The sequence below is a fragment of the Chlorocebus sabaeus genome, chromosome 10, assembly GCF_047675955.1.
Source record: "Chlorocebus sabaeus isolate Y175 chromosome 10, mChlSab1.0.hap1, whole genome shotgun sequence".
NCBI classification, from domain to species: Eukaryota; Metazoa; Chordata; class Mammalia; order Primates; family Cercopithecidae; genus Chlorocebus; species Chlorocebus sabaeus.
In genome coordinates, this window is record NC_132913.1 from 74,798,988 (window position 1) to 74,943,166 (window position 144,179).

At 35.0% G+C, this 144,179-nt stretch overlaps 1 protein-coding gene across 4 annotated transcripts; it reads right to left on the minus strand.

The window, feature by feature from the left end:
• Window positions 1-315: 315 nt before the first annotated feature.
• TFPI (tissue factor pathway inhibitor) lies at window positions 316-101,034 on the minus strand. Of its 4 annotated transcripts, XM_073019865.1 has the most exons (9): window positions 100,745-101,032; window positions 75,956-76,077; window positions 46,024-46,146; window positions 38,967-39,164; window positions 24,843-24,881; window positions 21,280-21,456; window positions 20,595-20,687; window positions 3,761-3,940; window positions 316-3,051 (listed from the first exon to the last, which is right to left on the minus strand). In XM_073019865.1, exons 3-9 carry the CDS (start codon window positions 46,130-46,132, stop codon window positions 2,945-2,947), a joined length of 903 nt encoding a protein of 300 aa, XP_072875966.1. In that variant the 5' UTR covers window positions 46,133-46,146; window positions 75,956-76,077; window positions 100,745-101,032; the 3' UTR covers window positions 316-2,944. The 4 variants fall into 4 exon arrangements, with proteins under 4 accessions (XP_072875966.1, XP_007963772.1, XP_072875967.1 ...); XM_007965581.3 differs by lacking the exon at window positions 75,956-76,077 and having other exon boundaries at window positions 100,745-101,031; XM_073019866.1 differs by lacking the exons at window positions 24,843-24,881; window positions 75,956-76,077.
• Window positions 101,035-144,179: the final 43,145 nt, after the last annotated feature.

Consider the following 144,179-nt stretch of genomic DNA (forward strand, 5'->3'; position numbering starts at 1 on the left):
TATAACATATATTTAAATATACATATCTATATTTGTACAATTATATATGAAATGAGTGATGAAAATACATATGTAGCAGAGTAAATTTAAAATGTATAGATTGTTAGGACATAGTGTACTAATTTATTTGACAAATAAATTATATGGATGAGTACTTGTAATTAAAAGGCAACTATTAACAATTCCAATTAAAGGAAATAAAAGCAGAGTGTGGGAACAATTTTTTTTGATCTTAAGATTCTGTACCTTTATGATAACTAATGAGCATTGAATTCTTTTTTATGTACTAAAACCGTTGCGAGTCCAACAGCCAAGTTTCATTATTCAGAATAATATATTTTACTTCTTATAATGTAAAAAATATAATCATTTGAGTGGTTTTCAGCATGATCTGTTAATTTTGAATACACAGAATGAACAAAGCAGGTAAATATATGTATATGCTGAATAATATAATTCCATATACAATTCACAGTTAAATGCATTTGATTGTGGAAAACAAAGGAAGACAATACCATAAAGGTCTTATTTCAAAACATAGTAAAAATAACGTTCACATGCATTAAACATTTCAAGCCATCTCAGTACATGTCTTTCTTGAGTAAGTAGTGAACCAATGGACCAGTGGTTATTGTTGGAGAAAACAATTACGCAACTCACAGATGCGCTATTTATACAATCTTAGTGACTATCCATCCACCACTTCACCCAAGCAGACTTTCCCACTTATTTGAAGCTATTGCTATCTATAAATAAACGGCAACAGGAAATGTTTCACAAGGGCCTTTGATTTCCAAAACTCTCAAATTCCACAGCAAAGACTCACTTTAAGGCAATTATTTATGTACTGAACATTTGAATCAAGATGTAATATTTTCCTTAAGTGAAAAAAGCTGATACTATTTTGTAATGATAAAATTTGTATACCACAGTAGAAAAGGATTTGTAATTATATGTTAGTACTTTTGATATTCCATATTGAAACACAGTAAGTCTGTAGCTGGCATCAGCTGTACCCTGACTTCACATGAATGGCCTGGAGGGGATCATATTTTTCAACAGGAAATCAGTGTGAATTAGCTGAGTAATTAACATTCAGTGTACAGTGAGCATTCTTAACTAAATCAAAGTAGTCATGAAAGAAAGTACTGTAGGTAAACCCAAAAATATACATCAAAGTTAAATGGTGAGGTTGAAGGTTGTAGTTAAGTACCAACCAGTGTGAGTTCTGGGAGCATTTTGAAAGGGTGGAGGAATGTACTAAATTTCTGAGGAATTAATACTGATGGGAAGGATTCAGTAAAGAGTAAAAATGGGGGCATTGTGGTTTATATCTGTAATCCAGCACTTTGCGAGGCTGGGGCTGGAAGATTGCTTGAGTCCAGGTGTTCAAGACAAGCCTGGGTAACATGGGGAAACTCATCTCTACAAAAATTACATAAATTAGCTGGTGTGGTGGCCTGCACCTGTAGTCCCAGCTAGGTGGGAGGTTTCAGTGACCCGTGATTGCACCACTGCACTCCAGCCTGGGTGACAGAGTGGGACCCTGTCTAAGAAAACATAACAAAACAAAAGGAAAAAAAAAAAAAGTAAAGAAAAAAGCCTAGGGATTGGGTGAATTTTTTTGAAAAAAAAAAAAAAGCATAAGGATTTGGAGACTGTTTAGATGTGGTATATGAGGGAAAACAAGAAATCTAAACTGAGTTCAAAATTTCAATCCTGAAGAACAGGCAGAATTATACTATCATTGTTAGTGAGAAGTCTTGAATCTATACTAGATGAATGAAGTGGTTGTTTCTCAATCAGTTCCGATTCAAATGTCAAATTTGAGGTGAACACTACAGAAACTGACATGTCTTGGAGGTTGTTGAGGTTGTTGAGATACCAGACTGCACATGGCTCAGCAATAAATGAAAGATATAGGTCTGGATATAGTGAATTAACTCCAGTGAAATATTAAATCCCCAAGAGTGACTAGCACATGAATTTTCTAGTAGACTCTTCCTTGCTGATAATTTTCTCTTCAACAGAAATAACCTACTTTTTTAAAGCATGAATTGTTAGTTGCATTGTGTGCAAATCCTAATGATAACGGAATAGATTTCAAAAGGTTTAAATATTTTTGTTATTTTTAGTAAGAGAAAATATTGGGAAGCAGAGTATTAGGAAGTACATATAAATAATGCCCTTTCGATTGCCATCAAACTTATTGTTTCCATAAAGTTTCTCCTTATCATGAGTTGTATTTGATACACAATTATTCAATCATCTTGACTGATAGAATGGGCTATGGTCAAACAAAAAAAAAGTGAAACCAATCCAAATCAGGCAGGCACATGATGCAGAGTTGACTGTTCAAAGACAATTTAGCTCAGTATTGATGGAAGTACTGGTTAGTACAAAAGGAGAAAAGCTATGTCTAAGGAAGGAAGCACATAATAGAATTCTGTTATTACCAGTCTTTTCATATACACAATTGAATAATCTTTATCAGAAGCAGGTGTTTGTCACCATTTTATATGTGAAACTCAAGAAGTTCTTGATTTTTTGAGAGCTATATTCCTTAATCTGCTTACAGACTCCAAAGGAGATAATCATTTACATGATTGTATCCTCAAACAAATGGTCACCAAATGGAAACAAAGGACTGATTTGATGTAGCCAGTAGTATGATAATCTGTAGTAAAATGCAAATACAGAAGGATCCAGAGAATAAGTAATTTCCCAGTAGCCAGTTGATAAATTACAGACATAGAATAAGCAATTTAACAAGATTAGAAAAGCAGCTCTGATACAAATGTGTTGATAACAAGTACAATAAGCATAGAAAATTTAAAGAACATATTAATTAAAAGCATTTTAGTAGAAGAAAAAATAGAAAATCATAGCGAAACATTTTGTATAAAATATTTAGTAGAATTAATGTTATATTGCTATAACGAATTCACATATTTTTAACAAAAACTTCTTCATATGCTATTTTCACTCTCTGCTTCTTTCTTTTTCTTTTGGTTTTAATTAGGCCTCCTTTTGATATTCTTTGGATGAAACCTATAAGAGGAAGAGGAATAAATTAATGTGTGATAAAATAACACAATGAAACATTTTATCTAAAATCCTCTCAAAGTATCTTTCCATATTTAAATCCAAAAGATGTTATTGATTTAAAAGCCTTTAATTTGTTCATGTATTCGTGTAGAACAATCTATTTTTAAGGAAGTTACTTTGCGTATATGAGTTGATAAAAATGGATAAGCATGCCGTTCATTTTTATTATTCGTTCATCTTCTGTTACAAATCCATGCTTGCTTTATTTTTAAAAAGTAGACATGTGGCTGTATCTGGTTGATTAAATTACAGGTAGTTTGTATTTGCATTTTTATACTCTTCTTAGTATTTTATAAACATGCATTACTTTTATATTCAGAAGACATTAATAAATATGTTAAAATTTTGTGTATTACAAGAAAACTTAAAGCCATTTTGGTATAGTCTTTTAAAGTGAATGCTTAGTATTTGAACATTAAAAGAATAAAATGTTTAATTTGGTTTAAATTGATTCTTTTCCTATGAGGACATTAAAGGAAATTACAGTTATATATCTAGCAATATTATCTAAATGCAATTGAAGAGGACATTTGTTAGCTAGATCATACTTTCTTATAATAAAGATAATTAATTTCATATTTAATAGATTATCATTTAAATTCAATTGCTATCTTAAACACTAGTCAATTAATGGGAAGAGTATCTTCTATACCTTTTTTACATGCCCTCAGACATTCTCTTTTAGAAGTAAAATTGTTTTCATTTCCCCCACATCCACTGTACTTAAATGGGCGGCATTTCCCAATGACTGAATTGTAGTAGAATCTGTTCTCATTGGCACGACACAATCCTCTGTCTGCTGGAGCGAGACACCATGAGGGACCGTGAAATTCTGAAAACATCAGGAAAACATGGTAAGCCATATGTGATAATGAATTTCAGGCTTTCATATTGTATGTTGTTTATAGATTAATGTTGTTGCATGTGTATGTAAAACAGTAATCTGAATGAATGAATAAAGGGATAGTTAATAAAATTGGTGCATTTCAATTCTACGAAAAGACTTAACAAGGCCCTGTGTCCACTATATTGAGATCTTTCTCCAATGAATTAAAAAAAATCTCATTTGCTAAAGAGAAGTGTTATGATTACTCTTTATATGAACAATTTGTACATAATAAAAATCACTCTTCAACAATGTAACTGCTGAAAATTTCTTGACACACACACACACACATTCATTTACATATCATTCGTTCACAAATATTTAGCTTTAAAAAATTCTAAAGAGCAAAGTTTTTATTTGTGATATAACAAAAACACTGAAGCTGAGGAAGTTACCTCTCTTGACTAAACACACGCTGAATGATGCAATACAATCACAGTTTAAAGTGGAGGAATTCAGGAATAGCAAGCTTTAAGTTTCAAGGAATGAGTCCAGATGAGATGTTTGTCTCGGTAGCATTTTTTTTCTCATAAATTGAAGCTTAGTTCTAGATGAGTTAAATGTTTTTTGCAAAGGAAGCAATATCGCTAAAGCCAGTGAAATGAAACATTGATTTTGGATCAGACAGATAAGCTGGTTTGTCAATGGGATCAATCAATGGTTTTCAAAAACACAAGAGTAAAATACAATTAGGGTAATGAAAGCAGCACTCATTTGCTAAATCAGAAGAGAAAATTAGTTTCAGCTCAACGTTAGTTTTTAGCTCTTTTGGAATTACTGTCAGTGAGGGGCACCTGGTGCTCTTCGGTAGCCCAGCTAAGCTGCTTGACGTTAATAAACCAGTAGTACAGGTAAGTTGTTGTATGGCAAGGAATCAATACAAGAAAACTTTAATGGCTTTGCCAAATGGTGAGATGTGATACAAGCAAATACAGATGAGGAGGATTTGCTAAATGTCCAATACTAGCAGAAAATAGAACTTTGAGGAATCCAGTAGTTAATGAAGGTGAATAGATTGTGCCTTAAACAAGAAGCAGTCTTTTGGCAAATAAACCCGAGATGAACAGACTGTAAAAGCAAAGAAAAGAAATAAAACAAAATGAGAAAAATGAGAAAAAATCTGAAATTGATATGAACATTTTTTACCACCTCCTGCCTTCTTGATATTTAAATAAGGACTAGAGTGTCTTCATATAGTAACTCAGGTAACAAAAAATATTCTGGGAAACATGAGACGGAATGAATACTGTGAGAATAATTTATGAGAAGAAATTTGAGACAGGTGATATTCTTGTGCCAAACTATATATATATATACAGTTTATATATATATTTATATAGTTTATATAACATTTATATATATATAAACTACATATACATATATACATATATATACAGTTAAGTCTTTGACTAGGTATATATGCAGTGATTTTAAGAAGACCTTCTAGGATTTGTAAAATGAAAATATCATTTTAAATCATACGTAGCCCTTTATGTTTTACCTTATCCTATGTGGGGATTATAGTGCATGATTTTTAAAATAATTTTTATTGTGTATGTGTGAGGTTTACAAAATGATGTTATGGGATATATATAGATACTAAAATAGTTGCTATAGCGAAGCAGATTAACATATCCATCTTCTCACAGTTACATTTTTGTGTGTGTGACAAGAGTAGCTAAAGTCTACTTACATAACAAAAATCCCTAACACAATACTTTTTTACTAACTGTCGTCTTCATGTTGTACGTTAGATCTCTAGGCTTATTTATCCTACATGCCTGTATTTTGTATCCTTTGACATGATGATATGCCATCATAAATCAAAGTTGAATGGTTAGAATGTGTGCTAGACATTCTAGAAAATGTTGACATTTCCTGTCACTAAGAATCATTTATATTAGAGGAATTTTCTAGCAGTCTAGGAGAGTTATATTGTAATTGAGTTGTACTATTGTACAAACTTTTCCAATGTGTTTGACGTGTATTATCATTCTTGCACAGTGTAGAATATAAAATGATTAATTGCCACCACTTTGAACTCATGAGCTTCCAGTTATCACCTATGTTCAGAAACAAAAGAGATGCACTAGATGCAATTAGCCTAATTTGAGAAACAGAGAAAACAGAGGTAATTGCTATCCCTTTTTTTTCCTGTTTAAACACCCACAGTAACTTCGAAATAGACGTGTATGATAAAATGATATGCAACTTATACATCAATTTCACTTTAGCATTTTGTGTGTAAGATATATCTGCCCATAGTAAGTTGCAGATAACGTGTGTGAATGTGGTTGTAAATTGTATCCTTCTTTGCAAATGTTAGTTGTTACGTCTCAATAGCAATGCCAGACATCAAGCCCCCTTATTCCAGAATGGAGAAAATTTTTTGTTGACAAGGAGCAAACTTCTTCTTTTTTCCCACATAGAACCTACAGTAAACATGGCCCAATCATAAAATCAAGGTTATTTCAAAATGAGAAAAAGCTAGCCTAGTACATATGGGGCTACAGTCCCTAGATTGGAGGTATGAGAAGGCAAGTCTCTGTTGTCATAGACCAAGAACAGCAGGTAAACCCTAGAACCATTCGGGCCTTTCCATCGAAGCTGAAACCGTGGAAGATATACCACAGATGTGGTGGAGATACATACGCTAGCTTCTGTCTTCCTTTGACCATCCAGTCATCCAACAATGGCTGCCATTTACCAAATCCTTTCAGAAGCCAGAGGAGAAAGTTCCCCATAAAAACCACACAAGGCAGGTTGAAAGCAGGGAGTTGGTTTGAGAGCAAACAGCCAGTTGACCAGCATAGATGCCAGCAGAGAAAATTTCACTAAATTATCCAAGGCATCAGATTGCCTCTACTAACACTCTTTATGACTTCTGAATCAGAGAGTGTCTGGCATGCTGCTTCTGACAGCCTGGGATTTGGTATGTAGATGCCCCTATTATCAGATACTTGCTCCTACTTGTCCATGATTGATGCAATGTCAGTTGTTTATCTATCTTACATCGCCCTGATTTCAACCACTGCTTACATAGATCATTCAACACAACAGAATTTTGACCCAGATCAACAGTGAGGTTCCCAACACTAGAAATGACAATATTTCGATAGTGCATTAAAATGTGAAGTTAATCACTAAGGATATTGCATTATATGTAATTAACTTTTAGAAGTTTTTAAAGATGCAATAAATTATTGCCAGTTAAGGAATCATTGTAAGGTGAGTATTCTTCAGAACATAAATTTTACCTGATATGTAAACTAATTCATTTCTCTTAAGATCATTTTAACTCTGAGCAGTAAGACTATCATTGGGTTACTGTAGCATACATCACAGTAAAATTAAAGTAATGAAGCAAATGGTTTCCTAAAAACATTTTAGCTTCATTTGAATTTTTTTCACTTCTTGAAGAGAAAAACTTGTTTCCAAATAGCAAATTTATTCTACATATAGATCAGCACTCACCTATTCAAAATCAAGACTTTGCTATCTACAATGAAAGAAAATACAAAGGTTTGGCAAAATGTGATTTTTTAGTTGAGATTATAATTATTCACAGAAATTTAAGATAGAATAAAAAAGACACTAACCTGACTTTTGTTCTTTTTTCCAAAGGGAATTTATTAATCAAATGCATTCTGTCTCGATTCTGCCATTAATAACAAGTTGGGTACCTTCTGTCTACAGGTTTTGATAGGTTTCAGAATTCAGGATCCACTTTTTTTTTTTTGTTTTAATCAGTAATTATCATGATGTAGTGTGACTGCTAAACTGTAAGACGGCGCTCTAAACTCAGTTTTACAGATAAAGTTGTTAATGTAAATTTGCTTTGAGGTTTATACAGTAAATTTTGAATCATATATTCACTTGGAATCTTTACTGTGGTATCTTTTTTTATGACTCTCATTTGGCTTGCCTACTTAGGCTTTTGTTTTACTAAACAAACTAGGTTTTATGAAATATCTTACAACTTGTTAAGTACATTTATTTTTGTCTTCTGAGACTTTTTAGGGGATCAAATAAATCTTTTTAAAATATTTTTTGCTTATAATTTTGTAGTAAAGAGAAATATAAATTATTTACTTCAAATTATCTTTGTAAAATTTGAAATAATATAAAAGTATAACAAATGTAAAGCAAAATTTATCCATAATTTGATTCTTACACTTTAACCACTACCGATGGTTTACATATCTTCAAATTGTTTGCATATGCAAATGTATGAGTATAATATTCTATATTTATTACTATACTTGATAATATTTTGTGGCTGTGTCTCTGTATTTTTATATAGACCTCACTCTTTTTAATGTAGGCACAGTATTTCATTTTATGAGTTAACTACAGTATATTTAGTCAAATGGACATACAGATTATTATAATTTATTTTCTTCAGTTTCAGACAACAGCTCATGAATACCCAGGTACACTGGTTCAGGTACTTCCAGAGGACAAGCTTCTAAAATTAGAATTATGCAAAATCTATATTCAATTTATAACTTGGTAGATGTTGCTGAATTTTCCACTGAAACTTTTCACAAATTTATGTACCTACAACGACATTTAAAGTGCCTAAACCATTTAGCAAAACATGGACCTTACTGCTATGAATTTATCTACTACTCAACACTTTTTTTCTTCCCCATGCCAACAAAAGTAGAAGGGTACTCTGTGGGACAAGAAACTGCTTATAGCTTGCCAAATGTTATATGAAATATTATTTACATAAAATCTAAATGTCATTAATTTGAAGATGCACTATTATTTTATGTACTGCTCATGAAGAAAGAAAAACACGGCCGGGTGCGGTGGCTCACACCTGTAATTCCAGCACTTTGGGAGGCCGAGGTGGGTGGATCACCTGAGGTCCAGAGTTTGAGACCAGCCTGGCCGACGAGGTGAAACCCTGTCTCTACTAAGAATACAAAAATTAGTTGGGCGTGGTGGCACACAGCTGTGGTCCCAGCTACTAGGGAGGCTGAGGCAGGAGAGTCACTTGAACTCCAGAGGCGAATGTTGCAAGTGAGTCAAGATTGCGCCACTGCACTTCAGCCTGGGTGACAGAACAAGACTCCATCTCAAAAAAAAAAAAAACAGAAAGAAAAAAAAATATATATATAATTACACTATTATACACTATCAGTTATAAGTTTCATCGTGATTAGAATTGTTAGAATGTAGAAAAACCTGCATGTTAGAATCAAGAAAATGTAATAATTTATATTTCGTGCCAACACACAAATACATACACATACATATACAAACACATATAAATGAGAATAGAATTTATATACGTATGCATTGGGCAAATATTTAAAAGGACTTGCAATCAGTTGGGAGGATGACTACTATAGAGATAGCTTTATTAGGTAGGGAGCTTAGACATTTGCTAGGTTAAATTTTACAAAAAGATACTTTTATGCTAAGCTTATTCTATATTGTTATGTCTCCTCCAGCAGCTACTTCCAGTCTTGAACTTTATTTACTTTGTGATAAGTTGAAAAAAAAAACACAAGGAAATAATAAAATGAAATATGCTATAATGCCAACAATGATTATTTCTGCATAATGTGGATATGGCCAGTGTTTCTTCTTTTATTTTATTTTTTATTCAAATTATCTGCAATTATAAGGCTCAAGATATATGATAGAAAAAATATGTTAGAGTGAGTCCAGTGTCCTGAGGTAATAGATAAAAGGCTAGAGATTAGAGATTGGAATCTGTTTCTGAGTAGGAATGTGTGGTAAACCTGTCCCTCTCTCTGTAAAAAAGAAAGAGTATGTAGCTCTACTCATTAATCAGGACAAATGGTATTAAATTAGTGGAAACCAATAATCTATAAAGAAACAAAAAAAACGGGGCAGGGAATGGAAAATGAGCACTGTGGACCTTTTTTTCTCCCCTGTGTGTACACTGGGCCACTTACCTGAGGATAATAGAAGGAGGGTTGCCAGTGAACTTGAAATCGAAAGGTCATGAAGAATAGACTGAGTGAAACCTTGCCCAGACAGAAACTCCCTCCGCATATTAAAAGGGAAGGAAATAAATTGGGTAGATGTTCTCTGGGTTGGATTTCTTTGCCTAGATACTGCCTAATCCATGGACAGAGTTCATAAAGTCAGGTTCCTTCAGGGCTTTGTCTAAGTAAAGCCACAAAGAAAGAAAGCCACAGTAAAATTATAGATTATACAGCTATTGAGTATGCTTTCTTCTAAGATAATTATGTCTAATAATGCATGAGAAAAACTTTCTTCATGACATATACATGAAATTTTAAACCCTACAAAATTTTAGTAAAAGTAAAAATTAGCATTTAGTCTGTTGATCAGTTTTTTAGGAAGAATGGGTTTAGTAAGCAGAGGATACAGAGAAGCATATGGGTGAAGGAAAGTAAAAACACAAAGGTCAGAAGGTTTCTAGTTTGCTTGGGGGTACTTTGCAAACTCCAGGCTGTCTGGAGAACACAACACAAAAAAGACTATAGTGGGATACAAGGCTGGAAAAATACATTTAGGTCAAATTAAGAAGGTTCTTGAATACTACTATATTTGGATTTTACAATGCAGACAATAATGAGCCACCGAAATTATTGAAGAAGGAAAAGACAAGTTCTGATCTCGTTGAATACATGAAGGAAACTCAACCAGGCATGTTTAGCTTGAATTCAGTAACTTTCAATAGAGAATAATATAAAATTACCATAACCGAAGCAGTTACCATGGGAGTAGCTAAAATTAAGCACCAGATTGAATTTGGGCAGGTAGAGAGCTAGAGATGAAATAATTCTAGTGTTTCTGCATTCAGAAGATGTATATTTTTCCAATATGTTATGAAACATTATAGAATAAATTCTACTTAGAATGTTGTATTTTTTGAAACTTTTGGTGGCTTTTTTTCGTTGTGGCTTTACCTAGAAAAATATATGAATATAAAGATGAAATTGTAGACTATGTCCATGGATTAGCCAGCATCCAGGCAAATGAATTCGAAGTGGAAGATGAAGATAGAGCTCAAGTTTTGAAAACATAGAATATTTTAATGTTAACATTGTTTAATGAATGTAAAATATTATTGTGACTCTGTTTTCCTGTAACCCTTGTGCAGGTCTCTGTCTTAGCATGTAACACAGGCATTGAAGTCATCTATTTATTTCTCTTTTTCCCTATTTGACAAACACACCTATAAAGGACAAAATTACACTCTTCTTATTCTCATATTCCCAGTACCTATGGTAGTTATTCCCATGTAGGAGATACTCAATGTTTGCTGAAATGAACTGAAATTGGGAAGTACACAGATCTGTACCTTAGGTCATAAGATAAAGTTGAAAATATAGGTCTATATGTCTTTCAATTACTTATAAGATCCAAAGACAAAAAAAAATTTGTATTTATAACTATATTTGAATTTTCAAGTGCTATATATATTATTTCAAATAATCTTAGCATAAAATATGTTAAATAAAGATACATCGGACCAAGTTTACAGACTTTAGCTGCATTAAAAATGATCAATAATAAAACGTATACAAATACCACTCATTTTTTTGGCTATAAACCTCAGATGAAAATAGGTCATCATCATCACCATTGAAAACAACCTCAAAAATTAATACTTCGTGCTCTAATTGTGTGCTCAACACTGGGTTAAGAATTTTATGTCTCATTACAGTTTTACAAAAGTTTTGAGATATTTCTTGCCACATAAAATAAATGAGGAACCTGAAGCTGAGAGAAGTTTTGTAATCTTTTTTCAAGGCCACAGACTGAGTCAGAAAATAGCAGAACTGGAATTAAAAACCACATCTTTCTTTCTACAACGTCAATGCTCTAAACCGCTAACATATGTCATTCTGAAAACTAATTAGAAAACTAAGAAAATAGTAGTACCTGAGCAAAAATATTTTAATAATTTTATCAGATAAAAAGAAAATTGTCACAACTTCTCGTTTAGAACTGATGTCCAAATTCCCTCTTTTCTGAAGCTCAGGTTCAGAACATGTTAAGTATACTATAGTCCACAGTTACAAGCATGAAGTTGAAGTTTTCTAAGTTTGAAAGAGTTCTAATCAAAATAGGTCACCACACAAGTCTTGGGGCAACAATGCTGATTCAAACAGTATTTAGAGAGCTTGAACATTTGAAGGCAACAAGTATTGAGTTGAGATGGTCAACACAGACTGATTCTAGAAACAACCACACCAAAGTTACAGTCTGGCATCCATGTGATCATATCTGCACTGGTCACTCAGATCTGTGTAATGGTATTACATACAATTAAAAGCTGGAAACCCCATTCCACTACGTCCCTAGAAGAGGCAGAGTTGGAATTTTCCTGATCCACAAATTTTATTTATTTATTTTGAGAGAGTCTTGCTGTCATCCAGGCTGGAGTACAGTGGCACAATTACAGCTCACTGCAGCCTCAACCTCCCCAGCTCAAGCAATCCTCCCACCTCAGCCTCCAGAGTAGGTGGGTTTACAATCACAGGCCACCACACTAGGCTAATTATTTTATTTTTTTTGGAGAGACAGGATCTCTGCATGTCGCTCAGGCTGGTCTTGAACTCCTGGGCTCAAGCTATCTTCCCACCCCAGCCTCCCAAAGTGCTGGTATTACAGGAGTGAGCCACTGCACCCAGCCACCATTTTGTATTAATACTTCTTAACTTCGTTTCTGCAAAGATTTTCTATTACTCAAATAGAAAAAAGGAAGAGAATTACACACGACATAGAGTAGCTCAAGTTTGTCTGAGCTATTCTTACCACATTACTAACCTGCCCTATACCAGTTACTATTAAATTCATATTACAATAAGGCTTTTTCTTTTTTAAGCAAAATAAGTCTTATCAAATTAGTATTATTAATTTATTAGTTTGTAGTTTGCATGGTATTAATTTGTACACAATTTTTGGTTTATAGTTGTATAATCATAATGAATTTATTCCTACCATGTTACTGGTTCATACAAAATGAATGTTATTTTAAGCAATTTGGCTTACAAATTGGAAGTCTGTGATTTTTTCCTTTTAAAGACATCTATAGATTATTCAAGCTTGAGAAACACTTCTCTGGAGGACTCTTATGACTGGGGCAACAAATTATCTGTGTTAAGACTAAAGATGGTCCAGGAAGAAAGGGATTAGAAAAGTAGACAGTGGTCATCTAGGGTGACTGCATTTTGATGGCAGTGATTTTGGCAGAGATGAAGTGCCACATTTTTGTTTCTCATCAGCATTCCTGTCAGGAAGTAGAAAACTTGCTGGGTGCTGTCCAAAACTTGTTATCTATTTTTGGAAAGCCAGCTTGTCAGAAAATCAAAATATGAGGCTCCAGATTTACTATGCAGGCGTCTTTAGATTATGAGGAATGTTCCTGTGCTTCTTGGTCTTAGAACACATAATGAAAGGCAAGATACTTCTTTAGAACTATGAAAGTGGACTGTGGATGAAGTGGTTTTTTGTTTGTTTGTTCGTTTTTTAAGAACTGTAAACAGTGCTTGTGGTGACCTGTGGTATGCAGCTGGATGTGGAGCTCTTTAGCTGGTGAGGGATAGTTTCTCCCCAGAAAGTTCTCATGCTTGCAGTATTCCTCTACATGCAATCACACCTTCAACAAGAAGCCAAGGAGATAATAACAATCTCATGCAGATTTATAAGTTGACTATATCAGTGATTGTGTTTGACTGTCCATTAGACCCTTTGTGAACATAACACCTGTTTCAGAAGGCTAGTGATAACAAAAATATTTTTAAAAAATGTATTTATAGATGCATAGATTTTATTTTCTATTTTTTCCACATAAATGGAAAGTATGTCTGGAGGTCATACATTGAATACATTTAGGAGAGGGATAGAGTTTCAAGTAGCAAAAGGATCTTCAGGATGTCATCCAATTACTTTCCCTGGACCTGGAGGCTGGCAGGAAGCAATGTGGAACTGGGTCAGGTATATAGGTGTTCCCTCTCCCAGTTAGTGGCCAACTAGAATTGGGTTGGCAGTAGCTTTTTAAGTCTACCTGAATTTTTTCCCCCCAGAATATCATAAAGCTGATGTTGTTCCCAGTTAGCTCTCAAGAGTTAATGTATGGGGCCAGGCACAGTAGGTCACGCCTGTAATCCCAGCACTTTGGGAGGCCAAGGCAATCACCTGAGGTCAGGAGTTCAAGACCAGCCTGACTAAAATGGTGAAACCTTGTCTCTACTAAAAATACAAAAAATTAGCCCAGTGGGGAGGCGAGCGCCTGTAATCTGAGCTACTCGGGAGGCAGAAGCAGGAGAATCCCTTGAACCTGGGAGGCAGAGGTTGCAGTGAGCCGAGATCATGCCATTGCACTCCAGCCTGGGCAATAAGAGTGAAACTCCCTCTCAAAAACAACAACAAAAAACAAAACAAAAAACCAAAGAGTTGATGTATGGAAGCAAAGGAATATATAAAAATCAGAAAAAAAAATGACTTTTTTTTTTTTTCATGAATAGTTAGGTCCAGTCAAAAGGCTCACAACTAGCATGAACTCCTGAGAACATTCATATTTCTTTGCTAGTTAGACATTTACCAGCGAGGTGCTGTGAGAACACTATGTTTACTATGCATGTAAATATTAAAACTTTATTAGCAGTAGGCTACCGAAGGCATCATGTATACATATAAATATTAAGGAAATGCCAAAAGCACAAATATTAACATAGGCATAAAATACTATCCAATCCTAGAAAGAACATGGATGCATGAATGCAGAAGGCGTTCAGAAAGACTTGGTAAATATGAGCCGCATTCTTCCAACCATCATTTGTTCCTTCTTTTGTAACTGTGGATCACAAAATTAATAAATAAAAAATGTGAGTCATCTTTACATGTTTAACACTGTGATCAATGCTGAGGGTGGGAGAAGTCTATAAACTATATAGTACATTATCTTTTTCTTCAAAAAATCTTGTAATCTAGACAGTGAGGTAGAGCAAACACAATATCTAATAATACAGATATTAAAGGAATCATAGTAAGAAACCAGGGGAGAGAGACAGAAAGAAGGCCTCCTTATGGTAGTGAAAAGGCAGATTGGTTAAGAAGATGAGGAGGGTCAGTCAATTTTAGGTGGGGAAAATCACATAAAACATCCTTTAGAATGAAAGTGAATAATTTGTGTTTAATGGTAATGAAGAGGCCAATTTGAATGGATGGAAAAAAGTTGTACTTAAGGGACAGAAAACATCTGCAATAGATAGAAGACTAATGGACAATGCAGACAGATTTTAGGCAAGTGGATGAAGCTAAATTACTCACATGATCGATGAATAGAAATAGGACAGTGATGTCAAAAAGTCATGTATAATTTGTTACAACTGACTGCTCCTTTTTGTTTCTCTCTCTCTCTTGCTCTCTCTCTCTCTCTCTAATATGCTTTAGTTTACTTATGTTAAATATATAATTATATTATGTGTAATGTATATATACAATATCTGAGTTATATCTGAGCTTTCTGATATCTGTTTATCTATTTGTCTCATGTCTATACAGCCTGGTTTGCCTAAGCCCCTATTAGTTTATGCTTATTTGGGGAGGATATCATGTTCATATATATATATAAAAATAAATATACATATAAATATATATGTAAATTATATATATATAATTTAAAAATACTAAAATACTTTTAAATATAAAACTATTTTTTGTAGAGTCACCAAAACGACAATTCCAATTTTATGTCAATGCATACATATATTTAAAATAGACATATACCTTAATTTTTTAACACCCTCTATAACTATCATTAGTGTTCCAAATTGGATGACATGATTCTTTAGGTAATCTAACCATGAAGGATTGATGATATGAACAAAATAAATACGAGTGAAAATGGAAGAGATAGAAATAAACATTTCATAAAAAGCAATGAAATTTAATGAATGACTGGAAGAATAGAAGTGATACAAAGAAAATTACTAATCATTCAAATTGGAATAATCATAAAAACAGTGGAAAAACTCAAAAACTTTGGAAACTTGGGAATGTCGAAAAGATAAAGCACAATTATACAAATAAACATCTTTTGACCTTGAAGCCCCATGATACTTCTCTGTGACAATAATCTCATCTTGTTTCTAATAAACACATTCAAACTCTTCGAGTTTCCATATATGCATTAATTTAGTTCTAGTATGAATTCTTCTTAAAATATTAGTCATGATTTTGAGACTGTATATTTACTGATGCATTTATCTGAATAACTAGAGACTTTATGAGTGTCTGAAATAAAAATTTGTTCTGCAAATAGGAACTTACAAAGGAGTTGTTTTACAAATGAGAATCTAAAGCCTGGTGAGTTAAGCGTACTACTCTGAATCACATGGATAATAATAATGAGGAACCCTACACCAACTGACTAGATATCAGGCACTGTCCTAAGAAAGTTATATATTTTGACTGATTTAACCTCATAACACAACCTATCAAGTTAGTACTATAGTATTACCATCCTCATTTTACACTGGAAAGACAAAACTCAGTTTAAGAAATATCTTAGGGTCACACAGCTATTAGTTGAAGAGTTGGGAATTTAACCCATGTCTTCAGGCTGAAGGGTTTTTTATCTGCTATATCATTTCAATCATGGGGGAAATCAAGAAGAACCAATTTTGATGGTTTTCAATTCTAGAGTTTATGCACAAAATGGCACACATTTAGGGAAATTGCTTTAGAAATATTTCTTTTACACATGTGGAGAGAACACATTTATTTGAACTACATAGATATACTCAACACAGCCAATCAAACTGAAATAATGCACTCACACTCAGGGATATGCTTACAAATCATTATTTAAAATCTCTTAAGGAAGAGTAAGACTGTCTTTGAGATTACCTAAATAACTTGTTAATATTGAAATGTGGAAATAAAAAGAAAAATTACACCTGAATTGTGCTTAGTAAGTATTCAAGTATCTTGAATCAAGAAAGCTTACTGGAAAAATATATCTTGAAAGTTGTTTACAACATTCTAGTAATTAAAAATAAATAGCAATTTTTAAAAAGTATTCTAATAATGTTTAAACTTCTAAAATGTTTCCATATCATGAAGAAAAACATTAAAATTATATTTATAAATATTTCACTTAATAATAATTGAATTTTAGAATATTCAAATACTCTACTTAAAAATTGTTATTTAGTGGAAAGAATTTTAAAAGAATGGTGTTCCATTTATGGTGTTCCATTTACGTTGTGGGGCAGATTATTATTCCTGTACATCGAATTGAAACTTTAAAGGATTTACAGCTTTTCAAAATAATCTGATACCACAGAGAACCTTACACATTTGATAAAACGCTTGAAAAACAAAGTTTTATGTATACAAAGAATTGCATTTTCTTAAGCGACAATAGAATGTATCAATATAATTGTAAGCAGTGACAGATGTAATTATATTTGATTGGGGAAATTAAGAGGTGTCTATAGATCTCAGCAAATCCCTCAGACAGAAGTGACAAGGGGTCCTCTAGGTTTTAGACAGAGTACAGGGACATCTGCCTTCCCACTTCTGCATCTTGGCTGGGGCAGATTAGAAATCATGCAGGTTTTAAGAAGAATGGCAACATAGTTTCATCGACAATCCATGTTATGCCATCCTTAATATCAAATGTCTCCTAGTTATTGCAACATTGTTTCATGTTTTAGGTTAGGAAAGAAGGAAGGAAGGAAAGGAAAGGGAAGGAAAGGAAAGGGAAGGGAAGGGAAGGGAAGGGAAGGGAAGGGAGGAGGGAGGGAGGGAGGGAGGGAAGGGAGGGAGGGAGGGAGGAAGGAAGGAAGGAAGGAAGGAAGGAAGGAAGGAAGGAAGGAAGGAAGGAAGGAAGGAAGGAAGGAAGGAAGGAGGAAGGAAGGAGGGAGGGAGGGAAGGAAGGAAAGAAGGAAAGAAAGGGAAGGAAGAAAGGAAGGAAAGAAGGAAAGAAAGGGAAGGAAAGAAGGAAAGGAAAGGAAGGAAGGAAAGACAGACAGGGAAGGAAGGAAGGAAAGAAAGAAAGAAGGAAAGAAAGGAAAGGAAGGAAGAAGGAGGAAGGAAGGAAGGAAGGAAGGAAGGAAGGAAGGAAGGAAGGAAGGAAGGAAGGAAGGAAGGAAAGAAGGAGAAAGAAATACATTATGCTCCTAGAAAAAGAGGAAAATTGATCAAATTGGCTGGAGGAATGTTGATTTTGAGGCCAATATACACAATAAAAAAATAGAAGTTTTCTAGACAAATAAAGGAGACATTTGCCCTAATTTTAAATGCAGTTATGATAATATTATTCCTTAAATGTCTATTATTCTGAATAAATTATTGTTAATCTTGTTTTCTTTTAAATTCATGTTGTCAATTCTTACTGCTTAGTTAATAATTTGCTTTTACAAGCATTTATTTATTTGTTACAATTTTCAGTGTGGATCTACATAATAAACTAAAGAAGACACATATCAGAGGGCATTTAAAACTCATTAATATTACTTTCTCACACTTATTTTCATTTTGCCCTTTCTAATTTGGTAGTATGCTTACCAAAAATTTTAAATGTTATGCTTCAAAAAATTTAAGTCAAAACTATTCCCTAGCCTACTCTACTCACTTTAAAGATAAATGACTGCAGATCTCCACTTGAATTGGTAAAATAATTCAAACAAAAATATTCAAACATGTTGCAAACTGATTTCATACATTTCTTGTACTTGTTGATATACTGTGTCACATGTGTATTTAAACCTGTTAATAATTTTGTCATTCTAAATTTTCTTTTACAGCAGTAAGATTTAATGTGCTTTTGAAAATATAACACTTAACTGAATAAAACAAAATATGAGTGAAAAATATAAAGCTGGAAAGACATGAAGAAACAATGAAATGATAGTACTTAATTTTTCAGATAAAAAATCAGAATCACAAAGGTATTAATTTTTACAAACGAAGTAGTATTTAAAAATTAGACTCAAGTTCATCTGGCATTCAATTCACTGCTCTACCTATTGAATGTAAGGGCCTGAAGTCATTTTGAATATATCGTACTTTCCTACTCCCACTAAAAGCTTGCATTCCCTTAATGACCTCTTAAGTGCTAATTGAACACTTATCGAATGCCTACAATTTAGGGAATTTATTAATCCCTGAGACAGCCATCAATTTTTTAAGATCTCACATAAGAAAGAAGCATATTATAGAAAGGTATTTATACTTCAGCTCTCACACATTAATCCTCATGCTTAGGCTGGGTTGAGGGGGATAAGGGAGAATGGGGATGGGGGTCTGGGGAGGGTCTGAAATAGGCAGGACTAAAGGGTAAGGCATATAGAGAACTTAATTCTCCTTTCACATAATAGTGTTTCAATTATTAAAGGCATATATTATGCTCCCTCGTAGATCTCATGTCTCTTTACACTTTCCATTTCCTCTTTAATCATGTTTCAAATCCTCCTTGTGATTTCCAAGGTGTGACATTCAGTGCTGAAGCAAGATCCACAAATGATTAGATCACTATGGGACTCAGCTGAACATTCACAGACTCTTTCTAGATAAGTCGGAGTCAACATTTTAATGCTTCAAATCCACCTGGGCAAGAGTTTTGTTTGCATTCTGTTGACTTGCTTGCTTAGTTGCTCGTTTGTTTGTTTGCTGTAAAGAGGAGTAGCTCAAAGCCAATCTGATTCTGATAAATGGTCAAGGTATATAATTCCTGGCCCAAACACTATGTTTCTTTCTTTTCTTTTCTTTTAATTATTTTAATCCTAAGATGGCAATTTTAATAGTTACAGAATTCCTTACACTCAGGCTAAGTTTATATATAAACATGCCAAGTTTACATTTGACATGTTCACATGGACTACTTCTAAGCAAAATCTTAAATATCTGAATAAGAACATATGATTTTTGTAATTTAGCTAGGATCTAATATTTTTACACTGGTAATTTTTAGCTTTTTAGGTTATTTCTAACTGCCTAGATATTTGTGGTTCCTGATTATGTTTTCCAGTATTTTCACTATTTTCTCAGCTCTGCATTTTGTGGAAATATTTTCTGTGTATTCATTTAAATCTGATAAATAAGTTAACAGACAAGAACATAAAAAAGAGTCCTGAAGAATTCAAAAGGAAATTCCCTCCAGAGTGACATAAACATTTAGGCATGGTTATTCAATCCATTTCTAATCTGTCCTCTTAAGTAACACCAGAGACCTTGCCTAGCGCTATACTGACTTTAAAAGCACTTTAGACTGCCTTTGATGCACTGCTGTGCCAGTAAAATGATTTACCATCTTACACCGAGGCTGATAATTCCTAGTGTTGTTTTACAAAATAAATTTGGCATAAAGCTAAATATCATGTGAAAGTTTTTCATGTGATACATAATCAAAAGCCTACTTCAAAGCATATTTTAAAATAGATTAGGAAAATTGTTGCTTTTATGAGATTAAATCTCTTGAACTATTTGAATCTCAGTATTTCAACAAACACATTATTAAGCAACAACACAGGTATACGTATATTTAAAGACATACTTCTAATACACAATCCACTTGACTGTTACCGGGATAATAGTTTCCTGGAAGCTATAAAATCCACAAGATTCTTACCAAAAAAACTGGGAACCTTGGTTGATTGTGGAGTCTGGGAGTTATTCACAGCATTGAGCTGGGTTCCATAATTATCCACCTGGAAACCATTTACTGGAAAAAAATACAGCCAATTAAAATAGATAAACATTGTCACAATCTCATATTTGGACTCATGAAGCATACAACAGTTAATAAAGAAGACTTCTGGCAATTTCATTCACATTGCTATGTTAAATTAGCAAACAGTGAATCTTTAAATATATTGTAAGGTAATATTTCCATGAGTAACTGTAGTTCTTGGTCAAAAAAGCATGACAGTTAATGTTTAAGTCATCCCTTTAATCAATGTTACAGGCAGATAAAACTAATTGATTTTAGGTGATAGTTTTCATTAACTGTTTGCTCTCATATTTGTATAAATGTGAAAGATTTCAACAACTCTATTACGCCAAAATTGTACTGCAGTATTCTCAGGAAGAAAAATTAAATAATGCAACATAAAAAGAATTAGATCTATGAAAATAATTTCTTAATTTTCTATGCTTTTTAAAAAACTATAGTCACAAATCTCACATTTAATGAATACATATCTTCATTTGCATGGCTAAAACAAAATCTGAATCGGCTTGAATATCATCTGAGATGCCTTAGTTTTAAAAGAATGCCTATAAATGTACTAAAATGAAATGAGAAATAAACTTACAACCATCTTCACAGGTGTTCTTGCATTCTTCCAGTGTCTCAAAATTGTTCATATTGCCCAGGCATCCACCATACTTGAAACGTTCGCACTGTTTTGACTGATTGTTATAAAAATACCTGGTAATATAACCTCGACATATTCCAGGATCTTCTTCCAAAAAGCAGAAATCTGGCTTTTCTAGAAATTATAAAAATGTCAGAAGGCAATATTCTTTTGTGTAAATAAATTACTGATTTTAATAAAATTAATAAATAACTGGCTAAGTTATTTAAGGAGTAAGCATAAAAATTAAAAAGTAAAAAATCTAACTTTATCCACAGCTATACACTATTAAAATTATCTATCATTATTTTGGGATTGGCATTTCAAATTCTAAATTTCTCATTGTAAATTAATAGGGAGTTAACTACCATTTTTCTAACGAATTTAAGGAATAAAATATTATTTTACCATGTGCCACTCTTGCTTTGAAATTACAAAACTTTATGGCAAAAATGTGGTTTAATTATTTTTAATATGTTTATGTGTATTAACATTTAGGAAAGGTCTATGAACATTTCAAGTTATTGAGGGTGGCTTCTCAGGAAAAGCAGTTTAGTGTGTTGCTTAACAAACCTACACGTTGTGCACATGTATCCTAGAACATAAAGCACAATTTTAAAAAAAAGAATGGTTTAAATTTTTAAAAGTTGAAAAAGAACATTTGAGGGGATGGAAGTTTTCATGGCTAGCCTTAGAAGTTCCTGAATTCTTATGCGGGAATTAATATCTGTACTAGGTAGCACATCCTCTACTGCTGTGTCATTTTTATTTTTTCCTTCTTCTTGTCATTGGAATGACTTCAATAATGCAGAGGCAGAAAGGAAATACATGTTCAAGGATTGGAGAGGCTTTTGCAAAAGACTAATACTTCTTCTTTGATAGTGCTCCAAAGCAGGCTAAACACAGCTGTCATAGAAGTTGTGCCACTGTGATCTACATCACCAGCTCTGTCTACATGCATGCACTGTGAAAAGAAGTGAGCTAATTTTCAAAATTATTATGTGCACAGGCATATTTGGCTTGAATTTTTAGAACAAAATTCCAATTTCTCAATTTTTTTCCTGCAAATATATTACCATATTGGCAAAATTGAACTGTGGTAACCTTTTTCATCTTAAAGCAACTCGTTCTTCTATGTCAGGGAAGCAATACCCACAAGTATTTTACTATAAAAAAGAACATGTATTAATGATGTTAATGATTTCTGCAACAGTTGCAGATCTATAAAAGAACCAACTCCTTATTAAAAAGTTATTTTATTAAGTAAAACTTCCTACTCTAATATAGTTTTAAAAGTCTATTTTCTATAACTTTTCAATGTATTAATTTGAAAGTCAACTTTGTTTCTTCTGTTTTGCCTCTTGTTTTTTCAAATGAATGTTTTTATGATGTTTAGTAGAGTGTAATAATATGTGGGGGAAAGGAATAAAACAATTCTTTAAAATTTTATAACATTTTATAAGGTAAAAAATACATTGAATTACTATCATATGATTTGTTTTAGTTTTAATGTGTACTTTTAATGAAATTTTAAATAATCTGAACAGAGGATGCAAAAACTTTGTTTGCCAAAAGTGGATGGGGGAAAATATTACATAGAAAAACATAAAAGTATAACAAATTATGCTGATAAGTATAATTAAGACACTGTACATGTACATAAATATATACACCTGATATGTTCCCACAAAAATTAAAAATAAACAAACAAAACAACAACAAACAATAAACTGTACAACTGAAAGTTGCTATTTTTTATATGAAACCACACTGGGAAACATGAACTTATTTGAAGACAAAGTTGAAAATAGATACATGTAGAATAATTATTTTTTGACCTGCAGTTTAAACTACAGTTGTAAATCAAGAAATTAATTTCCCATTTTCTTCAGGTAAATAAATTAACCTTCTTATTGAATTTGCATACATAACCCTTGCTCTAAGTTGGTGCTCAGTTGAAATTGAGTAACACAGAATGCAGACTGGATAAGCTACAGCATTATTACTGTCAACTTTTGTTTGGGTCTGAACACTTGGGAATTGTCTTGGACCAAACTTTATTTCTAAGGGATTGTATTAAATCTCAAATCTATAATGGTCCAATGTTAGGAAGCATAATATAAAACTAACTCAAAATTGATCAAGTCTTTGTTATGAATAGGTGTTAGCATGTAAGCATTTTTAACATTCATGTGAACACAGCTTTATTCTCTAACTTTCATATAAAATATGAGTTAGGAATGATTGAATTCTGAATTATAAATACACACTTTATAGCATAATTTTACATTAAAATATTACCTGTATTTAATTTTTTTCTAATTTTATGTTTTTGGTAAAAGGTCCTAATATTTAAAACTTGTTATTTTCTTTCACAAAAATATTTATTTCCCTTTGTAGACAAAAACTTCTTTATTATAAATATGCTATTTTATTTGATATTACAGATAAAGCCTTCATTTAATTAAAGTTCTAAACATTTTTGTCAAGATTATTTTAATATTTATAGGAATCTATTTTTTAAAATTATAAGTACATACATTTACTTATGTTTCTTGTACAAACTTTGCTATTATCTTTATTTTATACATTCTAATTCCAATTCTGGTCAGTGATTTGGGCCTAAAAATTATCGATGTGTCACAGAAATTTTCAAATCTTTCCCACATAAATAAATCAAAATAAATAAAATTTAAATGCACTTTGAATTTTGTGGTCTTTCATGTCCTGAGTTAAACTATTTTATCTCTTTGTTCAATATTTTCTCATTGAAGTGCAAATGCCATAACTGACAATTGAACCAAATCAGTTTCTAGACCTTTATTAAAAGGAGGTTTGGTTTCCTTGATCCATTGATACCATTCTTTCTTGTGCTGATATGCTTGTGAAAAGTAATTATTTTTCGCTAAAAACAATAAATAATATGATTTAAATTACACAATTAAACATACACATACATGCTAGATATTTATTTTTAAATATCTCCACTTACTTTTGCATGTATAACTGTTGGCAACTCAAGAGACATACATCCATTCCAGGGAATATTTGGTGAAACTTGCTAAAGCCACACAATGCTGAGATTAACAAGTGATTAGAGATCAGAGAAATAAAGTAAGACTCAAAACATCTAAATCTCTATCTGGAAGATATTAAAATAGCATGTGTGGCTCTGGACTATGATTGAACTAAAACTAAATATCATACTACCTTAGAATTAGAGTAAATATAGTGTTTGGAGCCTCCTCTGACAAATATAATGCATATATTTTCCTAATTTTTGATTATGTCCTTGAAACACATAATAAATCATTTCAAAAATGACATGATCAATTTCTCATATGTGTTTATGATCAGTCTCTTTTATGGGTTTTTAAAATCAATCTCAGAGAAACTTAAGAATTGAATATCTATACTGAATCAAGAACCAGAAGAAAACAAACAAGGAAACAAAAAAAAAAAGTTGAATATCCAAATGCCTTACATAAATGTTCCAAATTTACAGGCAAATAAATATTCACCTTGTTGCAATGCCGTCTGTATAATCCTGTTTACATTATCTGTAATCAAAAGAATATATGAATATCAATTGCCACAATTTATGATGTCATACTATGAATTTGAATTTAACAAACAAGAATGATGTATTTATTATGATTAAAATTATTCCTATATAGAATGTCTTAATAAAAATTGAATTTCTTTTTCTTTTCTCTAAAAATTAATCTTTTCTATTTATTGTAACCATGAAGCCACTTCATTTCAATAGAGTAATGTTTTAGAAACTGTGATAAAACTTTCTAACATTTACAAAGCTGAGAATTCATAGTGACTATGTTTACCGTTCAGGAGATCTGTACTAAAAGCAATTATTTAAAAAATGTGAAATATGAAAGTAATTCAAGCAATCTACATTACATATAAAAATAATTTGTTAGATACCTGGGAATAAAAGTGAAATTAACCAGAATTATTTCCTTTCCTTATTCTTTCCCTTGCTTCATTGTCTCAACCCAACCACACGTTTCATTATTATTACCAATGTAGAGAAGAAATGAAACAAAAGGCATCTGGGACACGTTGTTTGGCTTAACATTTGAATTAACGGAATCATTTCCCTCTAAAACTAGAATGTTAGTTGTCTTTGTCCTACCATAATCCAAATATGAATTCTAAGTTCTAATTTAAATGATAGGTAATGAAATTTAAATTGACAAAAATAAGTCTATGAAGTTTTAATTTGCTCGCATAGACATTAGGAAAGTTGAGTGATATTTATTTTGTTGCGGAATCATTTGTTTTACAGAGAGAATCTTTGGTCAAAGCAGGTTACCGTTAGTTATATGACCAGAGAGATAGAAAGGGAGCGAGAGAGAGAAGGGAAGAAAGAATGAGAGAAATGATATGAATTGGGTTATAAGCCTCTTTTAGCAACAGGATCATCCTTTTTTTTCTTGAAATAGTTAATTCTTCTATGGAGAGTAAAATGTCTGTGAAAGGGAAACTAATGGACCCAAACTTCTTTTAGAATTGTACTATGTTTTATTCAATAGCTTTTTAAGAAAAACAGGTGTGTGTGTGTGTATATGTATAGCCGTATCTGTTGAAGTAAGTTGTTTCCTTTACTTTGCTTTCACTGCAACTAACCAACTACATATTAATGTTTTCAACTAGATTGTAGACTGTCATATAATCTGACATTAAAATATTTAGCTATAAAACTAATATGTTATGATTTAATTGATAAGGAGAAGAAATAAATGTATACATATAATGAGTACACAAGACTAGAACACTAAACAATTTTTGTTCCTGATTTACCTATTGACAATAGTCATAGGGTGGGAATATATAAATGCTTGATTAATACAATTTTTGAAAGAACGTCGATTTTGTTTGCTGTTACATTCTAAATAGGATTAATTCAGGTAATATACATGCCAACTAACTCAATGTGGTTTAGCACACTAGAATTTTAAGTGTATTTATATTACCGATAATTATCTTTGAGGAATCTAATAATAATAACCTTGGACACGATAATTTGTATGGCAATAACAGTATGAAAGCAATTAATAGAAAAGATTTATAGCAAATTATCAAGTTTTCTTAGATTTAGGCAGGACAAACCATTTAACAATCCTTTTTAAGGAGCAATGAGAGAATGTTAGACTAATTTCCATTCTAGTACTCTTTTGAATTTCAACTTATATGAATTTGTTTTAATATTTCATTATGAATATTAAGACGTAAGATTGACAACAAAAACATCCCAAAATTTGCATTTGGTTGACACACATTGGCATATGATATGTATACCTCAAACTGACTTACTGATTTTTGCTTCTAAATCCATTCAAAAGTGTGCCAGATGTAAATAATGATATGTTCATCTGGGTGTGCAAGGAGAGTGTTAGACAAATACCACTTGTGTGAAGTTGGTAGAGAGTGTTGTTCAATTCTTTTATATCCTTAGTGATTGTTGTTTACTTTTTTGGTCAATTACTGAAAAAAAGGTGTCTTGGAGTATGTAAACTGAACTGAGGAATTGTACACTCTCACTTCTGTCAATTTTTTCTTTAAAAATTTTGAAGTTTTATACTTAGGACCATGTGCATAGACATTAAGGATTGTTGTGTCTTTTTTATTAATGGACCCTATTATAAATACCTTTCTTTCTACCTAGTAGTATATCTTATTCTGTAGTCTACTTTTACTAATCATTCTTATGATTAGTGCTTACATATTATATCTTTTTCCATCCTTCCACTTTTAATCACTCTGTCTTTATTTTTAAAGGGCCTTTCCTATAGACAACATGCAGTTAGTTAGTTCTTGATTTATTTTTGCATACAGTGTGATAATATTTACCTGTTAGCTGGAGTGATTGGACCATTAAATTTTAATTTAATCTAATTGTCGTTAGAGTTGAATACAAATATCACTATTTGATTTCTGTTTCTCATTTCTTCTTTGTTTCTGTTTCCCTCTGTTCATGTCGTCTTTAGAATTCCTGTAATTGGGTATTTTAATAATAATTTCATCTTCATTATGGACCTATTTGTTATTTCTGCTTGTTTCATGTTTTTAATGGTTGCCTTAAAGATTAGAATGTACTAATCCATTATAGTCTAGTGTCAAGTAATATATGCCATTGTCACCTGTAGAAACCGCAGAACTTTACAACAATAATCTCATATTTTTCTCCTTCCTTCCTGTGTGCTTTAATTCTAAATCCTTTAATACTAATTGTACTGCTGCTCTACCAGGAATAAATTTCCCCAGATCATGTTGATTTGAAAAGCACTTATTTTAAGAAGTAGATTACTGATTGGCACTTTTTTTTTTCTCTTTCGGTTCTTTATTTTTTCTTTTTAAAAATTTCTTTCTTTTTTATTTTCATAGATTTAGGGGATAGAAGTACAATTTTGTTACATGGTTATATTGCATAGTGGTGATGTGGATTTTAGTGTAACCGTAACCCAAATAGTATCCATTGTACCCATTAGATAGTTTCTCATTCCCTAGTCCACTTTCATCCTCCTATTTTTCTGAGTGTCCATTGTCTATTTGCCTATTATTCTACTATGCCCACATGTACACACTATTTACTCCCCACTTATAAATTAGAACACGTGGTATTTGAATTTCTGTTTCTAGTTATTTCACTTAAGGTAATAGCCTCCAATTCCATCCATGCTGCTATAAAAGACGTGATTTTATTTTTAAGGGCTGAGTAGTATTCCATGGGGTATATGTATATATATATAAATATCACATTTTCTATACCCAATAATCTGCTAATAGACACTTATGTTGATTTTATATCTTTGCTATTGTAAATAATGCTGTGCTAAACATACAAGTACAGTTATCTTTTTGATATAATGATTTATTTGTTTTTGGGTAGATATCCAGTAGTGGGATTGCTGGAACAAAAGGTAGTTCTATTTTTTGGGTCTTTGGGAAATCTCTATACTGTTTTCCATAGAGGTTATACTAATTTACATTTCCAGCAACAATGTATAAGCATTCCCTTTTCTCCTAATCTTCAACATCTGTTATTTTTTGCCTTTTACTAATAGCCATTCTGACTGGTGTAATATGGTATCTCATTGTGGTTTTAATTTGCATTTGTCTGATGATTAGTGATTTTCAGCCTTTATTCGTATGTTTGTTGGCTGTGTAAATGCTTCTGTTGAAAAATATCTTTTTGTGCTCTTTGTCTATTTTTTCAATGGTTTGTTATTTTCTTGTTGAATTGTTTGAGTTACTTGTAGATTTCAGATATTAGTCTTTTGTTCAATACACAGTTTGCAAATATTTTTCTCATTCCTTAGGTTATCTGTTCACTCTGATATTTCTTTGTCTGTGCAGAATATTTTTAATTTAAGTTACTTGTGGTCAAGTTTAACTCTCATTTGTCAATTTTGGTTTCTCCTGCATTTGCTTTTGAGGATTTAGTCATAAATTCTTTGCCTAGGTCAATATGTAGGAGAGTTTTTCCCAGATTTTCCTCTAGAATTACTATAGTTTCAGGTCTTCCATTTTAGTCATCAATCCATTTTGAGTTAATTTTTGCATAAGGCAAGAGACATTGTTCCAGTTTTATTCTTCTGCATATGGCCATCCAATTTCCCAACACCATTTATTGAATAGAGTGCCCATTCATCACTGTGTGTTTTTGTTGACTTTGTCAAAGAACAGTTGACTGTAAATAAATGACAGCCAGGAGGGAGGCTGTACCCTGCAAAGCCACAGAGGCAGAGCTGCCCAAGACCATGGGAGCTCACCTCTTGCATCAGCATGACCTGGATGGGAGACATGGAGTCAAAGGAGGTCATTTTGGAGCTTTAAGATTGGACTGCCCCGCTGGATTTTGGACTTGCATGGGGCCTGTAGACTCTTTGTTTTGGCCAGTTTGTCCCATTTGGAACAGCTGTGTTTTACCCAATGCCTGTGCCCCCATTGTATCTAGGAAATAACTAACTTGCTTTTGATTTTACAAGCTCATAGGCAGAAGGCACTTGCCTTGTATCAGATGAGACATTGGACTGTGGACTTCTGAGTTAATGCTGAAATTAGTTAAGAATTTGGGGGACTATTGGGAAGGCATGATCAGTTTTGAAATGTGCAGGTGCATCGTGTAAGCTGTCAATGGATCTACCATTCTGTGGCCTAGAGGACAGTCACTTTCTTCTCACAGCTCCACTAGGCAGTGCCCCAGTAGGGAATCTGTGTAGGGGGTCTGACTCCACATTTCTCTTCTGCAGTGCTCTAGCAGAGGCTGTCCATGAGAGCCCCACCTAAGCAACAAACTTCTATCTGGGCATCCAGGCATTTCCATACATCTTCTGAAATCTAGATGTAGGTTCCCAAACCTCAATTCTTGACTTCTTCACACTCTCAGGCTCAATTCCATGTGGAAGTCGCCAAAGCTTGAGGCCTGCACCCTCTGAAGCTCTGGCCCTAGCTCTACATTGGCCCCTTTCAATCACAGCTGGAGTGGCTGAGACACAGGGCACCAAGTCGCTAGACTGCACACAGCACAAGGACCCTGGGCCCCGGTCCAGGAAACCACTTTTTCCTCATAAGCCTCCAGGCCTGTGATGGGAAGAGCTGGCACAAAGGTCTCACATGCCCTAGAGACATTTTTCCCATTGTCCTGGTGATTAACGTTCAGGTCCTTGTTACTTATCCAAATTTCTGCAGCTAGCTTGAATTTTTCCTCAGAGAATATAATTTTGTTTTTCCTTTTTTTTCTTTTTCTATCTTGTTTGTTTATTTATTTATTTATTTTATTATACTTTAAGTTCTAGGGTACGTGTGCACAACATGCTGGTTTGTTGCATATGTATATATGTGCCATATTGGTGTGCTGCACCCATTAACTCATCATTTACATTAGGTATATCTCCTAATGCTATCCCTCCCCACTCCCCCCACCCCATGACAGGCTCCGGTGTGTGTTGTTCCCCAACCTGTGTCTAAGTGTTCTTATTGTTCAATTCCCACCTATGAGTGAGAGCATGCGGTGTTTGTTTTTTTGTCCTTGTGAGAGTTTGCTGAGAATGATGGCTTCCAACTTCACCCATGTCCCTACAAAGTACATGAACTCATCCCTTTTTATGGCTGCATAGTATTCCATGGTGTATATGTGCCACATTTTCTTAATCCAGTCTATCACTGATGGACATTTGGGTTGGTTCCAAGTCTTTGCTATTGTGAATAGTGCTGCAATAAATATACATGTGCATGTGTCTTTATGGCAGCATGATTTATAATCCTTTGGGTTTATACCCAGTAATGGGATGACTGGGTCAAATGGTATTTCTAGTTCTAGATCCTTGAGGAATCGCCACACTGTCTTCCATAATGGTTGAACTAGTTTACAGTCCCACCAACAGTGTAAAAGTGTTCCTGTTTCTCCACATCCTCTCCAGCACCTGTTGTTTCCTGACTTTTTAATGATCGCCATTCTAACTGGTGTGAGATGGTATCTCATTGTGGATTTGATTTGCATTTCTCTGATGGCCAGTGATGATAAGCATTTTTTCATGTGCCTGTTGGCTGTATAAATGTCTTCTTTTGAGAAGTGTTTGTTCATATCCTTCGTGCACTTTTTGATGGGGTTGTTTGTTTTTTTTCCTTGTAAATTTGTTTGAGTTCTTTGTAGATTCTGGATATTAGCCCTTTGTCAGATGAGTAGATTGCAAAAAGTTTCTCCCATTCTGTAGGTTGCCTGTTCACTCTGATGGTTATTTCTTTTGCTGTGCAGAAGCTCTTTGGTTTAATTAGATCCCATTTGTCTATTTTGGCTTTTGTTGCCATTGCTTTTGGTGTTTTAGACATGAAGTCCGTGCCCATGCCTGTGTCCCAATGGTATTGCCTAGGTTTTCTTCTAGGGTTTTTATGGTTTTAGGTCTAGCATTTAAGTCTTCAATCCCTCTTGAATTAATTTTTGTATAAGGTATAAGGAAGAGATCCAGTTTCAGCTTCCTACATATGGCTAGCCAGTTTTCCCAGCACCATTTATTAAATAGGGAATCCTTTCCCCATTTCTTGTTTTTGTCAGGTTTGTCAAAGATCAGATGGTTGTAGATGTGTGGTATTGTTTCTGAGGACTCTGTTCTGTTCCATTGGTCTATATCTCTGTTTTGGTACCGGTACCATGCTGTTTTGGTTACTGTAGCCTTGTAGTAAGTTTGAAATCAGATAGCATGTTGCCTCCAGCTTTGTTCTTTTGGCTTAGGATTGTCTTGGCAATGTGGGCTCTTTTTTGGTTCCATATGAACTTTAAAGTAGTTTTTTCCAATTCTGTGAAGAAAGCCATTAGTAGCTTGATGGGGATGGCATTGAATCTATAAATTACGTTGTGCAGTATGACCATTTTCCCAATATTGATTCTTCCTATCCATGAGCATGGACAGATCTTCCATTTGTTTGTGTTCTTTTTTATTTCGTTGATCTGTGATTTGTAGTTCTCCTTGAGGAGGTCCTTCACATCCCTTTAAGTTGGATTCCTAGGTATTTTATTTTCTTTGAAGCAACTGTGAATGGGAGTTCACTCGTGATTTGGCTCTCTGTTTATCTGTTACTGGTGTATAAGAATGCTTGTGATTTTTGCACATTGATTTTGTATCCTGAGACTTTGCTGAAATTGCTTATCAGCTTAAGGAGATTTGGGGCTGAGATGATGGGGTTTTCCAGATATACAATCATGTCATCTGCAAACAGGGACAATTTGACTTCCTCTTTTCCTAATTGAATACCCTTTATTTCTTTCTCTTGCCTGATTGTCCTGGCCAGAACTTCCAACATTGTGGTGAATAGAAGTGGTGAGAGTGGGCATCCCTTTCTTGTGGCAGTTTTCAAAGGGAATCCTTCCAGTTTTTGCCCATTCAGTACGTTATTGGCTGTGGGTTTGTCATAAATAGCTCTTATTATTTTGAAACATGTCCCATCAATACCTAATTTATTGAGTTTTTAGCATGAAGGTCTGTTGAATTTTGTCAAAGGCTTTTCTGCATCTATTGAGATAATCATGTGGTTTTTGTCTTTGGTTCTGTTTATATGCTGGATTACGTTTATTGATTTGTATATGTTGAACCAGCCTTGCATCCCAGGGATGAAGCCCACTTGATCACAGTGGGTAAGCTTTTTGATGTGCTGCTGGATCTGGTTTGCCAGGATTTTATTGAGGATTTTTGCATCAATGTTCATCAGGGATATTGGTCTAAAATTATCTTTTTTTGTTGTGTCTCTGCCAGGCTTTGGTATCAGGATGATGCTGGCCTCATAAAATGAGTTAGGGAGGATTCCCTCTTTTTCTATTGATTGGAATAGTTTCAGGAGGAATGGTACCATCTCCTCCTGGTACCTCTGGTAGAATTCGGCTGTGAATTTGTCTGGTCTTGTACTTTTTTTGGTTGGTAGGCTCTTAATTATTGCCTCAATTTCAAAGTCTGTTATTGGTCTATACAGGGATTCAACTTCTTCCTGGTTTGGTCTTGGGTGGGTGTAAGTGTCCCGGAATTTATCCATTTCTTCTAGATTTTCTAGTTTGTTTGCGTAGGGGTGTCTATAGTATTCTCTGACGGTAGTTTGTATTTCTGTGGGATCAGTGGTGATGTCCCCTTTATCATTTTGTATTGCATCTATTTTCTTCTCTCTTTTTTTCTTTATTAGTCTTGCTAACAGTCTATCAATTTTGTTGATCTTTTCAAAAAACCAGCTCATGGATTCATTGATTTTTTGCAAGGTTTTTTGTGTCTCTATCTCCTTCAGTTCTGCTCTGATCTTAGTTATTTCTTGCCTCCTGCTAGCTTTTGAATGTGTTTGCTCTTGCTTCTCTATTTATTTTAATTGTGATAATAGGGTGTCAATTTTAGATCTTTCCTGCTTTCTCTTGTTGGCATTTAGTGCTATAAATTTCCCTCCACACACTGCTTTAAATGTGTCCCAGAGATTCTGGGATGTTGTGTCTTTGTTCTCATTGGTTTCGAAGAACATCTTTATTTCTGCCTTAATTTAGTTATGTACCCAGTAGTCATTTAGGAGCAGGTTGTTCAGTTTCCATGTAGTTGTGTGGTTTTGAGTGAGTTTCTTAATCCTGAGTTCTAGTTTGATTGTACTGTGATATGAGAGATAGTTTGTTATAATTTCTGTTCTTTTACATTTGCTGAGGAGTGCTTTACTTCCAACTATGTGGTCAATTTTGGAATAAGTGCTATGTGGTGCTGAGAAGAATGCATATTCTGTTGATTTGGGGTGGAGAGTTCTGTAGATGTCTATTAGGTCCACTTGGTGGAGAGCTGAGTTCAATTCCTGGATATCCTTTTTAACCTTCTGTCTCATTGATCTGTCTAATGTTGACAGTGGGGTGTTAAAGTCTCCCATTATTATTGTCTGGGAGTCTAAGTCTCTTTTTTGGGTCTCTCGGTACTTGCTTTATGAATCTGGGTGCTCCTGTATTGGGTGCATATATATTCAGGATAGTTAGCTCTTCTTGTTGAATTGATCCCTTTACCATTATTAATGGCCTTCTTTGTCTCTTTTGATCTTTGTTGGTTTAAAGTCTGTTTTATCAGAGACTAGGATTGCAACCCCTGCCTTTTTTTGTTTTCCATTTGATTGATAGATCTTCCTCCATCCCTTTATTTTGAGCCTATGTGTGTCTCTGTATGTGTGATGGGTCTCCTGAATACAGCACACTGATGGGTCTTGACTCTTTATCCAATTTGCCAGTCTGTGTCTTTTAGTTGGAGCATTTAGCCCATTTACATTTAAGGTTAATATTGTTATGGGTGAATTTGATCCTGTCATTATGATGTTAGCTCGTTATTTTGCTCATTAGTTCATGCAGTTTCTTCCTAGCATCAATGGTCTTCACAATTTAGCATGTTTTTGCAGTGGCTGGTACTGGTTGTTCCTTTCCATGTTTTGGGCTTTCTTCAGGAGCTCTTGTAGGGCAGGCCTGGTGGTGACAAAATCTCTAAGCATTTGCTTATCTGTAAAGGATTTTATTTCTCCTTCACTTATGAATCTTAGTTTGGCTGGATATGAAATTCTGGGTTGAAAATTCTTTTCTTTAAGAATGTCGAATATTGCCCCCACTCTTTTCTGGCTTGTAGAGTTTCTGCTGAGAGATTCGCTGTTAGTCTGTTGGGCTTCCCTTTGTGGGTAACCCAACCTTTCTCTCTGGCTGCCCTTAACATTTTTTCCTTCATTTCAACTTTGGTGAATCTGACAATTATGTGTGTCGGAGTTGCTCTTCTTGCGGAGTATCTTTGTGGTGTTCTCTGTATTTCCTGAATTGGAATGTTGGCCTCCCTGCTAGGTTGGGGAAGTTCTCCTGGATAATATCCTGCAGAGTGTTTTCCAACTTGGTTCCATTCTCCCTGTCACTTTCAGGTACACCAATCAGACATAGAGTTGGTCTTTTCACATAGTCCCATATCTCTTGGAGGCTTTCTTTGTTTCCTTTTACTCTTTTTTCTCTAAACTTCTCTTCTCGCTTCATTTCATTCATTTGATCTTCAATCACTGATACCCTTTCTTCCAGATGATCGAATCGGTTACTGAAGCTTGTGCATTTGTCATGTAGTTCTCGTGCCATGGTTTTCAGCTCCATCAGGTCATTTAAGGACTTCTCTACAATTGTTATTCTAGCGAGCCATTTGTGTAATCTTTTTTCAAGGTTTTTAGCTTCTTTGCGATGGGTTCGAACTTCCTTCTTTAGCTCGGAGATGTTTGATCATCTGAAGCCTTCTTCTCTCAACTTGTCAAAGTCATTCTCCATCCAGCTTTTTTCCATTGCTTGCAAGGAACTGCATTCCTTTGGAGGGGGAGAGGTGTTCCTGTTTTTAGAATTTTCAACTTTTCTGCTCTGCTTTTTTCCCCATGTTTGTGGTTTTATCTACCTTTGGTCTTTGATGTTGGTGACCTACAGATGGGGTTTTGGTGTGGATCTCCTTTCTGTTTTTTATTTTTCCTTCTAACAGTCAGGACCCTCAGCTGCAGGTCTGTTGGAGTTTGCTGGAGGTCCACTCCAGACCCTGTTTGCCTGGGTATCAGCAGCAGAGGCTGCAGAACAGCGAATATTGCTGAAGAGCAAATTTGCCGCCTGATCATTCCTCTGGAAGCTTCATCTCAGAGAGGTACCTGGCCGTGTGAGGTGTGAGTCTGCCCCTACTGGGGGGTGCCTCCCAGTTAGGCTACTCGTCGGTGAGGGACCCACTTGAGGAGGCAGTCTGTTCGTTCTCAGATCTCAAACTGTGTGCTGGGAGAACCACTACTCTCTTCAAAGCTGTCAGACAGGGACATTTCGAGAATGTAATTTCCTTTTCACTTGCATTGTCAAGCTGCAAATTTCCCACACTTTTATTTTCTGTTTCCTTTTTGAAACTGAATGCCTTTAACAGCACCCAAGTCCCCTCTTGAATGTTTTGGTGCTTAGAAATTTCTTCTGTCAAATACTCTACATCGTTTCTTCAAGTTCAACGTTCCACAAATCTCTAGGGCAGGGGCAAAATGCTGCCAGTCTCCTTGCTAAAACGTGAGAGTCAGCTTTGCTCCAGTTCCCAACAAGTTCCTCATCTCTATCTGAGACCACCTCAGGCTGAACCTTATCATTCATATCACTCTCAGCGTTTTTGTCAAAGCCTTTCAATAAGTCTCTCGGAAGTTCGGATCTTTCCCACATTTTCCTGTCTTCTTCTGAGCCCTGCAAACTGTTCCAACCTCTGCCTGTTACCCAGTTCCAAAGTCACTTCCACATTTTCAGGTATCTTTTCAGCAACACCCCGTTCTACTGGTACCAACTTACTGTGAGCAAGTCACATCTTACACAGATAGCGGCAGACAAAGAGAGAGCTTACGCAGAGACTCCTGTTTGTTAAAACCATAAGATCATGTGAGGCCCATTCAGTACCATGAGAATAGCATGGGAAAGACCACCTGCCCCCCGCCCTGTCCCCCATGATTCAATCATTTCCCAGCAGTCTGTCTCACAACACATGGGAATTATGGGAGCTACAAGATGATATTTGGGTAGGGATACAGAGCGAAACCATATAACACACATTGTTAGAAAACCACAACCACTTCCACTTTCTAATCTCTAATAGCCATCTCCTCTCTTCAGAGAGACCACCATGCTGTACTTGGGTTTCCTTCCTATAATGGCGGTTTTGAATGCCTTCACACAGGAAGCAGGGGAGATTGCAGGGCTCATCATACGTATTTACCTTCTCCCAGAGGTCACAATCCTACACTGCCTTTTGTTCAATGTTTGCAAACAGTAGTTTTTTACATTTTGTCCAGTTTTATAGTTCTTTATGTTGGGAGAGAAAGTCTTGTTCTATTTGTCCATCATGGCTGCAGATTAAATTATCTTCCTAGGTGCGTTTTTAAAAGTCTAGCCATATTTTTTCTATATACCAGCTATATCCTTATCAGTAGTCTGCTGTATAAAACAGTCAGACATTCATACTATAATGGCAAGTGACTTTTTTTTCATAGAGTCTTTCTTTGTTGCACAGCTGGAGTGCAGTGGCACAATCTCAGCTCACTGCAGCATCCACCTCCTGGTTTCAAACAATTCTCCTGTCTCAGCCTCCTGAGTAGCTGGGACTACAGGCACATGCAACCATGCCCAGCCAATGTTTGTATTTTTAGTAGAGATGGAGTTTCACCATATTGGTCAGGCTGGTCTAAAACTCCTGACCTTAGGTAATCCACCCGCCTCGGCCTCCCAGAGTGCTTGGATTACAGGTGTGAGCCACTGCACCCAGCCTCAAGTGACTTTTGATAGATAATGAGGAGATGGGGTAAGAGAGTTACATTTACATGCTAGCCAGAAATTATATTTTAAATGATGATAAGCAAGGCTATCACTGGTGAGCAAAATGATTACATTGACTAACCTTTAAAGAAAAGAGTAACTTTTGCACAGTGATAAACTGTAAGAGTTGAACTATACACATATATAAAAAGAACAGGTATATATTTCAAAGAAGAGGCCAGATGATGAAAATACATTGCCTGCTAAATGGAAGAGTGGGGATTAAAAAGAATGAGGCAACCAGGCTTCTAGCCAAGGTACTGACAACTAAGAATGATTCTCAACTCAACACAAAAGGATACTTGGCCCAATATGTATGGAAGAAAATGGGGTATAGAAATCTGTGATGAATGGAAAAAGACCAAGCAATCACAAAAACCAAAGGCACCACTGAGGACCACTGAGCTGCCTAAACTGTGTTAGTAACATTCCTAGGGTGTCTATGGAGAGGAAACAGAAATCAGTGCTGTGAGGTTAAGGAAATATATTCACATCTATTCTCTTCTTTTAGCTCTGGAGCATACAAAAAAACATCTTACAGAGTCACAGAGGAAAGAAGTTCACTCTTTTCACCACAATGAGGTATTCTCACAGGCCAAGAGCACCATGATGCCAAGGCTGTTTAGTAAAAGGTATTTAGAAAGCAGTAACAGAGTGCGAATGCAGAGCTGCCTGATTTGCAAAAAACAAGACATCTAGTATTACTAACCAGAAATATCATTTCTGTATCACCTCAACTGTCCATCCGGCTCTCTGAACATGCTATGGTAGAATATTGTGCTAGAAACTAGGGAAATAAAAGCAACTCAGCTTATTCTATCCCTTGAGTAACTTACAATTTGGAAGAATAACCTGAGATTTTAAAAAAATTCAAAATTTTTGTCAGTAATTATTTGTAATTTATCTTAGTGAGACGATACAAAATCACATACAATAAGATAATTAGCAAAATTTGCAAAAAAAGTTAAATTTTAGTAGGATTAATGTAGAATAAAAGTTATAATATGATATCCTTTTGAAATTTGTAACTTAGTAATATTAATATAAAACATTGGGTTTAGTAAAGTCCACAAGGGTCATCAGGGATGATTTTTCTTTTTTATGGTATTCTATTTTTATTTCCCGTAGTATTTCAAGGTTCCAATAATTAAAAAAAAACCTTAAATTTCATATATAGTTGTACTATTTTATGCAGCTTAGCATTTTCTAATAAGAGCCATAGAGCTTCAGTTTCCAGATTCATCATCTTGAGAGAAGATAGAGATGAGACCATTGTGTTAACAAAGGAAAGACTAAGTCAATGTGACTAACAGTTTTTCTTCTGCCAACTGAGATTACAAGTCTGGGAGACTGAATTACACCCACTTTATTTCAAAAATACGTCACAATTCTGTGAACATGAGTTGAGGATTTTTTCTTCTGTCTTTATTATGGAGAAGAGTATAAGACAATAAATGAGGCCTCATATATTTGGTAATTCACTGATATGAAAAAATGAAAAATGATAGTTGAATGTGCAAGCTGACCTTATCTAAAATTTGATAATTTGTTTTAAAATGTCTCTGAGGCATATGGATAGTTTCTGGTACCTATAAATATGGGTATTTCACGGAACAATTCAGAATTATCATTTTCCTTAAATGTTTTTAGACTTCCCTGAAAGTCTAAAAATGTGGAAATAAAAGATTCCCTGGAAATATTAAAATAGCATGAAATTACTTTTCTCCCTAAATTATCAAATCCATAATTAGACTCAATAGCCCTAAAGGGTCTTGAGTAATAAGGGTTCCCAGAAACCTACCTCTTGTACACACTTTTTTGCACTCTTCCATACTTTCAAATCGATTCTGATTTCCTCCACATCCCCCATATATAAATTCTTCACACTGTCGAGTGAAAATATTGAAGAAAAATCTCTTCATGATTGCTTTACATGGGCCATCATCTGGCTTGAATGCACAAAATGAATGCATGATTTTCAGTGGTGGCAACTCAGTATCTATAAGGTAAAAATAAAAGATATAATATGTAATCTCCATCAACACTATAATAATATTCTTTATTTCCTTTTTAATATATCCTGATTTTAAGGAAAAGTGCAATAAAACATGCTGATAAGAAAGTTACCAAAATTGTAGATAAAGTTAATAAATTCACCAAATGAGACACAACTTCTAGACTCTTGTTAGAGAGGTATTGCTTAAATCATACCAACCGAACTGGGAGGGAATTGAGTAGTAGTTGTAAGGCAACTTCATTCGAGTGGATGTGCCCCCAATAGACCTCTTCTTTTAACTCAGCTAGTGGACAGTTCTTTGAATTTCTCTCCTTAACCTACACTTGTGTCACTTTTTACACATAAAACAACTCTTTAAAAGCAACAGCATATTCACATTCACATATATAGATACACACACACACACACACACACACGTATATAACACTATATTAAATCATTCCCTAATTATGAAAATGTATGTGTTTGATGTTATGAAAAATATACTTCATGGTGCTTTTTAACTTACCATACCATCCTTGGGTTTTAATAATGCTGAAATAATGTAAATAATGCTATGTTTTAAATAGAATGAGGCAATTCTTTTGACTTCAAATTATATATTTTTTCTTTAAATACTTAGCTACTAATTTTCATAACAGAATTTTCTATCCTGGAAATGGGCATACAAATAGAGGAAACTCAACTAGATTTTTTAAACATTTTACTTTTTTTAAGTCCAATAAAATTAATAGGAGCCTAATATTAAATAAGTTCTATTTGTTTACCAGTAAAGATAGACACTGAAAATTGTGGGTGGTGCAACCAAAAGAATAATGACAAAATGCCATATAATACTTCTTGAATATTTTCTGCCTATTGAGTCTATGTATTTTCTATGTCTTTGGCAATTGATTATTAATCTCTTATGGGGAATATTGAAACCAATAAATGACCTAAACCAATTTTTCCTCTAGGGGGCAGCAATATTATATTAAATTAAACAGATGAGTATAAATATCTTGAAAAAAAGTGTTTTAATGCATTCTAAAATAGTTTACTTTGAACAACAACAAAAAAATGAATGGATGAGACTTTAATATTTTCACATAAAATATTTTTAAGGCATAAAATACAGGATAAGTTTTTGGAGTATGATTGTCTCAAAAGAAATCTGTTTTAAATTTCCTGTAATTTCAAAATGTGAATTTTTTGAAAGAGAAAGTATGCATATAATAAAAGTTAAATTAGATAATTTTATTACTCGCATTCCACCCATAATATATTATTATTCTAATCATCAGTTTTGAATTCATAGCAAGTATTAGTTTTATTTTAGTAATGATAAAACTCTTTGTAACAAAATGATTGAAATGATATTGTTAATTTTTTATATGAGTCATAAAATTGTAGGTAGTATTTACAATCTTGGAAGGGTTAAAAATACAGTTTTCTATACGCAAGTTGGCATTTTCATGCTGTTTGATTCACGTGACACTAATTATTTTTGAACATGTAAATTTTATCTCAACTACTAACACTGCTTTCAATTTTTAAAAATTCTAGCTAAATTTACATAATATCATCTCATTACTTTGATCTATTTGGTAAGTTAATTGATTTTTTTTTTCAATTGAAATAAATTGAGCTGACAGAACTGATAGAAGAGTGTGTTTTTCAGGTCCAGAATTTGTTAAGTTAGAATAATATATGACAGATAACTATTATGAAAGAGGGGTAGTTTCAGCACCAAACACAGTCATAAAATAGCTAATTAGCAAGTAAGAATGTTGATCAAACCTTTAACTAAAGTTGAGTTTTATGCACATATGTATTTGTGTGTCTTCAAATTTCTCTGAAGTTATTTTCAATTGACGAAATGTAATGTTTGTGTTTACCGACATGATTTTGAAAATAATTTTAAACCAATAACAGTGTCACTAAATCCAATAAATATCTATAGTCTATATATAAATAATTTTATCAAAGTGAGTTAAGAAATATTGGTGAACATTGAAAAGTTTAAATGTCATTTCTTTTTTTTTTCAAATCCTTTATCTAACATTTTATGTTGATGAATTTATCTAAAATATGATAATTTGCTTTAGAAGGTCTCTCAGGCATATAGAAAGTTTCTGGTACCTATAAATATGAGTAAATTTCTCCATTTTTCTTATATTAGATACACAAGTACTTTTTAAATAGAAATTCATAACATAAATATAATTGAGGATTGTTAAAAATACTTCCTAAAAATAGAAAAATGTGTCAACCAAAATGACTTGTTAAAACATATTTTCTCTATCACTGAAGTTATAATTGTCAGTTTAAATTTAAAAATCATTGAATGTTTTTTTCTGAGTGGTACATTTATGAATAATTGTAAATACAGTTTATATTTGTTTGTCTTTACTTAAGGATTTTAGAATGCCGAGCTGACATTTTGAGTTGTTATGAGAAACCGGAAAAGTTGGTGTGAAGACCCTAAGTGGTGCATCTGACTTACAGCAGGCCCACAACAAGTATCATCGAATTTCGTATCATGAGTTTCTGAACTCTAGACATGTTTGTTTTGAAACCAATAAAAAAGTGACCGATTGGTTCTTCAAATATTGGACCCCAGAATTCACATAATTTTAATTAACAAAGCAGGAATAAAAAATTCTGGCATTTTAAATTTTACAGCTGTATACCATTATCTCGAATTGCTGTAGAAATTCTCATATAATGTGATGTTATTCAGTCTCAAGTTAACATTACTTTAGAACTTTGTTATTGAGGCAGTGTTTCAGATAGAAAACTTGAATAAAAATCTGTATCTGCAAAACACAGGGAACTTTACCTAATACCTGAGTTGCCATGTACATTCAGAAGTCATTTTTTTATAAATCAATAATTTTTATCAGATACTATTTGGTGATTTCTCTACTTTTTATTCTTAGTATATTTGATAGGGTTTATCATCAAGCTAAATCTTTTTTCCATTTTCTGCATTAAAAATACAGTCACCCTAAGTTCAATCTGCTATTTAGTAATTTCGCCAGCAGGTGGTGGCAGTGCACCACAAAGGCAAAAGCTGATAAACTAGTCGTAGTAGTACCTAGCAATAATAGCTAATGTTGCTCACTGAGTAATCACAATACTCTTGACGTTTTTGTAATTGTACCCTTGAATGATCATAACCACCTACTGAGTTAGGCATTATTATCGTCATTTTATAAATTATAAAATATCATTGCAGAAATTAAGTAAATGACTGAAATTCACACCATAAATGACGGGTTTAAAATTGATCCTCATATGGTTTTACAACAGCTATCTCACACATTCTTAATAACTGCACGATATTGTCACACATATGTGACTGAGATTCCTAAACTAGCATTTGGATCAAGCATACAGTTTTAATTATATAATTTCCACTCAATTAACAACCTTTATTTTCAAACATTCACCTTTATGAAACTAAAAATGGTTTCAATAATAGAAGTAGGTGATAATTTTATAGAAATTTTCTAGAAGTAACACTAAATATTAACTTTTATGAATTATATTTTGTTAATTACTTGGTGATTATTTGTCTTTATTCACACTTTAATGTATTTCTTATAGAAATCCTGTGTTAGAATATTCTTTGTGCAGTGATCTTGCAGCCCACACCTAAGCACAGCATCCCTGGATTCAAGCAATGGCCAGGTGTGCTGTGTGACCCACAGTGCCATGCCACTCCACCCAAAAGGGATGGAAATCTGCCTTGATCTTCATTTCTTATTTTGAAAAAACCCTTCTGAATGTGAATAATTGTGTATTGGCCATGTGTCAGGCATTGTACTGTCACTACAGATATGACAGTAAATTACATGACAGCAGCCCCTCGTTCATGGAGCACAAAGACACTAAGGACTTACGCAAATATTCAGAAAGTCCTGGGTGTTGTGCGAGTGAACAGTAGGATACCTAAATTAGCCTGAAGGGGTCAGCGATAACTTTCCTGAGACTTGAAATTGAGACTTGAGGGAAATATTCACAGAGGTAATCATTAACTTCCAGCAGTCATGAGAAAGCAAAACACACACAGGGCAATGTAAAAGGAATTTAATCTGATCCAGCCATATAAATAGAATTATGGTTTACATGAAATCATTCGCATTCGATGTCGTGAATTTTATGTCTCGTAGTCTAAAGGTTGCCTTCCCCTCCCCGCCCCCTGCCCCACGTCCTGGGATGTTGGATAGAGGGCTTACTATAGTATTTGCTGCCTGAAAAGATGTCATGCCCTTGACTGTAAGAATACTCATCCTCTTGGAACTTGTTTGCGAATCTAGGGCTTTCAGGTAACTTACCATCTAAGAATCTACATGCTGCTTGCCTCTAATTAAAGAATTTGACTTTTTTTTTTTTTTTTTTTTTTTTTCTGGCAGGCAAGAACAAACATGTACACTTTACCTTCTCCGTGTCAGAAAATGTGCCAGACGCTTTTTTACTTTTTACATAAAAACGATAGGAAATCAGTTATTTAAATTACTCATTTACAGCTTAGGACACTGGGAGTCAGAAAGTTTAAATAACTTATTCAGTCTCACAAAGGTACTAGGTGGCAAACTGCACCTGCAAACTCAGGTCTGTCTGATTCTAAATCCTAGAAAAGATACTTGCCTTTCACTAAATGTTCACTCTTAATTTTCTCTCTTCTCGCCCAATGGAATTGTTTTAAAAAGCTTATCACCACTATTTTTGTTATCATTTTTGTCTTATCTAGAAGTTAATTATAGATTATCCTCCCTGTTGATTGGACTGATAAAAAATCACCTACTATTTACTTGTGAGAGAAGCAATAAAATTTGATGCATTTTTCTATTAATGATGAGTACCTTATTTCAATTAAATAATATACTTCTATAAAATGATGTTATGACCTTAGCATCATGGGATAAATTGTATCTCCAAAATAGAATTTTTTAGATGTGAGATTGGGTTATTTTAAAAATTTATTTTAAACAAAAACAAAACAAAACTAGATAAAACTGCAACTAGCTGGTGAAGAGGTCTTTAAGTCTAGCTTAAATATCAAAATTATTTGTTATCCACCTAGGTTTGGAAGCTACCTTATAGTAATTTTAAATTCTGGCTTAATTACTGATGACTTAATTCTGGATTATTGATTGACTATGGCAGCAGCCGCAACAATTTCAGGAACTTCCTGGTTATCCAATATTCATTTTCTCAGTCCAGTTGAGGAGAATTGGACTGGGACAATACAGGGAACACTTGGATCGATTTGCTTCTCACTTCCCACAAGTGAGATTGCCTGTTTTTTTCCCTGTTAGGACTTATTTTATCCTCCACCTTCCTTGTTTCTGTAACCTCCGGAATGTTCGATTTTTAACCCACCAACTTTTGAGGAAAAAGCTGAATGAGGAATTGAAACTCATAATGTCTAAATTCCTATTTTCAAAAAGGCACATGAGGGTTTTTACTAAGTAATGTTTCATCTCTAGGAATTTTTCTTTTTTTTTTTTTGAGACGGAGTCTTGCTCTGTCGCCCAGGCTGGAGTGCAGTGGCGCGATCTCGGCTCACTACAAGCTCCGCCTCCTCCGGGTTCACGCCATTCTCCTGCCTCAGCCTCCCCAGCAGCTGGGACCACAGGTGCCCGCCACCACGCCTGGCTAATTTTTTTGTATTTTCAGTAGAGACGAGGTTTCACCGTGTTCTCCAGGATGGTCTCGATCTCCTGACCTCGTGATCCGTCCACCTCGGCCTCGTAAAGTACCGGGTTACAGGCGTGAGTCACCGCGTCCGGCCTCTAGGAAATTTTTATAACATGAATTCCCTTTGCAGAGCCCTCAGAAAACCAAGCCTGAATGAAACTCCTTCCTTTTCCCGTCAACAGCAGCACTCTCCATGCTTCTGTCACTTTGTTTACTACATTATACGGAAATAAACTGTCCACCGTTCAGACTCCCCTAGGAAGCAGCGAGATTCTTGAGCACCTCATCTCAGCCATACCTGTTTCTCTAGCACCTTCCTCAGTTTCAGGCCCAGAAGATGTCTTTATTCACACTTTATTAAGGTACACTGAACCCGGTCATTTTAAAGAGCTATTAGAGGTATCAAATAAGAATACATTTATGGAAATCTTTTTTACATCTTAAACCACTATACAAAAATAAGCTATCATTTTGTTTAATATTCTCTCATTAATACCAATGCTTGAGATTTCTGTCAACAGTTACTAATTTACCACAAAATGTTACTTTAATAAAGGTATATATCCACAGTAACCATCACCATACAGTCTTCTCCATGCTCTATTTTTTTATTTTGAATATTCTCATTTTTAGACACAGAATTTTATGGGATTACATCTAACTTATATTACTAGATCCTTTGGTGTCCTGGTTGACTAGATTTTTATATTAGTCTTGACTGGGAAGTTTTTATTTTGGAAATATGGGGAAGAAAGAGAATAGCTGAACACTCAGATGTCTGAAGTTCCCTTTCCTCCTCACACTTTTCCTAGCCAAAGGGTAGCATCAAATGTCATAGGGAGTTGTTTTTACAACATTTTGCTCCTTGCAATAGCCCAGAGCTACTCCAGTGTTTAATATTGTGTGCTGAAAAAAAGAGAGAAGTCTTTCAGCTAAAGTTACTTGGTTTTGGACTGTTTAACACACACACACACACACACACACACACACACACACACACACGCATACGCACTAGGTATAATAAATTTCCAAAGAAAAATATCACTTCAATAAAAACTAATTTCCCTCTACAATGGAAAAATATGGTAGATTTTTTAGATTAAAATTGAGAGCTTTAACTAGCTTAAAAAGATAAATGCTTCTAATATTTTACCTGTGATAATTGTGTATTCTTCATCTTCCTCAGAATCAGCATTAAGAAGAGCAGGGGCAAGATTAAGCAGCAGGCATATGGAAACCCAAATTGCATGTACTTTCTTCATTGTGTAAATTATCTCTGAAATGCAGAACCCATACATATCAAATAAATAAAGTGTTCATATGGACTCATTTACAGACCAGTAAACATCGTATTCATACTTCATATGCCTATGACATTTTATGTGTATACACATACATTTCTCTGTGCATATTCAATGAGTCATACTTAAAATATATATGTAGTATTCAGAATTATCGGCAAACACATTCAGTGCATATATTTATTAATATTCAAGCAAACAAGTCATATTTCAACTTTGAAAATATAAATAAAAAGGACAGTCATTGAGAGACACGGGTAAATGCTGATCAGTATGGCGAAGTATATATGAAAGTCCATTTCCATGTGCAATCTTACTTTCCACATCTTTCACACAGCACTTCTTTCTCAGTCGGAACCAATAATTATTTAGGCATTTTTCTATTACTTCTTTAATGCAACTTTTAATTCCTGGCTTATCTTTACCTCTGCTCTAGTTCTTCTTTTAAAAAGGAAACACATTTTCAGAATTTTCATCTTTGTTTCCTTTAAAAAATACATTATTTACATCAATTTCCTAACCAGGTTTTCTATGAGACAGCAGACAGCCAAAATAGCAGACAAAAGAAGTGTCTGACATTCGAGTTAGTCCTTTTTCCCAGTTCATTATTCCCCAGTTTAGGGCGTTATCTGATTCAAAAGAGTTTCACAGAAAAGTGATTCTAAGTGACAAGCCATCACTTTACACTCTAAGGGAAACAGATTTCAATAGGAGAGTGAGACTTTATCTGTTTCAACATTGTTTAAAGACCTATAGCCAAAAAAGCAAAAAAGAAAGACAGACAGAAAGACAGACAGAAAGAAAGAAAGAAAGAAAGAAAGAAAGAAAGAAAGAAAGAAAGAAAGAAAGAAAGAAAGAAAGAAAGAAAGAAAGAAAGAAAGCAAAGAAGAAAGGAAAGAAAGAGAGAGGAAGGAAGGAGGGAAGGAAGGAAGGAAGAAAGGAAGGAAGGAAGGAAGGAAGGAAGGAAGGAAGGAAGGAAGGAAGGAAGGAAGGAAGGAAGGAATCACCTCTATTTTTTTAAAGACGAGTTCTTTGGATTTAAAGGTGGAAGGAAAAGTGTAATGATCATGCAACACAGGAAAATAAAAGAAGGAAACACTTGCTTCCTTCCTTTTTTCAGCCACCGGTGCCATTCCAGTCAGGAAGGAAAGCGAGATCTTATCAGCAAACATTCACAAATGCAGGGACAGATACTTCATCAAAAACAATCTAGAAAATTATCTGCTTTTGTTTGTGGCAGATCATAGCTGCAATATACATCATTGTGGGTAGTCATATAATAATGAAGTAATAAATGTCATTATGCTTTAAGTTTCATTAAAAATCACTAGTGAGATATATAACCTTTTTTTCTTACAACACTTTGCGAGTGTTAACATACATTTGATTTTTAGTCAGTAGAGATATCATATATCTTGTAAATCATACCATAAACAATTTGAATTCACAAATATATATACATATTGATATAGATACATGATTTTTGAAGAAGCTTTAAACTAAACCTCTAATCCTTATCACATTTTTGAACACATATATTTCAGATTCATTTTTTCCATTTGATTCTTTGAAATATACAATCCTGCTATACTTTGAGTATAAAATACAGAATATGCTCTGCATCGCACAGTTCAGGAAGCAGGCTGAGGTTGGCGGCCTGCTGAGGTCCCTGAGAGCCAGGGATCTAAATTCAGCAAGTTCCTCTCTTAAAAAATGGCGGCCTGAGATACTGCCTAAACTTAGTATTTTAGACTTTCCTTGGGTGCTAGGATTAGAAACCAACTCTGACAAATTTGGGTCATCAGTTTGTTTATTCTAGAATATGTGGAACAATCTGAGACGACAAGGGCAGGCTTGCATTGGTTCTCAGAAACAGCTAGAGCTGGTGAACTGAGCACCACCAGGTATCTCTCATTGTGGCCACACTTCTTAAATAGCTTTATTTTCTCTCAGTGTGAGCCAATCTTCTCTGCATAGCGTGATGCATGAACAATGGGCTGTCCTAGTTTTTAAACCTTAAAAGTTTTTCAATCAAAATAGTGTGACTACTTGTCTTTATGTTCCAGGCTTAAACAGCTTGAGACTAGCTCTGATTGTTTCAGCATGAAACAAGGACCACATTTTGGACCAATTCATTTGAGTTGGGAATTGTGGGAGACCATCATAGATTTGGGGGACCCAAAACCAGTCTGGAGTCAGGAATAACAAAATGTAATAGCTATGCAAATATTAATGGAACCTAATGGTTTGGGTGGTGGAAAAGGGACAAGTGTAACTCCCAGAAGGAGGAAATTGTTTCTTTCAGAAGGGAAGCATGTTGGACAGATAAAACTACGACAATATACCACAGCAAGCCATAGCTAAATAGTAGGTATGTAATTAAAAACAAAGAGAAAAATAAGCAAAAGGCAAATAAAGTACAACAATTGCAAGAGGAATCAAATACCTAAATTTTTACTCAAAAATTCTGTCTGGTTCTGAGTGATAACAGATTTAATGTAGGGATGAATCCATGCACCAACTTCTATATACCATGCACAGACTTTTTCCTTTTGGAAAAATCCAACTTTCTTGAAATTGGAAAACAGAGGTTTATAAAACACCATTTGTGGATCTCCTCCCCCCATAGACCAGCAGAGAATTTACTGTAAAGATCTGCTTGATAAGTCCATAATCTTGTCTTTCTAATAGAAACATCTCCTTTAAAAAAAATTGACTCTATTATTTAAAATAGTTTTAGATTTACAAAAAACAAAAATTGAGAAGAGTGTACAGAGACTTCTCATACACCTCACACCTCGTTTCCCTGTTAACATGTTACATTAGTATGGCACACTTATCATTAATATACCAAAATTGATACATTGTTACTAACTAAAGTCCATATGTTAATCAAATATCCTTAGTTTTTCCCTAGCATTTTTCTGTTCTAGCAACCCATCCAGAATACCAAATTGCTCCAGTTGTCATCTCTCCTTAGGTTCCCCTTGGCTGTGACAGTTTCTCAGATTTTTCTTATTTTTGATGATCTTGACAGTTTTCAGTAATACTGGTCAGGTATTTTGCAGGGTATCCCCTTTTTAGAATTTATCTGATGTTTTTACTCATAATTAGACCAGGGTTATGGGGTTTGGGAAAGAAGATAACAGAGTTAAAGTGCCATTTTTGTCACATTATGACAAGGATACATACTACCAACATAATTTATGACTGATGATATTGATCTTAAACACCTGACTAGGGTAATGATTGTTAGGTTTCTCCACTATGAAGTTACTTTCTAACCCTACCTTTCCATGGTGTTTATTTATTTATTTTTTATACTTTAAGTTCTGGGATGTATGTGCAGAACATGCAAGTTTGTTACATAGATATACACGTGCCATGTTGATTTGCTACACCCATCAATCCATCATCTACATTAGGTATTTCTCCTAATGCTATCCCTTCCCTAACGCCCCACACCCTGACAGACCCTGGTATGTGATGTTCCCTTCCCTGTGTCCATGTGTTCTCATTGCTCAACTTTCACTTATGAGTGAGAACATGCGGTGTTTGGTTTTCTGTTCCTATGTTAGTTTGCTGAGAATGATGGCTTCCAGCTTCATCCCTGTCTCTGCAAAGGACATGAACACATCCTTTTTTATGGCTGCATAGTATTCCATGGTGTATATGTGCCACATTTTCTTTATACATTCTATCATTGATAGGCATTTGGGTTGGTTCCAAGTCTTTGTTATTGTGAATAGTGTCACAACAATCATATGTGTGCAAGCGTCTTTATCATAGAATGATTTGTACTGGGTCAAATGGTATTTCTGGTTCTAGATCCTTGAGGAATCGCCACACTGTCTTCCACAATGATTGAACTAATTTACACTCCCAACAGTAGTATAAAAGAGTTTCTCCAGCATCTGTTGTTTCCTGACTTTTTAATGATCATTCTAACTGACCAGTGATGATGGGCTTTTTTTCATCTTTGTTGGCTGCATAAATGTCTTCTTTTGAGAAGTGCCTGTTCATATCCTTCATCCACTTTTTGATGGGGTTGTTTTTTTCTTATAAATTTGTTTAAGTTCTTTGTAGATTCTAGATATTAGCCTTCTGTCAGATGGATAGATTGCAAAAATTTTCTCCCATTCTGTAGGTTGCCTGTACACTCTGATGACAGTTTCTTTTGCTCTGCAGAAGCTCTTTAGTTTAATTAGATCCCATTTGTCAATTTTGGCTTTTGTTGCCATTGCTTTTGGTGATTTAGTCATGAAGTCTTTGCCCACACCTATGTCCCGAATGGTATTGCCTGGGTTTTCTTCTAGGGTTTTTATGGTTTTAGGTCTTATGTTTAAGTCTTTAATCCCTCTTGAGTTAATTTTTGTATAAGGTGTAAGGAAGAGGTCCAGTTTCTGTTTTCTGCATATGGCTAGCCAGTTTCCCCAACACCATTTATTAAATAGGAAATCATTTCCCCACTGCTTATATTTGTCAGGTTTGTCAAAGATAAGATGATTGTAGATGTATGCTGTTATTTCTGAGGCCTCTGTTCTGTTCCATTGGTCTACATATCTGTTTTGGTACCAGTACCATGCTCTTTTGGTTACTGTAGGCTCATAGTATAGTTTGAAGTCAGGTAGCGTGATGCCTCCAGCTTTGTTCTTTTTGCTTAGGATTGTCTTGGCTATATGGGCTGTTTTTTGGTTCCATATGAAGTTTAAAGTAGTTTGTTTTTTCTAATTTTGTGAAGAAAGTCAATGGTAGCTTAATGGGGATAGCATTAAATCTATAAATTGGGCAATATGGCCATTTTTCAATATTGATTCTTCTTATCCATGAGGATGAAATGTTTTTCCATTTGCTTGTGTCCTCTCTTATTTCCTTGAGCAATGGTTGGTAGATCTCCTTGAAGAGGTCCCTCACATACCTTGTGAGTTGTATTCCTAGGTATTTTATTCTCTTTGTAGCAATTGTGAATGGGAGTTCACTCATGATTTGGCTCTCTGTTTGTCTATTATTGGTGTATAGGAATGCTTGTGACTTTTGCACATTGATTTTGTATCCTGAGATTTTGCTGAAGTTGCTTATCAGCTTAAGGAGATTTGGGGATGAGACGATGGTGTTTTCTAAATATAAAATCATGTCATCTGCAAACAGAGACAATTTGACTTCCTCTCTTCCTATTTGAATAAACTTTATTACTTTCTCTTGCCTGATTGCCCCCGCCAGAACTTCCAATACTATGTTGAGTAGGAGTGGTGAGAGAGGGCATCTTTGTCTTGTACTGGCTTTCAGAGGGAATGCTTCCAGCTTTTGCCCATTCGGTATGATATTGACTGTGAGTTTGTCATAAATAGCTATTGTTATTTTGAGATACATTCCATCAATATCTAGTTTATTGAGAATTTTTAGCATGAAGAGGCGTTGAATTTTATCGAGGGCCTTTTCTGCATCTATTGAGATACTCATGTGGTTTTTGTCATTGGTTCTGTTTATGTGATAGATTATGTTTATTGATTTGTGTATGTTGTACGAGCCTTGTATTCCAGGGATGAAGCCGACTAGATCGTGGTGGATAAGCTTTTTGATGTAGTGCTGGATTTGGTTTACCAGTATTTTATTGAGGATTTTCACATCAATGTTCCTCAGGGATATTGGCCTGAAATGTTCTTTTTGTTGTTGTTGTGTCTCTGCCAGGTTTTGGTATCAGGATGATGCTGGCCTCATAAAATGAGTTAGAGAGGATTCCCTCTTTTTCTATTGTTTGGAATAGTTTCAGAAGGAGTGGTACCATCTCCTCTTTGTACCTCTGGTAGAATTTGGCAGTGAATCTGTCTGATCCTGGGCTTTTTTTGGTTGATAGGCTATTAGTTACTGTCTCCATTTCAGAACTTGTTATTGGTCTATTCAGGGATTTGACTTCTTCCTGGTTTAGATTTGAGAGGGTGTATGTGTCCAGGAATTTATCCATTTCTTCTAAATTTTCTAGTTTCTTTATGTAGAGGTGTCTATAGTATTCTCTGATGGTAGTCTGTGTTTCTGTGGGATCAGTGGTGATATCCCCTTTATCATTTTTTATTGTGTCTATTTGCTTTTTCTCTTTTTTCTTCTTCATTAGTCTGACTAGCAATCCAGCTATTTGCTGATCTTTTCAAATAACAAGCTTCTACATTCATTTATTTTTGAAGGGTTTTTCCTGTTTCTATGTCCTTCAGTTCTGCTTTGATCTTAGTTGTCAGATATAAAAAGAATTCCTCTTTAAAAGTTTGCCTTGTTTAGCATCCTTGCTCTTTGTTCCATATTCCCAAAGCCAAACTACATTCCTTATCCTTTATGCCTCCCTGTTTTAGTTTCAGTAAACAACTTTCCCATCATTCCTTATCTACAGAGCTCACATCTGCTAGTCACTCTGTAAATTACCCCTCCCGTTGTCCACCAGTGTAATCACACCCCTGCCCCTTTCAAGTTAGCCAATCAAATTCGGTTGCGATTGTACAGTCCAACTCCAGCTAACAGAGACTAGACACATGTCAGAAATGATAAATTCCTCTTCAAAAAGTTTTAGTTCCCTGTTCTTCCTGTTCTTTGTTTCTCCAGTTTCTTTAGTTAACTGTGCTATAAACAACCCTTTCCACTAGTCCTAATTTATAACTTACGTCTGTTCTGTTCCCTTAGTTATGCACTCTACAACTATTCTTCCCACTGAAACTACTTGTTCTACCACTGTAACCCACATCCTTGCTCTATTCAAATTAGCCAATCAAGATTAGCTTAGATTATACAGTCCAACTCAGTCAGTAAAAAAAAGACACAACAGTAAAAGCCCCTCGTGTTAAAAATAAAAACCCCTGCCCTCCCCTCTTGGTGTGCTCTCAAAATGGCAAGTACAAATAACACCCTTCTCCTAAGGGAGGAGATCACTCCTCATATTGTCTTATGCCCAACTTCCGCCCCCAAAGACAGAAGAAGTAGAAACTAAAAGACAGAAATGAAATCCACAGGCAGACAGTCCAGCGTAGTGCCCTAGGCCTGGTAGTTACAGATCGATCCATGACCTAACCGGTTATGTTATCTATAGATTCCAGACATTGTATGGAAAAGCATTGTGAAAATCCCTGTCCTGTTCTGTTCCATTCTGATTACTGGTGCATGCAGCCCCCAGACACGTACCCCCTGCTTGCTCAATTGATCACGACCCTCTCACATGGACCCCCTTAGAGTCATAAGCCCTTAAAAGGGACAGGAATTGCTCACTTGGGGAGCTTGGCTTTTGAGATGCAAGTCTGCTGAAGTTCCCAGTTGAATAAAGCTCCTTCCTTCTTTAACCCGGTGTCTAAGGAGTTTTGTCTGCTGCCTGTCTTGCTACATTTCTTGGTTCCCTGACCAGAAAGTGAGGTGATTAACAGATGGCCGAGGTACCCCCTTAGGCAGCTTAGGCCTGTCCTGTGGAGCATCTCTGCAGGGGATTCTGGCCAGCTTGAGTGCTGTGGATCCTGGGAGCACTCCCAGGTAGGCACTTTCCCCAGTGGAATGCCTTGTCAGAGCAGTGCATGGCAGGCCCCTGTGGAGGATCAACGCAGTGGCTGAACACCGGGAAAGAACTGGCACTTGCAGTCTGGACATCTGAAACTTGGTAAGACTAGTCTTTGGAACTTGCCCACTCCATTTGAGTGGAAGCGTGGCCTGATCACCCATGGCATGTCTGTACCAGCACTGTGGTTTTTGTTTTTGACTTGACTTGGATTGCCTGATACTTTGGTTTTGGTTTTGACCTGGCTTGGATTTCTTGATACTCTGAGTTTGGTTTTGATTCTGGTTTGGTGTAAACTGTAAAAGTGTCTGTGTGCCCTTCTCCCCCGTTCTTTGTTTTGTGGTGTGCGTGTGGTGTAAGCATCGTGTTTTGTCTTGAGGAAGCATGGGTGAGGCACAAAGTAAGCCCACCCTACCAGGAACTATGCTGACAAATTTCCAGAAAGGATTTAAGGGAGATTATGGTGTTACTCTGACACCAGGGAAAGTTAGAACTTTGAGTGAAATAGACTGGCCAGCATTAGAGGTGGGCTGGCCATCAGAAGCAAGCCTAGACAGGTCCCTTGTTTCAAAGGTATGGCACAAGGTAACCTGTAAGCCAGAGCATGCAGATCAGTTCCCTTAGGTAGACACTTGGTTACAGCTGGTTTTAGATCCCTCCCACAATGGTTGAGAGAACAGAAGCATAAGTGGCTGGCAGAGGCAGGGAAAGACCGGCAGAGAGAGAGAGAAGAAAGAGACAGAGAGGAAAAGAGGAAAAGAGAGAGAGAAAGAGACAGAGAGGAAGAGACAGAAAGACAAAGAAGGAGTCAAGGAAAGAGAGAAAGAGAGAGGTGTACAAGTAGTTAAGAAAAAAAAAACAAAACAGGGTACCCTATTCCTTTAAAAGCCAAGGTAAATTTAAAATCTCTAATTGATAATTAAAGGTATTCTCCTTAGCCCTATAACACTCCAATAACACTTTGTTGTCAGTGTAAACAAGGGAATACCTGGAAAGCACTGAGGCCACTGATAACCCCTAGCTTTCCTGTGAAAAATCATTAACCCAGTAACCATGGATGGCCCAAATGCATTCCATCTATAGCAGCACCTACTTTTCTAACAGAAGAAAGTAGAAAAATAACTCTTAGGGGAAACCTCATTGTGAGCATACCTCACCAGTTCAGAAGTATCCTAAGGAAAAAAAAGGGGAGGGGCGTGCAAAAAGGTAGCTTACTAACTTAAAAATCTTAAAGTATAGGGGTATTCTGTTTAAAAAAAAATGATGATTTAACATTAATCACTGAAAATTCCCTCAACCCAGCAGGTTTCCTAACAGGGGATTTAAATCTTAATTACCATACAAAGGTCTGACCAGACCTACGAGGAAGTCCCTTCAGGAGAGAATGAAAGATGGCTCCTCCTGGGTAATTGAAAGAAAAAAAAAAAGACAAAGCCATCTATACCAATTCTAAGTTAATTTGAACTAAACAAGATCTTATTAATAGCAAAGGATAATTGAAATTCCAAACTTACAAGGTTTTCAACAAAAGTAAAGTTTGCTAAAAGTTAACAGTGTAACATGTGTTACAGTAACTTGTAATCTTGTGGCCTTAGACAGTCCAGTCCACAGACATAAAGGAAGTTCACTTTGGAAAAGAATGGTTATCATCTTGGGAAAAAAAGGAAGAAAAGGGGAGGGGCAGAATTTATGTAAAAAGAATGTTATATGGTAAATTCTTGTCCTGAAATAACTTAACTGGTTGTTTAAAGAAAGAAATGTTTGTAGTAAGTCAGAAAATTAAGGCATGTTGAAGAATTGTCTGTGAAAGTCATGAAAGAGAAAAAAAACTTATAAAAAAGAATTTATGCCAGAAATGTTGTATAATTTAAAAGTAATTAGGCCTCCTGAATGTAAAACTATTGAAGAAACAGTTTATGTGCAAGGTGTATAAGGAAAGTAAAATATACCTTTGGTAAAGGGATTATAAGGAGGCATAAGAATGTGGATTTTTACCTACATTAAAAGGTTAAAAAAAGTTTTGTTTTGAGGGTTTAAGCAAGTTTTAAAGCATTAATCGTAAAGAAAATTCTGTGTGTAAACATATTAGTTATAGTTAAAGAGGTATCATACAGTTTTTCTGTGAACTGAACATTAAAATATAAACACAACGGGTTTTTCTTAAATCACTAACCTGCTCTTTAACAAAAATTATAAAAGGTTAAAAAGAGTCTATAAAAATCTTACCTTATGGTCCAACATTAAAATTTGAATATGTATGTCTACAAAGTTTTATTAAAACTAAGTTTAACATTAGTAACACACTAATATAAAGGTGAAATTTAGCTTATCTGGTATAAAATCATATAGGAAGCATTCTCAAATATAAAATGGTGTTTGACTTTCTTTGGTGTAAAAACTAATAAAAATAGGTGCTAAAGGAAATTTCTCAGCGGAAAGGCCCCAAGGACTATAAAGTCTATTGTAGATGTCCCCACATTTAAAACAAAAGGTTAATTTCTTAAAAATTATATACTTGGTTTATCTTCCACTTTCCTTTCCCTCAAAACTAAAAGTCTTTTAGCACATGTACCACTTCTAGAATTTCCAGTAAACTAGCACCAGCCTGAAGATCATGTTCTCATCAAAGGATGGAAAGACGGAAAACTCGAACCAGCCTGGGAAGGAGGTTATCTTGTGCTGCTAACCACCGAGATTGCTGTTCATACAGTGGAAAGGGGATGTATTCATCACACTCGAGTCAAGAAAGTGCCACACCCTTCAGAGTCGTGGACCACAGTCCCAGGGGAAACCCTACTAAACTAAGGTAAGAAAAATTTAACTCTTTCATTTATTCTATTACTCTTTCTTCTTTTCTTGCTCTATTGCTGACCATCTAGTTATTAACATAACCAAGTCAATTTTGCCTCAAACTATTGCATTTGATGCTTGCCTTGTTATACCCTGTGGGGACTTGCCAAGTCAAAGACAGCTCTCTGCTTCAGAAAAGTACCTCTGTCCTTCCTGACTCTCCTCAGACTAGGCATTAGTAAATTAGGACCATTTAATCCAGGGAGATTTCCATAAAGACCCCAGTGACAACCAGGAGTCTTACCCCCCGATGTAGAGCTTTTATGCCATAGTTGGTCCAATACTCTGTGGACCACTAAAGAGCAAGGATGGACTCTCCCAACTGGTTTTTGTAATTTCCTAAAATCATACATTCATTTTACTAGAGGATCATAGAAGTTAAAGACTTAAAACAAACTTTGGCTATTAAGCAGGTTACCGAGATACAAATGCCTGGTTGGAATGGATCAAATATTCTGTCCACACGTTAAACATAGGCAATTGTTATGCTTGTGCACATGGCAAATCAGAGGCCCAGATTGTCCCCGTTCCACTAAGGTGGTCCTCCAGTCAACCAGGCGTAGGCTGCATGGTAGCTCTTTTCCAGGATTCTACAGCCTGGAGTAATAAGTCATGCCAAGCTCTTTCTGCTATATCCTGAAGTCCAGCACCCTGCAAGTCAGCCCTCAAAGGCCATCCAGCTTCCACCTCCCAAAACTAGGTTCACTTCTTGTCTCTCACAACAGGGAGAAAACTTAGCATTCCTTGGAGACCTGAAGGGATGCAGTGAGCTTAAGAATTTTTAAGAGCGTATCAATCAGTCAGCCCTTGTTCATCCCTGAGCTGATGTGTGGTGGTATTGTGGTGGACCTTTACTGGGCACTCTGCTGAATAACTGGAGTGGCATTTGTGCTTTAGTCCAATTGGTTATCCCTTTCACCCTGGCATTTCATCAACCAGAGGGAGGAAAAATAAGACATCACAAAGCTAGAGAAGCCCCTTATGGGTCTTTCAATTCTCACATCTGTTTAGATGCAATTGGAGTCCCATGGGGAATACCAGATCAATTTAAAGCTTGAAATCAAATAGCTGTAGGATTTGAGTCAATATTTTGGTGGGTGACAGTTAATAAAAATGTAGATTGGATAAACTACATCTATTACAACCAACAGCAATGAGCTTTTCATGAGTTAAAAGAAAAACTCATGTTGGCCCCAAACCTGGGGCTACCTGACCAGACAAAACCTTTTACACTATATATGTCAAACAGAGGGGAAAAAAAAATGGCAGTTAGAGTTTTGACCCAGATCATGGGGCCCTGGCTGAGGCCAGTGGCCTACCTCTATAAACAACTAGATGGCATTTTTAAGAGTTGGCTCTCATGTTTGAGGGCCTTGGCAGAAACAGCCCTGCTAGCATAAGAAGCGGATAAGCTAACTCTTGGGCAAAACCTAAAGATAAAGGGCCCCCATGCTGTGGTGACTTTAATAAATACCAAAGGACATCACTGACTAATGAATACTAGACTAACTAGATACCGAAGCTTGCTCTGTGAAAATCCCTGTATGACCATTGAAGTTTGCAACACCCTAAACCCTGCCACCTTGCTCCCGATATCAGAGAGCCCAGTTAAACATAACTGTGTAGAGGTGTTGGACTCAGTTTATTCTAGCAGGCCCAACCTCTGAGACTATCCTTGAACATCGGTAGACTGGGAGCTGCACGTGGACAGGAGCAGCTTCGCCAACCTCCGCAAAGTGACTCTGAAGAAGATGACAAGCCCTGCTGCAGTCACATCTGGAAGCTGACTGGTCAATGCATGGCTGAAGCATGCAGAAACTCATCACGGGACTCATTTTCCTTAAAATTTGGACTTGTACAGTAAGGACTTCAACTGACCTTCCCCAGATGGAGGACTCTTCCCAGTATATACATCAAGTCACTGCAGTACGACAAAAGGTGGCTACAGTCCTATTATTTTATGGTTATTTTAAGTGTACCAAGACTCTCAAAGGAAGTTGTTTGTATAATGCTATTCTATACAAGGTATATAGCCCTGGAAGTGACCAGTCTGATGTGTGCTATAACCCATCTTTTTCCTACTGCCCATAAAAACAGGTGCACTTCTAGGCTTCCCAATCTATGCTTTCAGAGAAAAGAGAAACATAGCTATAGATGATTGGAAAGATGATGAGTGGCCCCCTGAAAAAATCATACAGTACTATGGGCCTGCCACTTAGGCACAAGATGGCTTCTGGGGATACCAAACCCCCATTTATATGCTCAAATGAATCATATGGTTACAAGCTGTCTTAGAAATAATTAATAAAACTGACAGAGCTTTAACTGTTTTAGCCCAGCAAAAACCTAGATGAGAAATGCTCTATCAAAATAGACAAGCCCTAGACTACTTGCTAGCAGCTGAAGGAGTAGTCTGTGGAAAGTCTAACCTAACCAATGCTGTTTGCACTTAAATGATCAACGCAGGTAGTTGAAGACACAGTTGAAGAAATGACAAAACTGGCACGTGTCCATGCAAGTGTGGCATGGATTTAATCCTAGGGTCATGTTTGGAAAATGGTTTCCAGCACTAGGAGGATTTAAAACTCTTATAATAAAAATTATAATAGTAATAGGAACCTGTTTACTACTCCCTTGTTTGCTACCTGTACTCATACAAGTAATAAAAAGGTTCATCACTACCTTAGTTTACCAAAATGCTTCAGCACAAGTGTACTATATGAATCACTATTGATCTGTCTTGCAAGAAGACATGGGTAGTGAGGATGAAAGTGAGAACTCCCACTAATGAATGAGGTTCTCCAAATGGGGGGGAATAAGGGAAGAGACCACACCTCATATTGTCTTCTGCCCAATTTCAGTCTCCAAAGAAAAAAGAAGTAAAAACTAAAAGACAGAAATGAAATCCACGGGCAGACAGCCCAGTGCCACGCCCTGGGCCTGGTAGTTAAAGGTTGACCCCTGGCCAAACCGGTTATGTTATCTATAGATTCCAGACATTGTATGGAAAAGTGTTGTGAAAATCCCTGTCCTGTTCTGTTCCATTCTGATTACTGGTGCATGCAGCCCCCAGTCACGTACCCACTGCTTGCTCAATTTATCACAACCATCTCACGTGGACCCCCTTAGAGTTGTAAGCCCTTAAAAGGGACAGGAATTGCTCACTTGGGGAGCTTGGCTTTTGAGATGCAAGTCTGCTGAAGTTCCTGGTCAAATAAAGCTCCTTCCTTCTTGAACCCGATGTATGAGGAGTTTTGTCTGTGGCTTGTCCTGCTACACTACAAAAGTAAAATTGCCTTACTAAATAATCTTTTACTGAGTGCCAATTTTCTTCACAGCACCAAGCACTTGTTTCTAACATTAGTTATTTCTTGTCTTCTGCTAGCTTTTGAATTTGTTTGCTCTTGCTTCTCTAGTTCTTTTAATTGTGATGTCAGGGTGTTGATTTTAGATCTTTCCTGCTTTCTCTTGTGGGCATTTAGTGATATAAATTTCCCACTAAACACTGCTTTAGCTGTGTCCAAGAGATTCTTGTATGTTGTGTCTTTGCTCTCATTGGTTTGAAAGAACTTATTTATTTCTGCCTTAATTTTGATATTTACCCAATAGTCATTTAGGAGAAGATTGTTCAGTTTCCATGTAGTTGTGCGGTTTTGAGTTTCTTAATCCTGAGTTCTAATTTCATTGCACTGTGGTCTGAGAGACTGTTTGTTATGATTTCCATTCTTTTGCATTTGCTGAGGAGTGTTTTACATCCAATTATGTGGCTAATTTTAAAATAAGTGTAATGTGGTGCTGAGAAGAACGTATATTCTGTTGATTTGGGGTTGAGAGTTGTGTAGATGTCTATTAGATCCACTTGGTCCAGAGCTGAGTTCAAGTGCTAAATATCCTTGTTAATTTTCTGTCTTGTTGATCTAATATTGAAAATGGGGTGTTTAAGTCTCCTACTATTATTGTTTGGGAGTCTAAATCTCTTTGTAGGTCTCTAAGAACTTGCTTTATGAATCTGGGTGCTCCTGCATTGGGTGCATATGTATTTAGGATAATTAGCTCTTTTTGTCTCATTGATCCCTTTACCATTATGTAATGCCTTTCTTTGACTCTTTTGATCTTTTTTGATTTAAAGTCTGTTTTATCAGAGACTGGGAATGCAACCCCTGCTTTGTTTTGGTTTCCATTTGCTTGGTCAATATTCCTCCATCCTTTTATTTTGAGCCTATGTGTACTTTGCGCTTGACATGGGTCTCCTGAATACAGCATACCAATGGGTCTTGACTCTCTATCTAATTTGCCAGTCTGTGTCTTTTAATTGGGGCATTTAGCCTATTTACATTTAAGGTTAATACTGCTATGTGTGAAACTGAGCCTGTCATTATAATGCTAGCTGGGTATCCTTACTATTAGTTGATGCAGTTTCTTCAGAGTGTTGCTGGTTTTTACAATTTGCTATGTTCTTGCAGTGGCTGGTACCGATTGTCCTTTCCATGTTTAGTGCTCCTAGAGGAGTTCTTTTAAGGCAGGCCTGGTGGTGACAAAATTTCTCAGCATTTGCTTGTCTGTAAAGGAGTTTATTTCTCTTTCCCTTATGAAGCTTAGTTTGGCTGGATACGAAATTCTAGGTTGAAAATTATTTTCTTTATGAATGTTGAATATTGGCCCCACTCTCTTCTGGCCCGTATGGTTTCTGCAGAAATCCACTGTTACTCTGATGGGCTTTGCTTTGTAGGTAACCCAACCTTTCCCTCTGGCTGCCCTTAACATTTTTTCCTTCATTTCAACCTGATGATTATGTGTCTTTGGGTTGCTCTTCTCAAGGAGCATCTTTGTGGCATTCTCTGTATTTCCTGAATTTGAATGTTGGCCTGTCTTGCTAGGTTAGGGAAGTTCTCCTGGATAATATCCTGAAGAGTGTTTTCCAACTCCTTTCCATTCTCCCAGTCACTTTCAGGTACACCAATCAAATGTAGATTTGGTCTTTTCATACAGTCTCATATTTCTTAGAGGCTTTGTTCGTTCTCCTTTTTCATTCTTTTTTCTCTAATTTTGTCTTCATGCTTTATTTCCTTAAGTTGATCTTCAATCTCTGATATCCTTTCTTCTGTTCAATACATTCACCTAATGATACTTGTGTATGCTTCATGAAGTTCTCGTGCTGTGTTTTTCAGCACCATCGGGTCATTTATGTTCTTCTCTAAACTGGTTATTCTAGTTAGCAATTTCTACAACCTTTTTTTAAGGTTCTTTGCTTCCTTGCATTTGGTTAGAACACGCTCCCTTAGCTTGGAGGAGTTTGCTATTATCCACCTTCTGAAGCCTACTTCTGTCAATTCATCAAACTCATTCTCCGTCCAGGTTTTTCCGTTGCTGGCAAGGAGTGTGATCTGTTGGAGGAGAAGAGGTATTCTGGTTCTTGTAATTTTCAGCTTTTTTGCACTGGCTTTTCCTCATCTTCATGGATTTACCTACGTCTGGTCTTTGATATTGGTGACCTTCAGATGGGGTTTCTGTCTGGACATCCTTTTTGTTGATATTGATGCTATTCCTTTCTGTTTGTTAGTTTTCCTTCTGAAAGTCAGGCCCCTCTGCTGCAGTGCACGTCTGCTGGAGTTTGCTTGAGGTCTACTCCAGACCCTGTTTGCCTGGGTATCAGCAGCAGAGATACCAGCTGGAATTGTCCTGTATTAGGTGTCCCTTGGCCCCTGCTGGGACGTGTCTCTCAGTCAGGAGACACAGGGGTCACTGACCCATTTGAGGAGGAGGTCTGTCCCTTATCAGAGCTCGAGTGGTGTGCTGGGAGATCCTCTGCTCTCTTCAGAGCTGGTCGGCAGAGATGTTCAAGTCGGCTGAAGCTGAGCCCACAGCCGCCCCTTCCCCCAGGTGTTCTGTCCCAGGGAGATGGGAGTTTGATCTATAAGCCCCCACTGGGGCTGCTGCCTTTTTTTCAGAGATGCCCTGCTCAGAGATGAGGAATCTAGAGAGGCAGTCTGTTTACAGAGGTTTTGCTGAGCTGCGGTGGGCTCCGCCCAGTTGGAAATCCCCTGGGGCTTTGTTTACACTGTGAGGGGAAAACCAGCTACTCAAGTCTCAGTAATGGCAGATGCCCATCCCTGCACCAAGCTAGCGCATCCCAGGTCGACTTCAAACTGCTATGCTGGCAGCAAGAATTTCAAGCCAATGAATGTTAGTTTGCTGGGCTCTGTAGGGGGTGGAATCCGCTGAGCTAGACCACTTGGCTCCCTGGCTTCAGCCCCCTTTCAAGGGGAGTGAACAGTTCTGTCTCACTGGCATTCCAAGCACCAGGGGGGTATGAAAAAACACTCCTACAGCTGACTTGGTGTCTGCCCAAACCACCGCCTGTTTTTTGTGCTTGAAACCCAGGGCCCTGGCGGGCTAGGCACCCGAGGAAATCTCTGGGTCTGTGGGTTGTGAAGACCACGGGAAAAGCATCATATCTGGGCTAGAGCGCACTGTTCCTCAGGGCATAGTCCCTCTTGGCTTCCCCTGGCTAGGGGAGGGAGTTCCCCAATCCCTGGTGCTTCCTGGGTGAAACAATGTCCCACCCTGCTTTGGCTTGCCCTCTATGGGCTGCACCCCCTGTCTAACCAGTCCCAATGAGATGAGCCGGGTACCTCAGTTGGAAATGCAGAAATCACCCACCTTCTGCATTGATCTCTATGGGAGCTGTAGACTGGAGTGCTTCCTATTCAGCCATATTGCCAGCCACCCGTACTGTACTTTGAAAGAAAGTCACTACATAGAGCCAACACTTTAAAGAATGGAGAATTATGGTCCCTCTCCTTAAGGTGAGAGTATCTATATAAATTGTTTGGAATACTTTTGCACCAGATATTTGTCTCTCTGTATTAAATTATTTAATCCTTTATTTATATCAGTATGGACTCATGGATATTGATTCTATACTTTGGGTTATAACGCAATATGACTTTACTTATATTGGTGCTCGAATGCTCTCCTGGCTTTGGCAAATATGAGAGAGGATTCAGCTGGCTCCTGTACTTCTTTGAGATAGCTCCATCAATATGAGTTTTTAATTTTTTCTGAGTGCCTTACTTTTTGTCACTACTAGATGCCACAGGCTCATATTGTATATTTTATACCCCACTCTTAGAATCACAGCCTTTTCTCCAAGAAGCCCTGGTTCCTTCTATTAGAGATTGGTATTAGAAACCCAGATTAGAAATCTAGGCATGCTTATTGTTACTGGGATGTCATTTCTTTTAGGCCCTCTTTTTGGCAGATTAAAGGAATATATGTGTGTATTCTACCCTATCTGTAAAGGTATGCTACCTTTAAATACATCAATATGTTCTGTGACTGGCTTATTTTACTTAGTATACCATCCATGTTGTCACAAATAACAGAATCTCCTATTTTAAGGCAGAAAAATATTTCACTGTATATATGTATATGCCACATTTCTTTATACATCAATTTTTTAAAAAATGCTTGAATTGTTTCCATATCTTGGTTATTGTAATACCTCAATGGACATGGGAATACAGATATCTTTCCAAGACTCTGATTTTAATTCTTTTTCATATGCACCCAGAGGTCGAATTGCTGGGTTGTATGACAGTTTTATTTTTAATTTTTGGGAAACCTTCATATTATTACCCATAGCTACGGTACCACTTTACATCCCTGCCAACAATCTGCCAGCAGTCCAATTTCTATTTTTTGAAACAGAGTCTTGCTCTGTCACCCAGGCTAGAGTGCAATGGCGCAGTCTTGGCTCACTGAAACCTCCATCTCCCGGGTTCAAGTGATTCTCCTGCCTCAGCATCCTGAGTAGCTGGGATTACAGGCACCTGCCAACATGCCTGGCTAATTTTTGTATTTTTAGTAGAGACAGGGTTTCACCATGTTGGCCAGGCTGGTCTCGAACTGCTGACCTCATGATCCACCTGCCTCGGCCTTCCAAAGCGCTGGGATTACAGGCGTGAGCCACTGCACCCGGCCCAGCATTCCAATTTCTACACCTCCTTACCAACATGTTACATTTCAAGTTTTTTAAAAAATAGCCATTTTAACAGGCATAAACTGATATCTCATTATTATTTGATTTTCATTTCCTTGGTAAATAATGCTGCTGAGCATCTTTATATATCTGATTTGTATGTCTTCTTTGGAGAACAATGTGTTTAACTCCTTTGCCCATTTAAAAAAATTCTGCTGTTGAGTTGAAGGAGTTTCTTAAATATCTTGGAAATTATCAGATATATGATTTGAAAATATGTTCTCTCATTTCAGTTTGTGTTTTTATTCTGTTGATTGTTTCCTTTGCCATGCAGAGATTTTAATTCGATGTTATCTTACCTGTCTATTTTTGCTTTCGTTGCTTGTACTTTTGGTCTTATATTCAAAAAATCATTGCCAAGACAAATGTCAAGAAGATTTTCCTCTATGTCTTTGTCTAGAAGTTTTACATTTTCAGATAGTAACTATAATAGTCAAACTCATGGAAGAAGAGAATACAATAGTGGTTGTTAGGGGCTGGAGAGAGGGAAAACAGAGTGCTTGTTGTTCAATGGGTACAAAGCTTTAGTTATGCTAAAATAGTAAATTCTAGAGATCTGCTGTACAACGTATTGTTTATTGTTAACAACATGGTATTTGTGTTTCAATAAGAGGGCAGATCTATTTTGTGTTCTTACCACAAAATAAACAGAAAACAAAAACAAAATAAAAAGGCCGGGTGTGGTGACTCACGCCTGTAATCCCAGCACTTTGGGAGGCTGAGGCGGGCGGATCACAAGGTCAGGAGTTTGAGACCACCCTGGCTAACACAGTGAAACTCCGTCTCTACTAAAAATACAAAAAAAACCCCAGGTGTGGTTGTGTGCGCCTGTAGTCCCAGCTACTCAGGAGGCTGAGGCAGGAGAACGGCGTGAACCCGGGAGGTGGAGGTTGCAGTGACCCGAGATCACGCCACTGCACTCCAGCCTAGGTGACAGAGCAAGACTGCCTCTCAAAAAATAAACAAATAAATAAATAAATATAAAAAAACAGAGACACAACGCAACTTTGGAAGGTGTTGAATATGTCTATTATTTTGATTATGTTGATGGGTGTTTACATATGTACAAACTCATCAAATTTTACATAACAAAAAATGTGCATATGTTTCACTGAGATATAATCACTATACAAGGAACTGCACATATTATTGTCTAAAATTTGATGAGTTTATGCAGTTTTTTAACAGTCATTATATCTCAATGAAGTTGTTAAAAAACTTTAGTGAAATAAATAAATACATAAATAAGTAAGGAACCATCTTTGTCTATTTAAGAGACACATGAGTTCTTACATATGTGTTTAACACATGAATTATTTTAGCCCTTGAAACTCGACTGTCAGTATCCACTAACTCTTTAATTAATTGTTCAATTAAAATATACATGTATAGCAATAGGAATATTGTTAACCCATATGTCCATGGAATACAACTTTATTAACTAGAGGGCAGTGTCCATGTGCAATTCCTTTTCCCTTTAGACTTACAGGCTCCTCTTATTTTCAAAGGTATTCAGGTGAGCCCTCCTCCACCTACAAACTCCTTCAGTGAGGTTGCCTTATACATTCATAGTAGAGTGAGATTTTCTTCTCACAGTCTGCATTCCTTCCAAATTCCTGACCTTTTAATTTACATTTCTTAAATTGTATACATTAAGGTTCACTCTTTGTGCTGTAGCTGTCTATGGGTTTCAACAATTGCATAGTGACACATATCCACAGACTAGTTGTAGTATCATACAGAATATTTTCCTCTAAAAATTCTCTGTGCTTCATCCATTCATCTTTCTCCTCCTCTCCTCTATTCCCTTTGAAGTTACTGATCTTTTTACTGTATCTATAGTTTTATCTTTTCCAGAATGTCATACGGTTGGAATTATACAGTATGTAGTCTTTTCAGGTTAGCTTCTTACACTTAGAAACTTGCATTTCACGTTCCTCCATATCTTTTCATGACATGATAGCTCCTTCTCATTTTTTTTAAATCACTGAGTAGTATTCAATCATATATGTTTACCACAGTTGTTTATTAATGTATTAAAGAACATCTTCATTGCTTCCAGTTTTTTGTAATTATGAATAAAGCTTCTATAAATATTGTGTGTGGTTTATTTGCATGGACATATGTTTTGACATCAGTTGGGTAAATATGTACGAGGATGATTGCTGGTGCATATGTTAAGACTATGCTTAATGTTGTAAGACACTGGCAATCATTCTTATGAAGGAAATTTCCTGTTGATCTGCCTCCTCATCAGTATTTGGGCTGCCAATTTCTACAATGTTAGTTATTTTAACAGTTGTCTACTAATATCTCATTATTGTTTTAAGTCTCAATTTTCTTATGACAGTGATAAGTATCTTTTCATATACTTATTTACCATCTGCATATTTTCTTTGATTATGTGCCTATTCATATCTTTTGCTCATTTTTAAATTGGGTTGTTTGTTTTCCTATTGCTGAGATTTCATAATTCTTTGTATATTTTAGATATATGTTCTTTATTGCATATGAGGTTTACAAATACAGTCGGGGAGTCATGTTTTTATTTTGTTTTTAGTGAGTTTCAGGACGCTACCACATGACGTGGTAGACTTTGACGTTTTTGGTATTGAATCACATTGGGCAGATTTGTTTGGAAATAAAGTGTCTTTTTGAAAGCGACTATGTAGGTGTAACAAATAGTTCAATATCTCAGAGTCCACAAGTTTTAAAGTACACTTAGAATATTTTATTTAATGGTTTGACGTATCCTTTCCTGCTTTAAAACGTATTTACGTTTTTTCCAGTTAGAATGGCAATCATTAAAAAGTCAGGAAACAACAGGTGCTGGAGAGGATGTGGAGAAATAGGAACACTTTTACACTATTGGTGGGATTGTAAACTAGTTCAACCATTATGGAAAACAGTATGGCTATTCCTCAAGGATCTAGAACTAGAAATACCATATGACCCAGCCATCCCATTACTGGGTATAAACCCAAAGGATTATAAATCATGCTGCTATAAAACATATGCACACGTATGTTTATTGCGGCACTATTCACAATAGCAAAGACTTGGAATCAACCCAAATGTCCATCAGTGACAGACTGGATTAAGAAAATGTGGCACATATACACCATGGAATACTATGCAGCCATAAAAAAGGATGAGTTTGTGTCCTTTGTAGGGACATGGATGCAGCCGGAAACCATCATTTTCAACAAACTATCGCAAGAACAGAAAACCAAACACTGCATGTTCTCACTGATAGGTGGGAATTGAACAATGAGATCACTTGGACTCGGGAAGGGGAACATCACACACCGGGGCCTATCATGGGGAGGGGGGAGGGGGGAAGGATGGCATTGGGAGTTATACCTGATGTAAATGACGAGTTGATGGGTGCTGATGAGTTGATGGGTGCAGCACACCAACATGGCACAAGTATACATATGTAGCAAACCTGCACGTTATGCACATGTACCCTAGAACTTAAAGTATAATAATAATAATAAAAATTTAGAAATTCATTAATGGTGATATCCACATATATTTAACACTTTCTAGTTGTACATGAAACTCAATTTGTATAACATATCCAAGTGCTTTTCAGTATAAAGTCTAGGACTATCTGTAAAAGCTGGTTTTGGCTTTTATAAAATTGAGAGTCACCATATATTTTAAGCAGGTTCTGAGGGAGAATTGTAAAGTGTAGGAGAATGTGACTAAGGAAGACAATATATCCTACCCTCTGAGTTGTGGTGAGCGTGGCATTTGTCATATTGATAAAATAAAAATAATAAAGTTTAAAAAAAAGTATTTACTTTTTTTCTACAGAGTCATAATAATTTTACTATTTTACTTTCTTTCTATTTGGATATTTCATTGTCCAGACAACTGCAGCATCATTTTAAAGGAATATCTTTTAAATTGTTTATTCTTTCTTCTATCTATTAAATATTTCCTTATTTATGATTTATTTAAACGTTCTTGGTATGGAAGCCAGCTAAATTGAGTTCACAGATAAACAAGACTCTTGATGAGTCAGTGGCTGGTTACATTTATAACAACAGGTTTCTGAATTAGTTAAACCTATCACAGGTGCAATCTTACACCTGGTTTTTAAAAAAATTTTCTTCAGATATCATTTGTTATGTGTGATTCATCAAGATTTATTGTGACAGTTCAGTCAATAATGCTTTGGGAATTTATTTAAATATATCAAGCATAGAAAAACATTCTGTTTCAATGAAAACTTTACAGAGGGAAGTAGACTTAGTATATTTGAAAATGGAAATCAAAATATATTTTTTCATAATATTTAAAAATCAAGTGTGATTTTTGCAGCATTATAAGTAGTTAGGCATACTGATTCTTACATTGGGCTCCTCTTTTAGATATATTAGCTTCAGAATACCTTGACAAATCTCCCTTAATTTTTAATTTGTTATCAAATGTTGTTAAAGCAAGGATACTTTATGTAAATGTGTTAGTGATTAGTTGTGCATGATGACACATTAGACACTAAGGGAGATATGGAAATATAGGCAAGCCTGGAACTCTTATGGAATTTATGCTCAATACATCTTGAGAAATAATGCTACAGATAAGAAAAAGTCAGTAAATTTTCTGGACCATAAAAATATAATAATATATAATGTGCTTGCTGTTTTGTTGAAATCAATAATACATGGAAAGATATTGAGAAGAAAATATTATAAGTAGAATTAACAGCTAGAGTTTTGAAGAAGATTAGATTAAAATTAAGAACGGGTGCTATCAGCGGAACTACAGAGAAAAAAAGATATGAGAGATGTTTTAAGTATTGGTAAAATTGAGTAATTGAGTAGATAAAGGATGTGAAAGACAGGATTCAAGGATATCCTGAATGAGTTGTTGTGCTAGTCACACAACCAGATAAATTAAAATAAGTATTGACTGGTGTGCCTATTATGGATAAATTCAGTCCTAGACTGATAGCACCTGATATAACTTTTTAAAGTGAACCTGTATAAGTGCAATTGGAGACATGAAACAGGAGCTGGGAAATGTTTAACTGTATCATTATCATCCTCATCATTATGAGGCAGGAACATTTCACCAAAAGGAAGTTTTTCAATACGTCATTTGAAAATACTTCTTCAACTTAATTTCCTATAATTCTTTCCAGTAATCACTCAGCTACATTACCACTGCCTATCAATCCTTCGGTTCCATTCAAACTGCTGATTCTTGAATAAACCAAAGTCATTCTTGGTTTAGTATTTTTAAACTGCTATTTCCTATGCTGGGAACACTCCCCTACAAGACATTGAAATGACAAACTTCCTTCTTATTCAGGACCTCTGGTCAGATATTCAGGTCAGATATGCTCTCCTCCAAAGGATGTTCATCAAGTACCATATTTAAGAAACTACCATCAGTTTCTTTGTCACTCTGTATCCCTATAACCTGCCTTTTAAAAATATTACTTGTCCTTTAAAATTTTTAAAGTATTACTTATCTTTTCATTATTGAGTTGTAAGAAATCTTTATATATAGTGAATATAAATTCTTTGTCATATATATTTTAAATATTTTCTTAGTTCTTGGCTTATCTGTTTATTTTCTTACACGTGTCTTTTAATAAGCACTAATTTTTGGTTTTGATAAATTTGATTTTTTAAGTAATTCAATCATTCACAGTTTTGTACAAATATTATTACAGTCAATTTTAGAAAATTTTCATTCCCCCATAAGGAAATTCTCCACCCTTTATGCTTCACCCTCTTCCCTTAAAGTTCTCCATCTCTAAATCAGTAGGAAACAATTATTCAGCTTCTGTCTCTATGTATCGCCTATTCTGAAAGCTTTAGTTAAATGGAATAATATAATATGTGGCCTACTATGTCTGGCTTCTTTCACTTAGCATAATGTTTTCAGGCTCCATTCATGCTGTAGCATATATGATTGTTTTCTTTCTATTGCTGAAAATATGTTATAGTATAAATATACCAAAATTTATTTATTCATAAGTTAATGAAAATTTGTGCTGTTTCTACTCTTTGCTTATTATAAATAATGCTGCTATGAACATTTGTATACAAGTTTTGGTGTGAACATATGTGTGCATTTCTTTTGGGTATATAACTAGGGGTAAAATTCTCGAATCACATGGCAATTCTATGTTTAACCATTTGAGGAATTTCCAGACTGCTTTCCAAAGTAGCAGCACCATTTTCCATTCATAACAGTAATGTCTTCCTTTCTCTTTTGAATGACACTCATCACCATTTATATATTTATGTGCATTTATATATTTATGTGTGCTGTCTCCACCACTAGAATGTTTTCTATTCTTAGCACAGGCACTTTACATAGAATTCACAACTCTATGTTTATTACCCTAAAAATGACTGATACAAGTAACACTTGATGAATAATTAATAAATTAGAATAAACTCTGTAAGTTAAAATTAGGCTGCAGTATAGATCTTTGAATATATGCATGGTGTTTTATTTCTACCAATTCCACCAAAAAATAAAGAGATCAGAAACAAGTATTGTGAAATGACGCCATAAATATTTTTAAAATTGTGTCTTGTATTGCTTCTTTCATTTTTTAAAGGTAAGAAATACTTCAATTAAAATTGTTTAAAGGAATTTGTAATGAAAATGGAACACAAATGACACAGATTTAACATTTTTAAAATTTTACTGAAATGATAGGTATTTTTCAAGTCAAAGAAGACAGATAAGAATGATTGCTGAAATCCAAGCAAAAGGGAAATGTGAGTCTGTGGGAAGGTGACTAAAGAAAGGTGGACTTAGAAAAGAGGTAATTAGGTAGAAGAAATGCATAATTTGCTATTTTACTCTTTCTTTGTAATATTAATATTAATATTTATGAGAGAATATGTGAAAGAGAGGTAAGTGTTCTGTATTGAATCTACTAAGAGAGGACCCAAGAAAGGAAAAGAAAGAAAAAAGGAAGACTTTTGAGACTTTCACTTTTTATGAACTCTTCTATGAACTTCATATGAACTATAATCCCCCAATAGTCCTAAACTATAAGAAGTATGATGTGCATCTTAAGAAAACTGAGATTCATAAAGGGAATATAACCTTTCCAAATAGAATAAAACAGAGTAATATTTGCACTCATAACTCTGTGACTCCAGAATTCATGGACACTTCACCATACAAAGCTGCCTTCCCAAGAATTACTTTGTCTCCAGCATCATCTGGAAAGCATTCTGCCTCCAGTTGTCTTCATAATTATTCTGGTTTGCTTGGCAAGCAGCTCCTTTCTTTCTCCCTTCCGGCCTTCCTCCTTTTTGTCCTTCCTCCCTCTTTCCCTCTCTCTTTCTCTAGCTCTTCCTTTCTTTTTTAAGTTCGTTTCAGTGGTTAAGAAGAGGGGGTTTGTAGTATGACTGTTTTAGGGGCTGAATTGTGTCCCCTTTCAAATATATATGTGAAAGTTTTAACTCTCAGTACCTCAGAATGCAACTGTATTTGAAAACAAGGCCTTTAAAGAGGTTACTAAGAATAAATGATGTCACTGGTGTTGGGTCCTAATCCAATATGACTGGTATCCTTATAAAAACAGGAGATTAGAACACATAGAGGAAAGACTGAACATCTATAAATCAAGGATAGAAGGCTCAGAAGACACCAATCTTACTGATCACCTTGGTCTCAAACTTATAGCCTCCAGGACCATGAGGAAATAACAAACTATTCATCTTTAGCCTTTGTTATGGCAGCCCTAGCCAACTAAAACAGACTATAAAGCTTCAAATACCAGTTCTGTAACTTACTAATTATATGAATTTGACATATTTACTTCCTATTTGTTCTATTTACTTATCTATAAAATGGGTATTTTACTAGAACCTACCACATAGTATTATGAGGATTAAATATAAAAGAATTAGAATGGTGACTAACTTGATAATGTTAGCTGTTATAATTTTTATAAGTAATCCTTGAAAGCCTCTTGGGTACACGGTAGACACAGAAGCACAGTATTTATAGAGCTTATTCTGCATTGAGAATGTTATGTCAGACATTTTGAAAGTCTAAAAATATAATTGAAAAATAGCACTGATTTGGAAAGAGTTTAGGGGCAAACCGAGAGACATTTTTGTTTGAATTTGGTTAAGCATGGGAGCTAAGAATCGCAAGACTCCAAGTGGTAAGGTGAAACGTTACAGGTCTCAATGTAAAAGTCATGTTCTAAAGATTCAGATCCATTGGAGCTAAAATATTTTGGCAATTTGGCTTTGGTGACCAGAAGAAAAAGCCTCAAAAGGAATAGCAACAGATATTGACAAAAATGAAATTTATGGGATAAAAAAAAAGAGCAAGAAACTCACATAGAATTAAAGAGAGTAATAGCATTATATCATAACATTAAATTTCCAGTTCATCATCTTGGGAAAGGCATGATACAACTGGTAGGCAGTTATCGATCTATTTTATCATCAGTTTGGGGGTATACACATTATTTTATCATCTTTAAGTGAATCTAGAAAAAAAATTATGGTGCTAACATGTATACTGAAAGTATGGTACTTATCTAAAGTTTCTAGTTCAGATTTTCCTCTATTACATATTGTTGAATTTTTTTCTTTTTTAAAGTTTTACTGTTAATCTCTAAGTTCAATGAGTACTTTGCCATGTCTAAAAGGAGGAAATTTCATTTTGACTGCTGATTTATGGTGTACCAGTGGAAGACAGGAGAGACAAAGGCTGACAACCAGAAAAGAAAAAAAATAAATTGAAGAATCTTTCTAATTTTCTGCTCAGCAGTGGCTAATGTTGTTGCCCTCTTGTTGTTGATTACTTCCATCCACTCAATTTGGCTGATCTCCAGGGGGCCTACCCTTCTGTCCACTAAAACTTGGCAGTCTGTTTTTTTGTCGTTGTTTTTTTTTTTTTATCTTTAACTGATGTGCTTTCATTTTGTTTTATTTTATTTTGGTTGTTTTTCATTTTGGGTGAGTTTACAGCACACTGATACTGAAGAAAATGAATAAAGAAAGAAAACATTAGAATAAAACTATGGTGGAGGAGAAGGGGGACAACAAACTCTACAGGAATTCTGATAGTTTTCTAGTTCCTTTTCTTGAAGTTTACTTTTTGTTAGTAGTATTCTCAATTGTAAATCAACAAAATATTGACAATAACTAGGATCTGCAAATGGATTTTTGTTACTAAACATTACTAGATTTCCAACTGTATTTCCCCAATGGAGAACTTGCATAATCTCAGGGAGAGGTTTGAGAGCCAGATTTTTCTCAGGAGAACAGTATTTCCTGAATAAATACGTTGTGGGAATGCAAATATTTGGGCAATTTCCCAGGGGAGGTCTAAGGCTGTGTAACTGTACATTTGTCACATACCAAATTCTAACAATTCGGCACGGAGCCTGCTTTATCTCTTTATTAACGTCCCTGCTGGGTCCCACATTTTTGGGATGTCGAGTCATCACTGTAAAGATTATTTTGGCATTAAATTTCTTTATATATGACATAAAATTAAAAAGATAAAATTTTGTAAATTTGGCTACATGGTGAATATATACCACATTTATTTAAAGCAATAATATTAGAAGTGCAAAGATGTATCATCATAAAACATCATTTTTTATAAAGATTTACTATTTTCACAGTGGTTTCTTATCTGTTAGACTACATATTGACAGTAATACTGTGTAAGTATGTTGAATAGTGCTGTGCAGGTACATTGAATTTATCTTAGAGCTATATAATATATTTTTCAGCATGATATGACTACATGGCTAGTAAGTGACAAAGGCAGAACTAGAACCTGGGCTACGTTATCCCAGAGCATCCTGAAAATAAACAAAATATATGAAATGGAGGCCAAACCCCAACCCAGAAAAATATAATAAATAAATATATTAATCACTTACATTTGTCTATATTTATTTTTTAAAATATTATCTTAATTCAACTTGAAGAAGATGTTTGGAACTATCACAAAGCAAACTACAGGATAAAAACTGGTTTCTCTGATTTGTTAATTCTACAAATAGAACTCATTAACCAATATATATTTTTACCTTGATCATTATTACAATTTTTGATTCAGTGAGTTGCCTAAATGTTTTCTATTTCTAAATTAAATTCTAAATTTCATTTATATTTATTATCATAAAATACTTCTACATCATTCTATCCACATATATGTAGGAATCTGGGTTTCAGCCCAAACCCTGATTAACCTCATTAGAGAAGGGCATAGGTCACAAAGCTTAGAAACCTGGAGAATTGCCCCTCACAGCTGGGAACAGGGCACAGAAGTTCACCCAACAGTCAAACCCTGAATGAATGGATTAGTACAAGCCTAAACAAGGGAATGTCTAAAGAGATACTTGAAGTTTAAGTATTATATTTACTTTCCCTTCAAATTTGAAAGGAAATACAAAGCATTTAATACCAGTTTTTTAAAAAAATCCTGGCTAAAGGGTTGAAAAGAGCAAACCCTGTTTTATTTCAGCCTCCTTTCAAACATGTCATTATAGTCAGTTCAATTATCTGGGATTAATTGTTATATGTAGATTAAGTCTGTTTAGATTTGCTCTGTAGATGCCATTTTATTACTATAGGGAGGTTAAATTACAGTTTGTCCTTCTAATTATAGCAATCATAATGCAAATAGAAGTTTCTACTGTCGAATCTTTATTATTATTTTGCTTTTCTCATTTGTAACTCATACTCACCTTACGAGAATGTTATCTTATGCTCATTTTATAAAGGTAAGAAACAATGGTTCAAAATAACAAAATAAATTGTACAAAAAACAGCTTGGAAGTGGCAGTGTAAGTATATCTGACCCTGAAGCAAATGCCTTTAATCACTGCTCTATGCTATCAGATATTTTAAGATAGTGTTGGTAAAAAACAAAAAAAATAGTAAAAATCATATTTAGACACTGATGTATCGATTGAGTAGTGTGGCTTATTTTAATAAAAATGGTAAGAATTTGAAAAAGGCAGTAAAGATTTGATACAGGCAGTCACCATTTTATAATGGAGTCATATTCCAAACTATGTTGGTAGGACCAGTGTTTTGGAACTCTGAACATACAATATCATAAATGAAGTTTATGTTGATAGTTAACTGGTAAAAACAAACATGAATAAAAAAAGCTTCAATGCATAAGGATGAACTAGTCCAGATTTGAAGTTTAGCAAGAATGCTGCATTAGACCCAGTTCAATGTGGCTTTTATTTGCTATCACTTCCAAACAGCCAACAAGTCTTAGAATGGATTTCACCAGGTAAGTGAGGCTCTCAGGAGCTATCTTAGTCTATTAGGGCTGCTATAACAAAATATTACAGACTGTGTGGCTTAAACAACAGAAATTTGTATCTCACAGTTCTGAAGGCTAGGAAATCCAAGATCAAGGTGCTGGCCCAACGGTTCCTGGTGAGGGCTCTCTCGTGGCTTGCCAATGGTGGCTGCTTTCTCACTATGTCCTCACATGGCCTTTCCTGTCCTGTGTGCACAGGAGAGAAAGAAAGAGATATCTCTTCTCTAAGGCCTTCTTTAAGGCCATCAATCCTATTGGATTAGGATTGAACACTTACTGTCTCATTTATGCTAATTACCCCCTAAAGCCTTACCTTCAAATAAAGTCACATTGGGGGTTAGGTCTCCAACATTTTGGGGAAACACAATTCAGAGCAGGAACATTCTTAGTGTTTCAAGGAAGTGTCTCTAACTTGGTTGCAAATTTGTCTCCGAAGCGGGGTTCACTGCCTTTCTATCAGTAGGCTGGAGCTGAAGATACATCAGCCCTAGAGTGTACTTTCTAATGTGCAATTCAATTCTTTCCTTTCCGTATAGCTACAGACTTTCATTCTCTGTTTCTTGTGGCATTATTAACCTTTAGGCAGCACTGGTCATACCAATCACATTTCTATTGAAAATATAGCAATCGCCAACTTCTTATGTTGTACATTTTATGATAATTTGCCCAAATTATGGTGTTTGTGTATTCTTTTATGGTTGTTTCTTAAGAGCAAAGAACTGGTCTGGGAAAGTGACTGTTTCCTAGAAGTATTCTCCAGTGAGAAAGTATATTTTTTGCTCACAATAAGAAGGAAAGACTTGGCAGAGAAATCAGATTCTCACCGTTGAATTCCTTCTCTACCCTTATTTCTCAACTGTAATTGCAAATCACATGTAAGAGAGCGAAGGCACTGCCCTGGGGGTCAATTCCTGTAACCTGAAATTGAGTAATATATTTGTTTTCTGATTCAGTTAGTTGTGCAGACTAACTATGAAAGTACCCAGAAGGCTTATTTTGAAATCGGAGATCTTTTTCAGAATTGTGCATAATAAAATTCATATACTAAACATTCGAAGGGCCCCAATCTAAATATGTAATATTTACCACAAGATTTTAGGAAAATAATCAGTTATTATTACGAATATGAAAAAAGGTGGAAAGACATACCCAATGGCAGCAGAGAGAAAACCTGATAAATCTTACCCATATTGTCAACATTATCTCTTCACTTTTGGCATCGTCCCCTGACTTAATCACATGAATGGAATGGAAATATTTCTTCTCTACAAAATCTCTACTCAAATCGTGTCTTTCAGAGCATAAAATAGGTTGACGGTTATGTTCCCTTCCTTCCTATGCTTTTTAAACCACTGTACCTCTTCCTGTGTTACACATTATATATTTATTTGCTTACTCTGTCTTTTCTCTCAAATGTAAGCCCTTTAAATATGGGAATCATGTTTGTTCTTTCTGGTACCTGCTGGAACTCAGTGGATATTTGTGGAATAAATCTTTTATGAATTAAAAATTCAGTAAAAATTGTTTTATTTTGTTTTTTTTTTTTTTACAGAAAATAAAAGGTCACTGGAGAAATTTAAAACAAATACATAAGCTAAAATTATTTTAAATGGTACGAATAAAAGTGAATATAATGGGTAGTGGGCCTCAAGTATAAACTAATCCTTCATTAGAGAAGACAATAGTACTTAGCTAATCATTTTTTCCTTTCTTCCACCTTTGTTTCTCACAAAACCTGTCCGTATTCTGTACTCAAAAAATGTATTCTTAAAACTCCTAATAAATGGACAGTAATGGAGTCACAGCAGCATCCAGCCACAACTGACTTGCCAAGGAGTCAATACTTTTACAGATTTGGGCTAACTGCTATCTGTAGAAAGGTGTGTGGTATAGAGTTCTACAGAGGGCCAATACTAGAGAGGCTGCTACAGTAAACTTAGCTGTTTATATTTTAGTTTCTGGCTTAGCTCATGACTGTAGAGTCTCTAAAATACTCTATATTCTACCAAAGAATTCCAAATTATGCTTTCAAGGTCTTATTACATAAGATGTTTATTGTGTCTGAATGAACTCAGTCTCACAATGAATCATTAAAATGTGATGTATTTTATCAGCACCTTATTGATGTAATAGTTTCTTTTTACAGTTATTACAAAAGTGTCAATATCAAAAATATTCACAGAAATTTTTCTGTGTATTTTGCAACCATTTCACTGTAAATAAATTTTCATAGTATCAATTTTTCTATTTAAAAATATCTATAGCATATTCCTCTTTTGATATGATTTATATGACCATGATAAGCTTACAAGTTCTATGTCAACCACAAATTTTATTTTTCCTCGTCTCCGCAATGGGAAAAATTTAAAAAGGTTTACCAATGAAATCACCTAGAAATTGAGTATTTTATGTTTGATGCCATTTACAAAAATAGTTTATTTTTCATCTAAGTGACACATTGACATGTCTAAGACAACATTCTACTTGATATTATTAAAATTGTGTTCATTATAGTCAAATAAAATTTTGCTATGACCATTTATAATACACTTAAATACTTTCTTCCAAAGGTAGAAAGGATTGAGAGAATGAAGATTTCTTACCAATTGCTTTTATGTTTTTCAAAATTGGAGTATTCTATTTATTTTTAGCTACATTTCTAACTGTTCTATTCTTTTAGTATTTAAAATATTAAAACTATCTTTTTAAATTGGAAGAGTAATACATGTGTATTTTTCCAAATCATAAAACAAAGCAGAATAAAGAAAATGCAGAATAAATATCAATCTACCTATTCAGAAACAACCTTTGGTTGTATATGATTTCTTATGCATGTTAATATGTATAAGTGTGTGTATACATGTGATCATATTTATATGAACATATGTGAATGATCATTGCACATATATTGTTTGGTAACCTCCTTTGTCATTGAATGAGATAATATTGATAACTTTTGAGTTGTAGGCAAGATGGCTGAATAGAAACAGCTCTGGTCTGCAGCTTCCAGTGAGATCAATGCAGAAGGCAGGTGATTTCTGCATTTCCAACTGAGGTACCCAGCTCACCTCACTGGGACTGGTTAGACAGTGGGTGTAACCCACAGAGGGTGAGCTGAAGCAGGGTGGGGTGCTGCCTCACCTGGGAATCACGAGGGGTCAGGGAACTCCCTCCCCTAGCCAAGGGAAGCCATGAGGGACTATGCCATGAAGAACAGTGCATTCTGGCCCAGATACAACACTTTCTCCACGGTCTTTGCAACCAGCAGATCAGGAGATTCTGTCGCGTGCCTATGCCACTGGGGCCCTGGGTTTCAAGAACAAAACTGGGCAGCCATTTGGGCAGTCACCTAGCTAGCTGCAGGAGTTTTCTTTTCTGCTGTGGGACTCTGGAATGTCAGTGAGACACAACCCTCATCCCCTGGAAAGGGGGCTTAAGCCAGGGAGCCAAGTGGTCTAGCTGAGTGGATAGCAGCCCCATGGAGCCCAGTAAACTAAGATCCACTGACTTGAAATTCTTGCTGCCAGCACAGCAGCCTGAAGTCCACCTGGGATTCTCCAGCTTGGTCGGGGGAGGGGCTTCCACCATTACAGGCTTGAGTAGCTGGTTTTCCCTTTACAGTGTAAACAAAGCCTCAGGGAAGTTCTAACAGGGTGGAGCCCCACAGCTCCGCAAACCCACTGTAGCCAGACTGCATCTCTCGATTCTTCCTCTCTGGGCAGGGCATCTCTGAAAGAAAAACAGCAGCCCCAGTCAGGGGCTTATAGATCAAAATTCCATTTCCCTGGGACAGAGCACCTGGGGAAGAGGTGGATGTGGGCGCAGCTTCAGCAGACTTAAACATTCATGCCTGCTGGCTGGGGAGAGAGCAGAAGATCTCCCAGTACAGTGTTCAAGCTCTGCTAAGGGACAGACTGCCTCTTCAAGTGGGTCCCTGACGCCTGTGCCTCCTGACTGGGAGACACCTCCCAGCAAAGGTCAACAGACACCTCATACAGGAAAGCTCCAGCTGGCATATGGTGGGTGCCCCTCTGGGATGAAGCTTCCAGACGAAGGAACAGGCAGCAATCTTAGCTGTTCTACAACCTCCACTGGTGATACCCTGGAAAACAGGGTCTGGAGTGGACGGCAAGCAAACTCCAGCAGACCTGCAGCAGAGGGCCCTGACTGTAAAAAGGAAAACTAACAGAAAGGAATAGCATGAACATCAACAAACAGGACATCCACACAGAAACCCCAGAAACCCCATATGAAGGTCACCAACATCAAAGACCAAAAGTACATAAATCCACAAAGATGAGGAAAAATCAGTGCAAAAAGGCTGGAAATTCCAAAAACCATAACACCTCTTCTCCTCCAAAGTATCACAACTCCTTGCCAGCAAGGGAACAAAATTGGATGAAGAATGAGTTTGATGAATTGACAGTAGTAGGCTTCAGAAGGTGGGTAGTAACAAACTCCTCCAAACTAAGGGAGCATGTTCTAACCCAATGCAAGGGAGCTAAGAACCTTAAAAAAAAGTTACAGAAATTGCTAACTAGAATAACAAGTTTAGAGAAGAACATAAATGACCCCTTGGAGCTGAAAAACACAGCATGAGAACTTTGTGAAGCCTACAAAAGTATCATAGGTGAAAGTATTGAGCAGAAGAAAGGATATCAGAGATTGAAAGTCAACTTAAGTAAATAAAGCTTGAAGACAAGATTAGAGAAAAAAGAACTAAAAGGAATGAACAAAGACTCCAAGAAATATGAGACTATATGAAAAGACCAAACCCACATTTGATTGGTGTACCTGAAAGTGACTGGGAGAATGGAAAGAAGTTGGAAACCACTCTTCAGGATCTTATCCAGGAGAACTTCCCCAACCTAGCAAGACAGGCCAACATTCAAATTCAGGAAATACAGAGAACACCACAAAGATACTCTTCTAGAAGAGCAAGCCAAAGACACATAATCATCAGATGCAACGAGGTTGAAATGAAGGAAAAAATGTTAAGAGCATCCAGAGAGAAAGGTTGGGTTTCCCATAAAGGGAAGCCCATCAGATTAAGAGTGGATCTCTCTGCAGAAACCCTACAAGCCAGAAGAGAGTGGGGGCCAATATTCCACATTCTTAAAGAAAAGAATTTTCAAGCCAGAATTTCAGATCAAGCAAAACTAAGCTTCTTAAGTGAAGGATAAATAAAATATTTTACAGACAAGCAAATGCTGAGAGATTTTGTCACCACCAGGCCTGCCTTACAAGAGCTCCTGAAAGAGGCATTAAATATGGAAAGAAACAACCAGTACCCGCCACTGCAAAAACATACCAAATTGTAAAGACCATTGACACTATGAAGAGACTGCATCAATTAATAGGCAAAATAACCAGCTAACATCATAATGACAGGATCAAATTCACACATGGCAATTTTAACTGTAAATGTAAGTAGGTTAAATACCCCAGTTAAAAGACACAGACCGGCAAATTGGATAAAGAGTCAAAACCCACTGGTGTGCTGTATTCAGGAGACCCATGTCATGTGCAAAAACACACATTGGCTGAAAATAAAGGGAAAGAGGAATATTGACCAAGCAAATGGAAAGCAAAAAAAAAAAAAAAAAATCAGGGGTTGCAATGCTAGTCTCTGATAAAACAGACTTTATACCAACAAAGACCAAAAGAGCCAAAGATAGGCATTACATAATGGTAAAGGGATCAAGGCAACAAGAAGAGCTAAACTATCCTAAATATATATGCACCTGATACAGGAGCACCCAGATTCATAAAGCAAGTTCTTAGAGACCAACAAAGAAATTTAGACTCCCACACAATAATAGTGGGAGACTTTAACACCCCACTGTCAATATTAGATAGATCAATGAGACAGAAGGTTAACAAGGATATCCAGTACCTGAACTCAGCTCTGCAACAAACAGACCTAATAGACATCTACAGAACTCTCAACCCCAAATCAACAGAATACACATTCTTCTCAGCACCACATCACACTTACTCTAAAATTCACCACATAATTGGAAGTAAAACACTCCTCAGCAAATGCAAAAGAATGGAAATCATAATAGTCTCTCAGACCATAGTGCAATCAAATTAGAACTCAGAATTAGGAAACTCACTCAAAACCATACAACTATATGGAAACTGACCAACCAGCTCCTGAAGGACTACTGAGTAAATAACAAAATTAAGACAGAAATAAATAAGTTATTTGAAACCAATAAGAACAAAGACACAACATACCAAAATTTCTGGGACACAGCTAACGCAGTATTTAGAGGGAAATTTATAGCACTGTATGCCCATACGAGAAAGTGGGAATGATCTAAAGTCGACAACCAAACATCACAATTAAAAGAACTAGAGAATCCAGAGCAAACAAATTCAAAAGCTAGCAGAAGACAAGAAATAACTAAGATCAGAGCAGAAATGAAGAAGACAGCGACAGGAAAATCTCTTCAAAAAAATCACTGAATCCAGGAGCTGGTTTTTTGAAAAGATTAACAAAGTAGATAGACCGCTAGCCAGACTAACGAAGAAGAAAAGGGAGAAGAATCAATATAGACACAATACAAAATGATAAAGGGGATATCACGACTGATCCCACAGAAATACAAACTACCATCAGAGAATACTATAAAAATCTCTATGTAAATATGTAAATCAACTAGAAAATCTAGAAGAAATGAATAAATTCCTGGACACGTACAACCTCCCAAGCCTAAACCAGGAAGAAGATGAATGCCTGAATAGACCAATAACAAGTTCTGAAGTTGAGGCAGTATAGTACCAACCATAAAAAGCCCAGGACCAAAGAAATTCATAGCCGAGTTCTCCAGAGGTACAAAGAGTAGCTGGTACTATTCCTTCTGAAACTATCCCAAACAATAGAAAAAGAGGGACTCCTCCTTAACTCATTTTATGAGGCCAGCATCATCCTGATACCAAAACCTGGCAGAAATACACACACAAAAAGAAAAATTCAGGCCAATATCCCTGATGGACACTGATGCAAAAATCCTCAATAAAATACTGGCAAACAGAATCTAGCAGCACATCAAAAAGCTTATCCCCCACGATCAAGTCGGTTTCAGCCCTGGGATGCAAGGCTGGTTCAACACACACAAATCAATAAACTTAATCCATCACATAAACAGAACCAATGACAAAAACTGCATGATTATCTCAAAAGATGCAGAAAAGACCTTCAATAAAATTCAACATGGCTTTATGCTAAATACTCTCAATAAACTTGGTATTGATGGAGTGTATCTCAAAATAATAAGAGATATTTATGACAAAACCACAGCCAATAACATACTGAATGGGCAAAACCTAGACACATTCTCTTTGAAAACTGGCACAAGACAAGGATGCTCTCTCACCACTCCTATTCAACATAGTGTTGGAAGTTCTGGCCAGCACAATCAGGCAAGTGAAAGAAATAAAGTGTATTCGAATAGGGAGACAGGAAGTCAAATTTTCTCTGTTTGCAGATGACATGATTGTATATTTAGAAAACACCATTGTCTCACCCCAAAATCTACTTCAGCTGAAAAGCAACTTCAGCAAAGTCTCAGGATACAAAATCAACGTGAAAAAGTCACAAGCATTCTTATACACCAATAACAGACAAATAGCCAAATCATGAGTGAACTCCCATTCACAGTTGCTACAAAGAGAATAAAATATCTAGGAATACAACTCACAAGGGATGTGAAGGACCTCTTCAAAGAGATCTACAAACCACTGCTCAAGGAAAAAAGAGAGGACACAAACAAATGGAAAATCATTTCATGCTCGTGGATAGGAAGAATCAATATCATGAAAATGGTCACACTGCCCAAAGTAATTTATAGATTCAATGCTATTCCCATCAAGCTACCATTTACTTTCTTCACAGAATTAGAAAAATCAAACTACTTTAAATTTCATATGGAGCCAAAAAACAGCCCATATAGCCAAGACAATCCTAAGCAAAAAGAACAAAGCTGGAGGCATCACGCTACCTGACTTCTAACTATACTACAAGGCTACAGTAACCAAAACAGCATGGTACTGGTACCAAAGGAGATATAAAGACCAATGGAACACAACAGAGGCCTCAGAGATAACGCCACACATATACATCCATCTTATGTTTGACACACCTGACAAAAGCCAGCAATGGGGAAAGGATTCCCTATTTAATAAATGGTGCTGGGAAAACTGGCTAGCCATATGCAGAAAACAGAAACTGGACCTCTTCCTTATACCTTATATAAAAATTAACTCAAGATGCATTAAATTAAATGTAAGTCCTAAAAACATAAAACCCTAGAAGAAAACCTAGGCAATACCATTCAGGACATACGCATGGCCGAAGACTTCATCACTAAAGCACCAAAAGCAATGGCAACAAAAGCCAAAATTGACAAATGAGATCTAATTAAACCAAAGAGCTTCTGCACAGCAAAAGAAACTATCATCAGAGTGAACAGGCAACCTACAGAATGGGAGAAAAGTTTTGCAATCTATCCATCTGACAAAGCGCTAATATCTACAAAGAACTTAAACAAATTTACAAGAAAAAAAAAAACAACCCCATCAGAAAGTGGATGAAAGATATGAACAAACACTTCTCAAAAGAAGACATTTATGCAACCAACAAACACATGAAGAGAAGCTCATCATCACTGATCATTAGAGAAATGCAAATCAAATCCACAATGAGATACCATCTCACACCCATTAGAACAGCAATCATTAAAAAGTCAAGAAACAACAGATGCTGGAGAGGATGTGGAGTAATAGGAATGCTTTTGCACTGTTGGTGGGACTGTAAACTAGTTCAACCATTGTGGCAGACAGTGTGGTGATTCCTCAAGTATCTATAACCAAAAATACCTTTAGACTCAGCAATCCCATTACTGGGTATATACCCAAAGGATTATAAATCATTCTACTATAAAGACATATGCACAAGTATGTTTATTGCAGCACTATTCACAATAGCAAAGACTTGGAACCAACTCAAATGCCTGACAATGATAGATTGGATAAAGAAAATATGGCACATAAAAACCATGGAATATTCTGCAGCCATAAAAAAGGATGTGTTCATGTCCTTTGCAGGGAAATGGATGAAGCTGGAAACCATCATTCTCAACAAACTAACACAGGAACAGAAAACCAAACACCACATATTCTCTCTCACAAGTGGGAGTTGAACAATGAGAACACATGGACACAAGGAGGGGAACATCACACACCCTGGCCTGTTGGGGGTTTGTGGGACTAAGGGAGGGATAGCATTAGGAGAAATACCTAATGTAGATGATGGATTGATGGGTGCAGCAAACCATTATGGCACTTGTATACCTATGTGACAAACCTGCACGTTCTGCGCATGTACCTCAGAACTTAAAGTATAATAAAAAAAGTTAATAACTTTCCAAATTGACTTGCATAACCTCATTTAATGGCTGCATAATTTTTGGGGGGATATTTAAAAATTTATGTTACCATTCTCATATTTTTGGACAATATCTATTTTTGCAATTACAAGTATTCATGCAAAAGTGTTTTTGTGGTTTAATGTTTCAAAACTTTGAAAGTTACTTATTTCACAGGAGAAGGTAAATTCACAGGAGAAGAATTATTGGGTCTAATATTTAAACATTTTACTAATATTAATATGTATTAAAAATTGTCATTCAGAGATATAATATCAACATACACTTATGAGTATATGAAAGTGTTTATTTGTACCTTTGCCTAAATGGAGTGTGTGTGTGTGTGTGTGCGCGTGTATGTGTATGTTCTTTCAAATTTTATCAGTTGTTCATTTGGATTTTAGTAAACATTAAGTGATTGCTACTTGGACAGTATAATGTCCGTGAGTACATTAAATAAATATTTTACAGAGTGTGAGAATGTAAAGTAAGGACCAGTGATAATAAAGTTCTAGGTATGCCCTTGTAGACTCTTTTTTTTCCTTTCAAAATAACATAAGAATTAAAACAAAATGAGAAGGAGCAAATAAATATATTGATGTTATTTTATATGTAGGGCAAGGTAGTGTAAAAAAGTGAGATGGATAGAATGGACATAGGAAAGGCATAAAAAAAGATCTAAGTTTGATTACTAACTTCTTAGTGGAAAAACACACTAACCATCTATAAGATTCAGTTTTCCGTTTGTTAAATGAGGTTATTAAGCCTCTTTGTGTTTATGATGAGTGAAGAGAATGTGTAAATAACACAGCAGATAGTGTGTAACCTTAGTGCATTTTCCTCAGCAAAATTTAATCCACTATTGGAAACTCCCACATCTGTGATTTTTTCCAGAAGTAGAAAATGCCTTCTGATAAAGTTTCATGAAAGTAGATAGAAAGCTAGAAAAAAAATGGCCCATTTGTTTTCAAAAGGCTAGATGTGCTTTATTCCAAATCACAACAGAAAAAAAGAAATGGTGGAGGATGGGAGAGATTGTTAATGGAAAGCAGAGTCTAGTTTATCCTCAAACTGAATAAACATGTTTTGCATTCAACATGCTTGTTGAGAGAATTCCTGATATCTTTAACATCACAACCACCACCCATTATGTCGTCTTTTTTTTTTTTTTTGAGACGGAGCCTCGCTCTTTCACCAGGCTGGAGGGCACTGGTTCGATCTTGGCTCACTGCAACTTCCACCTCCCGGGTTCAAGTAATTCTCCTGCCTCAGCCTCCCGAGTAGCTGGGACTACAGGCATCTACCACCACGCCTGGCTAATTTTTTGTTGTTGTTGTTGTTGTTGTATTTTAGTAGAGACGGGGTTTCACCATATTGCCCAGGCTGGTCTCAAACTCCTGAGCTCAGGCAATCCGCCTGCCTCGGCCTCCCAAAGTACTAGGATAACAGGCGTGAGCCACCGTGCCCGGCCACATCATCCTCATTTATAACCCTTAACTCTTTGAGCTTCATACTAAACAGAAAGAGTAAGATCCTTACCTCACTGCAAAAAATTGCAAAATAAGATGGAAAAAACAGTGTGTTAATAAATCATATCATAGTATGATGAAAATCAAAGAAGCCCCACTGCATATTCAGTATAGGGGGATTAATGCTGTTAATAATATGACAGCTGTGAACTGGAAGGAAATAGTATTTTGAAGGTAGATCCTTGGTAAAGTGAAATATCAAAAACTTCTGAAAACTTGGAAAGAAAGCTTGATAAATTGGGACAAAGAATGAGCAAAATCTGTGAGAAATTTTACAGATGTAAGTCAAATAAAGAGATGACTTCTTTTATGTAATAAATTTTCTTAAAACAAAATAATAAACCGGCCAGGTGGGGTGGCTCACGCTTGTAATCCCAACACTTTGGGAGCCCGAAGTGGGCGGATCACTTGAGGTTAGCAGTTTGAGACCAGGCTGGTCAATGCGGTGAAACCCCATCTCTACTAAAAATACAAAAACTAGCCTGGTGTGGTGATATGCTCCTGTAGTCCCAGCTACTTGGGAGGTTGAGGCAGGAGAGAAACTTGATTCCAGGAGGTGGAGGTTGCAGTGAGCTGAGATTGTGTCACTGCACTCCAGCCTGGGTGACAGAGTGAGACTCCATCTCAAAAAAAAAAAAAAAAAAAAAAAAAAAGAAAGAAAAAAAAGAAAATAATACAAACCTTTAATTAAAAAGTCAGCTTAAGAGATAGGATTAAGTAATGACAGATCATTCAAGATGCTTCAGATTCTGAAGCACAAGTGACCACAAGCAACATATTATGTAAAAATATTCAGACACATTTTCATATATCTTCTCCATATTTCATATCACAACATCACAAATACTTATCGCACACACTCAAAAACTCTAAGACATAAAAGTAAAAAGTTTCCCTAACATCTATACTTGAAAGTTTTCACGGAGCAATTTGAAGTATATTCTGGAATATCGGAAAGCCAGAAGTTTGGGGATAAGAATTATCTATGATTTGTAATGCAATATTGAAAATAGTGGTCTAATTTGTGAGAAAATTCAAGAGTAAATTGAAGAGACTTTTATGATTAAAATGATAAGGCAAGTGAGGAAGAGAGAGGCATCAAGGACACCTACAGTGAGGGTCTGACTTTAGCAAAGGTGTCAATTGATTGTTCCTGACACTGACTTGGGAGCCTAAAATAAAAAAGCACATAGCCCTAGGAAGGTGATTAATTCAAGGTGAGGTAGTTTGAATTTGAAGGATTTGTGAAACTTCCAGTGGAGCTATGAAACAAAAAGCCCCACATATAGATATGGCTCAGAATAGAGGTCTCTGCTGGAGACAAAAACTTGAGAATCAGGAGATAAACTATCATTGTTTCGTGGGGTGAATGAGATCTATTTATTTAACAAGTATATATAGTATTTGATGTGAAGCAAGTACTCTCCTGAATGCTTTTACAAATATTAACTCATGTAATCCTCATCGTGGCTATGAGGTGACTGTGAAGATTGGGAAGGAATATCCTAGAAGGTGAATTCTGAACAACTAGGAGAAAAACAAGTATGAGAAAACAGAGGAAACGGCCAGCGAAGCAGGAGAAAACCTGGGAAGCTGCAGTTACACAAACACTAAGGGAAGTGAGTATTTCCAGAAATTATCATGAGTCAGCGATGTCTAAAGCACAGAATGTTCCAGAAGGGAAGGGGTAACATGGGATTTAATGACAATGGCATCATGAGTAACCTCGTAAAATCTTTTAGTGTGAGGGGGCAGCAGCAAGTGAGATGGGGTAGGAAGAGGAACCGAGGCTACGTAAATAGAAATTTAGGATGTTATTTTATAAATCTGTGCGGAAAAGTAACAGAATTTGAAGGGAAAAATTTTGTGAAGGTTATAGTTTTATGTGGTTAAAAAGGGAGAGCTAAAAGCTGTAAGAAAAGTAAAATGAATAGCAGATGAGATCCCAGGCACAGGTGAAAAGAGTTTAACTGTTGGCTGAGAAAAGTTGTATTTTCCATTAAAATGATAGGTTTTCTTGGTGGGAGATACAAATACATTTTCAAAGTGTGTGTAATGAATGTGTGTGTGTGTTTTGCTGGAGGGGGACAAAGAAACAGAGAAACAGAGAGAGAGAGAGATGAGAAAGTTACTGAAGAGCGGATAGGAAGGAGAAAAATTTCTTGCTGTGATTAAATTTTGTACGTGAGAAAGAGATTGAGATTGTCTTTCAGAAAGACAAGAAATAGGAGACTTTTAAAAATGTGAAGGTTTGATGTTTTCTCTAGGCAAAATAAAATGGAGCATTAATAATTTAGCATTAAAAGATTTCTAGGGCCAGGTGCTGTGGCTCACGCCTGTTATCCCAGCACTTTGGGAGGCCGAGGCAGCTGGTCACAAAGTCAGGAGTTTGAGACCAGCCTGACCAATATGGTGAAACCCCGTCTCTACTAAAAATATAAAAATTAGCTGGGCGTGGTGGCATGTGCCTGTAAACCCAGCTACCCAGGAGGCTGAGGCAGGAGAATCGCTTGAACCCGGGACATGGAGGTTGCAGTGAGCTGAGATAGCACCACTGCACTCTAGCCTGGATGACAGGGTGAGACTTAGTCTCAAAAAAAAAAAAAAAAAAAAAAAAAAAATTCTGGGCTGCTGGAATCCCAGCTATAAATTAATAGTAACTGCTGCTGCCTTAAAAATTCAGCATTTCTCCCCTCCAGATACAGGAATTTAATATTTGAATGATTATATTTGTATTTTATTAACTGGACAGAGATAACAAAAGAAGCAAGACTTTGAAAGGTGTTGGTAAGAGGAAATATATAAATGGTTTATTACTTAATCATCAACTAATCATTTTTTTCTACATGTGTTCTTTCAATGTTTAGAAATGTAGATAATACTTCAAATTAGGAATATCACACTTTGGAATTAAAAATACTAAAATGGTTATGTGCATGTTCATGTTTATTTTACTAGAGAAAATAAAATTACATTTTAAACAATGTAGGTTCCAACATAATGAAAATTATTATATATCTACCAAATTTAATATACACTAAGTTAAACTGGCAGTGATAATGACTAGAAGATAATTTGGGAATAATCCACATGATATGAAATGCTGTACTCAAAAATAGATGCATACTTTAAGCTCAACCAAATAAAACTTGGTGTTCATGGAGAAAAAGATGGTTTGGTAATAGAAAATACTTTAGGTCAATGAGATTATGAATTCATTTTCATCATTTCTCTTCTACTTAAAAAAAATTTAGTCATCTTGCTTGTTTGCTAATGAAACATTCTCTGCTACATTAGAATGAGAAGACTCTTTAATATGTTCATAAATCCAGCTCTCAGAGAAGGTTAGCCTACACCCACCTAAGGAATAAATCACCATTAACCCACATTGATCATGGTGATTCCATTAACTTTATAGTGTTTGGTTTAGATATTTCTATATGAACTCTGGCTAACAAGTTGAGAAGGGATGTAGCTGCATGGTTGGGGATGGAGTGATTTTGAAAATTCTCCTTGCTGTGAATGCAGCTATATGGGAAGAACCACAAGATAACTCCTCCTTGTATTTGTCCTGTCTGTAAGTAACACCTGTTACTGAAGCTGCTACCTTGTAACATTGAGGCAGACAAACTAAAAATAAAATTCATCTGCTGTGAATGATGGAAACAAAAACAGGAAAAAACCGGTTCCTTGTTGAAGGAACCAGTCTTGAAGCCGCTTACCTCTGTATTTTGTATAATGCGGGCTAATAAATTTAAGCTAATTATTTATGCTACCTGTGCTGTGATGTTTTCCCATCAGCAGCCAAATATAACCTCACAGTTATTTTGCTGTTTTTGCTTTCACAAACGAGCTATTAACCAACTTAAAAATTTTTTTTGATTGAAGGATGCTTAGGGGATGAGAGGATATCAATAATATAAGCCCATGCGAAATTCTCATTTCTTATCATTAAAACTGTCCTGACATTAAAGCAATGCTTAATTTCTACCATAAGAGCGAAATTTTGAGATTATAATTTTAAAGCATAAAATATTTACACTTAAATTACACTTATAATTTTAAAGTGTAAAATATTTACACAGATTAAAATATGGGAAACAATGAAGCAAAACATTCTAAACTTGAAAAGTAAATTAATATTACAAACACAGAGAGACTTAAAAACAAACAAAAATCAAACCTCCATTGTAATTGCAGATTTGCTGACTAATCATGTTGACTAAAAGACTGGCTAGCTTGAGCCCAGGAGGCGGAGGTTTCAGTGAGCTGAGATAGCGAGATAGCGCCACTGCGCTTCAGCTTCAGCCTGGGCAACAGAGCTAGACTTCATTAAAAAAAAAAAAAAAAAAAAAAAAGACTCGCTAAAGGGAAACTTCTTTTTGGATTTGGCTCTTTTTACAGGAAGTAATAGTTTTCTGGAGAATTACTTGATGAAAAATTTCTTAACCTTACTTCATGAATCAAATCACAACTCTTTCTACATTTTAGATTGTGAAAATCTCACTGATAAGAAAAAATAATTGTTTCTCTTGGCCAGGTGCAGTAACTCACGTCTATAAAACCAGCACTTTGGGAGGCCGAGGCGGGCGGATCACCTCAGGTCAGGAGTTAAAGACCAGTCTGGCCCACATGATGAAACCTCATCTCTACTAAAAACAAAAAAATAAGCCGGTCGTGGTTGCGCCTGTAATCACAGCTCCTCGGAGGCTGAGGTAGGAGAATCGCTTGAACCCGGGAGGCGGAGGTTGCAGTGAGCCGAGATCGTGCCACTGCACTCCAGCCTGGGTGACAGAGGGAGACCCTGTTTCAAAAAAAAAAAAAAAAAAAAAAGAAAAGAAAAGAAAAGAAAAATAATTGTTTCACTCTTTTAAGTACAAAAGTAATTGTACATGGTTTTTTTTTTAAAGGAGGGAAGTCTCTTCCAAGAATAAAACTATTCACAGTATAGAATTAATATTTTTGTTATTCATAGTATTAAAAAAAAAGTCTCATGGGGAGGAAATAGCAATGCCAGGCAAAACGAATATATATTTTTATGTTATAACCCAATAGCATATACCATATGCAAACTATTTATTTAAATAATTTTAAAGCTAAAATGGAGGCGAGGTCACACATTTATATACTGCTAGAGCTAAAAACGGTCATAGAAATAAGTATCTGAAATATCCAGGTTTTTAAAATACAAAAACTGAAGCTCAGGAAATTGATTTTTTTCACCCCAGAGTTTTACATTTGCATATTGGCAATGTTTCAACTCAGACATAGGAATTGTGACCATTCAAGGAAAGGGCAACTGCAAGCTTCAGAAAGACACGCCATTCTCAGAAATATTTTCCTTTTTATCACCTAAAGTAAATTTCAGATTACTTACAATCTCTAGAAATTAACATTTCATTAAACCATAACTAGGAAATGTTTATTTAATGTTTGAGCTAAAGTTAAGAAACATATTGAAACTTAATTAAAGCAAAAATAAATTAAATTAAATTGATTAAAACAAATTTTTATGTAATGCTTTGAGCCAAAGTTAAGAAATTTAATTAAAATAAAATTATTTTTGGTGTTTATATTTTTGATAGGTAAAAATTTTATACTATCAAATAACAGGAAATATTAATATTTATTGCCAGTTAAGAGAGGAGTATGAGCTCTGGAAGTGCAGAAGTGAAAATGGGAGGCAATAAGGGGGAAGGAGGAGAAGAGATCATTAGAAAATTAAGAACAAGGCAAATGTAAACATGTAAACACATTTCTTAAAATTTGCAATTGAAATCGGAAGGGAATATGATATACTATAGATTTCCACTACCAAGAATACAACGAACAAATTGAAATAAAAAAGAAACACATAATAAAGGAAATAATGCCAATGTTTCTTTTTATAGTAATGAATAGTATTTTATTATGCCTGTTCTATGTATAGTTGTCCATAACTACTAAAACTCTCTAAAAATGAATGAAAGTATTTTGTCTGGACTTTATAGTTAAATTTGTAAGTTTTTTTTTTTTTTCAGAGAAAGATTACATTGTTTTCTTTGAATGAATTCACCTTTCTTCATCAAAATTACTCTGATTTCCATACTAACTCAATTTGTTTAAAAGCAAAGCTCTTTATGGTATGTTACTGTCATTTCCTTCAGAGGGGGGAAAAAAACAAATAAAAGTTAGTATTACATGTCTGAACCAAATGAAGGTTTTCAAGAATAAAATTCTGCACAACTACGAAAGCTGGTAGCTCCAAATGAAAGGAAATGGAATAAAAAATGAATGCAAGATAATACAATGAATTTTTGGCGTGAGAGGAGAAAAAAAGAATAATATATTAAATGTGTATTTCTCTATTAAATTACCACACATTTTAAAAATGGGAATGATATGTAGAGATAGAGAGACCTGTGGCTACTTTTGGCTGCTTTACCTGCTTTTTGTATTTGCTCTTCTAGGTACCTGTTATTGAGTTAAGTAAGCAAACGGTATTTCAGGACCAAAACATCTATTTCCTGAAGAGTTGCTCCTTTAATTGTGTATCTACCTACCTGTCTATGTATCTCTTGGTAAATGAATTAATTTGTTAGCTAAAATCAATCTATTAATTCATAATGAATGGGACATCTTGCGGGAGGTACATGTGCTTTGTAAATACATGGAAAAACAGTTGAGATTTTCCTAACGGGTTCTGGTATTCAGATTGATATTACCTTTTTAAAGAATTTTAAGGATTAATAGCTAAAAAGATCAAGTCAGTTTCTTCATTTCTCCTGAAGACCTGTTTCCATCAGATTTTATCTCTATCTAGACAAAAATATTGGAGACTTCTCAACTTTCTGCTTCTGATGATCTCAACTTGTGGTATGACAAAAGGAGAGCAAAATGTTCACTCAGGTATGGGATTTGCTCACAAAAAAATGTTACTTTATTATATTTAGGGAAAAAAGGGGGCAAAATCTACACTCACAATACCTGAGATTGGATTTCTAGAACCTTTTGGTTTCAGATTTATGATGAATTAGAAACCTTTCTGCTTAGAAAAATGTTATAGTTTCAAATACTATTTAAAAGTTTTATCTTTAAGTACAATAAACATGATAAATAATGATCAATGTTTTCGCTCCTATTAAGGAGAGGATTTTTAGTAGTAAAAATAAGCCTTAAAGTTAAAAAGCTAAGAATTCATGATTGCTTCTAATGACAGTATGTGGGAGGGGTCTGAGTTCGGTTCAAGAGAGGAACTACAGCTGTTAGTGACTACAACCATCTGCCCAGATGACATTGTGATCAACTGTTCTGAATCACTCTAAAGGAACGAAGAGTCAGGGCAGCTGAGTCATAGTCCCCCAGGAGCCATTAAGAAGTTGATCTTCAATCACTTCCATTCAAACAGAAAAAATCCCACGAAGGATGAGAACTATGGTTCCTGAGAATGACAGGCAATTGGTGCCACTTTATTTACAGAATCCAATAAATAGTTCTCTTTGTTTCACATGTTTAATGCTCATTATTTTACATTTTTATAAAGACCACTTAGTCTGAATTGCCATTCATCTCTTTCCTATCAAAATCCTACCCAACACATAATCATATCATCAGAAATCAGGTGTTTTCTTGTTTAATGCCCTACCTAATTCATTCGATTGTAATTTTCTGGGAATGGTGACCAGAGATTTGATTTTTTGTAAGTTACATCAAATCCTCATTACTTTATAAATGATGAAAATTTGTCACATGGTACACTTTTCGTATCTTTCAAAGGATTAATATATAAAAAGTACATGGTTAATGCTCAGCTTTAAAGATATTAAAATTGAATCTGCTTATTCAAGTATAATGATAGAACTAAAGAAATCTTAAAATGGTTTAATCTCTTCCTTGGCTTTCAAAAATATAAAGTCTTCTTCTTTATTGGAGATTTCTTTATCCATAGAATATCTTAATCCCCCACTCCCCAACTTCCTCCCCATGTCAAGTTTTTAAAATATTTTAAAAATATTTTAAAATATTGTGTTTATTATATTATAAATATTATAAAATATTGTGTCTTTAAAATATTTGTGTTGTCTTCTTCAGGATATATCATTGATTGACACTCTTTTTGATTCTAGTTATATATACTGTTATCCTTGGATATTAAAGTAGGTCTCAAATATAGCTTTCATGGTGGTGTGTAAGATTCTGAGAGAGCTGGAAACAAGGTATAAGCTCCCTTCTAAAGTGCAAGTATATACTTGCAGAGATATTTTTTCACTTACATTTTTGGAGATCATCCATGGTCTCCCCATGTCTTTTACAGAAGAGGCTTCCGGCACCTATTAGGGAAGCTTGTATCTTCCTTATCTCTGTACTAGATGATAATATCAAATGCAGGTAAGTGGTGGTGGGGAGAGTAATACTGACAGAATAGTGATATGGCAAACATTGGCACCTCAGAAACTTTTTGCTTTTTTGAGGGCTCTTATTAATATTTGCAAACTTTAAAAAGGCTTGAAAAGAGTTACCCAGCGCTTACCACATATAGAAAAACAGATATCTCTTGTTATGGGAATTGAGGCTAGTCCACATTCCCCTAGATTAAACATCTTTCCTCATTTGGCACATTCTTCCGCTGTTCCTTAAGAAAAAAACATACTAAGAAAAGTTAATTCTGGGAAGTCTAGAATTAGAATAAAATTACTGAGACTAAAAGGAAAGCCCAGATATCTCTTAAAAAATGCTTATCTTAATTTTTTTGAAAACTCACATTAGCACCAGATCATTTCTTTAATGCATACCGATTTCCTTTCTTCATTGACTAAATAGCTTTGCTAAATGAGATTAAAACCACATAACTCAAATGAGATATATAAGATCTCGAATAATGTTCACATAGCTATAAAATCAAATTCCAATGCTAATATAAATGATGTCTACTACGTTTGTCATTTATTTGGGATTATCTGTTTGCCTCAAGTGGTGCAAAAAAATTGAGCAGGAAGCACCTGAAGCTTCCTTTCACAACAAGAGAAAGTTGTAATTTGTATTTACTTTACCTAGCTTTCTTCATATGAAAGTAGCCAAGAAACAGGGAAGGAAAGACAATTACAAGAAATTGTGATAGGAAACTATTGGGAAAAGCAATTTGTAATTTCTGATAAAACTCTAGGTACATAACCCTGAGCACTCACTGTCTGACAAGTGGGAAGTGCCTGTTGAACAAGTGACCACTTGACTGATTTTAAGCATGTGGAGCTCATTTGTCATCCAAAATATAGAAGGGAGTGAGATATTAGCTTCCTGAATAGCTATTTTTATTTAGAAAAAATAATGAACCAATAAACTTCTCATATAAGATGAAATAACTATTTTCTAGAAACAGTGATCTTATGTTCTTCATTGTATAAACACATATGTACTCATATAACATAGCTCCTGGGATACAATACACAATAAATGTATGTTTATCTTATTTAGGCAAACTAAAAGTTGCAGGCTCTGTGCCCTTAAATTTTTTAAATTTATATCCAAATTTTGTTTTTTAAGGTGTTATGAAAATACAATTTTAAAAGCCCATCTATTTCTAACCACAATGTATTAACAGGGATTGGATTTTTCCACCCACCTACAATAAATAAAAAAAAAAAAAAAGCAAAATAAAATAAATTATATTGGTCAGTGGAGAGCAGTGATTTCATAGAGATAAGAAACAAGTGTTTAGCCCCACAATTGTACATTTGTTCCACCAGACTGAGTGGAGACTCAGTTTAGCTTCTATATGAAAGTTCAGGAAGCAGGAACTCTATAAGAACCCAGTGGTCTCTCTCAGTTTGGGAGACAAAGCAGACAGAGTCTCAGGAGGTAGTTAGGGTATACAGTACCAAACGTCAGAGAGGACAGAGTTATACAGAAAGAAAGATCCAGAGATCTTCAGATGGACTTCTAGTCTTCAGCTCAATATTGATCTGTTGCATTCATAAGAGAAAAGTCTGAAGACTGGGGGAAGCACCACCTAAAAGGGTTAGAGGGGCCCACACATGTAAAGTAGGGAATATTTTTTGTTCCCAAGTTGCAAAACTCTCAGTTCATGAAGCATTAAGTATAGTACTCAGTTGTTTGTATCAGTAGTAGGAAATAATTAACCATAGAATAAACAGTTATCTGGTCTTGCCTAACAAAATTTAATAGCAAGACAACAAAATAGGAAACAGTTTCCAAGTAATGTAACTACATCCCAGAAGAGAGCTCAAGGATATTTATAGAAATACAACATATACCAACACCCAATAAGGTAAAATTCGTAATATTAGGCAACCACATCAAAATTACTAGGGATGCAAAGAACAGTAGAATATAACTCATAATGAGAAAAGTCTAAATGACATAGAAATGACATAAAAAACAGAATTAGCAGACAAAAATATTAAAAATTTAAAGTATTTCCCATATGTTCAAAAAACTAGAAAAAAGTTGTATTACATTTTAATATAACCATTGTGATTCATTTTCTGATATGAAAATTAATCTTTGAAGCTTCCTAAATGGATTTTAAAATATTATCAAAATATTCATAATAAACACCATTATTCTGGAGACTTACCCTGTTTCTGAGATTTATTCTGCTTTTAAGCCTTGGGAAATGAGGAATGAGGAATGAAGTGATGCTTTCAGGTGAATTATCATAGAATTCAAGGACTGGATAGAAATAGATAAGGGTCAAGATGAGGAGGAGAGATAGACTAGGTTGGCAGCCGTGTGGTGGCAGCACTTGAAGGTGTGGTATAGTTGGAGGGTGTCAAAGGCACATTGTGCTTAGTAATACAAACTATTTACATTTTATCAGTGTCCTACTGATGAATACTTTCACATTTCTGATGTGAAATAGCTTTATTATGCCCTAATCAACAACATATAATATTTTTTACTCACATATTAACTGGGCAATTCCTTGCAATAATTCTAAGTCTATACAGAGACCTAGAATTGTTCCATATGGAACAATTGGGATAGTTGTATTGCAGCATTGGGACTTCTATTATGGGCCATGATGTCCTTATATTCTTTTGTTTTTGAAATAATTTTAACACCTCGCTGTTCCAACTAAGAGAGGACACAACATTCCAAATAGAGGCTTAAAGAGAAAACAGTGGATTTGACATGGGCCCATACTTTCTGTTATTGTTGGTTTGAGGAAGAAGAAAAGTAGAGGTGATGAAGTTGCCCTCAACAACTGGTAGTTACTGGCAGTTGAATCTCAGGCTGTGGTTCTACTCGGCACCTGACACTTGAAGAAGTGAAGACAGGGAGAGAAAGGTAATGGGAAGACTGGGCCCCTGGCATTGATACGTAACACCAAGAAAGTAGTCAGTGAGGATCTCAGAAAGCCAGGAGAGATGGTCTATTATGAAGAGTACTTGCTGGAAATACTTGAACACTTCCCTGTTTCTGGTGAGATTTGATATCCAGAAACACATGTCTATTGAATTCAAGTTTCTCCAAATGCACACTGTAGCAATCAGAAAGAATTATAGTGCTACTATATTTCTATAAAAGATAGCAGAATCTACCTTTGACACTAATGCATGAAAATATATTTGTGTTTTAAAAAGGCAACCTGCCAAATTTAATTCTTCAGATGAGTTAATTGCTATAGATGGTAAACAAAAAAGGATGGCTGTTTGTAGAAGGCCTTTATTGTGAATAGATGAGTTGTATTGTAGTACAATTCTTAGATCATGTCCACATAGAAAAAACAAATTGATGATATAATTAACCTATTTTAACCTATATTGTAATACAATTTAATTAATTTATACTGGTAAGATTTTTTTGAAAATCCTAGTCTATTAATGTCTTCACTTTTCATATTGTCTCTTCCTTTTTATTTTTTGTAAGGATCTTTACTTTGCATTTTTTTCTTGTATTAGGTAGAGATATCAGTTGAAAGATACCTTAAAATTTTGTGACACTGAGTTTAATCAACCAAACATTCCTAAGTAATTGATAGCATATTTACTATTTGGTTAGATGGATAGGCACTCTGGTATTAAATTAAGTTTCTAAAGTTGGCATTTTTTCTCCATTAGTTTGCCATCCTGTCCACTTATCTCTTGAATTTGAAAGATGTAAATAAATAAGATTAGAATATGAATTTTTAACATAATTAAATTGTTTTGAAAATTAGAGTTTATTACAAAATATGTTCTCATTTTATGTATTATTAATTTAACAATAAGTTTTATGACAGAAGATTTTAGTCAAAATAGTTACACAATCAACAAGCAAATGATATACGGGCAATCAATCAGACCATCAAATACCAGTTGATAACATAATCCATTTGGACAGGAGCCACATTTCCAAAACGAGTTTTGATTTAGTCATTAGACGTAAAACAAAAGATATCAGACTGTATCTTAAAAACAAGCAAACAAAACAATACAAAAAGTTGTCCAATTCAGTATACCTAACAGAGACAGGGATCAAATAGTAGTATATGTCATTAAACTTTTCCAACAAGATTCTGTGGTCACCTGAAGTAGAAAAACTTGGTTTTCCAATATAACTACTCAAATCAGTAAAAATAAATATTTTAAAACTTTACTCTTATTTTGAAATTTTACTTTATTCTGTTAGTTATCTGTATTTACGTTAATATTTTTCAGTCTTTATTGATCCCTATTTATATTTTGTATAATTTTATTAAGCCATAGGCCACAAATTAACATTTCATACTCAACTAAATTTCAGAGACTATTCCCTCTTTAGTTTAAGGATTAGATGAGATATGGATTCTGTATATTGAAATAATCATGCACTAGAATGATAAATTTAAAATAATCTTTAAAATGTGTTATGGAGATTTTGTCATGTTCAAAAATTTTGCAGTATCTCTCAAAATTGTCACAAATTTCCCCCTGTCATGTAAATATTACGCTTTCACATATGAAACATGACTCTCTGTGCAGTATGTTTCCTGCTTGAGTTTTGCCCTTTGTGTTGTATTATCTCATGTTATACAAAGTCATTTTGTGACTAATTTCCAGAGCACTGAGTCACAGTGTGGCTGTTGCTTATCTTTTCTTTTTTCCCACATGGTAGTACTCTTGACCCTTATTTTTGGTAATTATTTTAAACTAATGAGTGCTTTTTCATAATTAAATAATTGTTTCTCTCATATTTCTGTGGTTGTTTACTGCTGTATTATATTCTTTCATTTTTTACTAGAAGCAAACATTTTATAAGCAACAGGAACATAACAGTACATCATGTAGGCATGTTATCTATTGTTTTAATTTACAAAATTGCACAATATAGACTTGATCATAAGTATTCTCGTTTAGGGATCTCAGAATATAACCTTTGGTCTTTGGAGACTTGTAAAATATTTCCTTAGAGAGATTAGTTAATGCTGGCATAAAATATTCAATTTAGATTACGATTATTTTAATGTTTATACCTCATTTTAAATGTCAACTAATGGTATTGAAAGATTATTTGAATAGAAGACTGACAGTCTCTTTATTATATGTTACGAAATAAAATGGAAAGGTAAACCAACCTTCCAAAAACTTCCAATTAACTAAGCACAATTAGTAAAGAATTCTACTACAATCTTCAAATTATAAAAAAGCTACATACACCAATTCGTTACAAAAATGTTTATGGTTTAAAATCATAAGCATTGCACATAAATTTGCTTAAGAATTAAATGCAAAATGCTGAGAACTCAAGTTTGGATTTCAGTTTGTTTACTTCGTTTACAGGGAAGGGTTGATTTTCATTTTAGGAAAATAAACAGTGATCCTCCCCTATCAGTTCTTTGCCTCTCAGCACGCTGCTTTTCCCCCCTTCCCCGAGAAAGAAGAAATTGAAGTTATTTCTCATGGGCTAGACAGTATATTGCCAGGTACTCACAAGTAAAATCTCTGATGAAAGTTCTTGGACTGTTTTTTTCAAAACGGAGTTGAGGTGATTTTGTTTTTCCTTCCAAGTATTGAAGAGAGGATTTATCTTCTCTACTTCTTCTTTTAGAAACAGATCAAGAAACTGGGGATTGAAGAATAACTGGAAGAAACGCAGTCTGATCTTACTAGCAGTGAAAGAGAGAGGTAAGAATTTGACTGTTATCCAGCCTGAAGTCTCTGCTGTCTGTTAGAGCAAAGAGGGAGCCTGAGAGTCGCTTCAGAGATCACTGGCAGTTGGGAATAGCCCAACTTCCTGTTAGGTCACAGCAACTCTGACTCTGTTTAGTCTAAACCTCTTTTTCCTTTCTTTCTCTTTTTTTTTTTTTTTTTTTTTTTTTTAGTGGAGGAAACAGATGAAGGAAACAGCTTACAGCAAGATTTCAGATACGATCATTTTGAACAACTATTTCTTTTACTTTCCAGGATTGTTTTTGTAATCAGTTGAAAAAGAATGCTTTTTCTCCCCCTAGAGTTAGGGTTTAAACAAAAATTACATATTTATTATTACATTGTTAATAAATAAACTTTTTTGCAGTTTGTTTCTTCTTCAAGTTATTTCATTTGTTTCACCCACTGTCAATATATTTATTTTTTTAAAAAAGTCTGAGGGCTACCATTGGACATTTCTCTTAGTGAGACAATGTAATCCATTATCCATTCCAGGAGGTCAGGCTTTGAGCCCTACCTTAGCTACTTGCTAGCTTGGCTACTCAGCCAAGTTATTTGAATTTACTCTGCCTCAGTTCCTTTGTTCCTAAAATGTTGATAATAAGAGTTTCTGGGCTTGATATAAGTACTAAATGGCTTAATACATAAAAAGCACTTAAGGCAGGCCCCAGCGTGTAGGGAACCTCCAATAAATGTTCACTATCATTATGGCTGTTTTCTGTATTTCTATTATTATTCTACACAATATATAAATATTTAAAGATGCCAACCAGAGTCTCTCTGCTGTATGTCCCTACCATTGACGTTTATCCTTACTGTTTCTATATTGGAATTATGGTCATATCAGACTAAGATCACTAGAGATCTAATACATTGACAGAATCTACTTTGCCAGGAAGGCTGAAGACCTTTGTTCAGAAAATATATGAGTTTCTTGCTTCTCCATTTCAGATTCTTTGTGCCTTCAATTTTTCTTGCTTTCCTTAGACCTCTCTGTAAAAGGTAATCTTTCATGTTGTGTGTTTTTAATACATATTGAATAATTATTTGGTGACTGGAACATAAATTATCTTATTTAATTCTCACAACTAGCTTATAAAGAAGGTCCTCTTTGTATGCCCATTTCATAGGTCTAGGAAGATTGAGTTCCGTATGTGGAGCTGTGATTCTAATGTCATGCAGTCTGACTTTAGAGCAAAAATGCTTAAATCCTCCTCTATGCTGCCTTCACACTCATGTTCTAGATTTCGTATCATGTTAATAACTTATCTCTTATTACGTCATGCCCTGCCCCTCAACCAAAATCAAAGCTCTCATCTCACTCAGACTGTAGAGGAAAGTCCCTTTTTCTTGGTACAACAATGGACCTTGATTAAACTTTTGATGAATCTATAGCTCAGGGAGAGGCAAGCTCAGCCAATCAGATTTTCTTTCTTGAAAGCATAAAATGAGAACTACAGAAAAAGTACATAGTGTAAAAATAAAATAAAATGTCAGGACTATCTAAATTTATTATGTCAAGGAAAACAATTAAGCCCTAGGGACTGTCACGTAGCATATCTGAATTCTGCCCTTTAGATTGTAGAGTGGCTCTTTTCCTGATTGTTCTTATTCTAAAAATGACTAGCAGATACCAGATATCAGATCTTCCCCTACTTCCAATTACTTCTCTTTGTTATAGATTAACTGCCTTCTTTATTGTCTGGTACCTAATTCAGACCAGATGGCGCCCAAGACCCCATGACTATTACATCTTCAGTGTGGAATGTTAAATATACCTTTCTCAAAACAAAGCACCACCTGGACCAATCAGCTAATTGTAACCATATGCCATTAAGGCTTATGAAGAAAGATGCTGAAATTTTGTTAAGCTTTCCTAAACTTTGTCGCTATAAGTGATCCCAAACCTTTTTTTTTTTTTTTTTTTTTTTTTTTTTTTTTTTTTTTTGAGGCGGAGTCTCCCTCTATCTGGCTCTGTCCCCCAGGCTGGAGTGTGGTGGCCCGATCTCGGCTCACTGCAAGCTCCGCCTCCCCGGGTCACACCATTCTCCTGTCTCAGCCTCCCGAGTAGTAGCTGGGACCACAGGCGCCCGCCATCACACCCGGCTAATCTTTTGTATTTTTAGTAGAGACGGGGTTTCACCGTGTTAGCCAGAATGGTCTCAATCTCCTGACCTCGCGATCCGACCTCTCAAAGTGCTGGGATTACAGGCGTGAGCCACCGCGCCCGGCCGTGATCCCCAACTTCTGTACTTCTGAACTCTGACTTCCATTCTTTGGAATTTGTCCTTCCTGAACAGCTTGTCCTCAAACGTTGTGCTTGAATAAACTCTCTTTAAACTAGATTCTGACTCTTTTAGTTATTTTAGGTTGACAACGGTAAATTTCAGGCTCTTAACTAAAAAGCCGAATAGAGAAAGGACTGATAGCCACAGTGTCTGTGAGCAAGGTGGTTATGTGGTGAAAGCTGGTTGATAGGATATTGAGGAAAAGAATAAAGGAAAACAGGTAACTTCTAAGAGAGAACCAGGGAAAGAATGAAAGCAAGAGGAAGAGTGAGCAAATGATGTGAGCATGATGCCTGAGCTCTACAGCGGCAGCACATGCCCAGGCCTAGCTCAAGTTTTCCAAAGTACTCAGGAACATGCATCCTTGCAATAAACCCCTTTTTGTCCTAAAGTCATTTAAAAATGTTTTTCTTAAAATGTTAAGAACCCTATCTGAAAGAGCCATCGCTGAGTGGTTTTATTTTAACACCAGAGATGATCAATTTCATAGTTAAGCTGTGCTTGGCATCAATGAAAACTTCTCATCATTAAAAAAAGAAAATGTCACTTGCAAAACCTTCAGTATTCTTGTGCTAAAGAGAATGTGAGAACTTGATGTTATGATATTGTAAAGTCAGCCTGATGTTGTAACTATGGACTCTGTAGACTCAGCTCCTCCCTCCCAAGCTTGTGCAAGATCCTTTCTGTGCTTTTTTTTTTTTTTTTTTTGCTAGTTTACCATTTCATTGTGTATAACTCTAAGTCTAATTTATTTGGATAAAACAAATATTCTCACCAACAATTTATCTATCTGCCTTTGTATCTCAAACCTCTCTGTGTCTAGTAAGTATCTGGATCTTTTCATTTCTCACCATGTTTTGTTATTTTTTCTTTCCAACTCACACGTGTCAAATATTATCAGTTTTTAATATAAGGTTTAATATTTCTTGACTAAGATATAAAAATAATCATTTTTCCTTTACTTGCCCTACCTATCACGAGACATTTCCTAACTTTATCCTTTAAGAATGTTGGCTGTTAAAACATATCTGATGTTTCAGTAAGTTAAGGTAATTCTAATAGATCATGGTGAGAAGGTCACACATGGTTGCAGGATAGAGAACAGTAACATATTAAAACTTCAGATTCAACAGAGGTTTTCATAAATATCCAAAACAAAATGAAATTTTATCACATCAAATATTCATTTCATGCTTTTTTGTCTACTTTAAAGTGGGTAAATATTAGATATTCCATTATTTCGTATTTCAAACAATTACTTTTCATACAAAATGTGACTGCAAAGATGTTTAACTGGATTGGGTGAAGGGTGAGTCCTTGAGCTTTACTTTTCATTCCAGTCTTCATCTTTATATATAGAATCTAAGCCATATACTGTTTTTAGTTCACTTTTTCTGAAAATGGATTTCTGAAAATGGATCAGCAAATGAAAACAATGGACATTTTCAGATTTCAGATGTAAAAAAGAATGGCCTCTAGGCTATATCAGATTATATTTATTAAAACTCTATGTAATAGGTAAGACACATGCAAACATGATTTTAAACATGCCTCTATATTTATTTAATCATTACTGAAATGTATTTAGCTCTGAAGTTCCTATGTTTACTGATGTGGAAAGTCCAATCTTGCTTTTTGTAGGTAATTTATTACTAGCTAAATTACGAGTTAAAATTTGGTCACTTTGGGGAAAATTTAGGCAATTCAGATGTGTCCTGCTCTCATTCCTTCCCTTCTCTTGAGAGAACCTGAACCTTTGGGAGTGACTGGGGAAGGACCCTGGCCCATTTTCTCCTCTCTGTCCTGACTGCCCTCTACTAAGAGGGTTCTTATAGCTTGGTTGTGTCTATTACAGGCAAGATTTAAAATTAAAAATATGTTCTCACTTCAGATCATAGTTCTTGCAATTTAAAGCCTTGTCTTTCAAGAAAATCTTTCCTGTGGGTTGAAACCTCCATTCGGCAAGTCACATGAAATTCTTTTTGCTCTTATCTTTATCTGCAAGGAATAAAGGGTAAGGACAAAAATAAATGGAAAAATGTATCATGTGGCAAATCAAAATACTACCAACTATAGTTCAGCCACCTTATTTTTAGCTAAATTTAATATCATGTTCATTTTAACAATAGTTGAGATATCTAATATTAAGTATATCATGCATTATCTGCATGATTAATTTCTCTTTAGATAGTTTTTTCAACCATTAAGTATCTCAATTTTTCATATTTCTTAAGAACTTAAAAAAATCCATGTCACAGGGAATGAGGGACATTTAGATACACGTGAAGGAGAAGGGACATACTTAGCTTCTTTTCCTACTCCTCTATGTGGTAGATTATATTATTTGTTCAAACATACGTATTTCCTTCCACTCCCTTTTGGTGCCTCTTTGGTAACCAGTGAAAAGAGAATATTTCTCTCCTCTCTAACGTCAGATTTTGCTGCATTAGTGGCTTTGGCAAATACAATGAGCAGAAATAAATGTACACAACAGCTGGGTAGAATTTTTATGAGCTTCATGACAAGTGTATGAGTTTTATGTTCTATATTTTTTCCATTGTTTCTGCCAGATGATTGTTATGTTTGAGATAAGGGCTATTCTTTCATAATCATAATAAAGAGGAAAAGAAGCACAAACATAGATGACCCACAAAGGTGACTGAAAATGAACGCTTTGTTGGTAAAAGCTCTGTACATTTGGGAGTAGTTTGCTACCAAGCCTAAGTTAGGCAGAAATGAACAATACACGATCTCGACTGCATATGTATAATGACATTATGTAACCCTGAACCACTGGACTAAATTGGACTGCTAGACCCCACGTCTTCCGTCTCCCTGCACCTCATCTTCTTCCTACACATTCCTTGCAGCATATGAAGTAGTTTGGGGGAGAATCCCTTCCTGAATTTACCTATGGTAAGCAGCAGCCTTCAACAATTAATTAAACAAGGATCAATTTGAAATATGTTGCAGATTAAAGTAAGTTATTGTTAAGCAGCCTAGTAGTGCCAAAAGGGTTTTCAGGAATTTTCTATTCACAAGCAAGCCGAGTCCATCTGTAGGAAAATTCCATCTTCTCAACTGGTTAAATTTTCACATAGATATCAAAATAAATACATACATGCAAAGGTTGAGTGCCAGCATTGTTGTAATTTTTGTTTGATCTATGTCATATTTATTATTAATAAGATATTTCTTGCTAAGTTGAAAATGAGAATAGTTTTTGAGAAGTAGTTGCAGCCTGTGGGACTATGAAACTCTAGTCATGGTTTGAGGGTTACTTAGCTCTCACGGAAAATTTTTCAAGGAAGTATTAGTCATAAATCGCATTAAGGTTTTCACAATAAAATATTACTACTTATTTTTTAATGTAATGTCTCACAAAGAAGAAAAAAAGTTTTTCTGTGGACTGAAAAAATATTTAGTGTGAGATATTACATTTAAAAAATTCTGGTTTTCTATGACCAGACATTCTTCTATATAGTATGGTGATATTATTTAGATATCACTTATATTAATGTAGTTTTTTCCTAATACTATTCATTTATTTCTCTACCTCTTTCTGTGAGAACCTCGTAGGTATATCTATATCTCTGAAATGTAAATCAAGACGTAATTGATATACATAAATTGATTGACTTTTTAAAGGTGCATAACAAGGGTTTCCTATATGCTTACCTCTGATAAGTAAGTCCTGTACAAATGACATACCTGTTATGAAAGTATCACAGACTCTTAGGTCACAATAATTGATAAAAATCATCTAGCATAAGAAGAGTAATATTCCTACGGCACTTTGCAATCTGTTGCTTCCATCTGTGGACCAAACATTAGGAAAGCCTTGTCAAAGCACAGTGTGCTCAGGGGAGTGAGTCAAAAGTTATGTTATTTAAAGGATACATATTTAGACACCTTAAAAATATATGTACCTCAAAAGAAATATGAAGCAAGCTGGGATATTTAACTTTAGGAAGAAAAAGCTTGGAAAGTGGGGAGAGTATATATTCACATATTATATTATATTACATTATTTTATATTACTGTTGCTAGAAAATTAGTATGTGGAAGAGAGTGTAAATATAATCTATTTTGCTCCAGAGAGAATTAGATGAGTGATAATATTGGGCACACAGATTTTAGCTTAAAATCTGGATAACTTTCTTACCAATTGTAGTTTGCAAAGATTGGATGAGCTGCCCTACAATAGGGTATGTGCTCATTCTCAGGAATGTCAGAGAGTGGCATGTGGAAGCTGCTCGGAAGACATATTGACACTGGGGTCTTTAGTCAAGACACTTTGACTAAACTAAAAGATCTGGAGAATTATCTCTGTTATTCACAATTCTTCTAGACCTCTCATCCCTTGATCAATAATAAGGATAATGTAGTTACATGTATAAAGACAATAATACAAATAGACATGGCAATAATAGTTAATGTTTATTGAAGGCTTACAGGGTACCAGAAATTATTATAAGTCCTTTATGTCTTAAAATTGCTTAATTCTCGCCGGGGGGCTCACACTTGCAATCCCAGCACTTCGTGAGGCCAAGGTGGGCAGATCACAAGGTCAAGAGATGGAGACCATCCTGGCCAACATGGTGAAACCCCAAATTTACTAAAATCACAAATCAAAAAAATAGCTGGGCATGGTGGCATGCACCTATAGTCCCAGCTACTTGGGAGGGTGAGGCAGGAGAATTGTTTGAACCCGGGAGGCAGAAGTTGCAGTGAGCCAAGATACACCACTGTGCTCCAGCCTGGTGACAGAGTCAGACTCCGTCTCCAAAAAAAAAAAAAAAAAAAAAACCAAACTGCTTAATTCTCACAACAAACATGTGAGGTAGGTAATAATATTTTTCCCATTTATAAAGAGAAATTATTAGTGTAAGTTCAAACAGCAAATAGAAAACAGTGAAATTTGAATCTTGACAGTTGGATTCTGAGCATACAGTCCTAAATACTATACCACACTACCCCTCTGTTTCAGTAGTTATGTTACCTTTTCTATATTTCACTAGCCATAATAATAAATATCCATTGAACTTCTTAGTTACATTAAGAAATTCCCAAAGCCAAATCTAGTAATTTAAAAATTATGTATAAATACAACCCAGAAATTATATCTCTAATATTCTAAAAAAAGTTGCATTCTGCATTTATGCACAAGTAAATACTAACAATGATATATGTAATATACATTTTTTATTATACTTTAAATTCTGGGATATATGTGCAGAATATGCAGGTTGGTTACATAGATATACATGTGCCATGGTGGTTTGCTGCACCCATCAACCCATCATCTAGGTATTTCACCTAATGCTATCCCTCCTCTAGTCCCTTACCCCCCTATAGGCCCCAGTGTGTGACATTCCTCTCTCTGTGTCCATGGGTTCTCATTATTCAACTCCCACTTATGAGTGAGAACATGTGGTGTTTGGTTTTCTGTTTCTGTGTTAGTTTGCTGAGAATGATGGTTTCCAGCTTCATCCATGTCCCTGCAAAGGACATGAACGCATCCTTTTTTATGGCTGCATATATTCCATAGTGTATATGTGCCACATTTTCTTTATCCACCACATCATTGACGGGCATTTGAGTTGGTTCCAAGTCTTTGATATTGTGAGTACTGCTGCAATAAACATATGTGTGCAAGTATCTTTAGAGCAGAATGATTTATAATCCTTTGGGTATATATTCAATAATGGGGTTGCTGCATCAAATGGTATTTGTGGTTCTAGATCCTTGAGTAATTGCCACACTGTCATCCACAGTGGCTGAACTAACTTAAATCCCACCAACAGTGTAAAAGCATTCCTGTTTCTCTACATCCTCTCCAGTATCTGTTGTTTCTGACTGTTTAATGCATGCCATTCTAACATGAGATGATATCTCATTGTGGTTTTGATTTGCATTTCTCTAATTGTCAGTGTTAATGAGCTTTTTTTCCATATGTTTGGTAGCCACATAAATGTCTTCTTTTTAGAAGTGTCTGTTCATATCCTTCACCCACTTTTTAATGGGGTTGTTTGATTTTTCCTTGCACATTTGTTTAACTTCCTTGTAGATTCTGGCAAATTGTCTCTGTTTGCAGACGACATGATTGTATATTTAGAAAAACACGTTATCTCAGTCCAAAATGTTCTTAAGCCGATAAACAACTTGAGGAAAGTCTCGGGATACAAAATCAATGTGAAAAAAATCACAAGCATTCCTATACGCCAATAACAGACAAACAGAGAGCCAAATCATGAGTGAAGTCCCATTCACAATTGCTACAAAGAGAATAAAAGACTTAGAAATACAACTCATAAGAGATGTGAAGGACCTCTTCAAGGAGATCTACAAACCACTGCTTAAGGAAATAAGAGAGGACACAAATAAATGGAAAAACTTTCCATGCTCATGGATAGGAAGAATTACTTTGGCCATACTGCCCAAAGTAATTTATAGATTCAGTGCTACCCCCATCCAGCTACCATTGACTTTATTTACAGAATTGGAAAAAAACAAACTACGTTAAATTTCATATGGAACCAAAAAGAGCCCATAAAGTCAAGACAATCCTAAGCAAAAAGAACAAAGCTGGAGGCATCATGTTACCTGACTTCAAACTATACTACAAGGCTACAGTAACCAAAACAGCATGGTACTGGTACCAAAAGGTATATATAGACCAGTGGAACAGAACAGAACCCTCAGAAATAACATCACACATCTTCAACCATCTGATCTTTGATAAACCTGACAAAAAACAGCAATGGGGAAAGGATTCCCTATTTAATAAATGGTGTTGGGAAAACTGACTAGCTATATGCAGAAAACTGAACTGGACCCTTTTCTTACACCTTATACAAAGATATGTGTAATATTTTTTATAAAATCTGAAAATTGAAAGCAATTAATTTTTTGAACATTAAATTCAGGAGTACATATGCAGGTTTGCTATACAGGTAAATTATGTGTCATTGGTGTTTAGTGTATAGATTATTTTGTTACCCAGGTAATAAGCACAGTATCTGATAGTTTTTCACTCCTCACCTCCTTCCCAACCTCCACCCTCAAGTAGACTCCAGTGTCTGTTGTTCCCTTCTTTGTATCCATATGTACTTGATATTTAGCTCTCACTTACAAGTGAGAAAATGTGGTATTTGGTTTTCTGTTCCTGTGTTAGTTTGCTAAGGGTAATGGCCTCCACCTCTATCCATGTCACTTCAAAGGATATGATCTGATTCCTTTTCATGGCTGCCTAGTGTTCCATGGTGTATATGTACCAACCACATTTTCTTTATCCAGTCTACTACCGATGGGCATTTAGGTTGATCCATGTCTTTGCTATTATGAATAGTGCTGTAGTAAACAAACATGTGCATTTGTATTTATGATAGAATGACATAACAATTTAAAAATTAATCACTGTGGACTGAATAAATACATTGTGGTATAATCATTTGATAGAAGACTATTTGGATAAAATACAGTAATATGGTATTTAGATAAAATACAGTATACACATGGCCAAAACAAAAAATAAATCAGAGTAAAAGTTAAGAACAATATCATTTACATAACTTTAGAAATACACATAGCTATATATGCAATAAAAGGACATATAGTTACATTTGTTGTTTGTTCTAGAAAGGAGGGGAGAGGTATGCAATAGGGAAAGACTATAAAGAATGATGTGACCTTCAACTAGACATGTAATATTTTACATATCTGATATGAAATACTAAATAATACTGTATTTTACACAAAATACTATATAATAAAATATAAATTATTACATATAACATATAGAGCAATTACAATGAAAATGCTAGTATTTACTAATTGTGGAGGATTGTTACTGGATTTTTGGGATATTTTCTACTTTTCCTCGATTTCAAATATTTAAATTAAAAATAAATTAGAACATATAACAACAACAGAAAAACATTAGAGAGACATTTTACAGTTCATTCTTTCCAAAATGCTTAATTTTAAAAATTATAACTACCTAAATGAAAGAAAAATAACCATTTGTTATCAAGATAATATTTGTAAAAACAAATTAGAAGTCCTTTAAACATTATTTCATTTTATCATTTTTATCACATCATAATAAGTGCCGGTATTCTTTTACTTTTATAAAATAATGTTATTATTCTCTTTTATAATATAGTTTCCAAAGTCAATGTGCATGAAAAGTAAAAACTATCTTTCCTGGTTATCTGCATAAGATGCAATAACCAAAAAACTTGAATATAATAATGATGTGGAACTAACAGCACTCTTTTTCTAAATGTACTGATTTTTCTTTTCAATAACTTTTTCTCACAAAGCAGCTGACAATTTTTGGCAAGATTTAAGAATTTTAACCTACAGCTCTCCTTAGCTGTCTGTGGTAGGCATGCATGGCAACAAATGCCTTCTGAATTTCACTCTCAAAAGAAGGTTCTTTTTGCCTGTGCTTTCTCTTTCTCTTGAGGAAAGCAAACAAACTTCATTTATGCTGTGCCTTTATTTTAACAGGAAAACCATAGAATGTGAACCATGTAAACTAAATAAATTGAAAGCTATGATAACACTGTATGTAATCTTGACATTGCTTTAAGTCTTGCAACATTTAATATAAATCTTGGAACAAATTATTTTGTGGCCCAAGAGAAAGTACACAAAAGAAATTTGTTATTTCCCTTTTTGTGTATGCTTTTCTTTCCGTCTGTGAAAAATGGATATGGGTTAGTGGGGACTAGCAGATTAAATTTCCTGTTTCTTCCTGTCTTTCCCCAACTCTGTGTGGAAGATAAAAACTCAGAACACGGATTTCCTGCCAAGCTTGCTGCTCTATCCTTTCTGGGAATTTTCCTAAGTGAGAAAAAAGTCCAGATGGAAAAATGTAACCTCCTTTGAGAATTCAATAGGCAATTTAAAAAGTGCTTAAATATTTGTCCAATCTCTTCTCCTAGGTTCTGGCACGTGTGAAATGCACCTGATAAAGAAGAGTGATTGGTCTGCTCACCATATTCTCTTTAAGTTCAGATTTCATTAAGAAAAGTAATGTTTTACTTAACACAGAATTATAAAACCATTATTCACCAAAACTATTATAGGCTATTAAAAATTTTAACCAAGTAAACACATTTGATTTTCTTAACAATGCCTTAAGATAGCACACGGAATGTTTAAATAACTTTACAATTGTTAACTCCAACTCTATAATCCTTGAGTTTAACCATTATGAGGTATTGTTTCACTTTTTAGGACTAAGGGGTTTGCAAATTGATGATCCCTTTTTCTTTTCAGTATGTAAGGGATCAGTTTATACACACAAAACCTTGGGTGAGTGAACACAGAGAGAAAAGACCATGGAAAGGAGAAGCAAAACTGCTGAGAATAAATTCACAGCCTTGTCCCTGAAAATTAACCACTGTTGTGCTCACTAGAGTTTTAGTATGTACGGATTTCATTTGGGATATCTGCCTGGAGACCCCCTTCAAAAAAAGTCAAATCTCAGGGACAATTATCTTTGCTTTTATGGTTTCTGCATCTCTCAGGACCCTGTTTCCTTCTGCATTGGAATGTTAGGTCTCAGAATTTATACTTTTAACCATTCTGTGTTTTGTTTTTTAATGTTCTAGCCTTTGTTTTGCTCTTATTTATTTTCTATAGTTTAAACTGGTTTTAGGCTTTCCATTTACTAGGCCATTTATTTTAATTACTTTGTAACACATTCTTAATGATTCATTTAATCTTTATTGCTTGTATTCCATTGAAAATCATTTTATATTGACTCCCATCTATAATATTTTATTTTTAACAAATTTTATTGTTTTCAGTGTTATTTTAACTCTCATTTTTGTCATGTCTGTCATGTCATGTCATGTCTCATTTTTGTCATGTAAGTATTATTATTGGTGCTGTATTAATGTATATATAATGCATGATGGTCATGTGTATGAATATAGCATGGTTTAAACCAGAGAAGTTGGGCCTTTTTTCCCTTTTACTTAATATAGCTGCAAACCTTCTATCTGCCTAGGATGGACTACCCGTCCCTTCTCAAAAATCGTACTCAGTGACTCTGTGATCACCACAATGAATAATTTCATAGGTCCACAGACAAAATTTTACCTGTCCTGCAAGGAAGGAGAGTAGCAAATCCATAAAAGGTTTGCCTTCTCATAAAAAACAATTTCATTTTGAATCTCCCAGGAAAATTACATGTAAGGATAGGTCCATTTTACTGCAATCTCCCCACCAGTATACACGTTTGCTGATTTCTATCTCTTTGTGAATTGAGTTTCAGGGATAATTACTTACGGCATAGATTATCTTGTCTCTCTTATTGATTAGGAATGCTTAAGGAACTTTGACGTCAGAAATAATTATGCTTACAATCTTTTCCTGCTGTTTCAGACTGTATATAGGGAACTAAGCCCTTGATGAATCCTGGCCTGAGAAAGCCTGGCTGATTAGATAAAACAATCCTGCCCAGATTTTCAGAGTGCACAAGACAAACCAGTCATCTTCATTCTTTCCTTGATTATAACCTCTGAGCATCACAAAATATTCAACTGAATTGACTTATGCAGTTTCTAGACTCTGTTCATTTCTTTAGTTGAGAACAGAATTTCATTTTAGGAAGGTTTCAGTCCTGCAAAACAGGTAAAAATGTAGCTGACTTTCTCTAATGTATTGTCCTTCTCAGCAGGGAAATTATATATTTGCCCCCAGGTATATTAACTTGGGCATTATTGACATTTAGAACAGATAATTCTTTGTTGCAGTAGGTTGCCCTGTGCACTGTAGGCTATGTAGCAGCATTGCTAGTCTCTATACACTAGATGCCAGTAAACAACTGCGCCTGATGGTAACAACTTAACATGTCTCCAGAATTTGCCTAACATTCAGTGAAGAACAGAATGATTCCCGATTGGAAACCACTGTTCTACTTTGAGCCCCACTCTGCAAACCTGACTGCTTCTGGGGGGTTCTACTTAACTGTTCCTATGTTCTATGTCTCACATTCTCCCTCTGAACTAATTATCTTCCTGTGAGCTTTGGGGCTCTCAGGTAGCTTCTCAGAAAAGTTTATTTGGGTGTGACATGTGGCCATTCTCTCAACTGATTTTCATTTCAAATAAAATAAAATAATAAAATAAATACCAGTAAAACAAAATACTTGATTAAGAATATCTGCTAATTATGGAAAATAAGAAAAGCATAAAGACAAAATTCAAATAATACATATTATTCATATGTATTTCCCAACTATTGGCATTGTAAAACATTATTCTGTATATTCTCAGTCATGGAGAGCTCTACAGGTATATGTTTCTTTTTTTTTAATGGATTATATTTTGTCTACCAGTGTGTGGTCTGTTTTGAATGACTTCACATTTTTTTGTATTCTAATACATTACTTTTATTAGCCATGTTATTTAATTGCAAATGTTTGATTAGTTGCTAAACCAACAATCTGTTGTTAGAGAGCTGCATCTTTTAAATGACTATAAAATATCTGAATTTCATAGGCAATATATTTTAGAAGGCCTGTATCTCTGCTACCACATTGGTATCAATAATATATTTTACTTCAAAGGAATTAGGCTGGTCCCACCTTATGAAGTTAGCCAGGTTATAGCCTCAGATCCATGGACTTCTATATTTTATTATGTAAGTGGCTACATCTTCCAATGGTAGTATGATACTATTAGAAGATTTATCTCCCAGGGACGAAGATTCTTCTCTTAGAATGTCGCAGGGCAATTTAAAAGTATAGAAATGTTTATCTGATAATATTCCCTCTAGGCTATCACAGTCTCATAAAAAAGTTGTAGAGGCAGAGTAGCATTGATTGAGTATTGACTAAAGAAGTAAAGGTGCCAGACGTGGATAAATTTATTCTAGAACAAGACTTAGACCAGACTACAAGTTTTTCTGCGTGAGGATTGGACTAACTTCTATATATACTACGTACAGTAGTATATTAAAATGTATTTGTGTTGTATTAGAGTTCAAAGATTATGTGTATGACCACATATCTCAGTGATATATCTCAATGATACCAGAGTATGAGTTCAAAAGAAAATGAATACACTTTGTCTTTTTTATTCTATATTCTTTCTGATCACTTGAATTTTCAAATGTCTTCTATGAGTAACTAAGTTTGAATAATATATATATATAAAAAACTAGTATTATTATTATTTTTGAGAATAGGGTCTCACTCTGTCACTCAGGCTGGAGTGCAGTGGCATGATCTTAGCTCACTGCATCCTCCCGGGTTCAAATTATTCTCATGCCACAGCCTCCGAAGTAGCTGAGACCACAGGCCTGTGTCCCCACACCCGGCTAACTTTTGCATTTGTAATGAAGACAGGGTTTCGCCATGTTGCCTGGCTAGTCTCAAACTTCTGATCTGCCTGTCTTGGCCTCCCAAAGTCGTGGGATTATAGGCGTCAACCACCACACCTGGCCTGAATTTTTATTCAAAATATTTTATTTTTATTTTTGTCTCTCTTTATTAAGTATATATTTGTGTTTTCACTATTTTTTTCTAAGAGGAACCAGAACAAAAAAAGACATTGGTCCATGATCTTTGGAACTCTAAGGAAAAATGGCTCACTAACAATCACAAAGCTAATGGTTTTGTGATTATCTATTTCCATTTATATAATAATACAAGACACATCTAGAAAAACAAGAATGGTTAGCAGACAGAGAGTTTGACTGATTTTTGGTAAGAATAAAAATATTGCTAACAGATAATCTCCATTTTAGACATTTAAAAATAATTTCCTGGAAGTTTATAAACATTTTATTAAAATATTTTTACTTACAAGTTTCTTAGGGAAAAAAAGTATGAAAAAATAACACAAAAACATAGACATATTTATTAAACACCAACTATATGACAAATACTGTTCAAGAATTTAAAAAAAAACAGCAAAGGATAAGACAGATAAAACCACAATAAAGTGAATTCTACCAATGATCACAACTTTTACTCTGAAGGAGGATTACAACAAACTATGTCTCACCTTCTAATATATCTCCTCTTAAAGCTGCTTAGAGATATGTTATTCCCAAGCTTCATGTGAAATTCTGTTTATTTATGCCTTTTAATTTATAGAGTCATGTTGGTGTATCTTGGGGAGGTTTTCACTGGTTATTCAACATCTAAAATGTAAAGAAAAATTTTTATTTATCTCATATTCAGATTTTTTAAAAAATTTAAAATTGGAATCCCATGGTGAATAATTATATTTTTATGTCAATTTCTAGTCACTTGCACTTTACAGTTTATGATAGTAAGCTCCTTTAATGACACTTAATATTTTTTCCTCAGTTTTATAGGCAAAACCTGGCAAAATTTTAAATTTGCAGTTCATTAACAGTGAAGTTGAATATTAATTTCCTTATTAGATTTTTCTTTTGTGAATTGTTATTTATGTTCTTTGCTCATTTTATATTACATAAACACATGTACATATGTACATATATTACATGTTACATAAACATATATATATTTTGCATATATGTATATATACACACAAGCTTAAGGATAAAATGCAGTATTCTTTCTATTGTTAGATACTATTGTCCTAACACAAATAAATCTGTATAATGACAATAGTAGTATAGTAACAATAAACATTATTTAATGCCTATTATATACCTAGTACTGTTGTATCTTTTCAAATAATTATTTTAATCCTTAAACAATCCTCTAAAGTAGCTATTGTCACTATTTTAAATTTAAAGAAATTTGAGATTTATTAGAAAGCGCAATTAAATTGGCCAGAGTTTTAGTACTTACTGGCAGTAAGGAGGCAAGCATAGTTTAAACTCAAATATAGCCAGGTGCGGTGGCTCAAGCCTGTAATCCCTGCACTTTGGGAAGCCGAGACGGGCGGATCACGAGGTCAGGAGATCGAGACCATCCTGGCTAACACGGTGAAACCCCATCTCTACTAAAAAAAAAATACAAAAAACTAGCTGGGCCAGGTGGCGGGCGCCTGTAGTCCCAGCTACTCGGGAGGCTGAGGCAGGAGAATGGCGTGAACCCGGGAGGCGGAGCTTGCAGTGAGCTGAGATCCGGCCACTGTACTCCAGCCTGGGCGACAGAGCCAGACTCCGTCTCAAAAAAATAAAATAAATAAAATAAACTCAAATCTATTGCTCCTTTGTCTGTGATCCTTCCAGTGGGCACTAATGCATCCACACCCACTACGCAAGTGATTAGAAGGCAGAGAGTAAGATACATTTTGATTCCCATTGGCAAGGCCCCTTCTGTCATCATGAAATTATTTTTATAATCTTTCTTCTTTTATTATGTTTTTATTTCTAACCCAAAGGACTGATGTTGTTTGAAATCAGAGGTGTCTGGTTGGTTGAAGTCTTTGTTTGGAGAGGAGAAAATTGGAATGTGATCAAAATTTGTAGGAATAGAGAAGAAAATGGTGGCCCTTTGAATACTGTTTCTTCAAATTGTATTAAAATTATTCATGCTTGCTCAAAGGATTACTTGTGGTTAATTACTGCCCTCTGTTGACGACATGATATATAAATTGTAATTCACGTTTTAAAAAGAAAGTTAAAATTACAAGAAAACTCATTTATGAAGATTAGTAATAAAATCTCAGAAAACTTAAGTACTTGCCCAAATACCTGTATAGTTAGTTAATTACGGAGACAGAATGAGACTGCAAGTGTCGTAAGCTATGATTAGTCTTGTGTTGACTAAATTAACAACAGTATTATTTTTGGCCTGAAAATATTTTCTATTTTCTGAGACTCAAAAACAAAGGTTGTGGCACTCAAAAGAACTCAAAATACATTTTATTTAAGAAAATTTTAAATACAATTTATATTCAGGATAAAATAAATTATGCAGTACAGAAAAGTGGGAAGTGGAAAATAAATACCTTTTTCTCACTCTCTACCTGATCCCAGAGGTAACAATCACTAACTGTTTGTTGTTCTGAAATGAATTATAAATGCATAGAATTTTTTTCAAAACTAAAATACTGGTCTCTAACTTTTTTAAAACTTAAAATATATGTCGTACGGTTTATTCCAAATAACCACATAGAGATATAGCTTAGTTTTTAATATGACTGCCTACTATTGATGCTTTCGAGGATAACAGGCATGTTTAGAATGCCCTTAACTTGGAGTAACTTGTTATTTCCACATAATTAAATTCAGGTTACGCGTTATCTTCTAGGATTATTACAAAAGTGAGGTTGTTTTGTTCTCATTACCTTCCACCAGGGGGCACTTCATTTTGGTGTGTCTCGATCAATGTTCATTCACTTCGATCACTGGATTAAGGAGGTGTTTCAGGGCCGGGCGCGGTGGCTCAAGCCTGTAATCCCTGCACTTTGGGAGGCCGAGACGGGCGGATCACGAGGTCAGGAGATCGAGACCATCCGGGCTAACATGGTGAAATCCCGTCTCTACTAAAAAAAAAATACAAAAATCTAGCCGGGCGCGGTGGCGGGCACCTGTAGTCCCAGCTACTCGGGAGCCTGAGGCAGGAGAACGGCGTAAACCCGGGAGGCGGAGCTTGCAGTGAGCTGAGATCTGGCCACTGCACTCCAGCCTGGGCGACAGAGCCAGACTCCGTCTCAGAAAAAAAAAAAGAAAGAAAGAAAGAAAAAAAAAAGTAGTGTTTCAGGCTCTTTCATTGAAAGGTACCCCATTTTCCTGCTTCTGTGTACAAGAAGGATTTGAGTGGCAAAAGTGCTCAGCTAAGATAAAAAATAAGTAATTACCCTGTCAAATCCTTTGTCTCAATTAACAGGAATAATGGAATGGATCGTAGAATGTTAAGCATTATTTTCCCAAAAGTGCTGAGTATCCTAGTTTGATTCTAATTCCTTTCTAAATTAATATACAAATAAGTGAGGTATTTGTACCAGTTGTACAAGGAGGGTAAATAATCTTTTCCTATATAAAACAATTGATTTAACTCAAATTTGTTAATATATAAGCCTATAAGCAACACATAAAGTATAATAATGATTCTTTCAATTGGCAGCTAGGTGAATATTAGAACTGATGATAGTTTTGTTTTTCTTAAAACATTTAATAAGACATAGTCATTTTTAAATAATGTTAAAATTTCAGTTTCGTTTGGCTATTTATTTTAAATTTTCCTACCATAATAAATTTGCAATTTGCATTTGCATTTTAATAAGTAATTTTGAATTCTTTAGAAGAAAGAAGTTATTGAAAAGATGTTTAAAAATGTTTAGATTTAATTTAATTTACATTTTTCAAAAAGTATTTCAAATTGTATGCTTTTAAATACAGTACAACAAAATGATACGATAATCATGATTGCAACATAATTACTGTTTTTGCTGAAATGAAGGCAAGGAAGATCAATATAGAATTAACGTACACTTATGAATTATCTATGTATTTTCATTTATTATTAATCCAAGCATCATAACCAGTTAACTAAATACCTAAATACGCAGAAAAAATTTGAGATGTCTCATATTTTGTTAACTTTCCTAACATAAAAATTACAGCTTTATAACATATCTTTCAATTGTCTTTATGAAATATATTTGCCTAAATGGGATGGAAAATATTTTACATAACAACATACTAGCTTGATTAGTAACTTTTAATATTTAACATATAGTTACCATAATGCCTTCTGTGTCTCACCTCACAATAATGCAAAGAGCGTATTTATTGAATCATCCATTCACCAACTATTATTGGTCAACTACTATGTGCCACTATTGGAATTGTAGCAGTAAACAAACAAAAAAGGAAAAATTCTGTTTGCTTGGAACTTACATTTTAGTACATTATTTACCAAAGAAGAAAGGAGACACATTCAGACACATAGCATAGCTTTTGCCCACTTTGTTTCACACATAACTTTCTTTTTTTTTATTATTATACTTTATGTTCTAGGGTATATGTGCACAATGTGCGGATTTGTTACATATGTATACATGTGCCATGTTGGTGTGCTGCACCCATTAACTCGTCATTTACATTAGGTATATCTCCTAACGCTATCCCTCCCCGCTCCCCCCACCCCACAACAGGCCCTGGTGTGTGATGCTCCCCATCATGTGTCCAAGTGTTCTCATTGTTCAATTCCCACCTATGAGTGAGAACATGCGGTGTTTGGTTTTCTGTTCTTGCGATAGTTTGCTGAGAATGATGGTTTCCAGCTGCATCCATGTCCCTACAAAGGACACAAACTCATCCTTTTTTATGTTTGCATAGTATTCCATGGTGTATATGTGCCACATTTTCTTAATCCAGTCTGTCACTGATGGACACTTGGGTTGGTTCCAAGTCTTTGCTATTGTGAGTAGTGCCGCAGTAAACATACGTGTATCACACATAACTTTCTCAAGTTTTCTTTATTGGCATGATAGATTTTTGCTGAATTAATGTGGTTTTAGACGAATATAGTCATAACTACAGATAGATTTACCAGAAGCCTGGAGAAAAAGTTTGGCCTTAGGGGAAATGTTTAATGAGGAAATGATAGCAGAATAAAAATTTTAGTGTGGCCAATAATATGTTGAATATTTAATGAGTAGAGTTGAAAGTGGAAAGAAGCAAGGAAAATTGAAATTTAAATTGAGTTTTTGTTTTACTCTGGAGAAATATTACAGAAGCAGAATATGCTTGATTAATTGATTTCACAACATGTAATATACAATCACAAAATCATATCTTCTATGTCCCATGGAAACAAAGTGATAAATAGCTGCTGTCCACTTTACAGGCACAGAAAAGCAAGGTTAATTAGAAGTACTGTACCTGAAAATTCAGTTCCATTAATGGCAAAATCAATTCAGAAAAGAGAGTTTTCACAGCATAATTTTTTTCCTAGTTCTATTAGTATTGTGTCAGATCCATATATTTGTGATTCATTAGAGAGCTTAGAAAGTGGGATGCCTGCCAATGCCCACCTGGACTGGGAAGAAAATCATTTCAACTGCCTTGGCAACAGTCATTTTTCTTTCTTTCAGTGTAGAAATCATTCAGAATCCAGGTGACATTCATGATAACCCAAAGTCACACTAAATTATAAAAGCATATAGACAGTACTCAGTCTTCCTCCCACTACAAATAAGTAATAAAATTCTTAAATCACAAGCTTAACCCAGATTTTTCATATTTATCTTAAACTTAGGGAGTGTCTGTACCTTTCCTTTCACAAATAAGGATGACAACTGAGTAATGCATTTACTTTAGGATGATGTTTAGGGCTCAATTACCTGTGAACCCCAAAGTATGGAAACAATCTTCAATGAGTATTAAGATTCCTTCATAGTACGTGGGGTTTACAGCACAAACTGTTACTCATCTTCAGATGTTTCTCCTGATACTTGTACTCTTCATGCTTTGTGGATTGCAGTTAACACTCATAGTCAATATGAACCCAAATTGATTTTACTCTGTCTGAAAACCTTAACTCCAGTACATTCTACAGTCTTTCTCCCTTTTTAGTAGTAGCCAATAACCAGAAGCTGGGATGAATTCTCCCCATGTATATTTTCTATTTACAGAAATAATTTATACATTTTTCCTGTTTTAAAAGATACACATATAGTATTATATTCTACTTATTCTTTTGTAACTTACTTAAAAATATATACCACTTAAAAATATTACCACTTGTTTTATTTTTGTTGCATCTTGTTCTTTTGAATAGATATGTAAGAGTGGAATTGCTAGGTTGTAGAATAAGCAGCTTTTCAATGATAAAACATGTTGCTAAATGGCTCTACAAAGTGTTCTCATCACAGCACTCTGGAAGAGTATTTATTTCTTCACCTACTTGCTAAAAACTGTGGTGAGAATTTTTAATTCCTGCCAAAGTAATATTTAAGAAATGATGTCTCATTTTTTATTTGATTTTCAATTCTCAGATTTCTTGTGAAGATGTGTTGATAGTTATAGGTTTCCTCTTCTGAGAAGTGCCTGTTCATATTCTTTAACCATTTACAAAATTTTGTTTTCTGGTCTGTCTTATTCTTGTTTCAGGAATAATTATTTTTTATTCTGGACAAAACCCTTTTTGGTTATATGACTTAATCACCTCTCCAAATACGTGTCTTGACATGTTAGTTGGTTTAGAGTACTTTACTTGTCTTGTGGCGATTAAAATTGAGGTAAACAACTGTATCAATCCTCTTAATGATTTATGCATTTCACATCTTACTTAAAAAGTTCTTCCTACCATATTATGATAATATAATTCTATATTTTCTTCTGAAGTCTTACTTTTAAGTCTTTGACATCTTCATCTTTGTCTTTTGTTCTAAGCACTTTAAAGTTCTTTTGGCATTTTTGTACCTTTTACATCTTCCATGTGTGGTCTAACATTGGCTTGCCCTTTTCTTTGTAAAAAAATAATACTAACTAGTAGTTCATTGGATTAATAAATTAATTTTGAAAGAGTATTGTTGATAGACAAGAAGAGCTTGAATTCAGTGACCAGACAGATGCATTCACCATAGCTGGGAGAAAGGTAGCCTATGGAAGTCGGCCAAGGCAGGAGGATCAGGAGGTCAGGAGATGGAGAACATCCTGGCCAATATGGTGAAACTCCATCTCTACTAAAAATACAACAATTAACTGGGCGTGGTGGCGCGTGCCTGTAATCCAAGCTACTCAGGAGACTTACGAAGGAGAAACACTTGAACCAGGTAGTCTGAGGTTGCAGTGAGCCAAGGTCGTGCCACTGCACACCACCCTGGCGAGAGAACGAGATTCCGTCTGGAAAAAAAAAGAAAAAGAGAATAGAAGTAATGGCTGCGCTAACAATAATCTTGATATGACTACTGCAGTCACACCAGATGCTGTGCTCAGGGCAGATCTGTGCTTAGTTCAACTCTCTGTTGTTGCCATCTTGAAACTTTAATAAAGAGCCCACTTTTTCATTTTTCACTGGGTCCCAATATTTTATGGCCAGTCCTAGCAAGTATATGGGTACAGTTGCAAAACATGGGCAGATAGAGTAACTGGTGTATATGAAAGTTCTCTTCTGTTGGCTTTTATATTTTTCAAAAAAATGGGGAAGTAAAGGTCATTTGTCTTCCTGTGCTGCATTCTAGGTTATCTTCCTAGGTCTCATATTCAACTCATTATTTCTTTCTGTGCCTTATCTGAAATTTGAGTGGATCAATACATTTATAATTATAATAACTATATTTTAATTTTAGAAGTCCTACTTAATTCCTTTTCAAAACTGACTTTTCTATGAATTTGGTGCTTTGGGCTTAATGATTTTAGTTTCTTGTTTTGTCTTTAATACTCTATATACATTGTTTTTATACTGTTTTCTAAATATTGTTTTTTTATTTTTTGAAGTTCTTAAGACTATTGGCTATGTCTGCTGATAATTTTTATGATGCTAATAATTTTGGAAATGTACTCACCTTCACAGTGAAATTATTTGTGGAAATTCTGTCTTGGATTATGAATCTTTTCAGAGAGATTATGCATTTTTATATACCAGATATCCCATATGACTGCTGTTAGCCCACAGGGGAACTTTTTGCTATCATTCCTACAGACAATGCATTTCGTATAATTGTCATAATGTACTAAAACAAAACAACTTACTGCCAAAACTGAAAAAAAAGTAATAGAAAATATACAACTATAATGTCAAAGATACGACTCACTTCTCTTGAAAGTAATATCATTGTACAATGCAAAGTCTGCACAAAATTTTATAAAGTTGTGGTCTTACCTGTTTTTTAAGTTTTCTAATGAAACCAGCTTCTAAGCTTATTTTTCTCTCCTACTGGCATTTCTAAACCATTGGAATTGTGCAAATTTGACCATGAACTCACCTAAGAAACATACTCATTGCTGTAAATTATCAAAGGAAACTTGTTTTCTGGCTCTAACCACAGCAAATGGTCTTCTGATCTACTTCTGTAGGTGAATAGAGATTTCCTTAGACTTCCTTTTCAGCAGTTGTGTAATCTTTGTGTAGAGTCTCAGTATTTTGCAGTTGCATCAGTTCTAACATCCTGTGTCACATAGACTCAAAACGTATTTCCTGTCCCCATTAGTATGTAAAACCAAACTTAATAGCCAGACACAGCCACAAGACCAACTCACTATTTTCATTTTATCCTTCATCCCCTGACCCTGAGGATTTTACATTTTTTCCTATAAACATAGCAATACATTTTATCAGAAAAGTTGTATTTCTATTCAGCACTTTGAGACATTTGTAGCATAAAAGTTTAGTATTAATTTATTCTACCATATTGCATCCACCCCAATAATTTTAATTACATTCCATTAACTCAGGAATTCAAATTTTCTCTTCGAAACAAGAGGCTACAACCACCAGGCAAAAGTTTTTGAATACTAGCTCACTGTTAAAATATTTATAATATTCTTCACGTCCTTACTCCAACACATTTCTTTTTACTTTCAGTAGAGGATTTTGTTTTGTTTTGGGAGAAAAAGGAGACAGCTAGATAATGTGTTACCAAACTTCCAGTTCCTCACCAGCAATCTTTTCTCTATTCATACCTTTTTGTCTCAGTTGTATGGGTGACAGTTGAGTTGAAGCAAACAGAATATACTGTAAGTAGTTTAAGGGTAAATGTATTTATTACAGTGTTCTAAATGGATTATAAATTATTGAGAGGGCTTAAGAAAGAGACATATAAACATCTAATAGCAGAACTGTGCTGCCAGCTTATCAGCAGCTCTTCTCAGAATAACGAACTTGTCTGTTCATTGATAAGTTGTCTTCACAGCTGTTGTCTCCAAACACACACACACACACACACACACACACACACACGCTACTATTACACCTGCTGGGTTCAGAACCATGCTGCCTCTTTTACAATACTGACCACCAATTAGAGAACCATGCACTGTGCTTCTCTTGTCAATCAATAATCTCAGTTGTAATTCCAAGTCTTGTGTGAGCTCATTTGATTATGGAACCTGAAACACATTTGGAATTCTAGTTATGAGATAATCTGGAATTTGTTTTAAGCTTTTCTGTCTCTGCAACATAGAAAGAAATACTAAAAGAAAGCTGGGATAAATATGGCATATTTTCCACTCACACTATCCTTGGAAGTTCCTCTTTCCAAGGTTTTTGTATTTATTACGTCAAATGGACAGTTTTCAATGACCATCTTGCCCTCTAGACTTTGACCTCTTCACATAACTTGAGATTAGTCACTGTTTCTTTCTAAAAATTTCACCTGATTGCCTGTCTCTGCCTTAGTCTTATTTCAAGTTCTTCTTTCTCTGCCCATCCATCAATTCATATTTTTCCCAAGGGTTTATATACTTCTTTCTGCTAATCTGAAGACTACATCTAATTTATTTCTCTGAACTGTTGGTATCAAATAACCATACATGTATTGAATTACAAATATTGTTTTTCTTTCTAATACTTCCAAACATAAATATGATTACAAAATTACCTATTGCATATACCCTTTGGATATTACAAAGACATATATAAAGCTGAACTACAACCCTGATTGTCTAATCTATGATTTCTGTTGATATCCTAGTAGTTTTTCTTAATCTCTTATTTTCCCTTAGGTCCTGTGGGTTATAGCTCATGAATTGTTTTTCAATCTTTTCCATCTCTTCTATTCTCACAGCTATCACCTTGGTTCTTCATTTGTTATTCAACAATCACTATAGTGGTCTCCCTAGCTGCAATCTTAGCTTCTAATCTAGCTTTCAAATTGATGTCAATATGATGCTTTAAAAACAAAATTCCAATCATGTCACTCTCTATGTAAAATTTGATGCATCAACTTTACAGATATCTATCAAGCATTTACTATGTTCCAAGCATAATACAAAATAGGCATAGTTCTAGTCCCCTCAGAGTTTATCATCGAAAATACTCATTCCACTGGTCTACCTAGAATGTGATACTGAGAATGCATTATTTACTTAACAGTTCTCTCCCATATATGGCAAAATTATTTTCAATAATGACCATGAAGTTAAATTATACATAATACTTGAGGCATTAGATATGCCAAACAAAGTAACAAATATTCAGTAATTAATAAGTGAATTTTAATACAACTGGAATTTCTGCAAAACAGTTTAAGATATTATTAAATAACTGCCATTTTATTTATCTGTTAATTAGTTTTCCAGTAATCAATTAATAGTTATAAAAAGGAATGCATTTTGGTTTTAAATATGTAATTTTAAATTAAGTAATATTTTTCATACATGGGATAAAATTTGCACTTACCAAAAATATTGTTCCTTTCAGTTCAGACTCTATTTCAATGTTTAAAAATTTAAATGCACACACACAAACTCCAAGTGAGGAAATACAACAACAAAATTCAAATAATGTAAGTTTTGTTTCCCCCCTTAGAAACTTTTCTTTCATACTTTATTCTGAGTTTACTCTTTAAATACAGGAATCAGTGGTTCTCCAGGGGTTGGAGACCAAATGGCACAGAAGGGAACTAGAATGATTCAAGATTGTTGTGAACTTGGTGTTCTGTATTATTAGGAGTTCTCAGAATTAACTTCCATGTAGAAAACATGGAAGTTTGCTAAAGGGTACCTAGCAAAGTTGAGCTATTTGAAGCTTATTATTCCTATTTGTTAACACATAACAAACCACTATTAATGAGTGGTTTAAAACAATGACTATCTTTTATTTCGTTTGCAAACCTGCAATACCAGTAGGCTCAGTGAAAACAGTTTGTGTCTGTTCCAAGCGAAATCCACTGGGGAAACTAGGGAAACTAGGTGCTGGAATCTGAGAAGTCAGTCACTCAGCAATCTACCAGTTGATTCTTGCTCTCATCTGGGACTTAAGCTGAGGGTGAATCAAAGAGAAATAGCACTGGGTTGAATTAAACAGGTGAAGAAGACTTTATTCAAGACTATTGCAGTAGGGATCAAGCCTATTGCAATACAGAGAGAGACTGATTTCAACTCCATGGAAACAAAAGGCAGAAGAGTCTTCAGCACTGGGGAGAGCTAAGGGAACAGTAGTGGATAATGTTAGGCAAGAGGTTGGTCAATGTGATTAGCCATCTGTGTTTGCTAATTGGTATTTATCAAAGTTAGGCTCCTACCTAATGTAATCATCAAGAAAGATATTACCCCATCTCTCATAGAGACTGCGAGATGGGCGAATTTCTTTCTTTCTTTCTTTCTTTTTTTTTTTTTTTTTTTTTGATGATTACATTTCAATGGTTTAACTCTCAGGTCCTTGAGAAAGACTTCCCAAGACTGCAAAACTGGCAAGCGGCTGGGAACAGATGGATACTTCAAAGGGGCAAATAAGTAATTTACAATTGCAAGTTTTCTAACGTAAATGCTCCAAGAAGAGGATCAGGGGCTTACAGTTAGTAAGAAAACGGTATAGTGCTTTGTCAAGATGAGGGGAGCATAAGTGTTTTAAGGCTATCTTGGTCAATTGCTGTCAGGAACATCTGCATGTGTCCTCTGCAAATGACTGCTTGGCTTCCTCCCAGTAAGGGTGGCTGGGAGTCAAAAACAAGCATTCCCTTTCAGGAAGGAGCTTCTACAACTTAACCTCAAAAGTCATATAGAGCATCTCTTCTGCTGCATTGTGTTTATTGAGACAGTTACAACCGTCTACCCAACGAAAAGTAGAGAGGAAGAAGTTTACACTTCTTGATAGAAGAGAGACAAAATTCTGGAAGAGCATATTATTACATCTGTTTTTGGAAAATACAATCTGCCACCCTGGCACATATATTATTAAATATCAACAATAAGTGTAGAAATTGTTTGCAACTACACCAACACATTTTTTTTCTAGGAGTATTTATCACTGACATAGTTTAGAATTGCTGGTGCCTAATAAAGAAATGACTACTAAGTTGATTTTTGTATTAGTCCATTTTCATACCACTATGAAGAAATACCCTAGGCTGGGTAATTTATAAAGAAAAAGAGGTTTAATGGACTCACAATTCCACATGACTGGGAGAACATACAATCATGATGAAAGGCAAAGGAGGAGCAAAGGCATGCCTTACAGGTTGGCAGGCAAGAGAGTGAGTGCAGGGGAACTGCCCTTTATAAAACCATCAGATTTCCTGAGAGTTATTCACTATCACGAGAACAGCATGGGAAAAACTCACCCCCATGATTCAATTACCTCACACTGAGTCCTTCCCATGATACATGGGGATTATGGGAGCTACAATTCAAGATGAGATTTGGGTGGTGACATAGCCAAACCACATCACTCTGCCCCAGCCCCTCCCAAATCTTATGTCCTCACATTTCAAAACCAGTGATGCCTTCTCAACAGTCCCCAAAAATCTTAACTCATTTCAGTATTAACCCAAAAGTCCAGGTCCAAAGTCTCATTTGAGACAAGGCAAGTCCTTTCTGGCTATGAGCCTGTAAAATCAAAAGCAAGTTAGTTACTTTCTAAATACAATGGAAGTATAGGCATTGGGTAAATACACCCATTCTAAAGGGGAGAAATTGGCCAAAACAAAGGGCCTATAGGCCCCATGCAAGTCCAAAATCCAGCAGGGTAGTCATTAAACCTTAAAGTTTCCAAATGATCTCCTTTGACTCCATGTATCACATCCAGGTCACACTGATACAAGAGATGGGTTCCCATGGCTTTGAGCAGCCCCAGCTCTGTGGCTTTTCAGGGTATGGCCCTCCTCCTGGTTGCTTTCACAGTCTTGCTTTGAGTGTCTGTGGCTTTTGCAAGCTCATGGTGCAAGCTGTTAGTGGATCTACTGTTCTGGAGTCTGGAGGATGGTGGCCCTCTTCTCACAGCTCCATTAGGCAGTGCCTCAGTGGAGAGTCTGTGTTACCGGAGTAAGTGTAACACAGAGACTCTGCATGGATGACTCCAACCCCACATTTGCCTTTTGCACTATCCTAGCAGAAGTTTTCCATGAGGCCTCCACACATGCAGCAATCTTCAGCCTGAACATCCACGCATTTCCCTATATCTATTGAAATGTAGCTGGAGGTTCCCAAACCTTAATTATTGTCTTCTGTGCACCTGCAGGGCCAACACTGCATGGAAAATGCCAAGACTTGGGGACTGCACCATCTGAAACATGGCCTCTTTTAGCCACAGTTGGGATGCAGGGCAGCAAGTCCTGAGACTGCTCAAAGCAGCAAGGTCCTGGACCTCGCCTATGAAACCATTTTTTCCTCCTAGGCCTTGGTGCCTATGATAGGAGGAGCTGGTGTGAAGACCTCTGACTTTCCCTGGAGACATTTTTCTCTTTGCCTTGATGATTAACATTTGGTTCCTTGTTACTTGTGCAAATTTCTGCAACAGGTTTGAATTTTTCCCTGAAAATGGGTTTTTCTTTTATATTGTATAATCTGGTTGCAAATTTTCAAAACTTTTATGTGCTGCTTCCCTTTTTATTATTATTATTATTATTATTATTATACTTTAAGTTCTAGGGTACATGTGCACAACGTGCAGGTTTGTTACATATGTATACTTGTGCCATGTTGGTGTGCTGCACTCATCAACTCATCAGCACCCATCAACTCATCATTTACATCAGGTATAACTCCCAATGCAATCTCTCCCCCTCCCCCCCTCCCCGTGATAGGCCCCGGTGTGTGATGTTCCCCTTCCCGAGTCCAAGTGATCTCATTGTTCAGTTCCCACCTATGAGTGAGAACATGCGTTGTTTGTTTTTCTGTTCTTGCGATAGTTTGCTGAGAATGATGGCTTCCAGCTGCATCCATGTCCCTACAAAGGACACAAACTCATCCTTTTTTATTGCTGCATGGTATTCCATGGTGTATATGTGCCACATTTTCTTAATCCAGTCTGTCACTGATGGACATTTGGGTTGATTCCAAGTCTTTGCTATTGTGAATTAGTGCCGCAATGAACATACGTGTGCATGTGTCTTTATAGCAGCATGATTTATAATCCTTTGGGTATATACCCAGTAATGGGATGGCTGGGTCATATGGTACTTCTAGTTCGAGATCCTTGAGGAATCGCCATGCACTGCTTCCCTTTTAAACATACATTTAATTTCAGATTCTATCTCTGAAGTTCAAAGTTCCCCAGATCTCTAAGGCAGGGACAAAATGCTGTCGCTCTCTTTGCTAAAGCATAGGAAGAGTGACTTTTGTTCTACTTCCCAATAACTTCCTCATCTCTACCTGAGACCACCTCAGCTGGATTTCAGACACTATCCTTTTCAAAATGGCCATGGGCAAATGGGAATCTGTAGTTTTGTTCACCACGTGTTTTTGTGTTTACCAGTTTTGCTAGGTAAGCACGCCTTACACAGGACATAAATCTTATGATTTATGGAGGGAAATCAGTTACCATTCTCCTTGGAGAAAATTTCCATGTTCTTCAAATAATTATCCAATTATCTTTATATAGGCTCTTCTATAAAGAGAGTAAATCTGGAATGCTTAATCTTTCATCACTTTTCTAATTATTTGGTATTTTACATTCTATTTGATCAATTCATTTAATGGAATTTTAACTGAATATCTTCTTTTTAATTTGTTTGACTTTTTTTTTACATCTCATAAAGGCACTTAGAGCATGTATTACACATAACAGAATAATTTTTTTTAACACTTCCTACATGCAATAGTTTGGGTTATACTATTAAATAACTTGCTTATTTGTGAAATTCCTGTGACACATACTGAATGAAACTGTTTTTCATTTGTTCTCCCCTGATGTTTTCAACTGCCCTTGTGCATGACTAAACATTTTCCATCTGTGATTTGCTCAGTTTCTTTTTCATGTTGTTACTAGATTTCCTGTTTTAGTTATTGTTTCTGAATCAGTGAACCAATGTTACTGACTTTCCAAGGTAGGAGATTCTTGGAGTCTGAATCCGTATGCTCCTTTTAACATCTTCAGGTTTTTAATGAAGACATTTGATAGATATTAGGTATAGTAACAATAACTCATAAAGAAACTATAGCACGTACATCTGCACATCAAGTAAAATATTAAAGACATAAGTCAATCCCTATATGCAACTTGAAATCTGTATTAAGGTTATCCAGAGAAACAGAGCCAATAGAATACATGTGTATATATGAGTATTTATCAATGACATTGTTTAGAATTGCCGGTGCCTAATAAAGAGCAACTAAGTGTGCGCCCCCAGAGGTGGGGGTGCAGCTGATACAAATCTCAGAGTTTGAAGACCCAAGAATCAGGAACTCTAATATCTGAAGTCAGAAGAAGATGGATGCCCCAGCTCAAGAAGAAAGAGAGAGAATTTGCCCTTACTGCCTCTTTTTATACGATTTGGGCCCTTGTCAGATAGGATGAGGTCCACCCACATTGGTGCAGGTGGAACTTCTTTATTCAGTCTACTGATTTGAATGCTAATCTCTTCCAGGAACACCCTCTCAGACATACCCAGAAATAATGTTGTATCAACTCTCTGGAGGTTCTTTAACATAGTTAAACAGACACATAAAATTAATGTCACCATACCAATAAATCAATTTGGTCATCAAAAAAGCAAAACTCAAAGGAATAGACATGCAAAAGATTAACTGGGGAATCACCAATGAAGAATAAGTTAAAGAGAGCAGGGGAAGGCAAGAAAAGCATTCAGACCATGAGGCAGGTCTAACACCTGTGCAAGGAGAAAAAGTAGGGAAAATTGAGGAGCCAAAGCTTCAGACTGCAGCATACTTCTGACAACATTAGCCACTGGATCCTGGGGGAAATTTCTGAGGAAAGGTTGCCTGTTCAAAGAACCTTGTACTAAGCAAGTATCTTTTTTTTTTTTTTTTTTTTTTTTTTTTTTTTTTTTTTTTGAGACGGAGTCTCGCTCTGTTGCCCAGGCTGGAGTGCAGTGGCCGGATCTCAGCTCACTGCAAGCTCCGCCTCCTGGGTTCACGCCATTCTCCTGCCTCAGCCTCCCGAGTAGCTGGGATTACAGGCGCCCGCCAACTCACCCAGCTAGTTTTTTGTATTTTTAGTAGAGACGGGGTTTTGCCGTATTAGCCAGGATGGTCTCGATCTCCTGACCTCGTGATCCACCCGTCTCGGCCTCCCAAAGTGCTGGGATTACAGGCTTGAGCCACCGCGCCCGGCCTAAGCAAGTATCTTGATTCTAGGGTTCTGGACGCACACTGTACTCACTGTCTGAGAGCAGCCTGGAATGCCTCATGGATGAAAAGATACAGTAACTGGAGAGTTTCAATCAGTTTTACTCTCTTATCCTGCATATGAAAACATTGTATGCAAAAGAGAGAAAAATTGCCTTATTAAGATACATAGTAACTGCTTAAAAACACTTTTGGAAGAAATATAAAGTCTACAAAGAAACTTTAAATATAGTGTTTGAAGAATATATTTTAATTCAGTGGGAACTAGATTGTTTATGTAATAAAAGTTGTTGATGAGATTATTTAATCATCTGCTAGAAGAAAAGTCAGAATTTTACTTTATTTACTCATTTAAGAATAAATGCCAGTCAAGTAAGTATCTAAATGAGAAGAAAAGTAGTAAATATACTGTAAGAATAATAGTAAAAATTTGAAGTGCTAAAGATCTTCCTAAATAAAGAAGGTAATTCAGAATCTATAAAGTAAAAGGTGGATATATATTTATGTAGACTTTTTATTGTATGGCAAAGGATACCATAAATATCTTAAGACAAATAACAACTAAATATGTATATCATCATAAATTATACAGTTATTACTGCCTATAAATATGTCCTGTAAATTAATTTAAAAGACAAATATCAGATAAATGACAGTTGTCACAGACATCATTAGTCACCATCAAATATTCACCAAGTATAGCTCACATATTTCCCAGACTTACTTATAGTTAGATTGAGGCCATAGGACTAGTCATTGTAAGAAGAAGTGATAGTTATGATAGTTATATTTTGGAGCTAAGGCTGCCATGAGCTGTGTCTCCTCTATAATTCTTTGTTCTTGGAAGCTTATTGTTTTCATTCTCTTAATGATTAACTGGTTTTTATTTTCAGCGAGTGATGTTTTAAGGATACAGTCTTAGAAAATTTAAAATAAACAAAAAAAAGTATGTAGTTAATTTATTTAATAATGCATTTTCCTTTGCTTTTGGCAAATCTAAATAACATTCCTTGAATTAATCTGAGTAGTCACTGGATGTCGCTGTTGCTTTACCACATATGACTGTTTTATTCATAAAGACAATTATTTAAGATATTTTCTAAATAAGCACTTTATTAAAAGAAGCAAATCGACATCATAAGTGTCTGTCAATAATGTTTAGGTCAAAGCCGCATACCATATCAAGAATTTAAAAACATTTAATTTTTTAAATTTACATGCTATACGTTTCTTCCTAGGCTTCTAGACATGCTTCAAAAAGCATTCATTGGGAATTTTTTTTTTTTTTTTTTTTTTTTGAGACGGAGTCTGGCTCTGTCACCCAGGCTGGAGTGCAGTGGTGTGATTTTGGCTCACTGCAAACTCCGCCTCCCGGGTTCACGCCATTCTCCTGCCTCAGCCTCCCGCGTAGCTGAGACTACAGGCGCCGGCTACGTCGCCCGGCTAATTTTTGTATTTTTAGTAGAGATGGGGTTTCACCGTGTTAGCCAGAATGGTCCCGATCTCCTGACCTCGGGATCTGCCCGCCTCGGCCTCCCAAAACGCTGGGATTACAGGCGTGAGCCACCGTGACGGCCTCATTGAGAAAATTTTACAGTATTAAAAAAGTTATTTGAACAATGACTGTTTTTGTCAAAATGGAGAAATAGGTTTTATGTTACATATGGTACATGAATAACATTTTACAAATTAAAAATTATTTATAACACACAAAACATTTAAAATCATATGTGCATGTATACTCAAATATTGGAAATGTATATACTTAATATAAAATTGGAATAAGTTTATTCTATAGATACCTTTCCACTTCAATCTGATATATTTACTGAAAATTTTATGCTTAAAATATTTTCCCTTAGGCAAAAAGAAATGTTTGAAGGAAAGTAGTTTATCACAACTACCATATAACTGTAAGAGAGTATAACTACCAGATGAAACTGTGTATACAGATCAGCTTATTTTGCAAAGTGCTTTATGCAAAAACTGTTTCGACACTTGTGCTTCCATGCTTTGAACAGGCCCCACCCACCACCTCATTGTCTGGCTAAACTCTTCTTACCTTAATATCCTTTCTTCAGGGACTGCTGTACTGAAATTTATCAGTTCCATCACCTTAGAACATTACTTTTTACTTTTTTTTTTTTTTTTCATTTACCATCCAAGTCATTACCAGTTGAATGTCTACTTACACTACTGGACTATAAAATTCCTGAAGGTGGCACAGTATCTGCTTTATTGATTGCTTATATCCAATAGCACATAAAAATTATACATAAAAGTGTTAAACAGTAAAACTTTCGGGAAGCAATAACCCCTTTAGCACTGTATAAAAAAAGTTTCACTAAATGTGATTTATAAACATGAAAATATTACTACAATTTGGAAGAGAGAGATTGGAATAAAGTTCTAAATGTAAAATAGATTACATTTGTCAAATAGGCTTTCAACTATTCCCTGATTGAAGAACATGTGAATACATATGGGGAGACTTTCAAAACTCACATCTTTTTGTACAGCATTTTCTACTGTGTTCTACTTTAGATCATAGATCTACATTTACCGTCATTGAGAAAACAATGATAAAACATTGTTTACATATGCCAATGATCATTGTAAATATGATTTTAATGTAAAATTTTATATTTTAAATATTCTATTTTCTTTTGCCTTTGAAAATTTCCTGGATTTCAGGCAAAAGTTGTTCCAGGCTTATTTTGTATCTCAGCCCTAGAAACAGCCATTTCTTTCCACATTGCCACATTCCGTAAATTGGAATACAGTATTTAAAGTAAATGTATTGTTTCAATGTCCTCTCAATGTAACAATCTAGGGACAATGTACTTTTTTTATATATACATGTACATATGTAACTATATTATTTATGCATCTATCCATCTATCTATCTATCTATCATCTATCATCTTAAAAATCAGAGGATAGCACCAATATCTCTAAATCCAAATCAATACCACAGGGTTTATTTTAGTTTTTTAGTAGACTGACAGTATTAAACTGTAACACAAAGGATAAAATAAATGTATGAAAATACATACTAACATAGATAAATGATAGAATAGATAGATTATGCCAGAGAAATGACAAAACTTTCTTACCAAAGAACAATATTCAAATAGTAAATGTAGACAGAATGAGAGAAATAGAAATTTACCATAGCAGTACGAGTGTGTGAAACAGCATATCTACAAGTGCTCAAAATATTTCCTTGAAAATATGTATTACTTAGGTGATTTTTAACACATGTCCACAAATTATTTGATATCCCTCTCACAAGGAGAGGATACTTAATTCCTTTCCATGTGTGCTGGAGAAACCTGTCAGACACCGCTTAACTAAGTGATGAAACTTAATATCACTAGTAGTAAATCCTGTCAACATCGTTCATATACTCCTTGATATGTGGTGAGAAAGTCGCTTTACCTTTCTGGTATTTTTCATAAAATCCATAACTCAAGTCTAATCAAGAGCAAACACCAGACAAAGTCAAATGAAGGAGTAATGTACAAAATAGCTTACCAGTACTCTTCAAATGAGTCAAAGTCATGAAAGAAAAGAGAAGACTGAAAAACTATCACAGTTTTGAGGAGACTAAAGAGCATTGTAACTAAATGCCATCTGGTATCCTGGATTGGACTATGGAATAGAAAAAGGACATTAGTAGAAAAATTCATAACATTTAAATAAAGTCTATAGTAAAATAGCATTATGGTTATTGAGGTTAATGTATTAGTTTTGTTAAAGATATCATAGTCATGTAAATATTAACATTAGGGAAAACTGAGTGAAGAGTACGTGAAAACATTCTGTTCTGTATCTGAATCTCCATTGGAAATATTTCAATTTCAAAATATTTGTAAGCAAGATATGATTATTCCTGTTACGTATCTATTCCTAAATCTGATATGAATAGCACTTCTGGTGTGTTATATTAGTTACATAACATAATATACTGAGTCTTGAGAATATGTATACAAGTTATATTGTTAGGCACCTAACTAGATTTAAATAATCAAAAATGAATCCTCTTAATTTCTTTATGCTACGGTCTATCGGTTTTATGTTTTAGGTGCACAAGCAGAAATAGTTGCAGTACAGGCCATGGGTTCCTCAGAATACAGATTAATACTGGAGTTATGCAGAACTTTCCAAAGGATACAAAATTCCTTTTAGATGTTCCTGTTTTCATGAAGATACTGGAATTCAAGTTTGGATCTCTGTATTGAATAGAAATGCAACAAGACCAAAACATCCTGGAATTTCCAGAACAACATTACATAAGGTCTCTGGGCACCTAAAATTGACATAATAAAAGGAACACAGAATCGAAATGAAGCGGGTAAGTGAATACTTCAAAAGAAAATTACCTGGATTCAAAACACTTTCCTACCATAAATGTTTTCTTATCTATGATCCTTTATTCTTTAATAAATATTCCATACAACAAGTAATTATCCAGCTAATGGCCTTGTTCTGTGGTGTGCACTGTAGACATGCGTACAGACACAGGAAACATTGTCCTCTCTGTGCACCTATTAGTGGCAATCATTGTTGGTCCTTGGAGGATGATTTTTGCAAGGGTTTTCTAAAATACAGACTGAAAAAATTAACATACTGTAAGTCATAGTTATAAAACATATAAGAAAATATGTATTTATGCACAGTTAATTAGATGTTTTTGTCCCACTGAATACTTATGCTGGCAAACACTTGTATCTTAAACTAACAAAAACTATCATCTCACAGTTGATTATCTACAAGAGACTGCAATAAAATTCATAGTACATGCTAAAGTTTATATGACAGAGTTATATAGAAAATTTGAGCTCATTTTAAAGACTAAATATTTTGAAAGGAACAAAAAAGAAAGTCAAAATTATATGAATTATTATGTTGTTAACCTCAGTAATGTAAATTCAAAAGTAGTAATGAAATGTCCCTTTTCCCTTTTGTAATAAAATCACACTGATAAAATTCTGGTCTATACTAATAGGACCTGTGGCTTTTTTTAAAGGACAAGTAGTGTTTAATACAGGTTCTAGAAAGTGACTTGGGTCACCATCTCTTTCATGGTAATGTTGACTTCAAAATTATTGCATACTGCAACCCTGCTTGTCATGGTAAATGTGTGAATACAATTTAATGATATTAATAATAAAATAACAATGAGGTGTTTGTCTTGCAAATACCTATAATTAATTTATTATTGATAGAATGTTTCCATTGGTAGAAATTATGTAATAGATATGTGGAAAAAATCAAGCATAATAAGATCAAATTTGTATTAAAATAGTAGGCAAAGGAAAGAAATGGACCATATATCTGCAAAATAAAAAATATAGAAATATAGGTGATGGAAAAAAGTTTTAAGGAATTCAAACTACTCACCATGGATAGTAAAGCACACATATATCATATCTGAGAAATAAGAAATATATAAATACAGGTGATGTAGAAAGAATTTAAGAATTCAAGCTACTCACCATGGACAGTAAGGTACAAATATAAGACATTGGTACTGGTATTAATGATAGCACTTTTTAATTTAACACTAGTCTGTGGAAGACTGCTAATTTCTCTCACTATTAGGGTAGCCATATAATTTATGGTTCTCTAAAAGTCAAAGAGTCTTAAATCTGAAGAGATTCTGGAAGAACAGGTGCGCTTAACTTATGCAGCAAAGTGGGACATGTGGTCATCCCTCCTAAAATTCATTCTCTACTAATTTTATAATAATGACTTTCTAAAACCAGAGTCATGTCTTTCCGAACAAAGATTACTTTTTCCAGCTTCCCTTAAAGTTACATGCAGCCATGTGTTTAATTCTGCTGTCTGGAATATCATTGGTGGTAAACTATTTTATATCAGATAGACAAGAGCATGAACTAAGAATGGCAAAGAGTGTGGAAGGAGCTTCATATCATGACAGATATCATAACTAACATTCCTGACTTTTATGGAATAGAGTCACTATAACAGCCACGTTTTTAAACAAGAGATAAACTTACATGTCTTTTTAAACTACTGTTATTATATGTCTGCCATCTGCAGCTTAACTTATCCTCACATAAAGACACAAAATGTAATAATATGCCTAACAGAACATATATAGCAAAGAATAAAAATGTATAGCAAAAATATTTTTTCAGACTATTGGAAATAATAAGATGTATTGTCTTAGATAATTATTAATTTCTTTAGAGTAATAACCTAGGAAATAAGTGGAAAGCATATATCTGGGAATCCAAACAATTAAATTAATCAATAAGATATGAAGTAATGTATCAGTTTCAGGAAAATTATGGTGACCAAAGAGTAACTAAATCAATCTCTCTCTCTCTATCTATCTAAGACAAAAATGTTGTTACTAGAAAATTTGTATACACAGCCAACATTGAATAGAATAAATTCAATAAAATTAATATGATCAAACATCTGTGTCCATGTAGCTGATACAGGTTGTGTATCGCTTTCAAAAATGCTTGGGACCAGAAGAAATCTTTCAGATCTTGGTTTTGTCTGTATTTTATAATATTTACATCTACATAATAAGCTATCTTGAGGATAAAACCCACGTCTAAACATGAAATACATTTATGTTTCATATACACCTTATACACACAGCCTGAAAGTAATTTTATAACACTATTTAAATAATTTTGTGTATGAAACAAATTTTTAACTACATTTCTATTGTAACCCATCACATGAGATCAGTTGTGAAATTTTTCACTTCTGATGTAATGTTAGCACTCAAAATGTTTTGGATTTTTTGTAGCATTTTGGATTTTAGGTATTCAGATTAGGGATCCTCATCCTGTATAATTAATTAATACCCTAATTAATGCTTAATTATATATTATGAAGAAGGAAATCAGTGCAAAACATGCATAACATTATAATGTATCTTGAAATGCAGGTTATGTTTTTCTTGAAGGTTTATTTTCTTATATTTTGATAAGATCAATGTTAAATTACTTTGAAGACTACTTTGGCTATGCAATTTACTATGTTCCAAAAGCTAGTCATTGTTTTGCCTCTCTACCCTCAAAATCAATCCCCATGCCTTATATTTTATATAACCTTGTAATTTATAAAATGTTTTTGTATCCATACATGATCTTGATTGGTTGATAAGCAAGTTTCAAGCATTGGCATGCATTTTATGTATTTCTTCATACAAACAACCTAAAGAGTTTGGATTACATAGGTGTTAGCAAGTTTTTTCTTTAAAGAGCCATGTAATTATCTGTGGACCACATGAAGTTCTTGTTGAATATTATTGTTATTATTATTGTTGTTGCTTCTTACAAATATAAAACATTTAACTTTTCAGTTCAAAGTCCCATACATAAATAGTTTGCAAGTTGGATTTGGCGTGTGGTTTGCGGTTTCCCAGCCCTGGTTTAAAATGACACCATTTTATTTCTTTATAATTCTGTGGATCAGAAATTTGGACTGGGTTTAGCTGGGCTATTGTTTTGCTGGTCTCACCTGAGATCACTGTTACGGTTGTGGTCAACTGACAGCTCCACTGTTACTGTATGGTCTCAGACAGCCCGATTCACATGTCGGGGGTTGGTGCTGGTTGTACAGTGTGCTTCTTTCTGTAAGTGGTCTCTCTCATCCTCAGGAGGGTGGCCCCAACTTCTTCACATAGTTTTCTCAGGGCCCTAAGAGGGGAATATGGGGAACTGCAAGTAACAAGACTAGCCTTGATTCAAAGGGTGGAGAAATGGACACCGCCTATTGATAGGAGAGTTCAAAGCCACATTATAAAGAAGAATGTATACATAGACAGGAGCTATTATAGTAGTTATCTTTATAAGCAATATTTCAAATTTTTAAGATCTTGAAACTTCATGATATTTTGTTTAGTGATAATACATTTTCCTGGAAGGGAGTCATATGACAAACTAAACATAAAATCCCAATTTACTAATTTTCATAGGATTTATGACTGCTAGGCAGTCCAGAATGCTTATGTCAGCCAAAATAGTATTTTTTTTCTCCATAGGCGATCAAAACAAAAGATTTTTTTTCCTTAATTTTTAAGATGGAAATAGGATTGTGTTTGAAGGGGGAGACATGAGGTGTGAATAGGGGTAGTTAAATTTCTTAGTGGTTACTATCTTTGGGGCAGATGCTGTGAGTTGGATCTCTCAGCATACCTGACAGCTTCCCATCAGCCTGTCCTTCCTTGCTGCAGAAGAACAAAACACCATCACAGAATTTCCAGACTCCCCTGAAGCTAATGTCACCGACTAACTACTACTACCAGTACTGGAATAAATTGGGAATCACACAGGATGAGATTAGCTAATCATTCAAGCACTATGGTGATGGTGCTTCCATACATACCTTGAAAAACCTCTGGCACCCAACCTGATCTATAAATTCAATATAATTAAAATGAACATTCCTGGAGAAGTTTTGTAGAATTTGTCCACTTGATTTAAAATTTTTCATGTAAGAATTAATGCCCACAGGTAGATAAAAGAGTTTTGAATCAAAAAAGATACTTTATTTATCAGATATTAAGACATACTGCAAGGATATAATAAGAATAATGTCATGATATTTGCATGTGACCAGAAAACAAGAACAATGTAACAAAATAGTCTATAAAATTGTCCTATGAATATAGGGAAATTGTATGTGATTGGTATGGCTTAATAAAGTTGTAAGGAAAGAATGATTGGTCTTAAGAGGTGAGGATTGAGAAATTCACTTCCATCTACAGAAAAATAAAGCTTTTCTGGACCTCATAACAGTAAAATAGTGAGCATTAAATGGATCCAAGATGTCAATGTGAAAGGTAAAACATACTTTCAATAGAAAAAAAGACACTACCATAATGAGAAGAAGTATTGTTATTTACATCTCCCAAGAATGAAATAGATTTACTCATATTTCTCTTTGGTGAGGGCACAATAGAGAATTCAAGAGATGAATTACAGACTGGGGGAGGATGATTGAAACAAAGAGACTAGAAATTAAAATATACAGGAAAATCTTGTCCATTAATAAGAAAAAGACAGTTAATTAGAAGGAAAATGTGCAAAAGATGTAAATACTTATCAGAAAGATTCTCTGATGGCGAATCTGTTAATGAGAAGATGTTCAACTTCACTAATAATCAAATAATTAAATAATTAAAACATCAGTATTATAGGGTGACTATTCATCCAGTTTTGCTTAGTTTAATCTCAGTTTACGATTGAAATCTCTTTGCAGTTATTATCTCTTAACTATCAAAAGTGATCCTGCTTTGGATAGATAAAACACATATTTTCTTAATAGCTATCATGTCCTAAGCATCAGATATGAGAAAAAATAGCAAGTGAATTAACACCAAGAGTTGTTGGGAATATAGAGAATTGAAAACAAGGTTATCTTACTGATATAAGTGTAAACTAGAAAAGCCATTATGAAGGGCAAACTACCAATTCTTAGTAGATGTGTGCCTGTGTGTGTTTCCTATGACACCAAAAGCCTGCAAGAGCATATGGCCAAGGGACATTGTCATTATCTGTTATTCCATCGCTATTTGTGGTAGCAGGGAACTGAGGGCACCTAAGGTGTCTTTAAATAGGAAACTGGAAATATGGGTTGCAATGGAATACTGTGCAGAAGTTGGGACAAAGAACTAGATAAACATACAAAAAGGATCTTAAAATCTAGTATTAAATTTAAAATTTGAAAAAAAATGTATAGGTGAATATCATTTGTCCAAATTAAAATCACATACATCAAGTGACACTATTTTTTTTTAAATGAAAGTACATGCATATTAAAATCTATACTAAGCACATCAGTGTAGTTAGCAAGGGGAGGAAAGTACACAGGGAAAACCTAATGATGGGGGAAAACAATTAAATGTGAGTGAAAGAGCTTTGTATAGATGATATTACTGTCACAAGAGATGAAGGGTACACTTACTTCTGCCCCTTACATGATGGCAACTTGTGTATAGATAGTGTATATATGTATACATGTGACATTCACATATCTATGTATGGTTTATAATGTTAAATATTTTACTATGCAAAAATTAATTTCTTATAAGTTTATTTCTTTATTTCCTGAATGACTTAGCAATTAGCTTTTAACTTTTCTTGAGCTTCTATCTCTCAGTAGTAAGACTACATAAATATTTATTTATTTATTTTTCCATCAATTATTGGAACTATTTCCTTAATCTCTAACTCTTCATAAGATGCGCAGGAATAGACAAAGTTATTTTAAATATTTGTTTGAAACTCAATTTAAATTTTAAAGAAAAACATAGTAGTATTGATATTTACTGTGAAATCAATTAATCACAGCAGACTAACATTGATCAGTTATAAGAATAAAACACTTTGAATCTATTTTTTGGCTATATTAATCAATGCTGACACACCAGCAACGAACCTTATAGATTGATTCTTCTATATTTTAATTGGCTTGGCTGTGTTTGCATTTGGATTTTGTGAAAATAGGATATAATAAGGAAAAGCATAGTTCAACAAGTATAAATGAGTTATTGACATCAGATTTCTCTAACTCAAAATTCTTGCAAAACATACAGAGTATGGTTGATTTTACTCTAGCAATAAAACAAATATGTTCATACAAATGAAATATGTTCATTAAGGGGTTGTCCTGCTAATTTTTCTAACATTTACTGATCACCCAGCCTTGACTCTTCTAATTGCTTTATATTTATACCTTCATTTAATCATCATAGTAGCTCAATGAATTAATGGTCAGTATTAGTTCGATTGAGGACAAAGGTGATCCTTCCATGTAATTTAAGTGGAGATTTAATACAGAAAGTGGGTGGTTATAGAACTATGGAAAGGGCTGAACAATCTGTCATTAAGTTGGGTCCCAAAGAACCACTTTTACTAAAACACCAGATAGCCAGCTAGAATCACACTCCCTTAGTCACAATCTTGCAGCAAGGTAATGACCAGAAGAATTGATGGCTCTAGGAATCCACTGCCATGACTGGAGACTAGGAATCACAAAGCTGCTGATCAGTGGTTGACTTGTACTTAATCTACTGAAAGAAAACAGGCACCTTAGGCTTAGCCTATCTTCTCTAGTGATTTACTTCCTAAATCGAAGTCACCAAAAAATGCATCTCTTTAGAATTATTTAAATGACATCCAAAGCCATAGTTGCAAGGAATCTGGGAAATGTACTTTGTTACTTTCCTGCCTATATACATTAAACAGAAGTTGGAAAGCATTTTAAGTATGCCAATGCTGAGGAACAGGCTTAGAGAAATTGTCAGTTGTCAAGACCACATATTGAGTTAATGTCTTGCAATTTAAACATATGTTCCTCTTATGGTAATTATCACAGAAATATTTTCAATTGTCAAAAACTTCAATAAAAAGCACCAATTTTCTAAGAGAGGCAAGACAATTTAAGATAAATAACAAAAACTACATTGACGACAGAAATGTGTTTATGTAAATGATTGACATAAACATAAACATAAAAAATGATTGAAAGTTAGTATTTCATATAACCTCCTACTTTTAAAACTAGACAGCATCTGGAACATCCCAAGTTCTTAAAATGCTGCAATAAATAGCAGTATTTGTATATAAAAATACGTGACTTCTTAGCTTAAAACATCTATAAAACTAGATTTTAGAATATAATTTTGATTAATTTTGCATTTGCTAAAATTTTGACTAAAAAGTAAGGCATTGATTTTATTAACCCATCAAATTGACGTTTGTCGATTTCAGTTTGACTTTTGAAGTAGTCAGTATTATTTATTTCTTTTTAGAAATTTAGAATATA

What these genes read in the sequence shown, in the direction of transcription:
- TFPI (XM_073019865.1), bottom strand. Translation starts at nt 46,132, where the DNA reads ATGAAGAAAGTACATGCAATTTGGGTTTCCATATGCCTGCTGCTTAAT. An exon ending in CAAAAAAGTGTGTACAAGAG is followed by an intron (nt 24,882 to 38,966) that starts GTAGGTTTCTGG and finishes TTTTGATTACAG; the next exon opens with ATAATGTAAACAGGATTATA. An exon ending in GAACACCTGTGAAGATGGTT is followed by an intron (nt 20,688 to 21,279) that starts GTAAGTTTATTT and finishes ATTTTTTTCCAG; the next exon opens with TAAATGGTTTCCAGGTGGAT.